The sequence below is a fragment of the Mustelus asterias genome, chromosome 4 (genome assembly GCF_964213995.1).
Source record: "Mustelus asterias chromosome 4, sMusAst1.hap1.1, whole genome shotgun sequence".
In the NCBI taxonomy this organism is placed as follows: domain Eukaryota; kingdom Metazoa; phylum Chordata; class Chondrichthyes; order Carcharhiniformes; family Triakidae; genus Mustelus; species Mustelus asterias.
This window is the reverse complement of record NC_135804.1, coordinates 101,514,476-101,633,346: the sequence shown is the minus strand read 5'-3', so window position 1 is coordinate 101,633,346 and position 118,871 is coordinate 101,514,476. Positions and strand designations below refer to the sequence as shown.

The window sequence follows — 118,871 nt, the reverse complement described above, 5'->3', positions numbered from 1 at the left end:
GGAGCCAACATGGGTCAGCAAGATCAATATGAGTGGGACAATGGGATATGGGCAGCAGAGCTGAGGTTTATTGAACATGGAATGTTAGTTCAGCCTGATGAACATTGGAATAATTAACTTGATGTTGATAAAATAGTGTGGGAAAGTTGTACAAGCAGAGACAGTCAATGTCTCAGAGATAGAAATAGGCTGGAGTACATGATGGAAAGTTATGTAGATACTCCTAAATTATGCAAAATAGATTTTAAGGTGCTATGTTACAAACAATTAGCCTATAGTCACTAAACTAAGATGCGAAATCGGTTTATTTTATTAATTCAAGGGATTTGGGCTTAGCTGGTTAGGCCAACATTTATTGCCTATCCTTAAGTTCATACTATACTTTGTAAGGAAATTCAAAAGTAACAGGTTTATGTAGTAACATTGCAAAACAGGAAATCCTTTGTTTCCTCAGCTTCCGCGATTTGTCAACCACATGTTTACATAGCCTTGCCCCTGCAAAAGATGAGCTTGTGTGAATTTCCAGGTGATATATCTGAACATTTAAGCACAGCCCAAAGTAACCTGAGGCTGACATAACTAAGATACCTGGAGGGGTCTCTGGCCAGCAGAGCTAGTTAAAATGAACTGGCAAATGAGATTAAACAATAGTTCGAAAGAGATGCAGGTACAAACATTTAAAGGGATATTCTAGAATACACAGAATAGATACATGCCAATGAGAGAAAAAAAAACAAGGGGAGGACACACCACTCGTGATTTACTAAAAACGTTGAAGACAGTATCAAAGTTAAAGAAAAAGCATGGTCGGAATTCTCCCAAAAAAATTGTAAGCGTCAAATTCGCAGGAAAACTGGAGTAATTCACACTTTTTTTCAGTGGGAGTTCAGACTAGAATCTCTCACGCACTGTGCACTGCAGAGGCCCCAAGGTGAGTATCATTAAATTTCAGTGGGGGGGGTAGGGGGCTATTCCTGTCTGGGGAGCTGCAGCCAGCGGGCCTCTGTGCATGTGCAGTGGTCCAACACTGTCAGCCTCCCGATTGCTGGCTAGCTCGATCGCTGGCCAGCCCCACAACCCCCACAGTGCTGCTCTTCCGGTCTCCCCACAGACTGATCACAGGCCCCCCAATCATTCTCTCCTCCCCACCCCCCGCCAGTAGTGCCAATCCCCCCTCATTGCTGGCTTCCCTCCTTAGTTGACTGATCCCTATGCAGAGTGGCAGCAGGACCCTCCCCACCCCACCCCCACCGATTGTCCCCTAGGTCCTTTAATTGGCGAGAGATGCAGAGTTCTGAGATTCAGAGGAAACTGGGTGCCCTAGTGTATGAATCACTAAGGGCTAGTATGCAGGTACAGCAAGGAATTAGGAAAGCTAATTGAACATTATCATTTATTGTGAGGGGAATTCATTATATAAGTAGGGAGGCTATGTTTCAGTCGTATAGGACACTGGTGAGACTATATCCAGAGTACTGTGTGCAGAATTGCTCAGGATAGGCTTGTATCCACTGGAGTTTAGAAGAGTAAGAGGCGACTTGATTGAAATGTAGACTGGGACAGTGGTAGTGTAAAGGATGGAGAGGGGCAACAGTTCAGGGCAGTTTTCTACATCAGTATGTGTTCAGTCCAACCAGAAAGGATGCACTGTTAGACCTGATTCTTGGAAGTGAGTGACCATTGTATCATAAGGTTTAAGATTATGGTAAAAAAGGAAAATGGGCATCCACAGTAAAAATAATTAACTGGGGGAAAGCCAACTTCAATGGGGCAAGAACAGAGCTGGGCCAATTATACTCGAGCGAAAGGTTGGTTGGAAAAACTAGCTGAACAATGGGCTGCCTTCAAAACAGAAATGGCCCAGGCACAGTCAAGGTACATTCCCTTAAAAGGGAATGGTATGGGAATCAAATCCAGAGCTTCCTGGACGAAGAAGGAGATAGAAATTTAGATAAGGAAGAAAAAATATGCTCATGACAATTATGATGTGGAGATGCCGGCGTTGGACTGGGGTAAACACAGTAAGAAGTTTAACAACACCAGGTTAAAGTCCAACAGGTTTATTTGGTAGCAAAAGCCACACAAGCTTTCGGAGCCTTAAGCCCCTTCTGGGGCTTTAAAAAAGACCATAAGCTTTCTTAAACTCCAGATTAGCCAAACTTGTCAAAGATTGCCATTGGACCATGCTGAGCAAAGGGAGCGGCGTTAGATTACACAAAATTCATGAAGCACTGGGCAAGTCGTCACTTGACATCAAGATCTCCCCGTGAAAGGATTGTGCAAAAGCTGCAAATAAACCTGTGAGAAAATTTCAAGTGTTGTTGATCAGAGTGGGGAAACTGATACAGGGCGTGGAAAACTGCTTTACTGTGCTTTCATTTGGCATTTGAATCTGCAGTTTTTGACATGGGCTGTTTGCAGACATACCGAGTTACGTAGAGATGCATTCATGTGGGAATGAGGCCTTCACAGCTATAACAAAGATCCATTTAACACAAGTTTGGAGTTGGATCCACGGGATTTGACTCAGATTTTATTGTAATTAGGAGGCTGACTGAAATGTTTCCAGGTCATCTGAGGCCGGTGTTTAGGATTCTCATGAAGTGCAGTACATTATAATTAATCATTCTTATTCTGTAGCTGAAGACTGGACCAAATAGATACCTTTCAAATACTGTCCCCACAAAACTGTTATGGTATAATAACTTACACAAAGATCCCAAGTCTAATTGTTGATCTGTACAGAGTTATCAAATTTCAGCTAGGAAAGCAGCTGCAGAGCTAAATTTGGTCTCGGTGACAGGGTTGTGATGTGGGGCATATCAGCTGGGAATTCTACTCCTGGTCACTATCCAGTAACTTTCTTGCAAGATAAGATGAAAAATGTGGATGTTGTTCTTATTTATTAACCTTATATATCACATGAACAGTCAATAGACACACACTACCTATCTATGATCTTGGATTCAGATCACAAGCTCCCCTCCCAAAAACCTTCTATCCAGAGGCACTTCTGTAAGTTACTGACAGAACAGCAAACCAAAGGCAAGTGCTTCTTGCAAAATTAAGATTTCTTTGACGATTATGAGTACTTGGAGAAAGAGGAAAATCTGAAACTACTGTGTGGTGGGGAAGGAGAGTAAGACGAGTACCAAGTACCAAGAGAAAAGACAAAAACTGGAACAACAACACTTTTGCAGGAATAAGAGTGGCCGAAGACAAGAAGGTTGAACATATTTTAGAAGAAGGAATCATGTAATGATAGCATTTATAACCTGTTGTGAAATGCAAATCCTTCTAACCCACTTCATAGAGGTGGAATTATTTGACTTAATGGGGGTAGGAATTCTTGTACACCTTCTATTACTGTTAAAGACAGTACACCAATACATTTGATTCAAATCACCAAAGTGACCTCAACATTTCAGCACTAAATGCAGTTAATGCATGTCATACAGGATGAAGTCTATATCATGACCTTTCTGAATTATGTACTTGCAAAGCAAAGTGCAAAACTACAGCTATGCTTTACAAACATTTTCCAATGTGACCACATTTTAACTCCCCACCATCTTCACAAGAGCGGTTAGGGATGAGCAATAAAATCAGTGACAGCTACATCCTGTGAACAAATATATAAAAGTAACTTTTGAAAATTAAGGTTACCCCAGCAAAACCAAACCAGCAATAATGTGGCACAGTGGTTAGCACTGCTGCCTCACATTGCCAGGGACCCGGGTTCGATTCTGACCTAGGATGACTATCTGTGCAGAGTCTGCACGTTCTCCCCGTATCTGCATGGGTTTCCTCCCACAGTTCGAAAGATGTGCTGGTTAGGTGTATTGGCTATGCTAAATTCTCCCTCGGTGTACCCGAACAGGCGCTGAAGTGTGGCAACTAGGGGATTTTCACAGTAACTTCATTGCAGTGTTAATGTAAGCCTACTTGTGACACTAAACTTAGCAACATTCAATATATAATTAAAGTTTGCATTTCAGGTATCATATATTCATGTACTTTAAAGAATGTTAATTTTTAAAAATTATTTTGTACACCTGTGTAGGTTTCAGCCAAGCACTTCAAGTACCCTGGTGACAGAAGACACTAAAACCCCTCACCCAGCTCATCCCCAACATCCCTCTCATACACACACTCAGCATGCTCCCTTCCCAAACCACCACCTCACTACTCACTTCACAGCCACTCTTCCCAAACCCTCTCCTTCTATTCACTCTGAACCCTGAAAACTCCAGTTCTTTGCTTTGTTGCAAACTTTGCATGTTCCTTGCATCTTTGATTGCAAGAAGCCTTTGCCAAACTTTTCCAACCCTGACTGGCTCTACCTCCCTCAAGAGGTTGGAACCATTTTGCGTTCCCGGTGTTCCTCCAGCCTTTCTAGCGTCTTTTGATTTGAGCAGTTTTTCCTGATTGCTCGTGATTATTATTTTACTCTAAAGAATGACTTTAGTCCCTCTATCTCCCTGTCTGGTTCATGTATTCTTCTTTGGCAAACTTACATTTTTCCCTTCTCTCTCTTTGGAAAGCTTCCTTATCCCACTTTCTCAAACCTTTTCCCTTTCCACTTTCTCTTTGATAAGCTTGGAGTTCTAACTGGGTTCTTAGCAATTCTATTTCTTTCCATAGCTTTGCCTGACATTCACAACCTTCTTTTCCAAACACGCATTGTAATGCAGTGGTTAGCACTGCTACTTCACAGCTCCAGGGACCTGGGTTGGCTCACTGTTTGTGTAGAGTCTGCAAATTCTGTGTGTCTGGATGGGTTTCCTCCAGGTGCTCTGCTTTCCTTTCAGTCTGAAAGATGTGTTGGTTAGGTGCATTGGCTATGTTTAATTCTCCCTCACTGTACCCGAACAGGTGCCAGAGTGTGGCAACTAGGGGATTTTCATAGTAACTTCATTGCAGTGTTAATGGAAGCCTACTTGTGATACTAATAAATAAATTTTATCCATCTCACTTGAGGGAATCTCTACTCCCAAGTGCTCAGATAAGTTTTTAAAAAACTCTTCAAAAGAACAGAACTTTTAAATCCTCTAAAGTAACTTCAATTATACACATTGGTGGAAATGACGTAGATAGGAAGAGTAGGGGGGTCCTAAGAGAGCAATTCAGGGAGTTGGGAAATAGGTTAAAAAGTAGGGTCACTAGGGTGGCCATCTCTGGGCTACTCCCAATGCCTCGTGCCAGTGAGGCTAAGAATAGGGAGTTGGTACAAATGAATGCCTGGCTAAAGGACTGGTCCAGGAAGGAAGGCTTCATTTTCATAGATCAATGGGAAGTTTTCAGGAGAGGATGGCACCTGTACAAGAGGGAGGGGTCACAACTAAGTTGGAAGGGCACAAATATCCTGGTTGGGAGCTTTGCTAGTGCAGTTCGGGGGGGTTTAAACTAGTATGGCAGGGGGGTGGGGATCAAAATATTAGGTCTATAAGAGTGGAGGCTGGGGACGAGCTTGGGGCTGGGACAAGGCTGGCAAAGAAGAAGAGCACTCTGGGGGAGGACGACCTCACTGAGCCTGGAGGTCTGGAGTGCTTATACTTCAATGCAAGGAGCGTAGCAGGTAAGACAGACGAACTTGGGGCCTTAATGCGCATGAGGAATTTGGATGTGGTTGCGGTGACAGAGACTTGGTTGAAAGAGGGACAGGACTGGCAGCTGAATATTCCAGGGTACAAGTGTTTTAGGCGAGACAGAGGAGGGGCCAAAAGAGGTGGGGGAGTAGCGGTATTAGTTGGAGAGCATATTACAGCGGTGCAGAGGGAGGACAATTCAGAGGGGTCGTGTAATGAGTCACTCTGGGTGGAGCTTAGAAACAGGAAAGGCGCAGTCACTATGTTGGGGGTGTACTACAGGCCCCCCAACAGCCCAAGGGAAGTGGAAGAATGGATATGTCAGGAGATACTGGATAGGTGCAGGAAAAATAGGGTTGTTGTAGTGGGAGACTTCAATTTCCCTGGTATAGACTGGAAATCGCTGAGGGCAGGGACTCTGGATGGGGAGGAATTTGTAAAATGTGTACAGGAGGGTTCGTTGGAACAATATGTAGACAGCCCGACTAGAGAGGGGGCTATACTGGACCTGGTACTGGGGAATGAGCCCGGTCAGGTCTTCAAAGTTTTGGTAGGGGAACATGTGGCAAATAGTGACCACAATTCTGTTAGCTTTAGGATAGTGATGGAAAAGGATGTGTGGTGTCCCAAGGGTAAGGTGTTGGATTGGGGGAAGGCTAACTTTAGTGGGATCAGGCAGAAATTGGCAGCTCTTGATTGGGAGAGGCTGTTTGAGGGTAAATCCACATCTGGTATGTGGCAGTCTTTTAAGGAATGGCTGTTAGGGCTACAGGACAAGCATGTGCCTGTAAAAAAGGATAGGAAGGGTAGGATTAGAGAACCGTGGATAACCAGGGAAATTGAGGGACTGGGCAAAAAGAAAAGAGAGGCGTATGTTAGGTCCAAGCAGCTAAAAACGGAGGGAGCTCTGGAGGAGTACAAAGAAAGTAGGAAAGTACTCAAACGGGGAATTAGAAGAGCAAAAAGGGGTCACGAAATGTTCTTGGCAGACAGGATTAAGGAGAATCCCAAGGCATTTTATTCATACGTTAGGAACAAAAGGGTTGTTAGGGAAAAAATCGGACCTCTCAGGGACAATAGTGGGGACTTATGCTTGGAGCCCAAAGAAGTAGGGGAGATCCTAAATGAATACTTTGCGTCGGTATTCACAAAGGAGAGGGATGTGTTGACTGGGAGTGTCTCTGAGGGGAGTGTTGAACCATTGGAGAAAATCTCCATTACAAAGGAGGAAGTGTTAGGTTTGTTAGAGAATATAAAGACTGACAAATCCCCAGGGCCTGATGGAATCTATCCAAGGCTGCTCAGGGAGACGAGAGGTGAAATCGTTGGGCCTCTGACGCAAATCTTTGTCTCGTCACTGGACGCAGGTGAGGTCCCAGAGGATTGGAGGATAGCCAATGTGGTCCCGTTATTTAAGAAGGGTAGGAAGGATAACCCGGGTAATTATAGGCCGGTGAGCTTGACGTCCGTGGTGGGGAAGTTGTTGGAGAAGATTCTTAGAGATAGGATGTATGCGCATTTAGAAAGGAATAAACTCATTAACGATAGTCAGCATGGTTTTGTGAGAGGGAGGTCATGCCTCACTAACCTGGTGGTGTTTTTTGAAGAAGTGACCAAAATGGTTGACGAAGGAAGGGCCGTGGATGTTGTCTATATGGACTTTAGTAAAGCGTTTGACAAAGTCCCTCATGGAAGGCTAGTGAAAAAGGTTGGATCTCATGGGATAAAGGGGGAGGTGGCTAGATGGGTGGAGAACTGGCTTGGTCATAGAAGACAGAGGGTGGTAGTGGAAGGGTCTTTTTCCGGCTGGAGGCCTGTGACTAGTGGTGTACCGCAGGGCTCTGTATTGGGACCTCTGCTTTTTGTGATTTATATAAATGATCTGGAAGAAGGAGTAACTGGGGTGATCAGTAAGTTTGCGGACGACACAAAACTGGCAGGACTTGCAGATAGTGAGGAACATTGTCAGAGGCTACAGAAGGATATAGATAGGCTGGAAATTTGGGCAAAGAAATGGCAGATGGAGTTCAATCCTGATAAATGCGAAGTGATGCATTTTGGTGGGAATAATGTAGGGAGGAGCTACACGATAAATGGAAGAACCATAAAGGGTGTAGAGACGCAGAGGGACCTGGGTGTGCAAGTCCACAGATCTTTGAAGGTGACGTCACAGGTGGAGAAGGTGGTGAAGAAGGCATATGGCATGCTTGCCTTTATAGGACGGGGCATAGAGTATAAAAGTTGGGGTCTGATGTTGCAGATGTATAGAACGTTGGTTCGGCCGCATTTGGAATACTGCGTCCAGTTCTGGTCGCCACACTACCAGAAGGACGTGGAGGCTTTGGAGAGAGTACAGAGGAGGTTTACCAGGATGTTGCCTGGTATGGAGGGGCTTGGTTATGAGGAGAGATTGGGGAAACTGGGGTTGTTCTCCTTGGAAAGACGGAGGATGAGGGGAGACTTAATAGAGGTGTATAAAATTATGAAAGGCATAGATAGGGTGAACGGTGGGAAGCTTTTCCCCGGGTCGGTGGTGACGTTCACGAGGGGTCATAGGTTCAAGGTGAAGGGGGGGGAGGTTTAACACAGATATCAGAAGGACATATTTTACACAGAGGGTTGTGGGGGCCTGGAATGGGTTGCCGGGCAAGGTGGTGGAGGCGGACACACTGGGAACGTTTAAGACTTATCTAGACAGCTATATGAACGGAGTGGGAATGGAGGGATACAAAAGAGTGGTCTAGTTTGGACCAGGGAGCGGCGCGGGCTAATTGTTCTTTGTTTCTCGTTTCAAGGCTTCATTCTATGATCATCTTGCTGGTGCCAGTACAGAGCGAGACTGCGGATAGTTGGGAACCTGTCTCGGGGGCAGGGAATTCATATGGTGTTCGTGGAAGTGGAAATGAATAGGGTTGGGAAGCATTTTCCGATCAGGGCCAGTGTGATCTCCTGGACTCGTTTCGATCGCCTCAGGGGGTTGGAGAGGAATGTCCCAGATTTTTTTTCCCCCATATTGGCCCTGGGGTTTTCACTCTGGGTTTTCGCCTCTCCCTGGAGATCACATGGTCTGGAATGGGGGGGTAGGGGTGAGTTAATAGGTTGTGATGAACAAAGCATCATAGCTGTGAGGGACAGCTCGGTGGATAGGATATTAGTATGTAGATAGGCTGGAAAATTGGGCGGGGATCCTGGATTCAATCCTGGACCGGGGAGCGGCGTGGGCTTGGAGGGCCGAAGGGCCTGTTCCTGTGCTGTATTGTTCTTTGTTCTCTTTCCTCTAGAAAAGTACTTACATTTTAAATTTTAGTTATACAGACTCAAGAAAGCCTTTTTGCAGTTTCTTAAAAATTGGTTTCAAGGAACAACTTAACTTTCCCCACTCTAATTTGTTCCATCTGTGGGAACAAATTCTGGACCTCTAGTCCCAAATTAGTTACCCCTCTGTGGGAACATTATCATCACAATGAGCCTTTAATTTGGTTCAAATACCTGCACCAGTGTCCCAATTCGTTATAGCCAGCTCCAGGTGATGTTCTCTAAAAGTTGTTGATCCAGGCAAGATCCTTCAATTTGTCACTGTCTAGTTGGTTTTCTCCCAAATTGTTACAAACCCAGGTGAGGATGGATGATTGGTTCTGTATTGTGAATCAATCTTCCACTTCACCAACAAAGTTTAATCTTACAAGGTTCCCTTTTGCTTGGGCCTTTTCAGATCCTATAATTATGTTAAAAAAAAGAGCTACTTTAACCATACTTTCTTGAATTAAAGATAAAGTTTATTAACCACTAAAAAGGAAGAAAAAGGATAAAACACATCTCTATGCATTCATAAGATTAGAAGAATTGAGTCCTGTTAAGGGGAAATGAACAGCATAAGGTGGCAAGAGCCAACATTCCTGGCCTAGACCAAAGAGCATATGCTAGTTAAGTGCTTATATCGTTGTTAGCCAATGAATCTTGTACATCATATGGGCCTATAGAAGTAGTAGGAATGCTTAATTGACCGTGTACATCCTCAAGGCCTTATGCAAAAAAAACACCAGCAAGGTCTTGGGAATCAAATTTGTTCACTGTTAAGACCGACATGTTGATTTGGTAGCAAAAGCCACTAGCTTTCGGAACAGGTTGTCCCTTCGTCAGGTGAGTGGGAGTTCTGATCATAAACAGGGCACAAAGACACAAACTCAATTTACATGAATAATGATTGGAATGTGAGTCTTTACAGCTAATCAAGTCTTAACGGTACAGACAATGTGAGTGGGGGGAGCATTAAGCACAGGTTAAAGAGATGTGTATTGTCTCCAGACAGGACAGCTGGTGAGATTTTGCACATCCAGGCAGGTTGTGGGGGTTACAGATAGTGTGACACAAACCCAATATCCCGGTTGAGGCCGTCCTCATGTGTGCGGAACCTGGCTATCAGTCTCTGCTCAGTGACTCTGCGCTGTCGTGTGTCGTGAAGGCCACCTTGGAGAACGCTTACCCGGAGATCAGAGGCTGAATGCCCGTGACCGCTGAAGTACTGGAAAGGATGTCCCGAGGCATGGTACATTGGGAAAACCATGCAGACGCTACGACAACGGATGAATGAACACCGCTCGACAATCACCAGGCAAGACTGTTCTCTTCCTGTTGGGGAGCACTTCAGCGGTCACGGGCATTCAGCCTCTGATCTCCGGGTAAGCGTTCTCCAAGGCAGCCTTCACGACACACGACAGCGCAGAGTCACTGAGCAGAGACTGATAGCCAGGTTCTGCACACATAAGGACAGCCTCAACCGGGATATTGGGTTCGTGTCACACTATCTGTAACCCCCACAACCTGCCTGGATGTGCAAAGTCTCACTGGCTGTCCTGTCTGGAGACAATACACATCTCTTTAACCTGTGCTTAATGCTCCCTCCACTCACATTGTCTGTACCTTTAAGACTTGATTAGCTGTAAAGACTCACATTCCAATCATTATTCATGTAAATTGAGTTTGTGTCTTTGTGCCCTGTTTATGATCAGAACTCCCACCCACCTGACGAAGGGACAGCCTGTTCCGAAAGCTAGTGGCTTTTGCTACCAAATCAACCTGTTGGACTTTAACCTGGTGTTGTTAGACTTCTTACTGTGTTTACCCCAGTCCAATGCCGGCATCTCCACATCAAGACCGACACTGAGTCAGAGCACATTAAGTGCAGCCTCAGGGAAGATAGCGAACGACAGAACTCAAACACATGGTTTTGTAGACTATGTACTACCTGGAACCAAATACATCTTAATGTAAACCTATATGTGGACAAGCTTGGAATTTAAACAATGTTTTGTGTATGTGACTAACTGTATAAGTTAGTTCTACATCTGATGATATGGCAGAGTACTGTTTCAGGGGTCTAGAATCATAGAAACCCTACAGTGCAGAAGGAGGCCATTCGGCCCATCGAGTCTGCACCGACCACAATCCCACCCAGGCCCTACCCCCACATATTTACCTGCTAATCCCTCTAACCTACGCATCTCAGGACTCTAAGGGGCAATTTTTAACCTGGCCAATCAACCTAACCCGCACATCTTTGGACTGTGGGAGGAAACCAGAGCACCCGGAGGAAACCCACGCAGACACGAGGAGAATGTGCAAACTCCACACAGACAGTGACCCGAGCCGGGAATCGAACCCGGGACCCTGGAGCTGTGAAGCAGCAGTGCTAACCACTGTGTTACCGTGCCGCCCCTGGGTTTCTGGGATAGTGCTCTCCCTGCACAGTCGTAATTGGATCTTTAATAAATGATTATACCTGAACCCAGATCTCCTTTAATCAGTTTGTAGAACATAGCCACAACAGTCTGATAGTAATTAAAAAGAAATAAAAAGTTATACAAATAGTTCTTGACTTGTGAGCAAATGAGGATGAAGTCAGTGGCCATTATGATTTTGTTTCAGTAGAGTTGACTTCTGCAGGCGAATAGTTGACTAATTGATTCAGGTGTTTTTGGTTTGGTGGAGAGATTTCAGTTCCCTTTCCAGCTGTGATTCTTTTGCCGACTATTCAATTCCCAGTCAGTTTTGAGATATTCTGCACAAGGCGGCTATTTTTGCAGGAGCACTGTCTCTGTTAATATATCTAACATCTTCAATGTGAATAGCGGCTGCTTATCCTCACAGCGCAAACAGGCAGGCAGGCAGGCCCTGGGAACTCTCTTGGTTAGCTTTTAGCCCTTTTATATAATCCAATTGGAAACCCAGAATCCACTGGTTGGTCTAGGCAATTGCACCCAGGGTCTTCTAGATGAGATAGCCATTATGTTCCATTGTCTTCATCGAAGATGGTAATCAGTCTTTGGTTGCTTTCAGAAGTGCACTGTTTAGAAACAGGGAAGGGTTCCATTAGCCCTTTGAGAAACACCCTGTAGACATTCCTGTCAGTGGCTAACTACATTCTTAGCCATTTTTGGGATTTATGTCGACTTTAAAATTTAAAACTTTTTTTAAAGTCGAAATTTACCATGTATAATTCCATGGTTTCTTCATCATCATCATACCAAGGGCCCTCCTCAATTAATTCAAGGGGTTTTTAGTATATGTTACAGCTATCCATGTGGCGACAGCAGCTATACTATCATAAACATTGCCTGCCTTGGTGTCATTTTTAAAATATTCATTCATGTGATGTGGGCATCGCTGACTAGGCCAACATTTATTTATCGATGATCTCTGTATTCAAGAATTTCATTATTTTTGTATAAAAATTGACTCTACAGCAATACTTACGCATACTCTATTTAAAAATGTGTTCAATTATATAGATTTCATTTTTTTAAAAACAGAAACTAGATCCAGTATAGATGTATTAATTCAATGACTATGGCACTGCAAGTATCACAGGTATGCTTATGTTACAGATGCGATGCATAGTATTTTTGGTTCTTATTTTAAGAAAACAATGAGGAATTTTAGGATGTTTACTTTCATCACAAAAAGGGCTGAACCACAGCACAAATATATTTCACTTTGTTTTATAAGCCCTATGAATGAATGCCATAGAAAATGGTTCAGTTTTGTTGTATTTGACACAAACGAGACAAAATCCATCGTAAGTGGTATATGCTAGCAAATCAAGCTCCACAAAAAAGTGAATGAGAACTAGGAAGTAAAGCAAACTTAAAAACTTACATCAACACAGTTAAAACGTGAATGCTTGAGAGTTTTTACATAAAGGGAAAATAAAAGTCAATGAACACAGACAATCAAAGACATAATACTGCAATGGTAAGCCTGTAATTATAATTAACACAAGTACATTTGGCATATAATGTGCAGGGTTGATCGAATTAAGCACATTGCTATCTACCACAGAGTTTTATTATACACTCTGCCCAGGCAGAATAAATTATCAACAAGCCCAATTACTCTACAGATATTTGTAATTGCAAATTCAGATGACTCCTGAGGGAAAGATTCACCTGAGTTCCTCCAATGACGACAGCCACTTTCCATTTTCAATTGCAAATAGAGTCCCCATCACTGATTTCATCCTTGCTCATCATGAACAGCTGCTTAGAATCAGGCAAATAGCACATCATCGTTTGCGTCAATTTCAAAGATATTAAAACTTAAAACTGTTGTCCCTTAGGAAAATAGTACAAATGTCCCACAGATCTTCAACGGGTTACAGCAAACAAGAGAATCCTGCAAAAGTTCTCTTACGTTAGTCTTTAAAACTTCATTTAAATACTACATTTAGTAGTAATTGGAATTGAGGAATAACAAAATGTTATTTATTCTCATTAAAAAAAAGACTCCTTATACTATGCTTTTCAAGTCAAAGTGGTTGTAAACACATTTCAGTCCACTCTGAAGTTCCATTTCAGACTACTTTGAACAATTGTTAGAATTTTTAAAAATCTTGAATCAGTAACAACTCGGGAAGAAAAATGCTATAATTGAAATTTTATGCACCACTATAAAAATGCAATTTCTTTATTTGCTCATTGCTTTAAACACCTGAGGCATTGGTAAGTAACATTTCAATTGACTTTTTTTAAAAAATGACTTAAGATCAATTGCTGGCAACATCAAATTGTAAGCTGTAACAATAATTTGGTCAAATAAACATCATTTTATTCACCCCCTATACTTTATAAAGCAACATGCTCAGCAAGCCTAATTTGTAGATGCTCAGTAAAGGAATGCTGAACAGTTGTGCATTTCGATAGCTTTGTAGATTAAGAAATGATTTCAGAAGCTTCTTAGCAATGGTCTACCAAGCTTGAGGAAATGAAGCAGAACACTAAATGGAAAGCCAACATTTTACTGACAAGTTAGTGGTTCAATTATTTACAAACACAATTTTGCAAGACATTAAGGGCTGTACACGATGATTATGCGCTCCAATACCATTCTCAATCACTCTACACTTTGCCAATCTTCACTACTTCCTATGAACTGTTTAACACATATTTCAATAAAATACCTGCAATGTGAAACATTCCACATTATCTGCTGTCTTTGTGAGCCATCCTTCTCAGCTATTCTGGATTATTATAGCATAGTTTAATGGCACACTGTACTTTAGCTCTTATACATCTTGTGTTCTGTGGGTTTCTCATAAGTGCAGCAAACCTGCTCGGCCAATATGTTCGGATTAACATATGGACCAGTTTCTCTTTATTTAACACTCCTTCCATTTATTTATACATAGCATTATTCAGGAAGCAGCTGGGCACCTTGAACATCTAACAAAAATCAGGCAGATCTTGTGAAATTGCTCAAATTCATGAATGGTACAATCCAGTAGTGCAACTTCTTGTGGCTTAATGTTCTGAACGAGACACTGTGTGGATGCAGGACGCGAGAAAGTGTTTTAGTCCATCAAGTCCTTGGTCGTATAAATACTCCACATACCAGTTCCACACTTTTCCCTAACCAAAAACAAATGATAATTAAAAAGGATTCCATGAGATGGAGCTCTGTAATTGGATAAATCACAGACACAAATTAAAGTTCCACTTTATGATCCTGGCATTTATAAGGTAGTTGCTTACATATCTATAGTATTTTGTTCTTACAATATTAAACACTTTAAAGAAATAAACCACATGCAGGGTTGAGAGAACAAGACTATGGGGAAGAGAAATAATATGGTGGGGGGGGGGGGGGGGGGGGGGAGGAGAATGTTAAGGAGAAACAGAATGAAAGTGAAGAAAAAAAAGGAAAGAAACAAGCTCACATTTATAATGCACATTTTAAATCCTCAAGCCCAAAATGCCAAGCAATGAAATTACTTTAGAAACATAGTTACTGTGGCAGCAAAGAAAAGCCCCACAAAAGAGCAATAAACTAAATAACCAGACAATAGCTGTTCATAGTATTGCTGGTGGAAAGATGTCTGTTAGCTGGGACATCAGAATTCTCCTGCTCTATTAAGGAACAGCAATATATTTCTAAGTCAGGAAGGTGCAATGTGTGAGTTGGAGGGAAACATGGAAGTGGTATTGTTTTCCATGTGGCTGATGTATTTCTAAGGTCTTGATGGTAAAATTTCTCCCAGTTTGTTAGGTGCTGTCAAAGAAGCTTTGGCAAGTTGCAAAGGTGCATCTTGTAGACATTACTCACTGCACCAGTGATGACGAAAAAGAACATGCAAGGTGGTGGATAAGGTGCTAACCAAGTACGTTGCTTTGTTCTGAATGGTGTCCAGCTTCAACGTTGTTGGAGCTGCACTCATCCAGGCAAGTGTAAAGTATTCCGTTACCCTCCTGACCTGTGCCTTGCAGGTGGTATAAAAGTGAGTCAGGTGAGTTACTTGCTACAAAATATCCAATGACAACCATCACAACGTTATGTTGAGGGATTCAGTGATGGTAATGTGAATGAACGTGAAGGCAGGTGATTAGGCTGTCTCCTGTTGAAGATAGTCATTGCCTGGCATGTGTATGGTGCAAACGTTACTGCCACATTAGGTGTTATATGTAAATAAAAGGGCAGGTAGTTTGATACTTTACTATCTCATCCTAAAGGCAGCGTGTTGTTTGAACCCATAATTCCCTGACTCAAAAGACAAGAGTGTTACTGCTGAGTCAAAGTGGACAGAGGGAAGGTGAAAATATATAACTGAAAGGAATGGAAAACAAGAGTATAATGGTGAGAGATAAGAGGGGGCATGATAAAAGGCAGGAGTCAGAGAAGGGTAGAGAAAGTAAATGGCTGAAGAGAAAGTAAATGGCTGAAGAGTGGTGGAAGGATGAAGGGAACAGTCAAAACAGTGAGAGAGGAAAGAGGAAAATAGGGAAAAAGCAAAAGGTCAAGTAAGAAAAGGCATCAACAGAGTAATTTCAAAAGTCAAATGGAAATCCATAGAAATCTACAGCAACAGGTGGCCATTCGGCCCATAAAGTCTGCACCGACCCTCTGAAAAAGCACCCTAGGCCCCCACTCTGCAAATTGATCAAGGTCTATCCAACTAACTTATACGTCCCTGAACACTCGGGCAATTTAGCATGGCCAATCCACCTAACCTAGGCATCTTTAGACTGGGAGGAAACCAAACCACCCAGGGGAAACCCACGTAGACACAGGGACAAAGTGTAAACTCCACAGTGACCAAAAATCAGAATCAAACCTGGATCCCTGATGCTGTGAGGCAGCAGTGCTGACTACTATGCCACCCTTTAATCTAGGATAAACTATCAGTTTATGTCAAAATACAACAGATTATCATATTTGTATGCACGAGGCCCCAGGTTGATTGATCAAATCTTGTTTTCTCATCGATATCCTTTGGAAATATATCTATTTAGCGTACCTGTATTGCATGCAACTGTTTATTTCCATTTGGCCACACCTGCAAAAAAAATGAATATTGGATTATCAAGGTTAAAACCATGAGCATTTTATTCGTAAATTTGATTCTCTGCCCAGTTAACTAAATGAAATATTTCACAATGACTTTGGTGTGCCAGCCAACCTACTGATGAGTTCACCATTGTTCTTTAGAAAATCTGGCACAATAAACATTCAAGAACTTATGGTCCAATTGCGAACCAATATAAACGATTGAAATTCTGGTTCCTGTGTACAAATTCTGTGGGGGAGATATAATCAATGAAATATATTTAAATCATAGTTTAAACCCTGCTCCCCGGAACGAGAAATATCACTATCAGCAGCCCGTGTCATAAAACAATCAAACACAAAATTTGCAAACAAGTGCATTTAAAAAAAAACAACTTTAGCCATAAAAATTGGGCCAGTCTGATTTTAAAGAATCAAGAGCCAGTATTGGGGTGGAATATATATAGCAAACAACTGGCTCCTAACAGTGCAATGACAGAGGTGGACAATTTATATCTAAGAGTGTTGCCAGCAATGTAGAAATCATGTACCTGCAGTATATGGTATTCCATTAGACTAAAATATTACTGAGTTTATAGTAGATATTTTAACATAGCTTTGACAAAGGGTCATCAGGATTCAAAACGCCAGCTCTTTTCTCTCCTTACAGATGCTGCCAGACCTGCTGAGATTTTCCAGCATTTTCTCTTTTGGTTTAACATACTTTATTGATTAACATTTGTGACAAATTCCAGTTATCAATATTTTGATAGTAGTTTTCAAAAAATTGCAATAATGTTCAAAAATTAATTTATTAAACATTATTATTGTTACACACATTCCCATGACTGGAGTATAATGATTGCATTGCACAAGGTGTCAAACAAGGAGGAAGAAGAAAAAAAACAATGAAGGAATTAAACAGACTAGATGAAATAGCTTCAGTGAATAGTGACATTTATAAGATGAACAGATAGGTAAATTAGACTGAGGTTGAAATCACAAAGATAAGGAGTGCAGAGACCGAATGAGGAAGATATAACTGATATTTCAGAAAGGTCAACGGGGTGGTGGCAATGAGACTTTGAAAGAACAGCAAGAGAATTAGAGAATGCAATGCTCAAATGAAGATCAAGTGTCAGAGATGAAGTAGACAGGTAAAAATGAAATTGCAACAGAAGAATACTTTGTATGTCTCAAAACAAAATTTCTATTAGAAATAATCTCTTGAAAGTAAACAGTCTAGCCTGTATAGGGCATTGCTTTATGCCCCCTTTACTAACAGATCTATCCAGGGAGTCGACAAGTTTCCCTTGAAGAGTTACTAATCTGTACCAATAGTAAATACATTTATTTTTGGTCTATAGGTAAGCAAGCACATATAAAAAGTGAAATTATAAAAGGTAACATATCAGTGATTGAGAAGTTCACAGGTATAGGCCAAACTTTAGATCAATGTAGCCTTGAATGCAAGGTTACAATGATTGTATCATTTTGTAGTTCAACAGTGACATTCCGAGATAATGACAGGGTTGCACTAGTACAAACAGAATAAAATTTACTGTTACAAATCAATTTGTGGTAATACTGATTGCCTGTAATCTTTGCACTTGGATCCTAATTCACAATCAATGCCTACCTTCTGGATAAAATTTATGGCATGTCCCATGAGTGCAGGATGATTAACAATTGTGAAGCTGCTCACAGAATCTGGAACCCTCGTCTGTGCTAGCAGATTGTGTTCAATTCCAATACCCATCGGGTGAATGTCTTGTTCAAAGTTTCTTGATGTCCACAAGCAGCTGACAGCAACCTTCATAAATGTGTTGTATTGATGAAACATTTTCCTGTTCACCTGCAAACCTAAATGCACCTGAAAAACATTCAGAATATATTTGGAACGCCTGCATATCAAATTCTTTACCTAGATCTGATTCAATTAAGGTTCAGAATTAAAATTGTGCAAACACATTCAGACAAATGGATGGTGTAGAAAATGCAGCATGTTAAGATTAAACATTCAAAATTCAAGTTACTACTTAAATGCATGTGATTCATCCATGCAAATTAAAAGTAATTTGCCTCAGTAAGCAATATTTATGCATGGATTGCTCTGTCAGTAAATTGTGCCGAGGTAATCTTTAATTCACTGAATATATGAAACAGCAGTAAAATATAGTTAGATGATGGCTTTAAATGGGAAATTACTATGGATCTGTTGATCCTAAAAATCTATTGGGCAATGGATTTCTCAAAGGATTCTTTATAGTACACTCATCAACAAGATGAAAATACTAATATAAAGGCAAAATGCTCTTAGAGGCTGGAAATTTGAAATATAAACAGAAAATTGCTAGGAATGTCCGTGCTACTCGACTCCTACATTTTCCAGTATGTTATTTATACAAAGCTGAAAAAACTCAATATTGAAGGACAACTCCTCAATAAGATTTAGCTAATGGAGTTTTTCCTGGTGAATCTGAGAATATACCATTTTATCCCATTGAACACAACACACCATCAGTGCCACTGATCTGTGACAGCATCAAATTCAATAATCCTGCCCATTCTTCCTGACACATCAGGTAGCCTTGATTATATATTTTTTTAGTTAATTTATCTTTAAAATAAACCAGGGTACCAAATATTCCAGCAAGGAGTTAGTCATAGTCACACAGTACGCAGCACAGAAAAAGCCCCTTTGGCCGTCGCCAGACAGACAAACTAATTCTATTTTCCAGCATTTGGCCCATAGCCTTATATGCCTTGGCATCACAGGTGCACATCTAAATAAGTAAGGAGGCATTAAGCAGAAGCACTGGCAAGGAAGTGGCATGTGGTCAGTGCTCTGTAAGCAAAATGGGGAAGTCTGGAAGGAGCAGAATGATATTGGGTGGAATTCTCCCAAAAGATATTCTAAGTGCCAAATTCGCATAAAAACTGGAGTAAATCCTGCTACTTTTTTCAGTGGGATTTTCAAAATGAATCTCCCACACAGTGCATCACAGAGAACCCTAGTGTGAATCTCGTTAAAAATCAGGGGGCGGCACCTATTCCCACTGAAGAGGCCGGCAGCGTAGCGCTGAGCGGGCCACTGCTCATGTGCCAATCTGTGTTGATGTGGAGATGCTGGCGTTGGACTGGGGTAAACACAGTAAGAAGTTTAACAACACCAGGTTAAAGTCCAACAGGTTTATTTGGTAGCAAAAGCCACACAAGCTTTCGGAGCGCTGCCCCTTCTTCAGGTGCCAATCTGTCAGAGCGAAGATCGGTGCATGCGCAGTAGACCCGCATTGCCGGCCTCCCGATTGCTGGCCAGCCCCGTGACCTCGCTTCACTGGCCATGTGACCCCCCCGCCCCCAACCAGCAGCCGCAGACACACGGAGGCCCAGCAGTAAGCCCAGTACACTGCCTCCGCTGCATTATGCTTTTTGAGTGAGGGTGGCTCTGCAAAGGCTATGGCAATGGAGGTATGATAGTGCTAGGGCAACTGGTTATGAAATTATTAAAAGTTGAAAAGTGGGATGTAGTGAAAGGAAATGGAACAGGGAGAGCTGAGATTTTGAAAACATTGAAGGAGACTGTCCAACAGGGAAGATTGTCAGTGGATAAACGTATGGTTGCAGGAGTTATAGACTCTGGGAAAGGGGTCCTGAGACCCATGAACTGGGAGTTTTGGGGGGAGTGGGATATTGCGGAGTTTGAGACACTTGAGGTGGGTTTCATGGTGTGGGAGAACTGGTGAGCAGGTATATGAAAGCCTAATATCTGGCTGGGACAATGAGAAAGAGGACAATATCTGGTAGTATTAGCTGGTTCTGGCAAGATTGACAGAGTGAGAGCAGAGGAGAATGCGAGTTGATAACTGTGCATCTTTTACTGCCACTCTCACTAGCATTATCTCAACCCAACCATCTTTAGTAGTCAGGTTCTCAACGATACCATTGCTGACCATGTGCTTGTTCTTTCACTGAAAGAGCAAACTCCATAGTTACAGGTTATGCAATTTTCTGTCACAATAGGTCCAGAAGATGAAGCTGGAGAGAAGAGACAGCAACAGTAGAGGTCAACACGACTAGGGAGGGAAAGGTGGAAGGTATTGGGATAGGAGCTGCAGACATGCTGTCCAGCTTTACCTAACACTGAGGTGAAAAGTTGCAAAAGTAGTGCCACAGCTCCACCTACCTTGGAGAAAAAAAATCAAGGAGATCTCAATGAGGCTCAGGCAGAGGAGGGTATCTAGCCTGAAAGGCAGGCATGGCAGAAATAGCAACAAAAGATATTCAAGGAAACAATGTGTGCACTATAAACAAAACTTTGAACACTAAACATGCAAGTTTATTGCTCACAATGAGGACCTATATTAGTAACTCATACTGTGAAAAACAAAGTGCATCACTGTGTGATTAGAAATATCACACTTACAGAAACCGACTATATATAAAATATTATCAATATCAGGCCAGTTGGTAATGCAAATAAAACTAATCACTGGGAAGGAAATTAGTTAATTAAAATCAGATCTGAAGAATGAGTCAGCAAATACAAATTTAATTATAGTCCTCTAATAGCAACAAAGCTCGCCAGTATGGGTTTCTCACAGTAAATAAATTACAAGCCACGGACTTCTCAACAATGGAGAAAATATGAAAGATAAATGAACTAAAGAAAATAAAAGGGCAATAAATAAAGTCTCAGTAATGGCTGTGAATCAATGGAAGTATAGCAAAGCTGCCTTGTCTGAAGCAGATTTCTTGGGCAACAAAGAAATAAAAGGACAAAGAAAATAAACAACCTGAGGTAGAAAACAAGCAGCATGTACATTAGTATTCTCCGGGGGAAAGCATGATTTTTCAGGCAAATAAACAATAAAATTGCATTACTTTATAATCAAAAATTACAATATTGTGAGGATGTTAATTTAAAAAGTCAATAATGAAAGCCGTCTGACAGGAATGAAAAATTAAAGACAAAGCTTTCCGTCAATCAATGAAAATTATAAATGAATTAAACTTCATATTAAAGTTTGTTTTAAGGGTTTATATGAATTTTGTTTTATTACTTTATGGGATGTGGGCTTTACTGGCTGGGCCAGCAGTTACTGCCTATCCCTAATTGCCCTCGAGAAGACTGCAAGACCATAAGATATAGGAGCAGTAGTCAGCTATTCAGCCCATCATGTCTGCTCCATCATTCAACGTAATCATGATTGATCTGATACAGTAATCCTCAACTCCACTTTCCTGCCTTATCCCCTTATCCCTTGATTCCCTTACTGATTAAAAATCGGTCTATCTCAGCCTTGAACATACTTATTAATCCAGCCTTTGCAGCCCTTTGTGGTAATGAACTCCACAGATTCATTACCCCGAGAGAAGAAATTCCTCCTCATCTCAGTTAAATTGTCAACTCTGAGATTATGTCCACTAGTCCTAAACTCTCCCACAAGGAGAACCAACCTGTCAGCATCGACCCTATCGAGCCCCCTGAGAATCCTAAATGTCTCAATAAGGTCTTCTTTCATTCTTCTAAATTCCAATGAGTACAGGCCCAAACGACCCAACCTCCCCTCATAAGAAAATTCCTCCATGCCTGGGAGCAACGTCGTAAACCTTCTCTGGACTGCCTCTAATGCTAGTATATCTTTCTTTAGATAAGGGGACCAAAACTGTTCACAATATTCCAGGTGTGGTGAAACTAGTACATTTTATAATTTTAGCAAGACTTCCTTATTTCCTAACCTTTGAAATAAAGGCCAACTGTTGGAGTAAAATTGAGACTGTTCAAGCCATTATTGCGAATGTAAAACTTTTTAAGCCATCATTGTGAATGTAAAACTTTTTAAGACAAGAAAAGTTGTGTATGTGACTTTGCACTCTGTGGTTAACCACAAACACTCGAGCCCTGACTAGTGACAAGCTGGGGTGAGCTATGTCTCATTTTAGTGTAAAAGTGCAAAGCAAGCAGGAATAGTCAGACAGCAAAGGACAGAAATAGTCAGGTACCTCAGGGGCAGATGGCCTAAAAGGGGAACTGGAACAGCAAGGTATTTTCAATGAAATGTGATTGGGAGTTATTGATAACTAACTATTGTCAAGGGGCCCAATTGGCCAAAGTATGTAACCGCCTACAGCTTAATGCGAAATTGCCGATGTTTGCGATGTTTTAACGTATATAAATGCGCTTGCCGCCAAGCCAGATTGAGGAACTCTGCCCAGAGATCCTCCCGAAGCTTCGATTTAATAAACTACGTGTTGAATCTCAAGTCTGATCTCCGAGTGGTGACTGTTCCCACAACACCAACATTCCATTTGCCTTTCCTATTGCCTACTAAACTTGCATATAAGCTTTTTGTGATTTATGCACAAGGATCCTCAAATCCCTCTGTTCGGCAGCTTTCTCCATTTAAATAATATTTAGCTCTTTTATTCTTCCTACCGAAGTGCATAACTTCACATTTTACTACATTCTTTCTAGTTTTATCACAGCTTGGTATGGCTCCTGCTCTGCCCAAGACCACAAGGAACTACAAAAGGTCATGAATGTAGCCCAATCCATCACGCAAACCAGCTTCCCATCCATTGACTCTGTCTACACTTCCCGCTGCCTCGGCAAAGCAGCCAGCATAATTCAGGACCCCACACACCCTGGGCTTTCTCTCTTCCACCTTCTTTTGTCAGGAAAAAGATACAAAAGTCTGAGGTCACGTTCCAACCGACTCAAGAACAGCTTCTTCCCTGCTGCTGTCAGACTTTTGAATGGACTTACCTTGCATTAAGTTGATCTTTCTCTACACCCTAGCTATGACTGTAACACTACATTCTGCACTCTCTGTATAGCATGCAAGAAACAATACTTTTCACTGTATGTTAATACATGTGAAAATAATAAATCAAATCAAACATTACATTCAATCTGCCAATTTTTTGCCCACTCACTTAATTTGTAGATGGTGTGGCATTCTCACCACTTGCCTTCCCACCTATTTTTGTGTCATCCGCAAACTTGGTGATAATACATTCACCTCCCTCGTCCAAGTCGTTTATAGTGCAAATAATTGTGACCCCAGCACTGATCCCTGTGGCATTCCACAAGTTACAGGTTGCCATTCTGAAAATGCCTCTCTTATCCCAACACTCTGTCTTCTGCTAGCTGTGATGTGGAGTTGCCGGCGTTGGACTGGGGTAAACACAGTTAGAAGTCTCACAACACCAGGTTAAAGTCCAACAGGTTTATTTGGTAGCAAAAAAAGCTAGTGGCTTTTGCTACCAAATAAACCTGTTGGACTTTAACCTGGTGTTGTGAGACTTCTTATTCTGCTAGTTTGCCAATCTATCCATGCTAATATACTACCCCCAGCACTCTTATTTTGAGTAGCCTTTTGTGCAGTACCTTATTGAATGCTTTTTGGAATTCCAAGTATATTACATCGACTGGTTTCCCTTTATCTATCTTGCTTATTACTATCTCAAAAGAATTCTAATAAATTTGTCAGGCATGATTTCCCCTTCTTGAAGCCTTGCTGACTCTGCTTGATTATATTATGTATTTCTCGATGCTCTGCTATAACATCCTTTATAATAGATTCTAACATTTTACCAATGACACATGTTAAACTAAATGGACAATAGTTACATTTTTTTTGTCTCCGTCCCTTTCTGAATAAGGGTGTTACATTGGTAGTTTTCCACTCCTCTGGAACTTTTTCAGAATTTAAGAATTCTTGGAAGATGTGCACCCGCTATCTCTGTAGCTACTTCCTTTAATATCCTAGGGTGCAACTCATCAGGTTCAGGGGATTTATCGGCCTTCAGCCACATTAATTTCCCAGTACTTTTTCTCTAGTGATAGTAATTGTATTCATTTCTTCTCCCCTTTTTACCCATTGATTATTTAGTATTTTTAGAATGCAATTAGTGTCTTCTACGCTGAAGACTGACACAAAGTATTTATTTAACTCCTCTAGTAATTTCTAGGTCCCCCATTGTTATTTCCTCAGTCTTTCTCTAAGGGGCCTATGTACACTTTGGCCTCTCTGTTCCTTCATATATATTTAAAGAAGCTCTTACTCTCATTTATATATTACTTGCTAGTTTACCCCCTCATGGTTTATCTTTTCCCTCTTTTTTTTGGTCAGTTTTTGTTGGTTTTTAAAGCTTTCCCAATCCTCTTGCTTACCACTCATCGTTCCCAAAATGTATGTTTTTTCTTCCAGTTTAATACTATCCTTAACGTTCTTGGTTAACCACAGTTGATTTATCAACTTCTTAGAATCCCTTTTCCTCATTGGAATACATCTTGTTGTGAGTCATGAACTATTGTCATAAATGTTTGCCATTGCTGGCCAACTGTCCTTTCTGCTAAACTCCTTTGCCAGTCCACTCCAGCCAACTCTGCCCTCATTCCTTTGTAATTACCCTTATTTAAGTATAGCACAGTTGTTTCCGATCCACTTTTCCCACTCTTAAACTGAATGCCGCATTCTAAAATGTTATAGTCACTGTTTCCTAGAGGATCTTTTGCTGTTAGATTATTTATTAAACCTGCCTCATTACACATTACCAGATCAAAAATAGCCTAATCTTTTGTTGGATCCACAACATATCATTCAAGGAAATTGCCCCTAACACACTATGAATACTTCCTCATGGCTGCTTCTACAAATTTGATTTTCCCGATCCACACTCATGATTAATGTACTGCCTTTTTTACATACCCCCATTATCAATTGATTTATTCTCCACCTAATAGTAGAGCTATTGTTGGGTGGCTTATAGACTACTTCCACCAGTGTCTTCTTCCCTTTGTTATTTCTTACCTCCACCCATATGGATTCTATATCTTCCAATCCAAGATCATGTCTTGCTATTGTCCCTATTCCATTTGTACTAACAAAGCTACCCCACCCTACCGTTCCTTTCTGCCTCTCCATACAAAATGTCACATACTCTTGAATATTCCGTTCCCAGTTTTCATAAAATCATACAACACAGGAGGCCGCCATCCAGCTCATCGAATCTGGACTGACCACAATCACAAAGCTTTGATATCCTTGTAACCACATCTCTGTAATTGCTGTAGGATCATACCCATTAACCTCAATTTGTGTCGAATACTGCATGCATTTAAGTAGAGTCTTTAATTTTGTTTTTTTAAAAAACTATTTTGCCCATTTGATCCTATTAGACGCTTCTTTAAAATGTTTGTACACCCTGTCCCTTCCTGTCACAATCTGGATATCTAAATAGCTGCCTTGCAATGCTGCCATATCCTTTTGCTTTGTAAACCTATGTATCCTCTCTCCAGAACCATTCTCCTCTCTAGTTTAAAGAGATGGTGGTGTGCCACCTTCCTGGACCACTACAATCCCTGTACCGACACGGTACACCCACAGTGATGTTAGGGAGGGAGTTCCAAATCTCCCAACCTCAGTGACATCAACTATGGCTTTCAGCTTATACTGAGATGTGTGTGTAGCCACAAATATTGTGGCTACAAGAGCTAGGAATCTTGCAGCGAGTAACTCACCTCCTGACTCCCCAGAGCAGGTCCACCATCTACAAAGCACAAAGTCAGGTTGCAGAATACTCTCCACTTGCCAGGATGAGTGCAATTCCAACAACACAAGAAGCTCAACATCATCCAAGACAACGCAGTCTGCTTGATTGGCACCCCTTCCACAAATATTCAATGTGGCAGAGCAGACCAATCTGAAGTAAGCATTTCACATTTAAAACAAATCAAATGAACCAGCATCTTATATGACATGTATGTTATTACAATCTTACATTTTTACTTGAATCCAAAGACTTCAAAGCGATTAGATTTGTACGGCACCTGAAAAAAGTAAAAATGAGTTGTTGTTTTTGATGCATTTTATATTTGCATAACAAAACTATAAACTCTAATTAATTTACCAAAATTTGCTGGACTCTGGGGCGGTTCCAGCAGATTGGAAAACAGCAAACGTGACGCCACTGTTTAAAAAAGGTGAACAAAAGGCGAGAAACTATAGGCTGGTTAGCTTAACTTCTGTACTGGGGAAAATGTTTGAATTTATTATCAAGGAAGAAATAGCGAGACATCTGGATAGAAACTGTCCCATTGGTAAGACACAGCAAGGGTTCATGAAAGGCAGGTCATGTTGAAATAATTTTTTGGAATTCTTTGAGGACATTACAAGTGCGGTGGACAACGAGGAACTGGTGGATGTGGTATATCTGGATTTCCAGAAGTCATTCAACAAGGTTCCGCACAAAAGGCTGCTGCATAAGATAAAGGTGCACGGTGTTATGGGTAATGTATTAGTATGGATAGAGGATTGGTTAACTAACAGAAAGCAAAGAGTGGGGATAAATGGGTGCTTTTGTGGTTCGCAATGGTAAAAAATTGCAGCATACTGCTGCGTAGAGGGACCTGGGTGTTCTTGTGCATGAATCACAAAAAGTTGGTTTGCAGGTGCAGCAGGTAATTAAGAAGGCAAATTGAATTTTGTCCTTTATTGCTAGAGGAATGGAGTTGAAAAACAGGGAGGTCATGTGGCAGCTGTATAAGATGCTGGTGAGGGCACACCAGGAGTACCATTTTGGTCTTCTTACTTGAGAAAGGATATACTGGCTAGGAGTGGGTGCAGAGGAGATTCACTAGGTTGATTCCGGAGTCGAGAGGGTTGGCTTATGAGGACAGACTGAGTAGACTGGGACTATACTCATTGGAATTTAGAAGAATGAGGGGGGATCTTATAGAAACATATAAAATTCTGAAGGGAATAGATAAGATAGAAGCAGGGAGGTTGTTTCCACTGGCGGGTGAAACCAAAACTAGGGGCCATAACCTCAAAATAAAGGGGACCAGATTTAGGACTGAGTTGAGGAGGAACTTCTTCACCCAAAGGGTTGTGAAGCTGTGGAATTCCCTGCCCAGTGAAGCAATTGAGGATACATCGTTGAATGTTTTTAAGGCAAAGATAGATTTTGGAACAGTAAAGGAATTAAGGGTTATGGTGAACGGGTAGGTAAGTGGAACCGAGTCCATGAAAAGATTAGCCATGATCTTATAAAATGGTGGAGCAGGCTCGAGGGGCCAAATGGCCTACTACTGCTCCTAATTCTAATGTCCTCATGTATAACTAACTCTTGTTTAACATATTTCAAATTTGCGTTTTACATATGGCATTCATCATAGAAAAACATTGAGCTTAACAGAGCCATGTAAAGTCTGGCAGCATCTGTGGAGAGAGAAACCAAGTTAATGCTTCAAGTCCATATGACACTAAAGAAGTCATATCAACTCAAAAGTGTAAACTCTGTTTCTCTCTGCACAGATGTGACCAGACCTGCTGAGTTTTTCGAGCACTTTTTGTTTTTATCTCAGATTTTCAGCATCCACACAGTATTTTGCTTTTATATCCACAGAGCTATATTTAGATTTTTAAAAATGGACCCAACCCAAAGATTTCAGGGAAGGTGATTGAATGCTTCGTTCAAAACATGGGTTATAATATGGGGCGAAATGGAGAAGCAGGAGGTGGAGTGGTTTTGAGATAGAAATTTACATCATGGAACTTAGACAACTGAAAGCTTGTCTAATGTCAGTCAAAGAGGAGGACGTACAAGGCCAGAGCCATCAGTACACAGAATTCGAGAGTGCAGTGGGAGGAAAGGCAATATAGGGCTAGGGACGGTTACAGAGATAGGAGATGCACACAAAAGGATCAGCGTTTAAATTTGATGTACTAGTGAAAATCAGGAGCATGGTGAAAATAACTGAGCAAAACCTTGTGCAGGATGGGACGGGACGGAGGCAGCAGGATTAATCAAGATATTTTCTTCATCCAGCTGTTACCTCATCAAAAGTTCAAATCAAACACAATTTTCCCTCGATAAATTTGTACTGGATCTTCTTTCGTGATCCATGCTTGTTTATGTGGAGGATTAATATTTTCCCAGATTACAGTTTCTAAAAATTTCTCCACCATTGAATATACTGGCCAGAAATTGCCAGGTTTATCCTTCTCCCCTTTATTCAATAAGGGTGTAATATTTGCAGTTCTCTGGCATAATTTGTCTATCCAAAAGGAATTCGGAAGGTTGTTGCCAGAAACTGCACAATTTCCGTCTGAACTTGTTTCAGCAATTAACAATGCACCATATTCTGAGTGGGTAACTTAGCCACCAAGTACTGTCAGCCATTCCAGTTCCTACTCTTCAACTGCTTTTACCTCATCCAGTATTTCTTAACCTCCTAATTCACAGTAGCTTTGGCAGTGTCCTCTTCCTTAATAAACAACAATGCAAGTATGGGGAGGTGATGGGGTAATGGTAATCCAAAGGCTCAGGCTACTTCGCTGGGGATGGCAGCTGGTGAAACTTAAATTCAGTTAATTAACCTAGACTTTAAAATAGTGACCATGAAACCATTGTTGATTGTCATAAAAACCCAGCTAATTCACTAATGTCCCTTAGGGAAGGAAATCTCCCACACTTACCTGGACTGGCCTACATGTGACTCCAGACCCAGAGCCAGCTGACTCTTAAATACCCTCTGAAATGGCAACATAGAGACAGAAACAACATGGGAAAACCCGGACCTATCTACCCTCTAGAGGCCTCCTTGCTAACATCTGGGGGCTTATGCCAAAATCAGAAGCTGTCCCACAGACTACTCAAAAATGGTCTTTCAGACAATCAGCGGAAACCTCTGACCTCGTCTGCAGCTGAGATTCTCAAGTGCCATCACAGTGAATGGAGTTTTGGCTGAGCACCAAATCCTCCATTCTCCACAGGCAGCGGGACGGAAACAAACGTGATTGGAAAATCCCATTCAATGACCCAGAGACCACCATTGCCACTCCCGTATTGTCTGACCAATAAAACAGACTCACCAGAGATGGCGACAGTGATATACAGTTGGGATGGAGTTGTCCTTGAAGTTCTCAACATCAACTCTGGACCCATAAACTCCCACAGCATCAGGTCAAACATGGGCAAGGAAACCTCCTACTGGTAAACCCCTACCTGCCCCTCCTACCTGCACCTCAGCTGATGAATCAGTACACCATGTTGAATACCACGTGGTGAAACACCAAAGGTGGCTAAGGCACAGAATATAGGGAGGGACATCAATGTCCATCATCAAGAATGGCTCAGTAGCACTACTACTCACCGAGCTGGCTGAGTTCTAAATTACATTGCCGCTGGACTGGGTCTGTGGAAGATCATGAGGGAACCAACGAGAGGAAAATCCTACTTGATCTCACCAATCTACCAGCTACAGATGCATCTGTTCACAGCAGTATTGGTAGGAGTGACCACTGCAAAGTTCTTATGGAGACGACATCCTAACCTCATACGTAGGATACCTTCCATTGCATTGTGTGGCACTACAGCATGCTAAATAGGATAGATTTCAAACAAATCTAGCAACTTAAAACTGGGTATCAGCGAGGCAGCAGACTCAGCAGCAGAAGAATATATTTTTAACCACAATCTGTAACCTCATTGCCCAGCGTATCCCCCACTCCATCAGTACAATCAAGCTGAGGGATCGACCCTGATTCAATGAAGAATGCAGCAGGGCAGGGCAGGAGCAGCACCAGGCCTGCCTAAAAATGAGAACCTGGTGAAGCTACAACACAGGTCTACTTGCATCCCAAACAATGAAAGCAGCATGCAATTGACAGCTAAACAATCCCACAACCAAGCTCTGCAATCCTTCCTCATCTAGTCATGAATGGACAATTAAACAACTAAAAGGAAGAGGAGGCTAAAGAAATATCCCCATCCTAAATGAGGGGGAGGCCCAACACATTAGTGCAAAAGATAAGGCATTTGCAACAAGCTTCATCCAGAAGTGCTGAGTGGATGATCCATCACAGCCTCCTTCTGAGGTCCCCAGAATCTCAGGTGCCAGTCTTCAGTCAATTGGATTCACTCAACATGATATCAGGAAATGGCTGAAGTACTGGATATTGCAAAGACTATGGACCTGACAACATTACAGCAGTAGCACTGAAGATTTGTGCTCCAGAACTAGTCATGCCCCTAGTCCTGTTCCAGTATCGCGACAGCACTGGCATCTACCTAGCAACATGGAAAATTTCCCAGGTATGTTTCCGGTCCAGAAAATGCAGGATAAATCCAACCCGACCAATTATCACCCCATCAGACTACTCTTGATCATCTTGAAACTAATGGAAGGAGTCATCAACAGTGCTATCAAGCGGCACTTATTCAGCAATATCCTGCTCGCTGAATGTCAGTTTGGGTTCTGCCAGGATCACTCAATCCTGACCTCATTCAAGCTTTCGCCCAAACATGGACAAATGAGCTGATGTCAAGAGGTGAGCTGAGAATGACCGCCCTTGACGTCAAGGCCATATTTGATTTTGTGTTGTATAAAGGAACCCTAGCAAAACTGGAGTCAATGGGAGTTGGTGGGGGGGGGGGGAAAACGACTCCCCACTGGTTGGAGTCAAATTTAGTACAAAGAAAGATGGATAAAAGTAAATTACTGCGGATGCTGGAATTTGGAACATAAAGAGAAAATGCTGGAAAATCTCAGCTGGTCTGACAGCATCTGTAAGGAGAGAAAAGAGTTGACATTTTGAGTCCAGATGACCCTTTGTCAAAGCTTTGACAAAGGGTCATATGGACTCGAAACGTCAGCTCTTTTCTCTCCTTACCCTGCTGAGATTTTCCAGCATTTTCTCTTTTGGTTACAAAGAGCAATGGTTGTGGTTGTTGGACGTCAATCATCTCAGTCTCAGGGCATCACTGCAGGAGTTTCTCAGGGCCATGTCCTGGGCCCAACCATCTACAGCTGCTTCATCAATGATGTTCCCTCCATCATAAAGTCAGAAGTGGTGATGTTCACTGATGATTGCACAATATTCAACACCATATACAGTTCCTCAGACACTAAACAGTCCATGTCCATATGCAGCAAGACTTGGACAAAATCAGGTTTGGGCTGATAAGTGGCAAGTAACAATTGTGCCACACAAGTGCTGGACAATGACCATCTCCAACAAAAGATTTTCTAACCATCTCCTCTTGACATCCCCATCACTGAATCCCTCACTATCACCACCCGAGGGATTACCATTGACCAGAAGCTGAGCCGGACCAACCATTTAAATACTGGGGTACAAGGGCAGATCAGAGGCTGGGAATTCGGAGGATAAATCACCTGATTTCCAAAAGGCTGTCCACCATCTACATGGCACAAGTCAGGACTGTGATGCCGTAGTCTCTACTTTCCTGGATGAGTGCAGCTCCAATAACACCCAAGACTCAATACCATCCAGGACGAAGCAGTGCCCTTGAATGGCACCCCATTCACCACTTTCAATATTTACTTCCTGCACCACCGATGCACAATGGCAGCAGTATGTGCCATCTACAAGATGCACTGCAGCAAGCCAGTAAGGCTCCTTCAACAGTACCCTCCAAACCTACGACCTCTACTACCTAAAAGGAGAAAAGCAGTAGACACATGATAACACCACCACCTGAAAGCTCCGCTCCAAGCCACACATCACCCCAACTTGGCATGAGGTGGCACAGTAGCAAGCGCTGCTGCCTCACAGCACCAAGGACCTGGTTCAATTCCCGGCTTGGGTCACCGTTTGTGCGAGTCTGCACGTTCGCCCCATGTCTGCGTGGGTTTCCTCCGGGTGCTCCGGTTTCCTCCCACAATCCAAAGATGTGCGGGCTAGGTTGATTGGCCATTCTAAATTGCCCCTTAGTGTCCCGGGGTGCATAGGTTAGAGGGGTTAGTGGGTAAAATATGTAGGGATATGTGGATAGGGCCTGGGTGGGATTGTGGTCGGTGCAGACTCGATGGGTCGAATGGCCTCTTTCTGCACTGTAGGATTCTATGTGCTGGTTAGGTGCATTGGCCATACTAAATTCTCCCACTCTGGCGCCAAACAGGTGCCAAAGTGTGGCAACTCGGGGATTTTCACGATAGCTTCATTGCAGTGTTACTGTAAGCCTACTTGTGACACAAATAAATAAACTAACTCAGCTAAACAAAACATTATATCACCGGCCTTTCACTGTCGCTGGGTCAAAATCCTGGAGTTCCCTCTCTAATAACACTGCAGGTGTACCAACTACACATGGGCTGCAGCATTCCAGAAAGCAGCTCACCATCACATTCTCGGGCAATTAAGGGGGGCAATAAAAATGCTAGCTTAGCCTTCAGTGCCCACATCCTGTTTAAGAATGAAACTCATTTAATACTTCAACCATGCCTTCTGCCTCCACCAACAGATCTACATTTTGGTCATCAATCAGCTCCACTACTCCTCTAGCAGCCTTTTTATTGTTACTCTGCTCAAAGAGCTTTGGATTCCCTTTTATTTTAACCTCCAATCTATTCCTATACTGTCTTTGTCTTGCCTGTTTCTTTTTTCGGTTCTCTACTTTTTAATATTTGGTTAGATTCACCTCCATTATCAAATTGACATCAGAGAAAGTCCAGCAGCATGTCAAATTAAGCACAAAGTCTCTACTATCACCAGGAATCAATGCACAGTTACAAAAATTACATAAAAGTAACAGAGAGCCTTGATTAATTTGAAGACAGCCCTTTAAGGGTTTGAAAGCTGAAGAAGTTTTCTTCTTGAAAACATTAAAATATTGGACACCACCTGGGATTTCCCATTCACATTAATATAGCAAATATAGCCAAGTACATAGGTTTCATAGAAATATTCTATGTCAATAGGAAGTGTTTAAGGACATGCAATACTCACTTGTACATAATGTAACAAAGTTGATTCAGGTTTACAGATTCCAAACTTAATAATGCTGGGTAGAAGATACCAGCTGGTGGCAAAATCACCAGGGGCAGACTGTATTTCAAGTACATATCAGATACCTGAGGATGGAATAGCATAAAATTACATGAAGGAACTAGAAATACTTTTAGACCATCAGGACGAGTACAAGAGCGAGAGAGAGACAGTACTCCAACGGAAAACAAGAAAAGGCGATATTTTTAAGGAGCATCAGCAAGCGAGTGTCAATTAAACACAAACTTGCATTTCTATAGCACATTTTATGACCAACGTCCCATAGTTACAACTTTGCATCCTCCATAATCTTCAGCTCATCCAACCACTATTACAAATATTCTATTCCACACCAAGTTCCATGAGTCATCATCCATCCTCACTGACCTACACTAATGCTCTGACTGCAACACCTCAAATTGTTATTACATTTATACTCCTCTCGAGCCTAATCCCTTCTCCGATCTCTATAACCTTTGCCATCCCTACCCCACTCTGAACTTTATTCTTCTGACTCCAGATTCATAAAATCATGGAATGGTAAAGCACAGAAGCAACGTTCCCTCTTATTTGTCTTTGCTGTGTTTTTGTTTGTTTTTTCATGGTATAGTCCTTTAAGATTACTGTGGGACCATGTGTATACCCGTGTTAAAAAGAACATTGGGTGTGCACACCTGGTTTGTTTCTCGGAGCCATATGTTACAGATCATTGCATGGCTGCATGTGTCGGCTTGTATTACAATGATGAAGTTTATATGATTATGTTTCAGGACTGTATCTTTTGATTTGTAAGGCGGTTACAGTTTGAGGCTGTATTTATAAATTTAGGGTAAATGAAAGGAGCATGTGATCTGTGAAGTATACCTGACTGTAAAAGCTGCGTGGTAATTAGTACGAATTAAAGGGATGGCTCTAATTATACCATTGAAAGAGAAGTAACTGATATTTAAATGCAAGGCTATGGCTATTGTTATGTCCACAGTCAAAAATTCTTAAAAGACTCCTAAAACTTATAACAATGTTACCAAAATCCAGATTGTTGTGCTGAAACTTGCCCTTTGTTTCTATGATGAAAGGCTGTTGTGGTTAGAGATAGTTAATTAACATTTCTACTTGGATAAGATGTTTCCCATTGCCATGGAGAAGGGGCTAGGGGAAGCCATTTTTGGGATCAAATTGCGGGCTTTCTGATAACATGTACTTCTGCCACCGACCAGAAGTCTGTCTAAACATTGCACATGCACACTCAACCCACACTGCAGTCACCAGTGCATGTGCAACCATTCTTGACGATTTTCAGGTTGGTAGGAGGTCAGAATATGGAGATTACAGCAAGTGTGCCTTGCACTCGATCCAATTACCTCTAGTTACATTGCTGGATGCACATAAGCTTGACACACATAAGCAAAGCCTTGAAAATGAACTGTTCCCATTTCTATTCTGGCTTTCTGTAAGGTCATCCTATGTAGCTGGTTAGGCTCAGTTTGGCGGCTAACGGGACGTTTGATCCAAGGATCATAGGTTCAAGCACATGTTGGGATTTCCTTCTATAGTTCCAAATTACATTTTTTTTTTAATTAGTTTTTTTTAAAATCAAAAATGTCCTTTAACTAAATATTCAAATCAATTTTCCTGATTTTTTGGATGTTGAGAGCCTCATTTACTGAAATTTCCTGATAATATTTTCATCATTTACTGAATCATCAGAAGCAAGTTTTAGAAAGGGAACAGATGATAAATGATAGGTGAACTCGGTACAAGAACTGCAGTTGGTTAAGGACCGAACAGACCCAAGAATGGGTAACTTGAACATTATGATTAGTCTCTGTCAAGCCAACTTGTTCTTTTCAATACAAGCAACTGGCACTTTGACACTGACAGAGGCTGCAACTCTGCATGTATAGGAAGTGTTCCTACACTGTCAGTAGAGGAAACACTAACTTTATTGTCCACCACATGGAATGCAGCTAGGAGCTTATGCTCAGGTGGAGATATATCCTTGAGGGAAGCAAGGGGTTGGAAGATATGTCTAGCTTGGAACCAGAGGGAGATGTCTATGGTCGCCCTCATGGTGAAAGGCTATTTTTATTAGGGGCAGAATGAGAGAAAGCAGTCCGTGTTTGTCCAATGCCAGGGCAAGGAGTATAGAAGGCATAGGAACCAAGGCATTCCTGATGTTAAAACTATAAGCATGAATGTAGTAAGGCCCAAGCTTGAGGGGTTTCGAACTATAATTTGAGGGTCACTTAGCCAAAATCTAATAGAAAGGTCCCCAAGAAATCTCATACCTCAACGAATAACTGGAACACTGAGGAAAAATTGAAGTGAACTTTGGAGAGCTGCAGCATACTTGGTTTAGTTTCAAAAGAAATGAAAAATGCACAAGAGGATTCTTGGGTGCAATTAGGAAATAAAAGGGGAACTGGATTTGTATTCTAAGACTGACCTATAGTGTTAGGTTAGTGATGTAGTTCTTTTAGTTTTTCCCTTTAACCATTAATGGTCTTCATGGGGATCAAAGTTGTTAGACCTATCCAATTAATTTCAACCTTTCCCCATTACATTCTGAATTTTATGGGGTGATTGATAATGGTCAGCACTCTGCCTACTGCGAACAGCCAAAGGGACATGTTGATTATTACAATCTGCCAGCAAGTACTATCCCAATCAGACCATTGCTTGCTGTGTACCACACACACTCACGAATGGGCCCAAGGTCTCCACTTGCAAACCTGAAAAATATTGTCTAACTCAAATTACTCTGGAAAGGTATCACAAAAGTTGGAGCAACAGGTGAAGTTAGTCAATACCACAAATTTGTATTTTCCACTAACAATATGCTGCCGTCAAATCAAAAAGACGTTCTGCCTACCACACAAATGAGTAATGTGGTATATTAATTTTAGTATCATTGCAATGCTATGTACCTCGGCTGCACATCACAATGGTTGGCAGATTGTCGCAAACAGCATATCCCTTCAGCTGTTCCCAATTGTAATGTCGTAACTATGTTAGGCGTTATGGTTTGCACACGTAGATTCAAACTAACAACAACAAAGTTTATGGAAAGAGATTTTCTCTGCACTGCAGACTACAAACAAAGTAAAAAACAGCCTGTGGCAACACCCTAATGATTCCACCATCAAATCATATGATCAAATCTTAAAGCATTCATGCAACCCTTATAAATATATGAAAGCAACAGGCAGAGTACTGACCATATTCAACCAGCGAGTGTTTGAAAAACTGAGAACCAAGAATAGAACATCTAATATTAGATGTGATTCTGCGGTTGAACAGCGCTTAAACAATCCCGTTGTGCACAAACAATCAATTTAAGATGAGTAGTCAGGCTCAATGTAGCTCACTTACACTTACTCAAAGCTACATATATTCATGCACATAGACTCTGCAGGCAAAAGGAACATATCCAAGCACTGCATCTTTTTTTGAATTAAACAAAAGCCTGGGAGACAATAGTCTCTCATGAATTCCCCATGGCAAAGCCTCAACCAGTTAGAGTCAACTTGCCTACCAGGCAGGAACCTTTTCTCATACAATATAAATTGCTGCTCCCTTTGAAATTTAGCCTTCTTGCTTCTGTCCTGGTGAATGCAAGATGAATTGCTTCAATAGCATGTTTCTTTTTTCTGGCGATACTCAAATTAAACAGTTGCTTAGAAAAGAGGAACATCAAAGGACAAATCAGGGGAGGGTATAGGTGACTTGTGGAAAAATACATTACTGCAGACTAGATGGACCAAATCCTATTTTGATATCAATATTATTTGACTGTTTTTTAACATACTGTAGACTGTAATTATTTTTACTGGAGATTCAAACACATTGCCTACAAACTATACCATCTGGTGGCAGTAAATATATACTGCAGTACAATTCACAAGTATGTGTTAAGAATTCAGAAAAAAAGACATCCACAAGTTAAATTCCTGGTAATGGGCATGTCTACCCATAATCACCTGTATCCATTTAAACCAAAGATTCTATGGTTATCACTATCCAAGAGATGGCAATTCAAGACGATTAAAAAATGTAAAAGACCCGTACAATGCAATTTAAATCTCTCCTTTCATTGGTTTTATTACTCTTAAATTAGTCAGCCCTTCTGAATGCAAAATTCACAAATCCAAAATCTTCGAAAACACGAAATTTCTATTTTTTGTTACTTGCATTGTTTGATTCAAATTATTTCATAATTAATTTTAAGCACAAAAAATTACTTTGAATTATCACATATATATATAGCAAGGATGAAGTATACTGAAAATGCGTAAAAAGACAACTGTTTTTAAAAAAAAATAGAATTTCAAGTAAATTGTCATACAATAGCAAAATCCCTGACGCATACTGATTTAGCTGATCTGAACCAATGAAAAGAGATGCAATTAGCTTGTCCCTAGATTTCACATTGGTGAAAGGAAGGGAAAGGGATTAAAATATTAACCAAGATTTTAGTTCCAAGTTTCATACTGATAGCCTCTCAAATTGTACTTCATCTACTTGGGCTGATCAATAATCTAACACTCAGAAAACAGTTTTCTAAGCACACTTAAGTCTCTCACCGTCTCATAAAAATTGAGTATGAAGTGCAACAGCAGACTGTTGTAAGCCTCCATCTGTAACGCTACCATGGAAATTCTTGTAGTAAACTCCACAAGTTCAGAAATAGAATTCACTAATCCAGAAAGAGAAACGTTCCTGAAAGCACAGAAAAAATAACTCAGTGGAAGTCTTCTCTTAGACTGCTTTATTATGCATACCATCTAAAAGTCAACAAGTTAAAGAATAGCTGAATGAAGGAATTTGAGGAAGTTCCTTTGGGAAGTATGTTGCATCTGAGTGGTTAGTTTACTTAGCTACCACGGAGTAGGGAGGTAGAACATAGAACATAGAACATAGAAAGCCACAGCACAAACAGGCCCTTCAGCCCACAAGTTGCGCCGATCACATCCCCACCTCTAGGCCTATCTATAGCCCTCAATCCCATTAAATCCCATGTACTCATCCAGAAGTCTCTTAAAAGACCCCAACGAGTTTGCCTCCACCACCACCGACGTCAGCCGATTCCACTCACCCACCACCCTCTGAGTGAAAAACTTACCCCTGACGTCCCCCCTGTACCTACCCCCCAGCACCTTAAACAGATAGAGACTTAATTCAGAATCTGAACAGTTTCCAATTTGAGCCTTGAAGGCAGCAAAAATAAGCTCTCTCTTTGTACACAGGGGTTAGATTGAATGGAGGGGGAAAAAAAATCACATCTGGACTCAAGTGTTCGGACAATAAAGCACATTTGATTTGTTCTCTCAGCTACAGAAGTACAATTTCAGGCAGATTAATAAAAGGAAAACAATTAGAGGGAAAATCTAACAGAGCATAGCCTTAAAAGATTCAAAATACAATTACCTCATGAATATATTGAGTGAAATGTGAGCAAGCAGTAGCATGACTCCTGTACCTAGTTCAAAACACCCAACTTTTACATGGCAAAACAGGTGAATTACGTAACACCACTGTAGTAGTCGCTATTCAAATGAAATTCATTGCCACTAGGCTAACCACAGAGATATTGAAGCTTACAGCACATCTGAAGCAACTGGCCCATTACATTTCATTAAGTTTCAAAGGAGTAAGGCGAGGCTGGAATGCCACTACATTAATGCCAGGATATTACAGGTAAAACAGATGAGTTAAGGGTTAGGATTAACACATGGAATTTTGATATAGTAGGCATCACAGATGTGGATGAGGGAGGGGCAGGATTGGCAGCTCAACATTCTGGGATATAGCATGTTCAAGCAAGGGTTGTAAAAGAGGAAGCGGTATTGCATTATTGGTTAACGAGTCAGTTACTGCAGTAAGGAGAGATGGTATCTTGGAGCGGGCATCAAATGAAGCTTTGTGGGTAGAGCTTAGGAATAAAAAGGGGGGCAGCCACATAGCTAGGTGTTGATTATAGGCCCCCCCCAGATAGTCAATGAAAAATTGAGGAGCAAACATATGCACAATTCATCTAAAAACCTTTTAGGTCAATATGTGGAGGGTCCAACAAGGGATGGCACAGGGCTGGACCTAATTCTGGGACTGGTTGTTGAGGTGGTGGTCGGGGAGTCTTTTAGTGAAAGCAATCACAACATGGCACAATTTAAGCTTGTTATGAACAAAGAAAGAGACAAGTTGCAAAAAAGAGTTTAGGACTGTGGGAGAGCAGGTTTTAGCAAAATATGGCAGGACCTGGCCAAGGCAGACAGAGAACAACTACATGTGGGGAAATCATGAGGTGTTCAAAAAGGAAATGGGAAGGGTACAGGCCCAATATATTCTCTCTAGGGTGCTAGGAAGGAGTAACAAACCGAGAGAACAATGGATGACCAGAGGTATTCAGAATACGATGAGAAGGAAAAGAGAGGCTTCTAGCAGGTACAAGGGGAACAAATGACAACGTTCCGATGAGACAGGGGGGTGTTGGTAGGATACGGGAACCGTGGTGCACGAAGGTTGTGATGAACCTGGTGAATAAGAAAAGAGAGGCGTACAGAAGGTTCAGAGAGCTAGGAGGTGTTAAGGATTTAGAGGAGTATACGGGATGTAGGAAGGAGCTTAAGAAGGAAATTAGGAGACCGAGAAGGGGTCATGAGAAGACCTTGGCGGGTAAGATTAAGGATCGAGCATGTGGACATAAAGAAAGAGGATGTGTTGGAACTATTGAATGGCATCAAGGTTGGTAAGTCGCCGGGACCGGATGGGATGTACCCCAGGTTACTGTGGGAGGCGAGGGAGGAGATTGCGGAGCCTTTGGCGATGATCTTTGCATCGTCGATGGAGACGGGAGAGGTTCCGGAGGATTGGAGGATTGCAGATGTGGTCCCTATATTCAAGAAAGGGAACAGGGACTGCCCGGGAAATTACCGACCGGTGAGTCTAACCTCAGTGGTTGGTAAGTTGATGGAGAGGATCCTGAGAGACAGGATTTATGATCATCTAGAGAAGTTTAGTATGATCAAAAGTAGTCAGCACGGCTTTGTCAAGGGCAGGTCGTGCCTTACGAGCCTGGTTGAGTTCTTTGAAAATGTGACCAAACACATTGACGAAGGAAGAGCGGTGGATGTGGTCTATATGGACTTCAGCAAGGCGTTCGATAAGGTCCCCCATGCAAGACTTCTTGAGAAAGTGAGAGGGCATGGGATCCAAGGGGCTGTTGCCTTGTGGATCCAGAACTGGCTTGCCTGCAGAAGGCAGAGAGTGGCTGTGGAGGGGTCTTTCTCTGCATGGAGGTCAGTGACCAGTGGAGTGCCCCAGGGATCTGTTCTGGGACCCTTGCTGTTTGTCATTTTCATAAATGACCTGGATGAGGAAGTGGAGGGATGGGTTGGTAAGTTTGCTGACGACACCAAGGTAGGTGGTGTTGTGGATAGCTTGGAGGGATGTCAGAAGTTGCAGCGAGACATAGATAGAATGCAAGACTGGGCGGAGAAGTGGCAGATGGACTTCAACCCGGATAAGTGTGTAGTGATCCATTTTGGCAGATCCAATGGGATGAAGCAGCAGTATAATATGAAGGGTACCATTCTTAGCAGTGTAGAGGATCAGAAGGACCTCGGGGTCCGGGTCCATAGGACTCTTAAATCGGCCTCGCAGGTGGAGGATGCGGTCAAGAAGGCGTACGGCGTACTAGCCTTCATTAATCGAGGGATTGAGTTTAGGAGTCGGGAGATAATGCTGCAGCTTTATAGGACCCTGGTTAGACCCCACTTGGAGTACTGCGCGCAGTTCTGGTCACCTCATTACAGGAAAGATGTTGAAGCCATTGAAAGGGTGCAGAGGAGATTTACAAGGATGTTGCCTGGATTGGGGGGCATGCCTTATGAGGATAGGTTGAGGGAGCTTGGTCTCTTCTCCCTGGAGAGACGAAGGATGAGAGGTGACCTGATAGAGGTTTACAAGATGTTGAGAGGTCTGGATAGGGTAGACTCTCAGAGGCTATTTCCAAGGGCTGAAATGGTTGCTACGAGAGGACACAGGTTTAAGGTGCTGGGGGGTAGGTACAGAGGAGATGTCAGGGGTAAGTTTTTCACTCAGAGGGTGGTGGGTGAGTGGAATCGGCTGACGTCGGTGGTGGTGGAGGCAAACTCGTTGGGGTCTTTTAAGAGACTTCTGGATGAGTACATGGGATTTAATGGGATTGAGGGCTATAGATAGGCCTAGAGGTAGGGATATGATCAGCACAACTTGTGGGCCGAAGGGCCTGTTTGTGCTGTGGCTTTCTATGTTCTATATCAGCAGAAGCATTGGTGCAGTATAGGAAGTGCAGGGTAGAGCTTAAGAAGGCAATTAGGAGAGGGGATATGGGAAAGCTCTGGCTGGTAAAAGAGGGAAAATCAAAGATACTTTAAAAGTTTATCAATGGGAAGAGGATAACCAGGGAAAGAAAAGGGCCCATTAGGGACGAAGGGTGCAATGTATGGGTGGAGTCAGAGGACATTGATAGAGTGTTGAATGAATACTTCACATCTGTCTTCACCCAAGAGACTGAGAGTGTAGGTATGGAACTCAGAGAAAGACTGCAAGGTTTTGGGGCAAATTGACATAAGCAGTGACAAGGTACTGGAGGTATTAGCAGGCTTAAAAGTGGACAAATCTCCAGGTCCATATGAATTATGTCCCAGGCTGCTGTGGGAGGCAAGGGAGGAGATTGCAGGGGCTCTGACCCAAAATTTTAATTTCTTTCTGGCCACGGGGAAGGTGCCACAAGACTGGAGAACAGCTACTGCGGTTCCACTACTTAAGAAGGGTTGCAGAGATAAGCCAGGGAACTACAGACCAGTGAGTCTCACGTCAGTGGTAGGGAAACTGTTGGAGAAAATTCTGAAGGAGAGAATCTATCTCCACTTGGAAAGACAATGTTGATCAGGGATAGTCAGCATGGCTCTGTCAGAGGGAGGTCATGCCTAATAAATTTGTTTGAATTTTTTGAGGTGACTGTGTGTGTAGATTAGGGTGGTGCAGTTGATGTAGTCTATATGGATTTCAGCAAAGCCACATAGGAGCCTTATAAAGAAGGCAAATGCACATGGGAAATAAGGTAATTTGAGGAGGTGGATTTAAAATTGGCTTAGTTATAGGAGACAGAAGGCGATGACAGAAGGCTGCGTTAGTGACTGGAAGTCAGTGTTCAGTGGTGTACCACAGGTGATCTGTGTTGGGTCCCCTATTATTCGTCATTTATATAAATGACATCGGTGACTATGTGGGGGTAGGATTAGTAAGTTTGCAGATTGGCCAGGTGGTTAACAGTGAGATTGAGTGTCATGGGCTATAGGAAGATATAAATAGGATAGTCAAATGGGCAGACAAGTGGCAGATGGAACTTAACCCTGAAATATGTGAGGTGACACACTTTAGAAGGAGTAATTTGACAAGGAAGTATTCATTGAACAGGATGACATTAGGAAGTTGGAAGTAAAGGGACTCTGGTGTGTTTGTCCATAGATCTGATGGCAGAAAGGCATGTTAATGGAGTGGTGTAAAGGCACATGGGACACTTGCCTTAATCAGTCAAGGCATAGATTACAAAAGCAGGGTGATCATGTTGTAATTGTATGGAACTTTGGTGAGGCCACAGCTGGAGTATTGTGTGCAGTTCTGGTTGCCGCATTATAGGAAGGATGTGATTGCACTGCAGGGGGTGTCAGAGGTGATTCACCAGCATGTTACCTGGGATGGAACATTTAAAGTTATGAAGAGAAGTTGGATAGACTTGGCTGTTTCGGTTGGAGCAGAGAAGACTGAGAAATGACCTGATCCAAGTGTACAAGATTATGAGGGGCATAGGTGAATAGGGAGCAGTTGTTCCCCTTAGGACAGAACAGTGGCACAGTGGTTAGTACTGCTGCCTCACAGCTCCAGAGACCCGGGTTTGATTCCCAGCTTGGGTCACTGTCTGTGTGGAGTTTGTACTTTCTCCCTGTGTCTGCGTGGCCTTTCACTCGGTGCTCCGCTTTCCTCCTCCAGTCCAAAGATGTGCTGGTTAGATTCATCTGCCATGCTAAATTCTCCCTCAGTGTACCCAAACAGGCACCAGAGTGTGGCGACTAGGGGATTTTCACAGGAACTTCATTACAGTGTTAATGTAAGCCTACTTGTGACTAATAAACAAACTTTAGTTGGAGGATCAGTCACAAGAAGGCACAAGTTCAAGTCGAGGGGCAGGAGGTTTAGGGAGTTGAGGAAAATCATTTTTTACCCAGAGGTGGTGACGGTCTGGAACGCGCTGCCTGAGAAAGTGGTGGAGGTGGGTTGCCTCACATCCTTTAAAAAGCACCTGGACATGCACTTGGCACGTCATAACATTCAAGGCTATGGGCCAAGTGCTGGCAGATGGGATTAGGTAGCTTGGTTAGGTGATTCGCATGTAGTGCAGACGCTATGAGTCAAAGTGCCTCTTCTGCACTGTACAATTCTGCGGTTACATCTGTGTTGATTCTCTGCTAGGGCAGTCCAAATCAAATCCCATTGACAATGCTCTAACAACAGAACCCTGTGTAATCCTCTACTTCAGGATTGTCCAACCTTTTTCCATGGGGGAAGCCACACTTCAAAATCCTTTCTCACTTACGGGGCCAAAGAGCAAATTTCAGAAAGATAAAGTTTGGCACAACATTAAACATGAATTTCAAACAATACTGAGGTATGAAAAGAAACAACTTGCTGAGCAAAAGAAAAAGAGTAATAAATAAAGATGAGTATTAGAGTGTAATAGGATGTGTGTGTGTGTTTCTGGCTCATTTTCAGTGCCAGGGTGCTCACTCAACTCTTCCACACCCACTGTGAGAGCATATCGAAGTGCATGATGGATAGTATGTCTAAGTGAGGGTTCTCAGCGCCCCCCTCCATGCTCTCTCAGCACCCCCCTCCCCCACATGTTCTCTCAGCACCTTCCCTACGGTCCCCCCTCATCCTCCTCCACACACTTCTCAATCCCCTCACAATCTCTATCACAACGTCTCCAATCACCCACTCAGATGAAAGTGAGCCCTGCTACTGTTGTCTCTCGCTCCACTCTGGCATGCCCGAGCCCCACTCTGGACACATTGGTCACACTCTCTGGCATCTGTGCCCCCAGCACCTCTGCACCGCACCTCCTCTCCATGGGTCATGATCAACAGCCCTAGCACCCCCAGCCCCTCTCCTCAGCTAACCAGGTCCTGCTCCTCAGGCCCCGAACTCACTGCTGCCAGTGTTTGTGATTGAAGGAGCAGCATCTGCTTGTGAGTTTCACAGCAGAAAAACATGGAATGGAATGGCCTGTGATTGGAGGAGCAGCTCCATGCAGAACCTTTCATTCAAACTTCCTTGTTTGATCAGCATTTGAAAACTGGTTCCACATCTGGTCCTTGTGTCACACTTTGGGACAAGCCTACTTTACTTCACGTCTGACCAGTTTCTCCTTAAAACATGTAATCAAGTCTACCTCAGCTGCTCTGTATTGGTACTTTTAGACATTTTCACAATCTCAGAAATCACAAAAGACACATTAGCTGAAAATTGACACACATAACTGAGAGAATTTTGGTCCTGCACCACGACTGTTCCTATATGGCAATGTGTAACACCATCCCCCTTGTGTGTTTTCCATCTGGGAGGCAATTAACTCAGAAAAAGAAAACACTTGTGTGTCTAATTCTGGGCCATGCACTTTAGAAAGGGTGTGAAGCCTTAATAGAAGGGGCAGAAACAAATCATGAGAATGGTTTCTGGGATGGGGGACTTCAGCTGTGTAATTAGATTAAAGAAGCTGGAGTTGTTCACCTTAGAGAATAGAAGCTTCAGAGAAGATTTGCTAGAGCTATTCAAGATCAAGAGTGGTCTGGATGGAGTAGATAGGGAGAAATTGTTCCCACTGATAGAAGTGCTGAGAATTAGAGGACACTGATTTGTGATTGGCAATAGAGCCAAAGACGACATGAGGAAAAACATTTTTATGCAAAAGTGGTTGAGACCTGGAATCCATTGCTCGAGAGTGAAGTGGAAGCAGATTGAATCATGATTTGCGAAAGGGAATTGATAATTATGTGAAGAGAACAAAGATTTGCAGGGCTATAGGGGAGAGGGACCAGTTGAGTTACGCATGCAAAAAGCCCAGGATGGATTGAAAGGCCTCCTGCTGTGCTATAAATCATTTCTCTCTATTTGTCACCAATAAATAAATGGGGTGGCTCAGTGACACAGCGATTAGCACTGCTGCCTCATGGTGCCAGGGACCTGGGGTTTGATTCCCGGCCTGGTCACTCTGTGTGTGGAGTTTGCACATTCTCCCCGTGTCTACATAGGTTTCATCCAGGTGTTCCGGTTTCCTCCACAGTCCAAAGATGTGTGGGTTAGGTGGATTGGCCATGCTAAATTGCCCCTTTGTGTCAGGGGGACGAGCTAGGGTAAATACGTGGGGTTATGGGGATAGGGCCTGGGTGGGATTGTGGTTGGTGCAGACTTGATGGATCGAATGGTCTCCTTCTGCACTGTATGGATTCTATGAATAAATAAATGCTCCATTGGGCATGATTTTACAATCATTCTTCATGTTGAGCCTTGACTTTAACTGATGACAGGATATTCAATCAAGAGATCTTACACCCATGCCAGAATATGTCCTCAGCCGATCGCAATATGCTAATACAAAACTAGGGCCATCCTCACTTTAATTTCTTTCCTAATCATGTTTCCTTTGGAGATTTCTCATTTATATAAACAAAAGTAAAATTCAATACAAAGCCATATTTATTTATAACCTTAGGGTCAGACTCTTGACTATTTTTTATGAAAAATCATTGCATAATAGATACTCACTGTGGACTCTGCAAAACATTTGTAACATCGCTGTCCATCTCAGCCACACAGACAGAATGCCAGGTCAGCCATTTCACCAGTAGGTTGGTGAGAGTCTCAATGACAGTACACTGTAGATAAATAAAACCGGGAAGATTAAAAGGCAGTTATTGACTAATCTGCTGTACACAAGGTTAGTTCACATGGAATGGGAGTAAACTATTAGCTTGGATAGAGGATTGGCAAACAACAGAAAGCAGAGAGTTGTGATAAATGGGTCTTTTTCGGGTTGGCAAGACTTAACTAGTGGGGTGCCAGAGGATTTAGTCCTCAGGTCCCAACTATTTCTAATCTATATAAATGACTTGGATGCAGGGATAGTAGGTACCATAACCAAATTTGCTGAAGACACAAAAATAGGTGAGATAGCATGCTGCGATAATAAAATAAGAAATTCGCAAATGGATATGGATAGGTTAAGTGAATGGGGCAAAATTTGGCAGATAAAGTTTAACGTGGTTAAGTGTGAGTTTATCTATTTTGGTAGGAAAAATACAAAGGCAAATTATCTAAATGGAGAGAAACTTCAGAGTGCTTTGGTGCAGAGGGATCTGGATGTCCTTGAATCGCAGAAAGTTAGGTGCAGCAGGTAGTAAGGAAAGCAAATGGAACCCAAGTAGTGAAGCATTGCTGCTACTATACAAAGCATTAGTGAGATTGCACTTTGAATATTGTGTACAAATTTAGTCCTCTAACTTGAGAAGGGATGTAGTTGCATCAGAGACGGTTCAGAGGAGATTGATTCCAGAGATGAGGGGGTTGTCTTACGGAAAGACATTGGGCAGTATAGGCCTATGCACCCTGGAGTTAAGAAGAATGAGAAGAGATCTAATTGAAGTGTACAAGATGATAAGGGGCACTGACAAAGTAGTCATGGAGAGGATGTTTCTTTTTGTAGGGCAACCTAGATCAAGAGGCCATAGTTTTAGAACAAAGGGTGGCAGATTTAAAACAGAGGTAAGGGGAAATTACTTCTCTCAAAGGATTGAGAGTTTGTGGAATTCAGTACCCCAGAGCAGGCTTGAGGGGCTAAATTGCCTCCTCCTGCTCCTAGTTCTTATGAAAAGTGTATATATTTCATAAAATTTTCAAAATTATTAATTACTAAAAGTGTTTTTGTATTTTTCATTTTATATAACTGGGGCTCGGTAACTTTAGCATTTCTTTTCTTGGGTCTGCTGCTCCAAGGCTGTGTTCTCAGCCCCCTACTATACTCATACCCCTATAACCGTGTGGCCAAATTCCCCTCCAATTCAATTTTCAAGTTTGCTGACGACACCACCGTAGTGGGTCGGATCTCAAACAATGAGGCAGAGTCCAGGAATGAGATAGAGAATCTAGTGAACAGGTGCGGCAACAATAATCTCTCCCTCAATCTCAATAAAACAAAAGGAGATTGTCATCGACTTCAGGAAGCATAAAGGTGAACATGCCCCTGATTACATCAATGGGGACGAAGTAGAAAGGGTCGACAGCTTCACGTTTTAGGTATCCAGATCACCAACAACCTGTCCTGGTCCCCCCATGCCGACACTATAGTTAAGAAAGCCCACCAATGCCTCTACTTTCTCAGAAGACTAAGGAAATTTGGCATGTCAGCTACGACTCTCACCAATGTTTACAGACGCACCATAGAAAGCATCCTTTCTGGTCGTATCGCAGCTTGGTATGGCTCCTGCTCTGCCCAAAACCGCAAGGAACTACAAAAGGTCGTGAATGTAGCCCAATTCATCACACAAACCAGCCTCCCATCCATTGGGCCCGATATTACCATTTCATCACACCCAAAACTTGGCAAAGTCGGGCGTGAGACGATTAGCGCGATCCGCGCCCACGCAGATGCCCACTTTACCAAGGCCCGAAAATGGCCGCGATCCGAACCGTGCCTGAAACGGGCGCAACGGCGATTTGCATGCATTTAAATTGAATTAATGGGCTGCCCGCCCAACTTTACCAGCATTTCCCCGTTTACCATCGCGTTCACGCGTCCAGATTCAGCAGAAAACAGACATGCTTGGCAACGGTCTGTTTTGGGCGCTCTAGCTTCTGAAGAGGTAAGTTCAGAGCTTCCAACGAACTAGTATTAATTAGCTCTCTAACTCAAATCGGTTTGGGGGTGTGGGGGGGTCAGATCATTCTCTGGTGATGGGGGGGAGAGAGAAGGGAGGCCAGATCTTTCTCTGGTTGGGAGGGGGGGGGCCCGATTGCTCTCTGGTCGGGAGGAGGGCCAGATGTATCTCTGGTCCGGGGGAGGGGGCAGATCATTCTCTAGGGGGGAGGGGGAAGGGAGGCCGGGGGGGGGGGAAGAGGTCAGATCGTTCTCTGGTTGGAAGGGAGGGAGGGTCCGCTGCCACTCTGCGGGTGATCGGTGGGGGGGAAGGGGAATCGCTGCTGCTCTGCAGGCGATCGGTGGGGGGGCGGGGGGGCAGACAGACGCAATCAGTCTGGGTAGTGAGGGGGGTGTGGGTGGATAAGGGGGACAGTTATGTTGTGGGGGTAGGGTGATGTCTGTGGGGGCTATTGCTCCCGCTTTTCGCGGCCCGGGAGCGATGTGACAGGGGCGCATTTTCCAATTTTTTTTAAACTGCGCATGTGCAGTTGAAGACTCCGATTTGAGCAGCAGCGTTTCGGGTGCAATAAGCCCCGCCCACAGCGCGATTCAGACTCGCGATTTTTTTTCAGGCAAAGTGCGTATGGGGGCGCCTGAGAGCAGATTTCCAAGTCGGATCTGAATTGCGCCCAGATTCAGTACTTAGAATCAAAATGGTAAAATCAGGCCCATTGACTCTGCCTACACTTCCCGCTACATCAGCAAAGCAGCCAGCATAATTAAGGACCCCACGTACCCCGGACACTCTCTCTTCCATCTTCTTCCGTCGGGAAAAAGATACAAAAGTCTGAGGTCATGTACCAACCGACTTAAGAACAGTGTCTTCCATGCGGCTGTCAGACTTCTGAATGGACTTACCTTGCATTAAATTGATCTTTCTCTACACCCTAGCTATGACTGTAACACTACATTCTGCACTCTCTTGTTTCCTCTCTATGAACGGTATGTTTTGTTTGTATAGCACGCAAGAAACAATACTTATCTATGTTAATACATGTTACAATAATAAATCAAATCAAAATACTTTCTTAGGTAAGGAGACCAAAACTGTACACAATACTCCTGTACTCAAATCCTCTTGTAATGAAGGCCAACATACCATTTGCCCTCCTTACTGCTTGCTGCACCTGCATGCTTGATTTCAGTGGCTGGCGTACAGACCCCTTTGTACATCAACATTTTCCAATCTAACCCCATTTAAGTAATACTGTGCCATTCTGTTTTTCCTACTGAAGTGGATAGTTTCACATGTATCCACATTATACTCCATCTGCCATGTATTTGCCCACTTATTCAACTTGTCTAAATCGCTTTGAAGCCTATTAACATCCTCCTCGCCACTCAAGTCAGTCACACGGTACAGAAGAGGCCTTTTGGACCATCAAGTCCGCACCGGCAAAACTACACGAATCCCATTCTCCAGTAGTTGGTCCATAGCTTTGAATGTTATGACATTTCAAGTGCTCATCCATGTACTTTTCAAAGGTTGTGAGTTTTCTCGCCTCTACTACCCTCCCAGGCAGTGTATTCCAGACTCCTACCACCTGCTAGGTTAACATTTTTCCTTAAATCCCCTTCAATCTCCTCGTGCCCCTCACATTAAAATTAAGCCTCCATGTTATTGACCTTAAACCATAGGGAACAGCTGCTTCCCATCCACCCTGTCCATACCCCGCATAATCTTATACTCATTTCTACCTAGTCTTGTGTCGTCAGTAAACCCAGAAACATTACATTTGGTTCCCTCATCCATAGCATTGACATATATTGTGAATATGGGAGCCCCAAGCAGAGATCCCTGCTGTAAACCAGGAGTAAATTGCCTGCCACCCCAAAAACGACCCATTTGTTCCTACTATGGTGCCTGTCTGCTAACTAGTTTTCCATCCATGCCAATATATTCCCCCTCCCCACCACCAAATCCCATGTACATTCATTTTGCACACTAACCTTATATGGGACATTATCAAAAGGTTTCTGAAAATCCAAATATACATCCCTATCCACTTATCTATTCTATTAGTTATGCCTTCAAAAAACTCCTTTAATAAATTCACATTGACTTTCTCTAATCCTGTAAGATGTTTTTGAAGCGTTCTTTTATCACAACCTTTACCACTGGTGTTAGACTAACCAGTCTGCAATTTCCTCCCTCCTTTTTTAAAATGGTGAGATTACATTCTCCAATCCATTTCAGAATCCAGAATTATGCAAGATGACAACCAACACTATTTCTGTGGCCATCTCCTTTAGTAGCCTGGGATATGGGTTCTGGAAATGTATCGACTTTCAGTCCCATTAATTTCTCCAGTACCACTTTTTTAAAAAAAACAAGTAGTAATTTTCTTCAAATCTTCCTTGGTTCCCCAGCATTTCTGACAAGTTAATTGTTTCTTCTTCCATGAAGACAGAACTAAAGTAGTTGTTTAATTGCTCTGCCTTTTCCTTTTTCTTTATTATGAATTCTCCTGTTTCAGACTGTAAGCAACCTCTATTTGTCTTCACTAATATTTTTCTGTTTTACATACTTATAGAAGCTTTTACAGCCTGTTGTAACGTTGCTTGCAAGTTTACTCTCGTATAGTGCTCTATTTTTTCCACCTTAATTAATTTAGGTCACACAAGTGCTGGGCAATGACCATCTCCAACAAGAGAATCTAACCATCACCCCATGACATTCAAAGGTATTATCACTGAACCCCCCCTCCCCACTAACAACATCCTGCAGGGTGGGAGGGGGTGTGGTGGGGTTTACCATTGAACCAGAAGCTGAACTGGACTGGGCATACAAACACTGTGGATTCAAGAGCAGGTCATAGGCCAGGAAGCCTGCAGCGAAAAATGCACCCCGACTACCCAAAACCTATCCACCATCTACAGGACACAAGTCAGGAATGTGACGGTCTCCACCTGCCTGGATGAATACAGCTCCAACCACAGTCAAGAAGCTCAATACCATCCAGGACAAAGCAGCCCACTTGTTTGGCACCCCTTCCAAACACATTCATTCCCTCTACCACCACAGTGGCAGCAGAGTGTAGCATCTACAAGATGCACTGCATGAACTCACCAAGGCCTGTTGGACGGCACTTTCCAATCCGATGACCACTCCCATCTAGGAGGACAAGGGCAGCAGATACATTGGAGCACCACTACCTGACTGTTCCCCTCCAAGTCACTCACTATCCTAACTTGGAAATATATTGCTGTTTCTTCACTGTCACTGAGTCACAGATATTGCAGTGGTTCAAGAAGGCAGCTCACCATCACCATCTCAAGGACAATTGTGGATGCACAATAAATGCTGGCCCAGCCAGCGACGCCCACATACCATAAAATCTCTTGGTCTTCCTTTGCTGAATTCTAAACTGCTCCCATTCCTCTGGCTTGCTACTTTTCCTAGTAATTTGAAACAATCCCTCTTCAGATCTATACTATCCATAATTGGTTTATGTTTACTGTTTTGTTTTTCATGCCAGGAAGGGATGTATAACTGTTGCAATGCATGCATTTGTTCCTTAAATATTAACTGTTGACTGTCTACTGTCATGCCTTTTAATGGAATTCCCCAATCTAGCATTGCCAAATCACCCCTCATACCTTTGTATTTTCCTGTTTAGATTTAAGACCCAAGTTTCAGATTGGACTACTTCATTTTTCATCCTCATGAAGGGTTCTATCATGACTATCCTATCAGGGTTTTCGGCACTGGATCATTTGCAAGCAGTAAACACAATTACCCGATGCTACCCTCTCGCACCTTTGCTTTTCACAAGGATCTACAACACCCTGTCAAGTGCATCTCCTGATTTTCTGTACACAAACTTCTATACCTCCCACAGTAAATAAATAGGAATAGCAAAATAGACCCATTATCCATAATATTGGATTCAGTGATTTCTCATGCCAAAATATGCATTCGCACTTTTCTGGAAAAAGTACTGAAAAGTAGTCAAGCAAAATGAAGCTTAAAGTAAATTAAGAAATAGGATCATTTTACTTGAAGTATATGAATGAGCACATTATACCTTTCCAGTGAGGTGCCCCTGTTTCCTGCTGTCCCAATACTCAAAGAATAAAAATACAATGTTGTTCTGTCAGTCCAAGCAGAATTCACTCAAGCTAATTATCCCAAGTTTAATTGGCTCTGCCTTCAGGTTACAAGCAGCACAAGTTAATTCACCATTCTTAAGGCTTTGTGCATCCTTAACTGATTATCCGTGCCAAAAAAGCAATAGCCGAAACAACAATTCAGCGTTCTTTTAAGGGATACCACACAAAATATGGGTTATGTTGTAGTTGCTATTAGCCTGTATGTACCTAGACATTGATTGGCAATGATCAGATTATTTTCTCTTTTCCTTGACTTTTTTTAATGTGTGATAATGAAGCAACACATTCAAATTGAGACATTGTTGAAGGGTATGGGAACATCTGGCAGATGGAAATCAGAGCAACAATTAATGGAATGAAGAACAAAATACCAATGAACGTGAACGAAATTTTGCAAACACAACAAAGATGAAAACATTTAACTCGATTAAATAAGTAGCCTACAATTTGAAATATATTTTAAAGGACTGTTGTTATGAAACTTAGAAAATGGATGTTCATTTTGTACCATGTACTTGCCAGCATTGTCATTTCCCAATAAGACCTAACTCATTTTATTTTTAAACTAAGAGCAGCATTGCTATTTATGTAGCAGTGGCTTAAAAATACCCGTGTTGGCAACAGGAAATCAAAGTATTAGTTAAAGAGCTTTTGTTTCAGGGGAATGGAGAAAGAGTACATTAGAAGCATTCTCCTTACCTTGAAATAAATTGAAGAAGTGAAGAAAAGCTTCATTAATGGATCAAAATAAAGAGAAACCACATCTGCAATTGCATAAAACAGTGTAAACATCTTGACGATCGCAAGAAGTCTTTGAGAAAGACAGTTTAGTGCCAAGAAAAGATTTTCAAGGCAAAATATTGAAACTTTCAAATGCAACCACAAAAATGACTTGAGTATTTAGTTTCTTCAGAGGTTGATGAAAATTGATAATTGTTCTTGTTAAATAATGATACATTAAGAAGACATTTTAAGAGAACAACAGTGATAACAAAAATAGAAAGCAAATAAAACAAGTAGGAAAAATTAGCAGATTCAAATTCAAATTAGCGGTACAAATAGACCGGAGTGTCCTTGTACACCAGCCACTGAAAGGCCTTCCAACAGTCAGAGAGATATTGAGAAGCAGGTTTGGAAGCAAATCACAGAGGGTGATAGTGGAGGATTACTTCTATGATTGGAAACCTGTAACCAGTGGTATACCACAGGGATCGATGCTGGGACCCTTACTGTTTGTTATATACATTAACGACAGACTGATATTGATCAGCTGGTAAGTTGGGCACAGCAATGGCAGATGGTATGAGGTATGACTGATAAGTATGAGGTGCATTTTGGGAGGTCTAATAAGGGTAGGATGTACTCAATGAACGGTAAGGTCCATAGGGAGAATTGAGGAACAAAAAATCCCTACAGGACCTTGCTGTAGAAGTCCATAGATCCTTGAAGGTGGATACATAGAGAGCATGGGTAGATGGTGTGGTGAAGAAGGCATACGGAATGTTTGCCTTCATTGGCTGGGCATTGAATATAGGAGCAGGGAGGTCTTGTTACAACTTTATAAAACATTGTTTAGGTCACAGATGGAGTATCATGTGCAGTAGTGGTCACCACACCATTGGAAGGAAGTGATTGCACTGGAGAGGAGATTCACCAGGATGGAAAGTTTCAGCTTTGAAGAGAGACTCGATAGGCTGGCTTTGTTTCCTCGAAAGCAGAGGAGGCTGATAGAGGTATACAAAATTGAGAGGGATAGATACGGTAAATTGTAAGAATCTTTTCCCCACAATAGAAGTGTCTAAGACCAAAGGGTATAGGTTTCAAATGAGGAGCAAGGGTTTAGAGGGAATCTGAGGAAAAATGTTTTCACCCAGGAGAGTGTTGGAAATATAGAACATGCTGCCTTCGAGGAGGCAGGTACTCTCACAACATATAAGCAGCATTTGGATGAGCACTTCAATTGCCACGACATAGTAGGCTATGGACCAAGTGCTGGTAAATGGGATTAGTATAGAATGGTATTTGATTGTCAACATAGACATTGTGGGCCTAAGGGCCTGTCTCTGCTGTATGAATCTATGAGAGCTAGGGGGAAGTAAACGAGTTTGAGTTTTTTTTTTGAGAAAAAGAACTTCAAAACAAAGGTCGTAAATTTTCAACTTCAGTTAAGGATCACATTGAAACTATTAAACACTGATCCTTTACTCTCATGACCTCAAACTAAAATTACTTGGGTTTTTTGCAGTTAGAAAACAAAGGATTCTCTTGAGAATCTGCTTCCTGTCTTCAGTTTGTTTTTTCTTAAATGATTCAAATCCAGCTGTGCAATGAGAGTTGCAATCTTTCTAATGAGCTGCTATGTCACTCAAGGCAAACCATCCCTTATTCCAGCTGAAAATTCAGTTTAATATTTCAAACCATTTTTGGTCTTGAAAGGCCAATTGTGGAAAGCTATAAACGATCAACTTTTGATATTTCATAGGAAAGTTAGAAGATGCACTTCACTAATGCCAGAACCCATCTCCATTTTGCTGGGTCTTCTTTCTCACCCTGGATCCCAAGACCCCTCTCTTTGGTATTCTTATTCCCTAATGGCAAAACTGTTTTCAATGCTCCCAAACATTGGCACATCCCTCTCCTAACGATCTCAGATTCTAGGACCTTTCTACATGTTACAGCCCTATAGTATTCGAAGTTTTGCACAACCAAGACTCCATCATGTTACTGCTGTGTTGAATAGATTTTTGATCTACAGAGGACTCGAGAGTTTATAGTGGGCTAGCAGGAAAGTAGAGTTGAGGCCACAATTAGTTCATCCACAACATTATTCAATGGCAGAGCAGCTCAAAGTGTCAAATGGCCTTCACCTGCTCATACTTCCTATGTCAAGTTCCCACTGGTTGATGTCCGATCTAAAGAAATTTGAAGTCCAATGTAAGCTTCAAGGGCTCAAAACAAATTAATACTTGGGTATAAACTCTATTTTATACGATAGCCAATTAAAACTGAGATGTCTTGTTGAAACAAGTTAGTCTCTGCCCATTTTCAAAATGATTGACAAAACATATGCAGTAGCTTAGGTCTAACATTGACTTAAATACAGTGCAAAAGAATATAATGACTAACTTGAGAATTACCTGTTTGATAACCTAACATAAAACATGAATTCAAGCGGAGATGATTAAGAAAATAACATTCCAAGAGTTCTGCAGAAAACATGCTGCATTTAGACTTCCAAATAAAAGCTCATGGTTGTGGGGTCTCCTGGTAAAACTTGAGATTTGGAGAAGAAATCAACTGAAGGGAAGTAAGCAGGCATATGGTGAAAGAATTGGAGTTTGTTGTTGAGGACCTAATGGTTTCTAATTTACATTGATAACTTAAATTCAGAGACTCAGTGCAAATTGGAGTAAAAGCAAATGATCAACTGGGAGATACAGTTGAATGCCAAAACAGCTCACAAATCTCAAAATGAAATTGAAGCAATTTTGTGTACGGAACTGCAAATTAAATTTAGCAAAATCATGTTAAATATTCTATACAGACAGAAAAAACACAGGCGGCAAAAGTAAACCATGAACAGTGATGAAAGAACAAGCTGTAAAATGTAAGATAGCTACCTACCAGAGCTTGGAGAAATCCGGGTGAGCAAGGCAAGTACCTGAGTGCTACACCACAAACTATCACAAAGAGATAGGCTCTTCAACACAAAATCCTCACAGCATGAAAAACCCTCCTGAAAGATAATTACATCACAAGTTGTAGAATCAAATTTCCAACCACACACACACACCCTCAACTTGCTCTATGACCCTAATCCAGAGCAAGTTCTCAAACATATATCTGACAATAGCCAAGTCAGTTGGTGTTGGGAGAGGCGAAGCAGATAATATTTCTTGGGCCAAGATGAAGTGCTAAGTAAAAGTCAAGTCTCTGGTGCTACACCCATCTAAATACATTTATTTTTTCATTCATTCGACACAGATGTCATTGGGTTGATCAACATTTTGCCCATCCCAACTGTCCACAAGGTTGTGTTGGTAAGCTGCCTTCTTGAATTTCAGCTGTCCATGTGCTGTAGGAATACCTGTAGTGTTACGAGGAAATGAGTTTCAGTAATTTGATCCAATGACAGTGAAGAAACCGTGATTAAGTTCCAGTTCCAAGGATGGTTTGCAGCTTGGAGGAGAAGTTGAAGGTGTTGGTGTTCCAATACATCTGTTACCCATGTCTTTCTAAGTGGTAGAGGTCATGGATTTGGAAAGTGCTGTTGAAGGGACCTTGGTGAGTTTCTGCAGTGCATTTTGTAGCTGGTATACACAGCTGCATTGGTGGTGAAGGGAGTGGATGCTGGTGATGGATTGGAAGTGAGCGTTGAAGATAGCGCATGGGGAGCCAATCAAGTGGGCTGATTTGTCCTGGATGGTACCAAGCTTCTGGAGTTTTGTTGCAGCTGCAGTTGTCTAGGCAAGTGGACAGCATTCCATCACACTCCTGACTTGTGGATGGTAGGCATTGGAGTCAAGTTAGTTGCCACAGAATACCCAACCTCTGATCTGCTCTTGTAACCATAGTATTTATATGGATGGTCCAGTTCAGTTTCTGGTCAATGGTAACCCCCAAGATCTTGCGCTTCCTATGGCTTAATTAAGGTTAGTAACAGTTTTAACAACACCAGGTTAAAGTCCAACAGGTTTATTTGGTAGCAAATACCATTAGCTTTCGGAGCGCTGCTCCTTCATCAGATGGAGTGGAGATTTCCACTCCATCTGCCGAAGGAGCAGCGCTCCGAAAGCTAATGGTATTTGTTACCAAATAAACCTGTTGGACTTTAACCTGGTGTTGTTAAAACTGTTACTGTGTTTACCCCAGTCCAACGCCGGCATCTCCACATCTTAATTAAGGTTAAACAGAAATATGCATTGGGAAATTTAATCCATCCCACAAGAACTGAAAACAAGAAGAACCCACGACTTAATTTTTCCAATTAATGCCACCAGTGACGAACACGTTTCCAGAATAGAGTGGCTGTTTTCTCTGCTTACTGTGTTCCAAGAGAGTATTTCCAAACTTTTTTGTTATGGACCTGTAGCAATTAAGGCTACATACTGTCATGGTGTTGTCAAAAATACCAGCTGTAAAAATTTAGTGTTCAAGTAAACAAGTCACATTCATGATGGAAGTACTAGAAAGTCCAGTGCTCCACATGGAAAGGTTGATAGGAATAATTGAATCCTGATGGACAGAGGAAAACTCACTTTTGACACCCAAAGAGTTCTAATCAGCTGCTGAAAGAGGAAACACACGCAGTATGTAAAAACCACATGACTACCAACAGTCATCTACTAATACTTTCAAATACTCAGCTGATGAGAAGGCCAAGCAATAACAAACTCCTGATTGATTCTATTCTTGTAATTAGTTTATAAAAACAGGTGCATATTTTCCTAAAGATGCTACTTTAGTGCTTTCAATGTTCTTACCTGCAGGAATTCTTGGGTTCTAATGATGATGTTTAGAAATTCTACGAAGTCTTTTTCTTTCTGCAATGAGTCACCGCTACAGTCTGCAAACTCTATTGAAGAGGAAAAAAAATCTGCTTTAACAAACAGCCATCTGGAGCTTGAAAAGGGGTCTATATCAACAACAGGGCAGCACGGTGACATAATGATTAGCACTGCTGCCTCACAGCACCAGGAACCCCGGGTTTGATTCCCAGCTTGGGTCAGTGTGTGTGTGTGTGTAGTCTGCATGTTCTCCTCATGTCTGCATGGGTTTCTTTAGCAACAGGGTGGCACAGTGGTTAGCACTGCTGCCTCGCAGCACCAGGGACCCGGGTTCAATTCCTTGGGTCACTGTCTTTGTGGAGTCTGCATGTTCTCCCCGGGTCTGCGCGAGTTTCCTCCGGGTGCTCTGGTTTCCTCCCACAGTCCAAAAGACGTGCTGGTGAAGTGCATTGGCCATGCTAAATTCTCCCTCAGTGTATCCGAACAGGTGCCGGAGTGTGGCGACTAGGGGATTTTCACAGTAACTTCAATGCAGTGTTAATGTAATCCTACTTGTGACTAATAAACTTTAACAACAGCTATTCAATAGGAAATCACCTGATCAAGAAACATCTAAAAACTATATATTCTCTATACAAACTAGTGTTTAAACATGCTTTAGGGACAGGAGGCTGAAGTATGTTATCAGGAGAATGCAAAAGGAGCTTTCCCCTGCAACTAACTGTAGTACACCTGACCTCGATTAGTTGCTGGGGCATGACAGGAACAGCGCTACTTTGCATTTAAATTATGCTACATCTGGAGTACTTGATATGAGCATTGGTGCAAAAAAAGCAACCCAACAAGCATCTGCAACATTAAACAAAATAGTTTAAACTACACTACATTGAAAATTTGATTAAATTCTTAACTGAAAATTTAATCAATAGCTCGATTAAACAGAGCATTCCAATCGTATGTGAACAATTTGTTGAAAAAGTTTTTTTTAAAAATAGAATTCCCCCACTCCCATGCTGGCTCCACTGCACCCCTTCCCCATGTCATCGTCACCACCAATTACCCCCTTCGATGCCTTCTCTCCTACCCTTCCCAAAAGGTAGCCGGGCTACCTTTATTGCTGTGATTTGTTACCTTGTGTCTTTTTCCTCCATCAACATCGCACACCAACCATCACCAGCTCTGGCAGCCATACTGTCACATGCTCTAAACCCTCCATGCACCCCAGGGACCAGCCACTAAATCAACTAATCAGAACTATATGGACAAACTGAAGTGCATTTTATTATAGATAGTGCTCCTTTGTGGCAGCCTGGAAAAATATATTTCTGAACTACACTGTGTGACATGACAAATGGGGATTGATCCCCAGTATCCTTCCCCAATCTATCATTTCAATAGTTACAGTTTTCACTAAATTTCATAAGTTCATTTTTGTTTGAAATTTTAGGGAATTGCCATTGCTTCACCTTCCTGAAGAGTTTGAGCCAGCCAGAAATCCAGCCGCAGAAGTGCTGAGTCATCTTTTACCCAATTAATGTAATGAAGCAACAGAGGAGATCTCAGCACTGAGCCCATCTGCGCAGGGAACTGAACAGAAAGGAAAAACACATTAAAACATTGAGGTACCTAAGAGAGTAACAGAATACGCAAGCCAACAACAACTCCAGAACATCTAATAAGCTAACATTCAGCAGGCCATTTTGCATGATTAAGAATAAAACAAGTGGCAATTCTATTAAAAAGGAGTTAAAATGTCTGTACAGCAATGCAGAGTTTCTGAACAAAACAACAGGGGAACTGAGGCAATCATGTGTCATAAAGAACTAGACATGGTATGGATCACTGAAATATGGCAATATGGCTACAGCAAAATCAGGGCTAGGAATTACATATAATTAGAAAAGACAAAGGGGAAAAACAGGAAGGTAGTGTGGCTGTACAGATTAGAGATAACATAGTAACAGTAGAAAAAAGGGATGCAGCTATCAGCATGATAAAAACAGAATCTATATGGATAGAGCTGGAAGATAGTAAAGGATCTATTGCACAAATAAGTGTCTTTCTTTATTTTTCTTTTCTTCTCCCCACTCTTTCCCCCTATTTTAACCCCCTTTTCTTACCTTGTCTCCCCCTTTGCTTCCCTTTTCCTTTTTCTCAATTTTACCTCTCTCCCACCCATCTGCTCCTCCCCCCATATCTCCATCTGTCACAGCTTACCCTCTGACTTCAGCTATTCTGCCATTTGGCCTTTCATACCTTCTATTGTGAGATAGACATACCACAGTTTACAATACTGTGTGATGGCAGAAGTACTTTTCCTTCGGTATTTACTAGGGAATTAGAACAAGTGGATATGACATTGAATGATTAGCTGAGATGAGTAATGGCATAAGTGCACTTAAAATAAGAAAGGGATGTACTGAATAAATATATCAAACTTTAAGGGGATAAAACCCCTGGTCTGGATGGATTGTGCCATGTTAAAATAATTTTAGGAAGAGATATCAGAGGCATGACTGTTCATATTTAAGAATTCATTAGAAAAATATGTATTGCAAGAGGATTGGCAGAGAGCTAATATCATTCCTAGGAGGACAGAACATGTCCAAGGAATTATAGGCTAATTATAGACTTAATATTATGGTAGGAAAAATAATGGAATCTTGACTAAAAAAGAGAACAGAAGAACATTTAGAAATGAGAAATCTAATAATGAAGCCAGAATCAATTGCAAGAGGACAAAACTTAGAATTTTTTGAGATGACAGAAAGAGTAGACAATTGGAATTCTGTTGATGTAATGCATCTGGATTTTCAAAAAGTCTTCAATAAGGTGCCCTATAGAGTAATGAATAAGCTCAGAGAATGTGGAGTTGTGCACAAGTGGCATAGCAGGAGTAAAGAGTAGTAATGCAGAGAGAGTGGCAGATAGTGAGAAGTGATGTTCCTCAAGAATCAGTGTTGGGAATTTGATTTGATTTATTCTTGTTACATGTATTAGTATACAGTGTTTCTTGCACGCTATACAGACAAAGCATACTGTTCATAGAGAAGGAAATGAGAGAGTGCAGAATGAAGTATTACGGTCATAGCTAGGGTATAGAGAAAGATCAACTTAATGCAAGGTAAGTCCATTCAGAAGTCTCACAGCAGCAGGGAAGAAGCTGTTCTTGAGTCGGCTGGTACGTGACCTCAGACTTTTGTATCTTTTTCCCCGAAGGAAGAAGGTGGAAGAGAGAATGTCGGGGGTGTGTGGGGTCCTTAATTATGCTGGCTGCTTTGCCGAGGCAGTGGGAAGTGTAGACAGAGTCAATGGATGGGAGGCTGGTTTGCATAATGGATTGGGCTACATTCACGAGCTTTTGTAGTTTCTTGCCGTCTTGGGCAGAGCAGGAGTCATACCAAGCTGTGATACAACCAGAAAGAATGCTTTCTATGGTGCATCTGTAAAGGTTGGTAAGAGTTGTAGCTGAAATGCCAAATTTCCTTACTTTTCTAAAAAGGTAGAGGCATTGGTGGGCTTTCTTAACTATAGTGTCGGCGTGGGGGGGACTAGGACAGGTTGCTGGTGATCTGGACACCTAAAAACTTGAAGCTTTCAACCAATACAATTTCTAAATTTGCAGATGACATCAAATTGTGGGGGACAGTCAACACTGAGAGGACTGCAATAAATTACAGAAGGACACTAATAAACTTACAGACTGGGCAAATAACTGGTAAATGGAGTTTGAAAGATAAACATGAGGTAGGACATTTTGGCAGGAAGAATAGGTCAATCACTTGCTACTAGGAAGGGATGAGTCTAGGTGTGGTAAAGGAACAAAGACATTTCAGAATACAAATCCTTCAATCACTAAAAATTGCACCACTACTGGGAAATATAATGAAAGGCTGATAAAAATAAATCAAACTAAGCATTGGGTTTAATCTCTCAAGGGGTAGAATTCACAAGTACATCACAGTTTTGGTCATCATCTTCTAGAAAAATATGGAGGAACTGGAAAGACTGCAGGGAAGTTTTAAAAGGATGACACCAGAAATGCAGGGTATACATATCAGGAAAGGATAAACAAGTTGAATCTCATTTCTGTTGAAAAAAGACTGATGAGTGACCTTATCGAGGTCTTTAAAATTATGAAAGTTTTGATACAGCGGAGACAGGGGAAGAGCACAACTGGAAGCCATCAATAGAAGATATTCACCAAGAAATCTGATAGGGAATTCAGGAGAAACTTTGTCACCCGAAGTGCGATAATAAAGTGCTACTTGCTACCACAGGCAATGGTTGAAACAAATTTAGATGCATTTAAAAAAAGAAACTGGGCAAGTATATGATGGAGAAGGGAATAGATGGTTATGATGCAGGTATAGGAGAGAAAAGACGAGAAGAGGCTCAGGTGGAACCTAGATACTGCCATGAACCGGTTAGGCCAAATGGATTGTTTGTCTGTCTTGTGGATATAAGTCTACAAGGAGTTTACTCCTTCTGAAGATGAATGGGGAAAAAAAATTAATGGTCATCTATGTTTTTTTTCAGCCAAAATGCATATTTACCCACTGCAGGTAGAATAAATGAAGCAGGAATATTTTTTTCCACTTTTGAAGATGGAGTGCCACACTCCTCAACATTTACAATTACAGATTTTAAAATCAATTACAAAAATATTCCAAAATATCATTTCAAATATTATTTAAGCTGTCTCACCTCTATCTGATCAAAGTTCTGTAATAGTTGTGAGAATGTAGTTAACTGTTCCAAAGGAAATGTTTTGCTCTGCATCAGGGAACTTGACTGTTCTGTCAAGTGTGGAGCAGTACTAACAATTGGAATCAATTCACGATGCAGCTTTCTTTTCTGCAAAAATAGAACACAAGGCTAAAGCCCAATCCACTTAAGATTAAAGCACATTCAGTGTCAGCTTCAATTTCTATTTTATCAATGCATTAACAATCAACTTATTCTGGCTAATAACCATCAATTTCAAGACATTTCTACAATACCAATTTGCTCACTTTACTAGTTGAGAAACATCAGAATAATCTCTGCAGTACTGGAGTACATTCAGGGAAAGCTGGGGTAATTTACCTATCCTTTTCCTTACCTACCCTCTTCCGCATCGGAGGCTCTGTTAAATTCACCAACTCTGGGGTTCCAGCTAATTGCCTGTAACCATTGTTCTGAACACTTTCAATGGCTTTCTTCCAGAATGAACCAGACACCTGAAAGCTCTGTAAGACAGGGATTTCATGTTTATATGGTACAATATTCAAAAAAGTACACCGAAGTTCCAAAACTCTAGATTTTAAAGTCTTTAAACTATAATAAAAACAGGACCATAGAAATGTACACATACCTGCAAAGGAAAGAAAATAGGTTAACATTTCAAACAGGAATTCCATTAGAACTACTTTGCCTTTGGGACCTGGATTGAACTTTAACCCCATCCAGGCTAAGTTGGATTTAAATCGAACAGACCACAAACATTATCTTTTGCACTCGTAAATAGGTTGCAGGAATAAAAGGATCCAGTGTTAAATATATCATATCCCACATACAACAAATCAGCTATCTGAATTTTCCATAGTTTTCAGATTCCTCAGATTCATTTTAACACTATTGTATCGTGCACAATGCAAGTATTTCACTTTGCTTTTGCATTCCAGTACAATGTAAAAATTGTACAATATCAAAGGTGTGGGACCATCAAAACTTGATGACATTTTAACATATCAGAAAGGAACATTTGTTTACACATCCCTCCCTCATCTGGAGTTAGAAGTTGGAAGCACCTTCCAATCTACAAACTTCTCTGACTAACCTCCTAAGTTGATTATAAATGGTTTACTTCAAACAAATAGGCTTTGTGATCGTAAAAGAGCAGACCAACTTAAACACAAAGTAGTGTGTTGTCTATGAAAGGTATAACACTGTAATCATTCTACAACGTCGTAGTTAATTATAAGCAACCTCAGTACTTTGAAAGGTAACATTTCAGCAAACAAAATCTCATCAATAGTATTTCCAACATTGTGCTTGGTAAAAAGACTACTTTTAGCTGATGTATCAGGTTAAGGGTCGAGCATATTTATTTTAGATGCAACCAAAGGCTCATATTCATTAACACATGGAAAAAGTTCACAACACGTTTTTAAAATTATAGTGACAGAGTTCAGACAAATCTGCTCTTATTACTGTATCTATCATTAAAGAGGGAAATCTGAGGCACATACTTTTGTTCAAAGTGACATATTGTCAAATTTCTACAAGATCCACAAGAGATCTCACTGGGTATCAATTTACCAAGAACATTAATTTTAAAAAATCAATTAAAAAATCCCATCCCAACACCAAACATTTGTCTTTTTCAAAAATTTTAACTTTCCTAGTAGCCAAGAAAACAATCGAATGTAGAAATTTCAAACTCAAGTATGGTGACACAGTCTACCTAAAAAATAGAATCCTTTGCATAGGACAAATATGGCTAGAATGACTAATAGAATAATTAACAGTCCTCACAGAACTTTATATTAATTAATAAATATCTTAAAGACAACATACCTTGGGCTTTCCAGGAAGTGTCAAAGAAACATATTCAGGTGCATGGATCTTATACAGCAGGAGAAGAGCCACTAAATGTGGCTGCATTCCCTGAAAAACAGATTACATCATAATTTGAATGCACAGGTCCTGGAAATTTCAATTCCCAGTATACAGTGTTTTGGGGGTACAGTTCTAAATTCACACTATCATCTGTGTGAGAAAAAGTGATTCCTAACACCTGGAAAAGTGTGTGCAGTTTTGGTGTCCTTATCTGAGGAAGGATGTCCTTGCTATAGAGGGAGTGCAGCAAAGATTTACCACCCTAATTCCAGGGGTGGCAGGTCTGTCATATGAGAAGAGACTAAGTCAGTTAAGACTGTATTCAGTGGAGTTTAGGTGAGAGGGGATCTCATAGAAACTTATAAAATGCTAACAGGATTAGACAGGGTAGATTCAGAAAGAATGTTCCCAATGGTGGAGGAGCCCAGAATTAGGGGTCATCGTTTGAGGATAAGAGATAAACATTTTAGAACTGAGGTGAGGAGAAATTCTTTCACCCAGAGGGTGGTGAATGTGTGAAATTCATTACCACAAAATAGTTGAGGCCAAAACATTTCTATGTTTTTATTAGATGATTCTTCAACCTTCTGAACAAGGGAATGCAAATTAAAGTTCATACAACCCAACTTGATAATTTATTCCTTTGAGCAGTAATATCATTTGGCAGAATCTGAACCACACTCTGTCCAAGGCCAATATATCTTTTCTAAAAGGTGTTCAATATTGCACATAGTACTCTAGAAGGTATTGACAAAACCTCTATCCATTTCAACTCCCAAGAGGTCCACAGGCTATAGGTCACTTTACTTACTTTTTGTTGATGTGCACTAGCTTTTAGCTATTTGCATACATGGGCACAAGTCTGTATGCTCCCATACAGCTTCAAATCTTTCACCAAGAAGAACATAATGACACCAGTGGTAGATTTTTGCTTAGCAAAATGAGGGATGGAGTGTTACCACAGTTGACCTGTGGCTTCTCAGTGAGATTGCCTCCAATTGTCACTATATTGGAAGCTTTATGCTTGGATCCATACTTAATGAATTAAAGATGCCCAAATTTATTTCTTATAAAACTTACAGCCAGCAACTGGAGGAGAGTTTCAGACAAGTACAATTTACACTTGAGCCAAAAGCCGAAAAGTCACTTTCTCATCCATGAAACCATGTAGTCTCCCAGAACCAAATTAATCTATATTATATATTGAAGTCATTTTACTTTCTAGTTTTGGGAAGCACCAAGTAGCTTGGCAACCTTACAATAGATTTGAGTGACATAACCTATCTGCTTTTTCAATGACAACCATGTAGTCCATTTCACCTTTGCCAAAATGGAAAGATTATGGAAAACTGAAAAGAAACCTCATGTTAAACATTACTGATTCTCTGTCCACAGTTTCTACCTATCCCACTGAACATTTTCTGTTGTTATTTAACTTCCCCTTCAATTGGCCCAAAGAAATGTGTTACTGGCATAATAACATTGCAACAGTCAAGTTTGTCTATGGTAAAGATGGCATGGTGTCCTGACCCCTTGAGCTTAACAGATTTTATATTATAGCCATGATGGCAACTGCTTCGCTTCCTGGTCTTGTGCCGAGCTCGAATTTACTATACTAAGGACCCTTTAGGCAGCCGTTGAGTTTTTCCAGCCTCTTACAGCTACTTCAGTGGAAGGGGATCCAATAATTCAGTTGGCTAAATGGCTTAAGTGTAGCTCAGAATAATGCACAAGGTTTGATCCATGTTCAGGCTGAGATGGACATGGGGGCCTGCCTCCTCCTCCAGCCCCATAGTAAAATTGCAGTATAATGTGAGATTTGGTGGCTCTTGAATAATCAAGAATGCCACCTGCAGAAGACCAAGTTTTTTTTTAAAGTTTATTTGTTCATTGGGATGTGGGCATTTATTGCCTTTCAGTAATTATCCTCAAGAAGGTGGTGGTGAGCCATTTTCTTGAACCATTGCAGTCCCTGTGGTGTAGGTACACCCATAATGTTGTTGGGAAAGGCGACTCGGATTTTGACCCAGCGACAGTGAAGTAACGTGATATAGTTTCAAGTCAGGATGGTATATGACTTGGAGGTGATTTGCTGCCCATGTCCTTCAAGGTGGTAGAGGTCAGGGGTTTGGAAGGTGATGTTGAAGGAGCCTTGGTAAGTTACTGCAGTGCTTCTTGTACAGGGTACATACTGCTGCCACTGTGCATCAGTGGTGATAGAAGTGAATGTTCAAAGTGGAGTAAGCGGTGCCAATCAAGTGGCTGCATTATCCTCGATGGTTTTGAGTTCTCGAGTATTGTTGGGACTGCACTCATCTAGGCAGGTGAGATCTGCCTTGTAGATGGTGAAAAGATTTGGGCAGTCAGGAGGTGATTTATTCCCTACAAAATTTCCAGCTTCTGACCTGTTCTTGTAACCATAGTATTTATATGGCTGGTCCAGTTCAGTTTCTGTTAATGGTAATCCCCAGGACATTGATAACGGGGATTCAGCAATGGTAATGCCATTGAATGTCAAAGGAACGTAGTGAGATTCTCTCTTGGAGATGGCCATACCCTGGCATTTAAATGGCAAGTAACATTCACACCACACAACTGCCCAAGCCTGAATGTATCCATGTCTCGATGCTTATGTACATGGATGACGACAATATCTGATGAGCCGCGAATTGTGCTGTATACAACTGTTGCAACCCCAGGGGTTTCTAATACTGGATAAGTCAGATCCTGGCTTGATAGATCCAAACTACTTTTTTTTTTAAAAGTATGAAGGAAAGTTACTAAACATGTTCATAGGAGTCTGATGGACTTCTAAGACAAACAATAACGTATTTATTAAAACAAGAAAAGTGAACTAGTTTTGACTAGACAAAAGGTTGGAAAGGTCCAAATACAAACACAAGAACACAGTTCCAATTCCCAATATTCTTTCACCCCAGCAATATCTTTACACGCATATAAGCCAGTGAAGAGTTACTACTAGCTTGACATAAAGGGCTCTTGCTTGGGACTGGCACTGTTGCAAAAGGTTTTCTTCCAGTAAATTCCTGGGCATTCACTTGATGCTTCTCACCCAACTTCTATCTCTCCCCGAGATGTCCAAAAACAGCTTTCTGAACTCGCTGTTTCAACTACAGAGCAAACAAATTAAGCAAACCCAGTCTTCCAGGAGCACCTCTGCTGAAACTGATCACTTTACTGAATCTTATAACTGATTGTTAACTATTGTCCCACTAGCCTTGTAGTTTTTCTCGAGAGCTTTAAATTACTGTTTCCTCTCTGATACACAACTGAATGCCCCCTCTTTCAACTCCCATCTTTTGAGTCTGTATCACTGCCGCTAGGCAACAGTAAAACTTTTCTACTTGTGTATTTTTTCCTGAATCACTGAAATTTCAATCCCTTTAAACCCATCTGACCCAAAAGACCTGAAACATTTTACAAATCTACCCAGGTTCATTAAAAAAAGCCTAAATGAAACTAAAACCATTTTTTGTGAGGCTCAGTTGTCATTCTTTTCAAAACCTGATGCTAAAGGCAAGGCTGGCAAAGAGGCATCTTTTCACACTAGCCATCTGCTGGCAAAACATAAGAAACCGTTTACCCAATGGCGAAGTTATCAAGAAGGCGATGATGGTTGCTGCCGACAACTTGTTCAAAGATTTTAAGACAAAAATGAAATTTTGACAGCTGTCAATATGTCATCAAGAAGCCATCAAGATGATGTTTGATGCTTTAACAGTATACAAAAAATGGATTTTCAATAGTTGACCTTAGAAAATCTCCACTAAGGTTTCATGAAACCTGCTGCCGAGTACCAATGGCTTTCATAACTTGCGACGCATTGAATGTTAAGCATTTTAACCATTAGAATAGGATGTTACAAAACTAACCAACTTACCATTTTGGACTGAAGGTCAATTAACTTCTTGACTCTGAACCGTTTAACTGAGAAATGACAAGGAAGTACAACATAAAAATGGTGGCATTTGTTTAAAACAAAATAAAAATAAAACGTCGATCAGTCTTAAATAAGAGGTTCACAATTTTAAAAATACCAACACCTCAAATATAGAAATTACACAATGCATTTGAGATTTACTTTTCCACCTCCTCAAAGCTACTCAACTCCCAGGTTTCCACTTTCAATCAGGAGAATTATATGTCAAACAGCACAACAATTTAGCAATCTCACAATCAACATTACAGCCAAAATGAGACGAGGACAGTTTGAAAAGTGCACTTTTCTTCATTTTCCCTCTACTTTCACCTCTCACTGAAAGATAGATTTGTTCTGTTCAGCAGTCTTTTGAAACTGAACTCATCATAACTACTGTCACAAGACCCATACATATAAAATAAGAGCAGAGATTGATATTCAAATTTTCCGACTAGGACTTCAGTAGCAACTTAACAGCTTGGACTTTTTGGCTGCAATGAATACAAAACTGTCAGCAGTTGCTATCATGACAAACGTTAAACTAACAGCAACACCCGACATCCACATATACGCAATTAAATGCAGAAATCCGAAAGATGCCGTTATTGATTTCCTTTCCTCCACAGGGTGCAGTGTTGAAGATCCCACAGATGGAAAACCATTTGAATTGACATGAACTTCCATTTTTACACTAATAATGTCACTGTAAAAATCCTTGAAAATAGTTTTGCCTTTTCAAATGAGGTGCGACTCTGTATCAAGTTCATAATTACTGAACAATCTTTCTGACCCTGAAAAACTAATTTTATATTTGCGGAATATCAAATTTCTCTATTATGGTAAGTGCTCCAAAGGTTTTTAATCTAATAAAATTGATTCTTTATAAAGTTTATGATATTTCAGCTTCTACCTTAGTCTCATGTATATTTCAATCTTTATTTCACACTGAAAATCATTTAAAAATGAAGGATAATTAGTGTGTTTACTTCATGATTTGGCAAGGGGGCACAGTGGTTAGCACAGCTACCGCACAGCGCCAGGGACCCAGGTTCAATTCTAGCCTTGAGTGACTGTGTGGTGTTTGCACATTCTCCTTGTGTCTGCGGGGGTTTCCGCCAGGTGCTCTGGTTTCCTCCCACACTCCAAAGATGTGCAGGTCAGGTTGATTGGCCATACTAAATTGCCCCTCAGTGTCGAGGGGATTAGAAAGATAAATATGTGGGGTTACGGGGATTGGGCCTGGGTGGGATTGTTATTGGTGCAGGCTCGATGGGCTGAATGGCCTACTTTTGCACTAGAGATTCCATGAGACTCTTCAATGTGATTGGCTACTGTTGCTGAACACTCAAGATCTCTACTGTTGATACCAGAATTAAACTAACTTTAGGAAAGGTAAAATCCATGCTAGAGATCACTACACATTTACACAAAGCTTTCTTCAAGGTTAGGTGCAAGCACCATAACTTTGCTACTGACTGAAAAATCATGGCAAATATTGTCTACAAGGATATTATTGCCATCAAGAAACAAGAGTGGAAATCAATAAGATTTCTTAGAATCATAAATTTAAGCTTTAAAGGCACAATTTTAATGCCAGTCAAGACCATGAACAGAATTTACCTAAGTTGATCCCAAGGTATTTGGGAGTGCCACTGAGGCTCTGATCAAAGTTTGTCACCTCCAGACTCAATTATGCCATTTCTCTTCTTGCCAACCCATCTTCATGCTCTCTTAAACTTCAACTTTTCCAACATGTAGCAATTTGTATGCAATCATACACCGATACTAGCTCACTAGCTATCCTATTCATGCTAACCTAAATGTACTCTGTTCCAATGCATGACACATAAAATCCCTGTTCTTTTCTCCAAATTTCATTCCATTCTGTTTCTGTTTGCAGTCACCTGCTCCTGCACCATTAAGGGTCTGTGATGCTGACCTTTTATGCATCCTCCCTCTGCCATTATAACTCCATAGGAGGGAAGTGAAATCACATGCTATAAAATAGAATGTGGAGATACTGGTGTTGGACTGCTCCTTCCTCAGGTGAGTGGCTCACCTAATGAAGGAGCAGCGCTCTGAATGTTCATGATACCAAATAAACCGGTTGGATTTTAACCTGGTGCTGTAAGGCTTCTTACTATAAAATAGAATAAGCAACAAGCAGGTTGCAGTTTATTTTACATTTTGCACTGGCCATCAACAAGTCCACTGGCAGTCTTCCAAAATCTTCTCCTGCCTTCTCAAGCAGCATAGCTATCAATCAAGATCAGATACAAACTTGTCAAATGACTACCATGTTTGACCACATCCATCCCATGTTATCAAACGATGAATTGCAATGAGTTTTTAAAAATATTTTTCATGGGATGTGGGCACACCAGCACTTGTTGCCCATCTTTAATTACCCTTCAACTTAGTGGTTTGCTAAGCTATTTCAGAGATCAGTTAAAAGTCAAGTATATTGTTGTGGATCTGGAGTCACATGTAGGCCAGACTGGGTAAGGGTGGCAGAATTCCTTCCCTAAAAAGGGAAAAAAATGCTCTATCTGGCTTAATTTGGCTAGGAAAATGTTACATCACTATTGAAGAAATTGGCTGCAATCCCATACTACATTTTTAAACACAGTTAATGAGTAATGTCTCTGGGTCATAGATACACAACAGCCACTCTATTTGAACAAAGAACAAAGAAAAGTACAGCACAGGTACAGGCCCTTCAGTCCTCCAATGATACCTAACTAAACCAAAATAAAAACCTTCTATCCTCACTCGGACCGTATCCCTCTATTCCCTTCCTATTTGTGTACCCATCCAGATGCTTCTTAAATGTTGCTAATGTGCCTGCTTCCATCACATTCTCTAGCAGCACGTTCCAGACATCCACCACGCTCTGCATGAAAAACTATCTCCCTTAAACGTTCCCCCTCTCACCTTGAACCTGTGCCCCCTTGTAGTTGGCACTTCCATCCTGGGAAAAAGCCTCTGACAGTCCATGCTGTCTATGTCTCTCATAATTTTGTAGACCTCTATCAGGTCTCCACCCTCAGCCTCCATCTTGCCAGTGAAAACAATCTTAGTTTATTCAACCTTTCCTCATAGTCAACGCTCTCGCGACCAGGTAATATCCTGGTGAACCTTCTTTGCAATCTCTCCAAAGCTTCCATGCCCTTCTGGTAGTGTGGCGACCAGAACTGCATGCAATACTTCAAATGTGGCCTAACCAAGGTTTTACATAGCTACAACATGATTTGTCAACTCTTGTACTTGGTGCCCTGGCCAATGAAGGCAAGCATCCCATATGCCTTCTTAATCACCTTGGCAACCTGTGTTGTCACTTTTAGGGAACTGTGGACCTGCACACCCATTGACATTGCTGTATGTTAATGTTCCTAAGGGTTCTGCCATTTACAGTATAATTCATACTAAATTTGATCCTCCAAAATGCATCACCTCGCATTTGTCCAGATTAAACTCCATCTGTCATTTCTGTGCCCAAGTCTCCAATCTATCTATATCATGTTGTATCCTCTGACAATCCCCATCACTATCAGCAACACCATCAATCTTCATGTCTTCCACAAACTTAATCAGACCACCCACATTTTCTTCCATACCATTTATATATGCTACAAACAACAGAGGTCCCAGCACTGATCCATGTGGAACACCACTAGCTACAGATCTCCATTCTGAAAAACAGCCTTCCATCACTACTCTGTCTTCTATGACCAAACCAGTTCTGTATCCATTTAGCCAGTCCACCCAGAATTCCATGTGATTTTAGTTTTTGTACCAGTCTGCCATGTAAGTCCTTGTCAAACGCCTTACTAAAGTCCATATAAATTACATCCACAGCCCTTCCCTTATCAATTATCTTTGTCACCTCTTCAAAAAACTCAATCAAGTTGGTGATACATGACCTTCACTGTACAAAACCATGTTTCCGGTCACTAATTAGTCCATTTTCCTCCAAACATGCATATAACCTTTCCCTCAGTATCTTTCCAAAAGCTTCTCCCACCACTGATCTCAGGCTCAGCGGCCTATAATTTTCTGGATTATCCGTGCTTCCTTTCTTAAATAAGAGAACAACATTGGCTAATTCCCAGTCTTCTGGAACCTCGCCTGTGGTCAACGAGAATGTGAAGACATCTGTTAAGAATTCTAAAGATATTGCCAACATATCTAATACACAAACACATCATTTCAAAATCCAAAAGACAAAAGTAATCCTCCTTTCTTTTGTATTTACCAGTTACCAGCAAATTAAAAAATGTATCATTATAATTTCTGACAAAAAGTTGTTGCTGCTTTTGCTACTTACCATTTTCCTTTTTAGTTAGCAAGTACAATAGGTGGCATATATAAGGGCACTGGAAAGGAAAAGAAAATCTTGAATGATTTTATATTTTAAAAAGCTGAAAAACTCTACAAATTATATTAGTTTTCTTTGCACTGCTCGAGTAGCTTTCATTACAGGTGGTAAACAAATTTGATTAACAGCAGTTTATTAATTTACAACAATGTGGCACATCTCAAAAATATTAACACCTTTCCAAAAATGCTTAATGATTATAAGTTTTTTTAAAAAAAACAAATAAAATTGTAACTTGGTGTTTGCAGCACAAGTTATTTAATAACACCTTTGCACTTAGAAGGCTGAGTAGAGTTTAATCAAGGAATAAAATAAGAGATTCAATACACTAAATATGGGGAAACAATGTCCTCTGGATAACTCCAGAGGTAGGGGACACAGTCTTGAAATTAGAACGGTGCCATTTAGGAATTAAAATAGGAAGCACTTTCTCCACATAGTGGGTGGTGGAAATCTGGAACACTGTCCCACAAGGCTGTGAATGCTGATTCTTTGAAATTTTCAAGATCAAGAACATGGGTTTTTATTAGGGTCCCATGTTGCATCGTAGTTCTTTACAACCTTGGTAGTGCCTTACATGAAAGGTCTGAGATCTTCAACTAGCTATTCCAATTTTAAGAAAAAAAGTGACCAGTCTCTTCTTTGCAAAGCCAACAGCAGGTTATCAAATTTAACTTGAGCTAGTTATTAGGTTACAGCTCTACACTCTTTCCACTGCACCCAATCAAGGACAATTTGCAGCATTTCTTACCAACTTGTCATTGTGAAGGTAAAAGAAAATGATGCCATACAATGAATGTAAATTCTTCTTTGAGTCCAAAAGATCAAATACGGTTAATAGCCATCTGATAAATAGCACCTGCAAAGCAGAGAAAAGAACTTCCAATCAGGCAGTGTTTAGTTTGTGTCAATTGCAACCTGACTCTAACCACGTGCTTGGATTTGTGCAATCCTTGTCGAGAAGTATTATTAATTTTGCACGTCCACAATAATAAGCCAACCTCTGCACTGCTTCTGCCTACTCTTTTGCAAAAACATTGTAAGTCCATTTGGAAAGTTGAGTTCTCATCTTCTGCACATGCATACAAGTCTGGATGTCCATTTACAAATCTTGCCTAAAGTAGACAGAGCTATAATTGTGATGGGCCCAGGAGATTAAACCAAATTAGACACAAGACAGCAAATGAAAGCCATCAATCCCACTGTATCAATGTGTTCACTCATGTCATCTTGCCATTGAAACAAGGCCAACCAGACCATTTACAGATACAGCTGAAGATGGTGAATCTTGCACTTGCTGTGAAGAATAAGGCTTAACAGAAGAATCAACACCAGAAATATTAATCTAGTCATTCGACCAGATTAATGACTAGTCATTAATGAATTAACTAATTCATTAATCCAGTCATTTGTAGCTTGATGGGTATTCATAAAGACACCAGGATAGTCTGATGCTTCAAAGGGCTAACTCTGAATCAGGTTAAGGACCATGAAAATAGCAAAGAACAGGACATGCAGCTATGGAAACAACATGAGAATTGATTTGACAGTGTCTGTTGCTATGCCTTGAACAGAGAGTGATTGATCTGTGTGTTGTGTTCCTGAGAGAATTATGACCTCTGACAGAGGCATGACTCTTCAGTATTCGTGGCCAAATAGACAGCGATCAATTAGTGCTTGTCCTGTGAAGCACGATCAAGTGATCTGTATAAGAAGAAGAGACAAAGAGACATCAGCAGCAGTAACCTGGAATCAACCATTGTCGAAGAAGCAGAAAGACCGCAAGTCTGAGACTCAATTGGAACAAGGCCCATGAGGGGGGAATTTGAAACCAAAAGAAAAAATGCTGTAAAATCTCAGGTCTGGCAGCATCTGTAAGGAGAGAAAAGAGCTGACTTTGAGTCCAGATGACCCTTTGTCAAAGCTAAAAGGCACAGAAAGTGGGAGATATTTATGCTGCAGGGTGAGGGAATGCAAGATGAGTCATAGCCACAAAAACAAGGGGAAAGGCTGCTAATGGCAGTCCATATAGAGAATAAAAAGGTGTGAATGGCCAAACGGCAGAGAAGCTGAAATCAGAGAATAAGCTGTGACAGATGAAGATTTGGGGGGAGGGGGTGGTGGTAATGGGTGGGAGTAATAAAATAGGGGAAAGGGGAAGCAAAGGGGGAGAAAAGATAAGGAAAGGCAGGATAAAATAAGGGGGAAGAGCGGGGGGAAAAGAAAAATAAAGAAAGACAATAAAGAATTAAAAGGTAGAGAACAGTTAAAAATGAAATGAAATGAAAACAAAGGGGTTGAGGTGGGGTGGAGCTAATTAGAAGTTGTTGAATTAAATGTTGAGACCGGAAGGCTGTAATGGGCCTAGCCGGAAGATGAGGTGCTGTTCCTCCAGTTTGTGTTGAGCTTCACTGGAACATTGCAGCAGGCCAAGGACAGATATGTGGGCTAGGGAGCAGGATCGTGTGTTAAAATGGCAAGCAACAGCAAGGTCAGGGTCCTGAGTGCGCACAGACCAGAGGTGCTCAGCAAAACGACCCAGTCTACATTTGGTCTCTCCAATATAGAGACCACCACATTGGGAGTGGAGAACGCAGTAGACCAAATTGAAAGAGATGCAAGTGAAACGCTGTTTAACCTGGAATGAGTGTTTTGGACCTTGGATGGCAAGCATGGAAGAAATAAAGGGGCAGGTGTTACACCTTCTGCGATTGCCTGGGAAGGTGCCAAAGGGTGATGGGAGAGGTGTTGGGTATGGTGGAGGAGTGGACTAGGTTATCCCAGAGGGAACGGTCTCTGTGGAATGCTGACAGAGGAAGTGAAGGGAAGATGTGTTTAGTGGTGGCATCACGCGAGAGTTGGCAAAAATGGTGGAGGATTGTGCTTTGCATGCGGAGGCTGGCAGGGTGAAATGTGAGAACAAGGGGGACTCTATACTTGTTCCGGGAGGGAGGAGGGGGTGAGGGTTATGGCGCGGGAGGTGGACTGCACGCTGTTGAGGGCCTTGTCGACAACTGTAGGTGGGAAACCACAGTTGAGGAAGAAGGAACACATATTAGAAGTACCACTTTGGAAAATGGCATCACCGGAACAAATGCGACAGAGGCGAAGGAGCTTAGAGAAAGGGATGGAGTCCTTACAGGATGTAGGGTGCAAAGAGCTGTAGTCCAGGTGGCAGATAGCTAGGAGGAGGGAATCTGATCAGTTTGCCTCACCACAGATAGTATCTCTAGGTCCAAGTCGTGAGTTTGGATATTTTGTGAAGTTTTGATACCTTTCAAATACTGTGTGTATAACAAAGTAGGTCAGAAGTTAGTTACTTTTGTCTGTAACGAAGTTTGATGCCTGGCGTAATTTTGTAGTAACTTGGTAAAGTACAATAAAGGAGATCTGTTGTACAATAATTCATGAGTTTGATGTCTTTATTCACAGTGCCAGTTGACCCAAGTTCGAGGACAACACATTTATTTTCCATAGTGTTCATTTCACCACAATATGTAAGTTGTGTCAAGCTTCCACTCAAATATTGTTTTACTAAAAGTGCTGAGATAAGGCATGATTGATTATGAACTGTGAAAACTTTGTTACTCAGATTCTGATATGCAAATCAAAATAAAACAGCAGTATTCCTTCACGCTCATTCTAATTATGATTGCTTCTGATTCACAGATCCCCCCTCTGTCAGGTTCAATTCCAACTCTATGCTGAGCCAGTTGAATCTATTATTAATTCCTGCATTCAGTTATAGAAAAGGGAAAATTAAAAGCATGGTTTGGATTCCTGCTTTCCTTGCTGGAAATAAATGCAAGGTTGAAACTAGATGGAGTATAAATGTAAACTAGATGAATGCTCTCAGGAAATGCATGATGTTCAATTGTCTAAGTATCTTCTGCTGTAGCTCTGACACAGCTAATATTTATAGGCCCAAGTCCTGAAACACGTTATTTCGTCCCTCTTTCAGCAACTCAAAGGGTTGGGAATTTTTGGAATGCACTACCCTAGAAAGCTGTTGATGTTCAGTCATTGAGTATATTTATGACAGGGGCCAACAGATTTTTAGACACGAGGGGATTTAAGAAACAGAGATACAGGGGAGAATTTTCCAGTTCCTCCCACCACAGCAATCGTAGTGGGCGAGGGGCAGACCATGGAAAAGTCCATTGACCTCGAGCGAGATTTTCCTGTTTCAGGACGAGTGAGGCCATAAAATCCCACCCACCATGTATGCAGGTGGAGTTGAGATAGAACTTGATTTGGAAACCAGACTTGATGGGTCATATAGCCTACTGCAGCTCCTATGTTTTTTTTTATTTTCTATTCCAACTAACCTGAACATTGATGGTTGGTTTCCTTGTACACATCCAAGAGATTGCTTTTGTCACTGCACTTTCAGGGACCGTGGAGGCAGGAATAAGGCATTTTAAGAGACGTGTATTAAATCTGTCAACTGTGAAAATTAACATACAAAGCAGTATTTTATTTAAGATATAAAGTAGTATTTTGTTTTGATCAAAAAGAGAAATTTACGAAAAATAAAAATATTAGGCACTTTACAAAAGACCGTGACTAGTTTGCAATGATACAGCAGTGTACACTGCCATATTTGCCATTATTGATGTCAACAGAACAGTCCTAATTGAAGGTTTATGTGACAGCATTAAACTAATATTTAAGAAAAATAAAAGGGTTGTTTGTTAATAAAGAACTTTAGTATCGCTGAAAAAGAGGCATGTTATCAAAGCTTTTCATCTTGCTAGCTTCACCTATTGCGCAAAGTACTGAGTTAATTTACCCTCACACGGTAATCCAAAGTAGACTGGTCACTTTACAACTTTTCGTAAAACAGTCTGATAATTGGCGACTTGTATTTTTTTGTATCTTAGAGATCTCCCTTTCCTCTAATATTTCTTACATGCTAGCTGGGCCTATTCGTAATCTTTTTTCAGTGACACTTTCATTGAGTGAATATTGTTCCATGGAGACAACAAAGCATTGTGAGCAAACTTTTTTCACATTGCCCCTTATGTAGAATTTCAGTCAGTATATTGGATAAGCAAGTCCTGTATCTATTGCTTCTACAACTGCTATTATCCAGCCCGGGAGCGATGTGGCAGGGAAGCCGCATTCTATCATTTTTTTTGCGCATGCGCAGTTGGAGGTGTCGATTGGAGATGCAGGACTTTTGGGCATGTTGAGCCCCGCCTACAGGTTTGTGCAGCGCGATTTGGACTCGCTGATATTTTTGCAGGCAGAGTGCGTATGGGGGCGCCTGAGAACGGGTCTAAAAGTCAGATCTAAAACACCCCCAGTTTCAAATCCACCTGACACTTAGAATCAAAATGGTAAAATAGGGCCCTGACTGTCCCATCTGATATTTCAGTCATTGAAATTTTGCTCCAGCTTGCCAACTCTTTGTTTTGCTTCTTTTATCAGCTTATCTTCCAAGTTCTGAGCAGGTACTAAATCCTCTCTCTCATGAGGGCTTCTTCAGCTTGATCTATAATTCCCTTTCTTGTCAAGCTATGACCTTTACTCCCCCTCATCTTTTCCTAGCCTACTGCTACATGATCTTTCCTGCATGCGATCACAATCCTCTTTGCAAGTCTGTGATCTTTTCCTGGGATCATAACCACTTTTCAGTTCACGGTCAGAATTCACACCACACTCTGACCTTCCAGGTCTTTACCTCATTTTACCAATCTATAGATCTTATTTCATGTCTTTCATCCTACCCATTTAGCAATGTTTATATTTACCGATGACATTCCCTTATCTTCCTCCACACATTAGCCCTTTCTGGCATGTATGTTCCCTTTGTTCCTACTTTGGATAGTTGTACTTCTGGATGTCTTATCCTGCACTTCAGTGTTACTTTGTTCATCAATTAATTCTCCATCTGCCATAGTCTGCCCCTCAATTTCTCAATAGGTGCAGTTGTAAACTGCACAACGCCTTTTCACTTCCTATGTCTTGTTCAGAATCTGTCAAGATATAGTCAGTGCCAATTCGCCTCAAAGACTGGATAATAACATTTTAATTCCCATGTTCTACAATTACTACATTTCCATCCCTGCCTATCACTTTGCCAGGCCCTGTCCACCTTTTCCACCCTTCTTTCTTGTAATATATCAGGTCTTTTTTTTTAAATGTTCATTTATGGGATGTGGGACTCACTGGCTAGACCAGTATTTATTAACCATCCCTAGATTTTCTTGAGAAGGTGGTGGTGAGTTTCCTTCTTGAACCGTTGCACAGTGCTGTAAAGGACATACTTCCAGGATATTTACCCAGCAACAGCAAAGGAATTGTGAAAAATGTCCAAGTCAGGATGATGAGTGACTTGGAGAACTTTCAGGTGGTGGTGTTCCCAGGTATGCACTACCCTAGTCCTTCTAGGTGATAGCAATTATGGGTTTGGAAGGTGCTGCCCAAGGAGCCTCTTGCAGTGCATCTTATAGATGGTACACACTGCTGCCGCTGTTCATCAGTGGTGGAGGGATTGAATGTTTGTGGGAGGAGTACCAATCAAACAGGGTGTTTTGTCCTGGAAATACGTTGAGCTTCTTAATGTGTGCTTCATCATTTATACAAAAGGTTCTGCTGTTGGTCCGTTGTAACAGGATAGTTTGATATGGACATGATGTGTTGCATTCTGTTCTCCAAGTTGTTCTCATACTCTTGAGATATGAACTATGGTCTATTATCGGTCACCAATTGTTCATGGTAACCAAATCTGCTGAAGATTTCTCCCGGTTTCTCAACTATGACATTGGGAAGAAATTGCCATAATGCAATCAATGAGCATTAACTAGAATGAGAAACATGCACCCCTCAAATAGTCCTGTGTAATCAATTTGCACTCGTTGCAAAACCTCTTGTGGCCATTTCCACGGATGCAACAGTGCTATTAGCGGTAGGTTTCGCACTTCCGCGCAAGACGTACACATTCCCACCTTCTCTTCTATTGCAGTACCTAAACCAGGCCACCAGAAATAGCTCTTCACTATCTCCTTCATTCTCACAATACCCTTCACGTAATTAGTTCAACACACATTTTCTTATTATAGGTGGAATGATAACTCTCATTCCCCAGAAGAGACAAACTTCCTGTATGGATAACTCAATTCTTCAGGTGGAATACGGCTTTAACTCAAGGTTTACTCTGGAGGTCTTGCCTCAAAGCACCACGTCCAATACCTCAGAAAGTATTGGATCACTTCAGGTGTTCTTCTTCACTCGTTCTGTGGTTACAGGAGTATCATCTCCCTGCTCGAAGTAGAAAATGTTTCCATGAGAACTACTTATCGACAAATTATTTGGCAAGTGTGGTTGGGAAGAGTCCGTCTACATTGGCATGAAGGCTTGACTGATGATTCTTAATAATATGTGCGCTAACAACTGCAATGCCATCTCTGCACTCTGCTCACTGCTAGTGATGGAATCCTGGTATGTGGTCCAAATATTGTCAGTAATGGACGATGGTCCATCAATAATGTAAATTTACTCCCATGCTGGAATTGGTCGAACCATTTTTATCCCAAGTATGTTTCCTAGGGCCTTTTTCTGTATCTGTGCGTAACTGCTTTTGGCTTTATTCAATGTTCTGTAGGCAAAGGTTATTGGCTTCTCTTCACCTGCAGGCATAATGTGGGAAACCACCACCTGACACCACAGGGTGATGTGTCACACACCAACTGCAGGGGTAGTTTTGGATCAAAACATGTCAGGACTTCTGATTTGTGCAGCATTTCCTTGGCTTGCACAAACATTTGCTCACATTGATCCTTCACTTATTTTGACACAGTCGATTATGTAAAGATTTTATAATAGTCGCCAGATTGGGGTCAAACTTTCCATAGTAATTTAATAAGCCCAAGAAAGATTGCAGTTGCTTAATGCTGAGGTGAAGGTGCCTCGGTCTTAGCTTTGAGCTTCAGCAGCGATTTATGCTGTTCCTTGGCATCGATTACATGTCTCAGATATTCAATCGAAGATTAGAAAAATTTGCATTTGTCCTTTCAGACTCTTAATCCATAATTTTCTAATCTCTGAAGTGTGGCATCTAGGTTGCGGAGATGTTCCTTGCTCTTCCCAGTCAACAGAATGTCATCCAGATAACACTGGGCTCAGTTTAATCTGCTTAAAGTTTAAAGCTTAAAGCAGATATCCACTCCATCTGACGAAGGAGCAGCGCTCCGAAAGCTAATGGCATTTGCTACCAAATAAAACTGTTGGACTTTAACCCGGCGTTGTTAAAACTCTTACTAAAGTTTGGTCCAGAGCCCGTTGGTACAATGCCAGAGCTGAAGTAATGCCAAATAGTCATTTTAATATCTAAACAACAGTGTCACAATCATCAGGAATTGTTGTGAATCCTGATCCATATTCATTTGTAGAAATGCTTGACTGAGCATATCTTACTAAAATGTTGGTCTCCAGGCAATCCTGCACACAGGTCATCAATCAGGGATAGAGGGTATTGTTCTGCATGGAGTACAGGATTAATAGTTACTTTGAAATCACCACAAATCCACCTTTCTTCATCATTGGCAAGATCAGTGGAGCCCATTCACTCAGGTTAACAGTTCCTAGGACTCCCATCATGACCAGTCACTCTAATTGTGCCTCTACTTTCGGTCTGATTGCGTAAGGCACCACACCATAGCCTTTAAGCATTTTGCCTGACTCTCTTCCTTGATCTCCAACTTTACTGAGATATCCTTCATACTTCCCAGATCACCGTTGGAAACATTAGTATGTTTCTTCATGATTCTGGTGCAGCCTGATTCGGAATCTGTCATGAGGTTTACTTCAGCCCTAATTAACATGATCTTTTCCAACCATGTTCTTTCCATTAGTCCCAGATAATTTTCTTTGACTATGTGCAAGGACAAATCTGCCGTCTGTCCATTCGGTTGTGTTGTTACATCGAAACATCCCATCAATGGAACCACTTCACCAGTGTATGTTTTTAACACTACCTTCAAGGGTTTCAGAGAGATATGTCAGAGCCTTTCTTTATAAAGGGTCTCTGGCACCAGCGAGACTGCTGCCCCAGTGTCAACCTTCATCTTTACCAGCTGTCCATCCAGTATCAGAGTAACGCAGTATTGATTTGCAGCATCAGCAATAGCTAGTACACTCAATGACAATCCACCTTCGGATTGTGAATCGGGTCTCTCCCTATATCCTTTTTGTCTTACATGGACACTTTTAATGTCATTCTGTTTGCCATTTAATTTATTTGGCTCTTGTTTTTTGCAACTTTTGCCTGTTTCTTTTTCCAACATGAGCAAAGTGGCCCATTTTTCCACAATTTCTGCGCATGAGCATTTGCACCAACAATCTGCTGAGTGTCCAGTTTTAGCACACATATGGCAAGTGAGAGTCTTTGTTTGCGTTCGAGTTTCATCCAACACCTTGTGAATACTTGTGTTTGAATTCAACTGCTGAGTTCTTTGGCTGCTAATGCCATTGATACAACAATTTACAAGGTTTTCTTTAAAATCAAGGTACTTTTAGTTAACAACTGCTTTTAAATTGCCTTGCTTCTCAACCACAGACATGTCTATCTTGGATGGTATTATTTAATGCATCCCCAAATTTCAGGATGATGAAGTATTCCATGTCTATGTGTCAGCTTCAGTTTTCTATTGCTGATATAATTTCACCTCTGAGAAAATTGGTGGATAGTCAAGGCCTGATATTTTGCATTGTCCTTCCGGCATCCTGTAACTGAAATTATCAGTAGCAGTATGCTTCTTTTCTTTTAGAGGAGAGAGACAAAAATCTTCTTTTACAACCAATTGCCAAAGCTTAAAGTTTGTCCTCTGCTACCATGTTAAATCCACTAAGAATGTGGTGAATGAATCAGTCTAAAGCTAATGTTTCAGTTCAGGCGAATCTATTCCCAAGACAGCTCAGCAGAGTGACGAACTCTCTCAGATGCTTCCACTCCCTCACTGTTCCGGCTGTGTCTATTTTGGTGAGCCAATGCTTATCACTTGTCATTAACAAAACAATTGGCTTAACAATGTAATTGCCAAACAAAGCAATTACAGATGCACTGAAAGTGGGCTCCATATTGCACTCCAATTCACCTTTGAAATGGAGCAGTCAAATGAGCTCACTTTCCTCAATGTGCTAGTTGAGAAAAATGCCAACGGGTCCTGTACTACTGCAAGCCTAATTTCACCAGTCAATATATACTTTGCGAGTCCCACAGTTCCATGTGCTATAAGGTTGGTCTTATTGGCAACCTCAAAATAGAGCCTGAGCCATTTGCTCACTGCACAAGTTTGATGTTGAAATAGGGTGCAAAGCTATCCTGCAGGATAATGGCTATCCTAATCAGATCATTGCCCACTGTATATCGCACAAGGCCATCATTTTCAGCCCCGACTAGTTCCCAGTCTACTTCAGATTATCGCAGGACAAGGTATCTCAAAAATTTGAGCAACAGATTAAATTAGCCGTTTCCACTGTTACGATGCAGTAGATGCACGAGTGCTTTTCTCCACTAATAGGATGCTGCCATCAAGTCAAAAAAATATTCCGCCTATCACACAAATGAGAAATTTATGAATTTATGAATATATGAATTTCAATGTTGGTGTGATGCCAGGTTTTAGACCATCCCAATGACAAATAGCACTTCCTTTCGGCGGTTAGCAACAGGCAAGGTACTGACCATACCCAACCAGCCTTGTGCTTGCAAAATATCGTGTCAAACATTAGATGTGATTGGACGACACATCCTAAGCAATCCTGATTGTACTAAGAATGGTACTGAAAACCAATTTAAGATTGGTCAGGTTTGCAGTATGGCTCACTTATACATGCTAAAGCCAAAAATATTCACACACAGGGCCCTGTCCTTTGCAGCCAGGTGCATGTCCACACAATTCTTTCCAACTAAACAAAGCTTGGGAGACAACTATCCCCTGGTTCATTCACCATGACAAAGTCTTGACCAAGGCAATCTGCCTGGTTTGAATTTGAAACAAAAACAATTGCAGTTAACAGTACTTCGCTACATTCTCCACGACCAAGCAGCACGTTTCTCATGCAAGATAAATTATTGTTTATTTTACTATTGGTTTATCTTGCATAGCTTTCCTGATGAGTGCAAGATGAAAAGCTTCGATAGCATGCCTCTTTATTCAGCAATACTCAAAAAATTCCTCGTAAGGGCACTATATTCTTTATCACAAATCATTTTCTTCCGTTTTAAAATATTAAAGAGCAACTCTACAAAGAGATCCTTTACCTAGTCTGGCACTCATAGCCACATCCAGGAGCAGCTCAATTACATCTGGTAGCAACCCTTTCTCAAAAGCAATGCTTTCAATAGATTCCAGATGAAGATTTCCATTTGATGGCGTTCGTTCCTTCACTGAAAAAAAGAAATAACAAATGTACATTCTACACATTTATACACACCTGCATAAGTCTGTTTCACTGTCTCTAAATAATCACTTTCCAGCTTGGGCTCAGTGGGTGCCCGTCATCAAATGACAATTGTGAACAGGGATCCTTGTAAAACTTTCTTCTAACTTATAAACATCTTGGGCAATTGCAACAATCCAACAACTGAACATCTGGTTATCCTGTGCAAGTCAACATTCTCAGCAATTACTCTGATGAAATCAAAGTTGCAAGTGAAACTGATGAAAAACCTCAAAGCAGCATTAATTTGTACTGAGTTTGATAAAGTTATCAAAATTGCAAACTCTGGTGAAAGAGAAAAATAGCAAAGTTTCAGACTGAATGTTTACTTCAGTTCCTGAACTGGTTGAGATTATTCATGAAGGCCCCACCTTCTCAACCTTGCCCCTCGTCTGAAGTGTGGTGACCCTCAGGGTAAATCGTCATCAGTTAGCTCTCTCTCAAAAGGGGAGAGCAGTCTATGGTCCTCTGGGACTGTGGCACATTTCATTTCATAATTCAACATGCTTTTGGTTGTCACGTTTCCTGGTTAATAGCTTTTATATTCGAAATCATTGTATTTAATCTTACAAATTTTTGTAATATCATGTGATGTATTTCAATTGTGTCTCCACAATCCAGCAATTTAAGTTTTTTTCAAACTATTAACTTGGACCACTAGCACAAGGATTCTCAACCAGGGGTGCACAAGATTGTTACATGTTCCGTCAAATTTTAAAGTTGCTCCTAAATAAACCACAGACTGAAAACATAACTGTCACAAGCCACCTACTCAAATGGTCAATTCTACTTCTGCTTGTCCCACTTAGTTCACAAATATTAAGATGTTAAGTTGATTTGGTTTGGTGCTTCAACAAGTTTTCAGGCTCAAGAATTGGAAACCTAATTGTTTATTGAGAGATTACAAAGTGAAGAGATTTAAATATCTATATAACTGGTGAAGAAAATATGACAGTTTTCTGGTAGCTATCAATCATTTTAAAGTTGAAGGTTATTGATCACATGTGATAGCCCATAACTTCCATTCTTCAGAGGGCTGCAGTGGCACAATGGTTAGCACTGCTGCCTCACAGCGCCAGGGACTTGGGTTCAATTCCCGGCTTAGGTCACTGTCTGTGTGGAGTTTGCACATTTTCCCTGTGTCTGGGTGGGTTGCCTCTGGGTGCTCCAGTTTCCTCCCACAGTCCAAAGATGTGCACATTAGGTGGATTGGCCATGCTAAATTCACCCTCAGTGTACCCAAACAAACGCCGGAGTGTGGCGACTAGGGGATTTTCACAGTAACTTTATTGCAGTGTTAATGTAAGCCTACTTGTGACTAATAAATAAACTTTGACTTTGTACTCGGGAGGTCCCCAAGAAAGGGGACCCCTCACCCAACTCCATGGGAAGTGCAAACTTTGGATGGGTAATTACTCTACACTGGGAACCATCCAATACTTAAATCAGAGACTTGGGATGGTTCTGATGATCTTAGTAAAATTGTTATCCAGGAAAAGTTAAAAGAATTAAATCACTTCCAACTCTTGGGTAACTATAGTACTGAACCCCACCCCCTCCCCTCCCCTCCCCTCCCTCCGCAACATCCCAATTCCACATGGAAGGCCAACATCCCCCCTCCAGTCTTCAAATACCCTCCTATCCCTTGGCTACGACCAACTGATCACCTTACAACCCCACCTGACTACCCAACCCATCCTATTCCACACCCCCTCTCCCACATTGATCCACTGTTCATCCTACCCATTCCCTAGACCACCCAAAACTGCACCCCCCCCCCCAAAACCTGGCCATTCAACCTCTGACCCCACATTTACACAAGTGAGTGAATTTATTAGACATTAGTCGCTTGCTACATTTTCAGTTAAGAAACAGAAACAATCAGAATCCTGTAAAACATTAAACAGCGAACCTTTTCTTGGAAACAGATTTCCAAGAAAACCTTGTAAATTTTAGGAATTTGTAACCATATAAATAATGAATATGGTTAAATAACAGTACTACAAATCAATTAATCTGCTTCAATGTGTACATTCTGATCATTAAATGCCTAAATTAATCAAAAGTTTTGCACAAATAATATATTATTTGGAAGTAAAATAGTGGAAAGTCAAATGATGCTACAGATTTTGGTGCTTGGCATGGGGAAAGTTCAAAGATTACTACTAAATCGTACCAATTCTGGGTCACACATTTCTATTTTGAAATATCAGGTGGGTTGGATTCCTTTTCTGCGCATTTGTACCAAAACCATGTACCTGCTCTCTAGAAATTGATTCTTGATATTGTTACATGAAGGAGTGAGAGTGTAATTCTTCCAGGAGAGCGGAATGACGGCTGATATAAATTATACCCAAGAGTATACCATAGTGATGATCACCTTTAAGAGATCACAGAATACAGAAAGAGGCCAACTGGTTCATCAAGTCTCAGCTAGTTCTTTGTTAAATTGAATAACTCATTTTATCCAAGAAAGAAATTTAATGTACAGGTGGGGAATCATGAAAGTTTTACGATATGGAGGGGGGCCCTCAGAATCAACAAGGTGAGAATCCCTGCACCAGTAGACAAATGGAATAATCAACATGACAGTTTAAGCTGGGGATATTCTTCATCTGAAAACACTGAATTATGTAATAGTGAAGTAAAGATGTAGGGCATAAAAAAAGAAAGAGAATTGACTCATTACCATTCACTCAATTCACTAAATATAAAAACCATTTTGATTCAGTCAAATGTCTGCCTAGTTAAAATACCAACTTGCACAGTATAGGAAAATCTATTCCATTGACCTATATGCAGGTATTTTCTTCACCAATAAACTTGATTTTCTGTCTTCCAGTGATTCCTGCACTGCCATCAAGCTCTATCAAGGATACTTTCAACTCTGATCAGGCTAGATCCTCTCTTCCCAACAGGCTACATTTATTCTGACTTACTGATAAATGTTCACACTTTCCCTTCAAGATCTTCAAATTGCCCCCTCCAGCAGCCACCCCAAACCCCTTGTTTCTGGTTAACCCTCACTATTACCCACTTTTCCACTTTTATTTTTTTTTTAAATTATGTTTCTGGTGAATTTGTTGTTCCTGTTCTATCAACACACATGAAATAACTGCAACTGACCTCAGCGCATCCACTACTATACTTTCCTTCCAATTTTGCTCTATTTTCTTTCTTTTCTCTTTGTCTTTGCTCTAGCGGTCTTGTCTTCAAGCCATATATATAGAGCCCAAGGATTATCAAGCCTGGCCTTGCATTCCAATCTGAAAACCCTCCAGCACCCCAAAGTCTAAGGACCTACAGAGTCATCATTTACCAGTTATAATTCTTCTTCCTTCTGTGATAATCCCCTATTCCACCACCTCCCTGCCCAAACCACATAGAATCCCAACAGTGCAGAAAGAGGCCATTCAGCCCATCGAGCCTGCACCAACTCTCTGACAGAGCATCTTATCAAAGCCCTATCCCCGTAACGCCACATATTTACCCTGCTAATCCTCCTAACCTACACATCTTGGGACACTGCAGGGTAAATTAGCATGGCCAATCAACCTGACCTGCACATCTTTGTAGTATCGGAGGAAACCGGAGCACCCGGAGGAATTCCCACACAGGCAGAGGGAGAATGCGCAAACTCGACACAGGCAGTCACCCAACGCCGGAATTGAACTCAGGTCTCTAGTGCTGTAAGGCAGCAGTGCTAACTACCGTGCCATCCATATCACTGCTATAGTTTCTCAATCCAACCATGGCCTAGCCCCGCTATCCTTTTCATTATTTCTCCACTTTGAACATCTTGTCCTTTACCATTGTGAAGACGTCTTCATATCTGTCCGAACTCACAGTTGTTTTCCTCCCAACTGATCATCTCAGCATTTGCAGTTATTTATCAGTGATGAATTCAAACTTCATCTTCACTTACATCACAGATTTCATTGCTGTACACACTTCTCTTAACCTCCACATGGTCTTCCTATCCATGTGCAAGACATTTCCTCAACTTTCTGCAAAGGTATTACAAGAGAAATCATACACTATATACATCCTTACAGCTCAAATAAGCCTTTGCTTTCACTTTCTATCCAAAGAAAAATAAACTACCCTCTTCACTAATGACCCACTGCATCAGACTCCAATGATATCCTCTACTGACCTACTTTCTTCATGGATATTGGATTAATCTCCATAATTACCACACCTCAAAAACCCTGTCACCCATCCTCATTGCTACTAAATACATTTCCATGTTTTTAAATATATAGCAATCATAATACTGAACTTGACCAAGCTGTCACTAATCTCACAATTCAGCCTGGCTTGAATACAGGCTTATGTCCCTCCCCCTGCCCAAACCCAGTCTTCCTGGTTAATCCCACTTCGGATTTCCTGAGTAGAAGCAACACCAAGCTTCCAATATCTTTTGCCCAATACCCCCATCCTTACTCCCTCCTCTTCTAATTGCAAGAAACCAACAGACTTCTAAATCAAAACCACCTCCAGCCCCAACTATCCAGTCAACATTGAGTTTTATTCCCCCCCATTAACTCTTAATCCAGTTTTCCCCCAATGTTACCCCTTGCCATCACTAAACTCACCTTGACCACAAAATGTATGTTCTATTCCTTCTCCTTCCCCACTCGGTTAATGATCAAGCCACTTCTTTTCAATCTCTTACTTATCAATATTTCTAATTTATCACTCCCTTCTGTCATTATGCCAACAGCTGTCATTCATCCCCATCATTAAAAAAAATTTCTGCAGTTACTGCCCTACTGACAATTGTCCCTTCTCTTCCACTGTCTTCCAACTACATAACTACCTGTTACTATTTAAGATCAATAACCTGGTATTGTCCTCAACCACAGCACACACTGATCAAAGTAACAAATGTGCTACTGAGCAGAGCTCATTACTCCTTCCAGTCCTCTTCAAAGCCACTAATCATTAGCCACCCCCAACAATTTTCCTCAACAGCGCACTTTGACACTGTTCTCTTGTTTCCAGTTAAATATAAATCAAAATGACACTACTGCCTGTAGTGACAAAAACGGTTGATGAAGGAAGGGCCGTGGATGTCGTCTATATGGATTTCAGTAAGGCATTTGACAAAGTCCCACATGGCAGGTTGGTTAAGAAGGTTAAGGCTCATGGGATACAAGGAGAAGTGGCTAGATGGGTGGAGAACTGGCTTGGCCATAGGAGACAGAGGGTAGTGTTCGAAGGGTCTTTTTCCGGCTGCAGGTCTGTGACCAGTGGTGTTCCGCAGGGCTCTGTACTAGGACCTCTGCTATTTGTGATATATATAAATGATTTGGAAGAAGGTGTAACTGGTGTAATCAGCAAGTTTGCGGATGACACGAAGATGGCTGGAATTGCGGATAGCGAAGAGCATTGTCGGGCAATACAGCAGGATATAGATAGGCTGGAAAATTGGGCGGAGAGGTGGCAGATGGAATTTAATCCGGATAAATGCGAAGTGATGCATTTTGGAAGAAATAATGTAGGGAGGAGTTATACAATAAATGGCAGAGTCATCAGGAGTATAGAAACACAGAGGGACCTAGGCGTGCAAGTCCACAAATCCTTGAAGGTGGCAACACAGGTGGAGAAGGTGGTGAAGAAGGCATATGGTATGCTTGCCTTTATAGGACGGGGTATAGAGTATAAAAGCTGGAGTCTGATGATGCAGCTGTATAGAACGCTGGTTAGGCCACATTTGGAGTACTGCGTCCAGTTCTGGTCGCCGCACTACCAGAAGGACGTGGAGGCATTGGAGAGAGTGCAGAGAAGGTTTACCAGGATGTTGCCTGGTATGGAGGGTCTTAGCTATGAGGAGAGATTGGGTAGACTGGGGTTGTTCTCCTTGGAAAGACGGAGAATGAGGGGAGATCTAATAGAGGTATACAAGATTATGAAGGGTATAGATAGGGTGAACAGTGGGAAGCTTTTTCCCAGGTCGGAGGTGACGATCACGAGGGGTCACGGGCTCAAGCTGAGAGGGGTGAAGTATAACTCAGACATCAGAGGGACGTTTTTTACACAGAGGGTGGTGGGGGCCTGGAATGCGCTGCCAAGTAGGGTGGTGGAGGCAGGCACGCTGACATCGTTTAAGACTTACCTGGATAGTCACATGAGCAGCCTGGGAATGGAGGGATACAAACGATTGGTCTAGTTGGACCAAGGAGCGGCACAGGCTTGGAGGGCTGAAGGGCCTGTTTCCTGTGCTGTACTGTTCTTTGTAATCTTGATTGAATTAAGCCAGCTTCACATAAACAAAAGTGAAGTCATCCTTTCCTAACATAATATTACTGTTATAAGACCATAAGATATAGGAACAGAATTAGGCCATTCGGCCCATTGAATCTGCTCCACCATTCAATCATGGCTGATCTGATTCTCAACCCCATTCTCCTGCCCGGAATCCTAGATCCCCTTATTGATCAAGAACTTATCTATCTCTGTCTTAACTCAATGACCTGGCCTCCACAGCCCTCTGTGGCAATGTGTTCCACAGATTCACCATCCCCTGACTGAAGAAATTCCTCCTCATCACAGGTTTAAAGGAGCGCCCCTTCACTCTGAGGTTGTGCCCTCGCGTTCTAGTCTCTCCACTAGTGGAAACACCCTCTCCATGTCCACGCTATCTAGTCCTCTCAGTATTCTGTAAGTTTCAATTAGATCTCTCTCTCTCTCTCTCTCTCTCTCTCTCTCTCTCTCTCTCTCTCTCTCCCTCTCCCCCCCCCCCCCGCCCCCCCCGACCCAGACTGGCAAACACTTCATTCTTGGGATCATTCTTGTGAACCTCCTCTGGACCCCCTCCAAGGCCAGCACATCCTTCCTTAGGTATGGGGTCCAAAACTGCTCACAATATTCCAATTGGGGTCTGACCAGAGCCTTATACAGCCTCAGTAGTACATCCCTGCTCTTGTATTCTAGCCTTCGCAACATGAATGCTAACATTGAATTTGCCTTCCTAACTGCCAAATGAACCTGCATGTTAACCTTGAGAGTCCTGGTCCCCTTGTACTTCAGATTTCCGAAGCCTCTCCCCATTTAGAAAATAGTCTACGCCTCTATTCATCCTACCAAAGTGCATAACCTCACACTTTCCCACATTGTATTCCATCTGCCACTTCTTTGCCCACTCTCCTAGCCTGTCCAAGTCATTCTGCAGCCTTCCCACTTCCTCAACACGACTTGCCCCTCTACATATCTTTGTATCATCCACCAATTTAGCAATCATGCCCTCCATCTCCCAAATCATTAATGTATATAGTGAAAAGTTGTGATCCCAACACTGACCCCTGCGGAACACCACCAGTCACCGGTTGCCATCCTGAAAAGGACCCACTTAGCCCCACTTTGTGCCTTCTGTCAGTCAAGCCAATCTTCTAGGCATGCCAGTACCTTGCCTCTAACACCATTGGCTCTTAGCTTATTTAGCAGCCTCCTGTAAGGCAGCTTGTCAAAGGCTTTCTGGAAATCCAAATAAATCACGGCCACTGGCTCTAACTTTTTCGTTACCTCCTCAAAGAATTTTAACAGATTTGTCAGACATGACCACCCATTGACGAAGCCGTGCCAACTCTGCCCTATTTTACAATGCATTTTCACGTACTCCGCAATTTCATCCTTAATAATGGACTCCAAGATCTTACCCACTACCGAGGTCAGGCTAACTGGCCTATAATTTCCCACCTTCTGCTTCCCTCCCTTCTTAAACAGGGCTGTTAGATTAGCCTTTTTCCAGTTCTCTGGGACCTTCCCTGACAGTAAGAAGTCTCACAACACCAGGTTAAAGTCCAACAGGTTTATTTGGCAGCACTAGCTTTTGGAGCCTCAAGCTCCTTCTTCAGGTGAGTGAGAACTTGTGTTCACAAGTGAATGATTGACAGGAGCAACAGAAACACCAACTCACCAGATACTGTGGACCGAAAACGTGGATCCAAAAAAAATCAACTTCCAGCCAACAATAGAGGAACCATTATAGCCATGGCAGGGATTTTCAGGGAAGTTTTTGAAAGATGGGAAAGTTATCGAACAGTGTTTTATGGTGGTACAGTGAACACAAGTCCTCACTCACCTGAAGAAGGAGCTTGAGGCTCCGAAAGCTAGTGCTGCCAAATAAACCTGTTGGACTTTAACCTGGTGTTGTGAGACTTCTTACTGTGCTTACCCCAGTCCAACGCCGGCATCTCCACATCAGACCTCCCTTGACTCCAGTGATTCCTGAAAGATCACCACCAATGACTCCACAATCTCCTCAGCTATCTCCTTCAGAACCCTGGGGTATAGTGCATCCTGTCCAGTGATTTATCCACCTTCAGACCTTCCAGCTTCCCTAGCACCTTCTCCTTAGTGACGCCCACTATATTTACCTCTGCCCACCCGACTTTCTTGAAGTTCTGGCATGTGTCTTCCACCGTGAAGACTGATACAAAGTACCCATTCAGTTCCTCTGCCATTTCTTTGTCCCCACATTACTACTTCACCAGTCTAATTTTCCAGCAGTCCAATGTCCATCCTTGCCTCTCCTTTTATATATCTTGTAATCTTCTTTTATGTTAATAGCTAGCTTACACTCATATTTCACCTTCTCCATCCTTACTGTTTTTAGTTGTCCTCTGCTTGCTTTTAAAGGCTTCCCACTATTCCTCGCCTCATAGGGGCGGCACGGTGGCACAGTGGTTAGCACTGCTGTTTCACAGCTCCAGGGTCCCGGGTTCGATTCCCGGCTCGGGTCACTGTCTGTGTGGAGTTTGCACATTCTCCTCGTGTCTGCGTGGGTTTCCTCCGGGTGCTCCAGTTTCCTCCCACAGTCCAAAGATGTGCGGGTTAGGTTGATTGGCCAGGTTAAAAATTGCCCCTTAGAGTCCTGAGATACGTAGGTTAGAGGGATTAGCGGGTAAATATGTGGGGGTAGGGCCTGGGTGGGATTGTGGTCGGTGCAGACTCGATGGGCCGAATGGCCTCCTTCTGCACTGTAGGGATTCTATGATAGCATGCACTTTCCTTTGCTTTTATGCTATCTTCCCTTGTCAGCTTTGTTATCCTGTCAAATACCATCTAAATGCTAAATCCAATGACACAGGAAACTAAGCTTTTTTTTAAATCCTTTGCCACGTTCCTTTCCACAAATCCAGTGTATCACCAACATAAGCTTTTATCCCCCTCATTGTTGCAAAGAATCCCTGCTTTTGGTTATCTCTGGAGGATCAATTTATTGAAATATCTCTTTGCCTTTCCACCCTGCAACATATCCTGACTATCACAGCTTAAGACCATAAGACCATAAGACATAGGAGCGGAAGTAAGGCCATTCGGCCCATCGAGTCCACTCCACCATTCAATCATGGTTGATTTCAACTCCATTTACCCGCTCTCTCCCCATAGCCCTTAATTCCTCGAGAAATCAAGAATTTATCAATTTCTGTCTTGAAGACGCTCAACGTCTCGGCCTCCACAGCCCTCTGTGGCAATGAATTCCACAGACCCACCACTCTCTGGCTGAAGAAATTTCTCCTCATCTCTGTTCTAAAGTGACTCCCTTTTATTCTAAGGCTGTGCCCCCGCGTCCTAGTCTCCCCTGTTAATGGAAACAACTTCCCTACGTCCATCCTATCTAAGCCGTTCATTATCTTGTAAGTTTCTATCAGATCTCCCCTCAACCTCCTAAACTCCAATGAATATAATCCCACGATCCTCAGACGTTCATCGTATGTCAGGCCTACCATTCCTGGGATCATCCGTGTGAATCTCCGCTGGACCCGCTCCAGTGCCAGTATGTCCTTCCTGAGGTGTGGGGCCCAAAATTGCTCACAGTACTCCAAATGGGGCCTAACCAGTGCTTTATAAAGCCTCAGAAGTACATCCCTGCTTTTGTATTCCAAGCCTCTTGAGATAAATGACAACATTACATTTGCTTTCTTAATTACGGACTCAACCTGCAAGTTTACCTTTAGAGAATCCTGGACTAGGACTCCCAAGTCCCTTTGCACTTTAGCATTATGAATTTTGTCACCGTTTAGAAAATAGTCCATGCCTCTATTCTTTTTTCCAAAGTGTACGACCTCGCACTTGCCCACGTTGAATTTCATCAGCCACTTCTTGGACCACTCTCCTAAACTGTCTAAATCTTTCTGCAGCCTCCCCACCTCCTCAATACTACCTGTGCCTTTACTCAACTATCATCAGCCCGACCTTCATCAGGTCCTTGATGCCCCTAAAAAAAAAATCAATCTCAAGACCTTGACCTTATTTCTAAATGCCTGCACACTTCACCCTATGGCTCCACTCATTCAGAGACACCAGAGAGGAAAGGAGGGGAGCAGGGCCGCACCGAGGCAATTGCCTGACTTTATTAATCTCTTCACAACAATAAGAGTCGTCGTTGCCGCCGCTCCCTGCACTTACCAGAAGCAAAGTACTCGACTGCCTGCTGCAAAGATTGCAGGTCGCCGCTGGCTGACCTGGGCCTGGCCTTGATCCGGCCACTCGCCCTGGCCTCCCGCTCCATCTGACTGAGCAAACAAACCGGCAGGACATTCAAACCAGCGCGCGCGCGCCTCCAGCCAACAGCCTGCGCATCACTGAGGAGGGCGGGCTCCGAGCATGCGCACTGAGGACACTGGCAGTTGACAGAAGAAGTCGATGGCGTCGGACGTGTGGAGAGATGGGCTGTTCTCATAGCGGCAAATGATTGACAGGAGCCACAGAAACACCAACTCACCAGATACTGTGGACCGAAAACGTGGATCCAAAAAAAATCAACTTCCAGCCAACAATAGAGGAACCATTATAGCCATGGCAGGGATTTTCAGGGAAGTTTTTGAAAGATGGGAAAGTTATCGAACAGTGTTTTTACAGTAATACAGTGGTTAGCACTGCTGCCTCACAGCGCCAGGGTCCCCAGGTTCAATTCCAGCCCTGGGTCCCTCTGTGTGGAGTTTGCATATTCTTCCCCACGTCTGCGTGGGTTGTCTCCGGTTTCCTACAACAGTCCAAAGATTAGGTAGATTTTTTTTTAAAGATCGCAAGAACATTTTATTCACATTAAGTGACTATGCACAACTGGGATGTCCAAGATTAGGTAGATTAGCCATGCTAAATTGTCACTTAGTGTTTGGGGGATTAGCAGGGTAAATATGTGTGGGGTGTTACAGGGATAAGGCCTGGATGGGATTGTTGTTGATGGGCCAAATGGCCTCCTTCTGCACTGTAGGGATTCTGTTACCAACAAGTGGGAATGATGGAGCAGCAGATTTGCAGGGAAGTTTTTGAACGATGGGAAAGTATCAAACATTGATAATGTGGGTATGTAATTGTTCTAATACTGTGATAGTAATTGTATAACGGGTGAAGAGAAAGAGTTTCTTAGCAGAATTTAGAAGAATTTTCTTGAACAGTAGGTTTCTAGCCCAATGAGGAAGGATGCATTTGCTGGATCTGATTCTGGGAAAATGAGGTCAAATGGATCAGGTATCATTTGGGGAACATTTAGGGGATAGTGTTCATAATATCATTTCGACTGCCAGTGAACTTGAAAACAGCAATTTAGAGCAGATATACATTACTGAAAGAGGGAAAACCTCAGTGGGTGGAGAACAAATCTGTTCCAGATAAATTGGAATCAAAGGTTGATATACAAAACTGGGCAACCTTTAAAGAAGGGATGGTTCAGATACATTTCAGGTACATTCCCACAAAGGGGCAAAGGAGAGCAATCAAAGCCAGAACGCCCCAGGTGACTAAAGAAATAGAGAATAAGATGAAGCAGAAAAAGAGGACCATATGACATCAGGTTGATACTACATGTGCGAACCATAGGATTAAGGAATCATTACAACTCCAAAGGTGGTCATTTGGCCTATTGTACTAATATCAGCTCTCCCAGAACAATTTAACAAGGCCCACAGGCCCAGTGTTTCTTCCTATCCCTAAGTTCCCTTACAACAGTCTTGTTTTTATCCTACAACTGATTGGCAATGACATAATCATCTGCATTCAGTTTTCCATTTGACTGGCACTAACTTACATCAGCTCAGCATTTCAAAAACTTTTGACAAAGAGTTAATGACCTGAACTGTTGGTTGGAATCTTGACATTCTAGAGGAGGTGGATTTAAATTCATGCAGGGAGTTAAATCCCAGGTGAGTGGCAAACTGAGAACCACCTTAAGCTCCACTTCTCTGCTCATAGAATCCTACAGTGCAGAAGGAGGCCATTCGGCCCATCAAGTCTGCACCAACCACAATCCCACCCAGGCCCTATCCCCATTTACCCTAGCTAGTCCCCCTGACACTAAGGGGCAATTTAGCACGTCCAATCCACCTAACCTGCACATCTTGGACTGTGGGAGGAAACCAGAGCACCTGGAGGAAATCCATGCAGACACGGGGAGAACATGCAAACTCCGCACAGACAGTGATCCAAGCCAGGAATCGAACCAAGGTCCCTGGCGCTGTGAGACAGCAGTGCTAGCCACTGTGCTGCTAGTAGCCTTCGCCATGGCATGAGGGCAGCTTATGCAACTCCCATCTCATACCTTCACTGGAGAACAAGAGAGACAACACCAACATTAGCAGCAATAGTAACATCAGCAGAAGTTGAACAGAAGTCTTGTTCTCTGTCAGATGCCACTCCACAGGGAAGAATGGATGGACACAGAGATCCAGCTGCAAGAAGGCAAGATCCCACAAAACCCTTTGTGGCAGAGGATCAGTTCTCCCAACATGTCTGAGCATCTGTGTCTCAGAAGGTTCAGGCTTTCACAGCGTGGCATATCTGCAGCTTCCAAGTGTATCTCGTTTGGGGGGGGGGTGCAACGGGGTAGTCATGCTAGGGTGTAGTTGGATCAGGTGGGGGGTTAATTAGGTGGGGGTAGGTCAGTTGGGTGGGTGGGTAGTTAGATGAGAAGTGGCTGGGTTGGGGGTATCTGAATCATGGGGGGAAGGGGGGTCGGTTATGCCTGTTCAGTAATGCTGGCTGTTATGTATTAATATTGATTCTTGGTAGCTGCACTAAGCACTGTCTCACTGTATATTAATATATTCATGTATTTACCGGAAGTGACATCACAGGTCACTAGTGCAGGAAACGGCAGAGGAAGAAGCTGCCTTGTATGTGAACACCGCCATGTAAATAAATAAAGCTCTATTATTTTTAACCCTTGGTGCTTCCTAGCGTCGATTTTCTATTATACAACACTGGCTAATAATCTCTGCTTTAGACCAGATATTAACTAGCATAACATTCCAGCCTCCTGTTCTAGCTGGATCCACTACAGTTTGCCTATTGCCGCCACACTCCACAGCAGATGCCATTTCCCTGGCCCTGCACTCAACCCTGGAACACCTAGATAACAAGGACATCTATGTCAGACTCCTATTTATTAACTACAGTTCAGCCTTCAACACTATTATTCCCACGAAACTCATTTCCAAACTCCATAGCCTGGGCCTCGGCACTTCCCTCTGCGACTGGATCCTGAACTTCCTAATTCACAGACCACAATCAGCAAGGATAGGCAACAACACCTCCTCCACGATCATCCTCAACAATGGTGCCCCACAAGGCTGTGTTCTCAGTCCCCTACTATACACATTATACACCAATGACTGTGCGGTCAAATTCCCCTTGTGGGTCGGATCTCAAACAATGACGAGACAGAGTACAGGAATGAGATAGAGAATCTGGTGAGGCAACAATAATCTCCCTCAACGAAGGAGATTGTCATCGACTTCAGGAAGCGTAAAGGAGAACATGCCCCTGTCTACATCAATGGGGATGAAGTAGAAAGGGTCGAGAGCTTCAAGTTTTTAGGTGTTCAGGTCACCAGCAACCTGTCCTGGTTCCCCCCATGCTGATAGTATAGTTAAGAAAGCCGACAAATGCCTCTATTTTCTCAAAAGACTAAGGAAATTTGGCATGTCAGCTATGACTCTCACCAAACTTTACAGATGTACCATAGAAAGCATTCTGGTTGTACCACAGCTTGGTATGGCTCCTGCTCTGCCCAAGACAGCAAGGAACTACAAAAGGTCGTGAATGTCGCCCAATCCATCACGCAAACCAGCCTCCCATCCATTGACTTTGTCTACACTTCCCGCTGCCTCGGCAAAGCAGCCAGCATAATTAAGGACCATACGCACCCCGGACATTCTCTCTTCCTCCTTCCTTCAGGAAAAAGATACAAAAGTCTGAGGTCACGTACCAATCGACTCAAGAACAGCTTCTTCCCTGCTGCTGTCAGACTTTTGAATGGACTTACCATGCATTAAGTTGATCTTTCTCTACACCCTAGCTATGACTGTTACACTACATTCTGCACTCTCTCGCTTCCTTCTCTATGAACGGTATGTTTTTTCTGTATAGCGCGCAATAAAACAATACTTTTCACTGTATGTTAATATGACAATAAATCAAATCAAATCAAATTTCCTGGATGAATATCCAAGTCTCTGACACAGCTTCGTATTGAAGACCCTGGTCCGGGGGCTGATTTCTGTTGCTTGGGACACTTCAGCTAAGTGGAAATCAGTCCATCAGAAGTTTAAACTTTCTGGGCAAGCAGGATCGCGATGTGTAACACAGATTTAAGTCAAGATTTCACTGATTTGGACATCAGAAGCTTCAGGCAAACATATTTGGCCTCGTCCTCAACTGAAGAATTCATCCCCGTAGCATCATACACCTTTTTCTGATTCATCATATTTTTATCTCCCTCATCATCCAAGAAGTCCTGGCATTTATTCCTTTACCTTTCTCCTTAAAGATTACCCTTCGCTCTATTGGAGATTTTCCTGTCGATCTTTGGTTCTGTTTAATCCTACTTAGATCCACTCTCATATGGTTGAAGCTAGCCCTCTTCCGATGTAGAAGCTCTACTTTAGATTGCTCCATGTTCTTCTGCATTGCTAGTCTAAATCTCAGATTCCTGTGCTAGGCGGGATGGTAAAATTCTGGCGAATGTTCACTTTTGCCCAAATGTTTCCCTACAGACCCCTGGTCCGCTTAGCCCATCTCATTCCCCAGCATAAGACCCAGAAAAGCCACCTTCAAGGTAGGCCAAGAACATACTGGTCAAGGAAGTTCTCCTGAACAAATTTCAGTAATTCCTCCCCCTCCTTACCCTTTACTCTAACATGATCTGAATTGATATTTTGGTAATTAAAGTTCTCCAATATCACGATATTTCTTGTGCATCTATGCAAGATCTCCGTGATTTCTCTGCAGATTCTCTTTATTATTATTCTATTATGGGTTGTGGGCATTATTGGTATTTGTTGCCCATCTTTAATTGATCTTGAGAAGGTGCTAAGCTACCTTCTTGAACTGTTGCAGTATACCTCGTGTAAGTAGACCTACAGTAATGTGAGGGAGAGAATTCCAGGATTTTATTCCAGGGACAGTGAAAGGAAAGCTACATAGTTCCAAATGAAGAAGTGGTTGTATTCCTATGCATCTGCTGCCATTGTCTTACTGCTGCAGAAGGAGCCTTGACCAGTTGCTGCAGTACTGTCACCATGCGTTGATGATGGAGGGAATGAAGCTTAAGATTGTGGATGGGATGCCAATCAAGCAGGCAGCTTTGTTCTAGAGTGTCGAGCTTTTCAAGTGTTGTTGGAGCCACACTGGTCCAAGCAGGTGGAAAGTATTCCATCCTGACTTGTGCCTTGTAGATTGTGAACAGACTTTGGGAAGACAGAAGATGGGTTATGCACTGCAGAATTCCCAGCCTCTGACCTTCTCTTGTAGCCATGATGTGGAGATGCCGGCGTTGGACTGGGGTAAGCACAGTAAGAAGTCTCACAACACCAGGTTAAAGTCCAACAGGTTTATTTGGTAGCAAATACCCTGCAAATATTTGCTACCAAATAAACCTGTTGGACTTTAACCTGGTGTTGTGAGACTTCTTACTGTGCTTCTCTTGTAGCCCCAGTATTTATAAGACTGGTCCATTTCAGTTTCTGCTCAATAATGTCATATACAACCAAAGAGGAATAGATGTCTTTTTATTACTAGGTCAAGAGTATTATTGATCCAATGTACAATATTGTCATAATTTGCCATGACCACAGATGGGGGAAAGATGTTATATATTTGAGTGATTGCATGATGATTTTAAGAGCCGGTCACATGATTTGATGGTGGTGTCATTGGATTATTTTACAGACTTGTGTCTCCGTTTCATTTTCTGTTCTGTGCAAAGAATATATCTTTCAATAAACCTGTTGTATGTTACTTTGAATAGTAAGAAGTCTCTCAACACCAGGTTAAAGTCCAACAGGTTTATTTGGAATCACGAGCTTTCGGAGCGCTGCTCATCAGGTGACTGGAGGTAGGTTCACAGACATGGCGTATATAGGCAAAGACACAATTGCATAATAATTACAGATTGGAATGTGAAGAATGGTTGGAATGCGAGTCTTTACAGATAATCAAGTCTTTACAGGTCCAGACAATGCGAGTGGAGAGAGGGATAATCACAGGTTAAAGAGCTGTGAATTGTCTCAAGCCAGGACAGTAGGAATTTGCAAACCCAGGCAGTATGGTCGGGATTACATGTAGTGTAGTAAGAAATCTCACAACACCAGGTTAAAGTCCAACAGGTTTATTTGGTAGCAAAAGCCACTAGCTTTCGGAGCGCTGCTCCTTCGTCAGGTAAGTGGGAGTTCTGTTCACAAACAGGGCATACAAAGACACAAACTCAATTTACAAAATAATGGTTGGAATGCGAGTCTTTACAGGTAATCAAGTCTTAAAGGTACAGACAATGTGAGTGGAGATATGTAGTGTGACATGAACCCAAGATCACGGTTGAGGCCGTCCACATGCGCGTGGAACTTGGCTATCAGTTTCTGCTCGGTGATTCTGCTTTGTCGTGTGTCTTGAAGGCAAGGCCTGACTCCTATTCCTGAACTATCTTAAACTCTAGTGCTATTTGCCTCTTCCAGTCCTCTGTGCACTTTGTTTCTCCTAATTAATGTTTTTTTATCCTGGTCAGGATTTATTTAAAATCAATTATTTCAAAACGTGTTCTATTGCTTTCCAATATAGCATCTTCTGCCAAAATAGTTTCAATCCTCGCTAGAGTACTAGTTAACCTTACTGTGAGCACATTGGTCCCAGCTCTGTTGAAGTTCAACCCCTTAACAGGTCTGTCTTGCCATAGAAATTGTTCCAACATTACAGGAACCTGAAGGCCTTCCTCCGGAATCATTCCCTCAGCTACACAATAACCTATTTTATCCTCCTCTTCGCATACTCAATCGCACTTGACACTCAAAGTAATCCAGTGATTAGTACCTTTGAGGTCCTACTTCTTAAAGTTTGAATTTGACTAACACCTTAACCCTTTTCTTTCCTTTGCCTTTGGTTCCTACACGGAACACAATTTCTGGCTGTTCCCTCACCCCTTCAGAATGTTATGCACCATCTCAGTGATATCCTCTACCCGAGCATTACAGAAGCCATGTTGACTTTGTTGGCATTTATGTTTAATGCTGTCCGTTCTCCCTTAGCTTTTCTGTATACATTTCTCCCATTAAATCATCTCTGACCACTGGATTCTGCAATTTGTTGTGTACCACTCACCCCTGCCTCCACCTTCAGACCCTGTGTAGTTAGTCCCCCAATGTGTCAAATCCTCATTTGTATTCAATGTTGAAAACCAGGTTGAAGTGCCACATTTCTGACGATTCCTATCCTGTCCGCCACTTCCAAACAGGTCAGATGACCGCTCACTTATAGTTCTCTGGAACCTTCTGTAGCTATGGAATAAACAGCTTCTAAATGTGCACTCCAGGAAATTCTCAGCCTCCATTTTACTCCGCAATGACTCCAGTGCATTAGTTCAGAAACCCTGAACTCGAAGAACTGCACACAAATCATGATGGAGTTCCCACACAGCACAGGAATTGCACACGGGGCAGTATTTTACGACCTTGCTCGTAAAATACCGCTCTGAAACGATAAAATCCTGCCTGAGGTCAACAGACCTTTCCATGGTCCACCCCTCACCCATTCTGATTCCTGTGGTGGGCGGTGCGGTAAAATTCCAGCCATGGTCTCAGCTGTACGTCATTTTGCTGGAAAGCCTATCAATTTACAATATAGTTAGATCCATAGATAAATAGATTGATAGCTAGTTTGTTTCAGCTTCCCTTTGAAGAAACTCATTTATTTAAAATCAATTATTTCAAAACATGTTCTATTGCTTTCCAATATAGCATTGCTGCACTGTGAGGAAATCTAGGCTTAAACATTGCACTGGTACATTTTTACAGTAACCATCTTGTACTTTATGCTTTTCCAGATAGATTTATCTAATTTACTCAAGAGTTTGTAGAGCTAGGGTGGTGCATTAAGTTTTATTTTGAGAACCGTAATTTTCTACTGCCCTAACAAGCAGGAAATGAGAGATCCTTGGCAGGATTTTACACTATTTGCCACCCACTGCAAACACACCACAAGCCCCCACCCCTTCCCACCACCCACAGTAGAAGAGTTGGTTGCTTTTGAAAATGGCTTACAGTGGGGTTGACAAAAGAAATATAGGACTTCTACTCCCCAGTGACAGGAGGTCCCGTCCTTCTCTTAAATGCTCTCTTACATGGCCTCACAAGTCACTCAGTTGTATCAAACTGCTATGAAGCCCAAAAGGAATGAAATGGGACAGACGACAGGAGAGCAGTTGCAGTAGTTGGAAAGGTAGCATGTGAAAGGGAAATTGGAGTAGTATGTACCATCTACAAGATGCACCGCAGCAACTCACCAAGGCTCCTTTAAAAGCATCTTTCAAATCAGCATCCTCTGCAACCTTGAAGGATAAGGGCTGCACACGTCTGGAAACACCGCCACCTGCAAGTTGCCTCCAAGTCACACACCATCCTCACTTGGAACTATATCACTGTTCCTTCATTGTTGCTGGGTCAAAACCCTGGAACTCCCCCTCTAACAACAATGTGTGTTACCTACACCACATGGAATGTAGAGGTTTAAGATTGCAGCCAGCAATGCCCATATCTCATGAAGGAGTATAACAAGCAAATGGTTTGCTCGGCTGTTTCAGAAGGCAGTAAAGAGTCAACCGTATTGCTGTGGGTCTGGAGTTAACCTATAGGCCAGACAATAAGAATAGCAGAGCAACATCCCAGAAGATATTAGTGAATCAAATGGGGTTTTATGACAATCTGACAGTTACAGGATCACTATTACTGATGTCTAGCCTATAGGTAACTCCAATATTCCAGATTTATACAATTAATGGAATTTAAATTCCCCAGCTGCAGTGGGATTTTAGCTTGTATCTTCATATCTTTAGTTCAGGCCCCTCGATTAGCAGTAATATAACCAATATATTACAGTTCCTGGTAATCAGAGGAAGAACCATGCATTCCCCCTCTAAAGTTTTATGATCTGAAATTTAGATGCCAAATAAAATATTGGAGGTGCAAAATAAGGATGTGGAATGTGAGTCAACCTTGAAACTGTTCTTTGTTCTTTGAAATATTCTTTGAAACATGAAAAGAACAGCTGTACTGTTCTTTGTTCTTTGAAACATTAGGGTCTTCCTCAATTCAGTCCAATAATGTAGGCAAGAGTTCACTAGACAGCCTGAGATTGTCAATTTCCTGTACTTATGCTTGTAAGGATCTTTAGTAACCCATTGAACTACTTAGTCACTATGTCCAAACTTTAGCCATGAGCATGTGCACAGGATGTTATCATGATTAACCTTATAATATGTCAACTGATTCTATGGCATGGATTTTATTCACAATTCGCACAAGTTTCAATTATCACTGCTCACTTCTCTTGTTAACTCAGACTTTGCAGTTCAGTTTCTCAGTTCTGGTAATTCCTCACTGCTTCGTAGATCTGACCTGATCTGGAAAATAAATATATATGTACTTTGAACATATTATGATGAGGGTGTGCTTGTTTGGTTCTTAATATATGATGAATGTTGGTTCTAAATCCTGTCCACTTTAAGATGTGTGCCTTTTTACAGCCTATTTCAGCTGCATTTTGTTATTATGCCAATATACTTGCATCAAAAGAAAATGTATTGTCCTGTTTGCCTGTTGCTACAACTTGGTTAGTTAATTTCCTCAGTCTAAGAGCTTGAACAATCTTAATCAATTTCCTTGTTGATATTGGGCAGCACGGTGGCTAGCATTGCTGCCTCACAGTGCAAGGGACCCGGGTTCAATTCCGGCCTCAGGTCACTGTGTGGAGTTTGCACATTCTCCCCGTGTCTGTGTGGGTTTCTTCCGGGTGCTCCGGTTTCCTCCCACAGTCCAAAGATGTGCAGGTTAGGTTGATTGGCAATGCTAAATTGCCCTTTAGTATCAGGGGAATTAGCAGGGTAAGTATGTGGGGTTATGGGAATAAGGCCTGAGTGGGTTAGTGGTCGATGCAGACTCAATGGGCCGAATGGCCTCCTTTTGCACTGTAGGGATTCTATTCTATTGGCTTATAGCAAGTATAGTCAAACTGCAATGAGATGGTCAAATTATACTGAACACGTGGTTTTGTGTGAAAAATATAAATGTAGACCCTGAGGTGCAGTTTTCCATGGCTGAAATATGCCTCTCATATGCCAATCAGAAAGTTACTGTGTCAGTAGTTGCAATAAAATGCATGACCTGAATTACATAGTTCTGCCCTTCTAGTTAGTTAAGATGATTGTTAGTTTAAGGTGGGGGGAGGAGGAGAGTAGGTGTTGGACTTTGTATCCAAAAGAATAGTTCAAAACTAAAAGAAAATACTACGTGAAATCAGCTTTGTCATGCCAAGCAGGAATGAGGACAAAGCAATTTTTTAAAAACTTGTATGCCTGTTTTATAAAAGGCCACAGGTCACCTGACTTTTGGAATAGTAAGTTGACCGAGCTTTTGAAAGCATCTAAAAGGAGGAATACAATGAACAGGCCTAGACCACATCCCAGTGAAATGCCACACCTGGCCAGAGGTGGAAGGTACTTCATTGATATGAAAAAAATATTGATTGCTTTCCATCGTATATCAATGGCCAGAACTCCTTAATTTTTGGAAGCCTTTCATTATAGGCCCTGCTTGCTTTTTGCAGTGCACAGCAGATTGCAGAGTGCAGGAATAACATCAGAAGGAACATAAGGCAATAACATTTAGCCTTCCACCAAGCAACAAGGCTCCTTGAAAGTCTGTTGTCGAAAGATCCTGAGTTTGCCTGAAAAAGAGAAACAGGCTACAAGGCTCGACCTGCTGCACATCTCTTACTCTGAAGAAACACCACAAGTTTAAGTTTATTTATTATTAGTGTCACAAGTAGGCTTACATTAACACTGCAATGAAGTTACTGTGAAAATCCCCTAGTTGCCACACTCCAGCGCCTGTTTGGGTACACTGAGGGAGAATTTAGCATGACCAATGCATCTAATTAGCACGTATTTCAGACTTGTGGGGGGAAACTGAAGGAAACCCACGCAAACACAGGAAAAACGTGCAGACTTCGCACAGAGAGTGACCCAAGCTGGGAATCGAACCCGGGTCCCTGGGGCTGTGAGGCAGCAGTTCTAACCACTGTGCCACCATGCCAGCCCTGCCTTCAGCTATCTGGACTCATTTAAACTTCAGTCCAGTATAGAAAAGCCTCGCCTACTGGACTCTTACAGACACATGAACTGTTCATTATTCTGTTAAAAGATGGATACTGGCATCCAAAATAAAAACAGAAAATACTTTAATCTCAGCAGGTCTGACGGTATCTGTGGTGAGAGAACAGAGCTAATTTTTCAAGTCTAGATGACCCTTCGTCAGAGCTGAAGACAATGGAAAATAGGATGAGATTTATACTGTTAGGGTGTGGGGAAATGAAAAAGATGTCACAGACCAAAAGACAAAGAGAATGTAAATGGTGGTGATCATGGCTAAGGGTTCTGATAGTGGACATTAAAAGGTCAGAATGTGTAAATGGCAGAACAAAGGTAAGCAGAGTATCAAAGGACAACCTAAATCCAGATGGCTTAAAGTGCCTAATCGGAAGATCAGGTGCTGTTACTCCACAGTTTGCATTGGGCTTCACTGGAACATTGCAACAGGCCAGTGACGGACATGTGGGCATGAGAAGCAGGATGGTGTGTAGAACTGGCAAGCGACAGGAAATCTGGGTTCTGTTTGCAGATGGACTGAAGATGTTCTTCAAAGCAGTTACCCCAGTGTGTGTTCGGTCTCTCCGATGTAGAGTAGACCTCATTGTGAGCAGCGAGTGCAATAGACCAGATTAAAGGAGGTGCACATGAAGCGCTGTTTCACCTGAAAAGTGTATTTGGGCCCTGGGATGGTGAGCAGGGAGCAGGGAAAGGGGCAGGGGTTGCACCTTCTGCAATTACCTAGGGAGGTGCAGTGGGCAGGGGGTGAGATGTTGGGTTATGGAGGAGTGGACCAAGGTATCCCAGAAACCTCATCTTCAGAGATCTTCCCTCCACGTCTTCCAACCTCAGTCTCCCAACCCCAGACATCCCACTTCTATCTCCTTCTATCTCAGTCCTGGTAGGCCCATCATGTCAGCCTGTTCCTGCCCCACTGAACTCATTCATTCCTATCTTGACTCCATCCACTCTCCTTTTGTCCAGTCCCTTCCCACCTACATCCATGATTCTTCAGAATTCAGCTTCACAGATGAGAAGGATCTCCGATTTAATTTCTGTTCAGTGCAGTTGATCTCAGCCAGAAGGGCAGGAAATACACTAACACAGCTACAATTGAGACACTACCCCCAACCTGGGAACAAGGTGGCTGTGGTTGAGGGAGGGAAGTGGAATCAGTTAAGATTCTCATTTCTGACCATTACCACCTCTGGCTGGAAAGTAGCTATGGATTGAATGAGAATACGATCAGACTTTACTGCACTGCCCTCATACAAGAATAGCTTGCTAATGCTCACAACCAAAAGTTTTGCAAGAAAAATAGACACAGTCGATATAATCCTGTAGAAATCCATTCTTTCAGGAGGGAAGGTCACAAGCCAAGGCAGTTAGACAATGTAATTGAAACTCCAATTTCTAACTGCCACCTTGACTTACTGTATTTGATTTATGAATATTGTTGAGATAATCTGGTACATAATTCATATATTTTAGAATTTAACTCTTAGTTTTAGGAATTAAAGTTCATGACTCGATAAATGGGGCATCTGGTTGAGAAATGGGTAAATACAATGTTGATGCAAGTGCAATTTAAACAAGCCTGTGTTTATTACACTGAAAAGGTAGCCTGTATTTATCCAGCAAGGTCACAATTGATAGTGAAAAAACATGAACAATTAACGTTTCATGGTCCATTTCTAAGCTTGTAATGGAGCCTCGGAAACTGGTGAGAGACAATGACACCCACTAGAAATATAAATTATTACTATGCATTACAGAATCCAAGTTATTAGGTCATCTGGGTATTTGCTCAAAAGCAAGAGGTTGCAATTTTGCTTTGATGTTGACTGCATCATACTGGATTGGGAAAACCAATAGGTGTTTAATGTTAGTCAGGTATGAACTATGAGCAGTGAAAATACTAACTTTATTGTTCACTGAGTGGAACGTGGATGAGGCTGAAGCTCAGTTTGGATTTTGTGATGGAAAAAACAGCTGGAAGATTTGCCTAGTTTGAAGCTAGAGGAAGAAACCTACAGTGGCACTCATTGTGAAAAACAATTAGCCCTGTGGCAGAAGTAAGTCATTTTATATGCTTGGAATTTGTGAAGGGAGGAAGAAGCTAGAAGATTTATCTTGCTTGGAGCTGGAGTAAGAAACTACAGTCACCCTCATAGTGAGCTTAGATAATACAGTGAAGCCTGAGTTTGAGCTGAGAAATGCACAGTCATGAAGTCTTAAAGAAAGGTTGGAGGATCACTTACCAAAAGCTAATGGAAGGATCTCCATTATATTTCATACCTCTGAGAAAGCTGGAATTGTGAGGAGAATTTGAGTGAATTCCGAAGGGCTGTGGCATACCTTTGAATTGATGCCTGAATAAAAGAACGAACCTTAAAGATTCTTGTGATACATAAGGGAACTATTGGAGGGAAAGTAAAAAGTAGAACTTTTCTACTTTTCAAAGCATAAGTAGTTAAAAACTATAGTGTTAAGTTAATAATATTTGATTCGCATAAGTTTTTATATATGCAATAAACTTTGTTTTGGTATAAAGATGTGAAATCTTATGGTGCAGTTCTGCCAGTTAATTAGAGGGTGTTTGAATTTCGCTTTCAACATTACTGGTCTCTCACAGGACCATAACAATATATATCTCCTGACAGATTTGACTAAAACAATGTGAAAATAGAGCAGACAAATAAACTTGAATGTGAAATGCAGAACAAACAATGGATACAAATATCTTGATTCTCCATCATCTAAGCAACAGGTGATCCAACAGTACACACTAAGATCTCAACCTCAATAGGATTGTCCATGAAAGTCACTAAATGAATCACAACACTCCCAAAAGCAGGCCAGTTAAATTGATATTTATCAACCCTTTGGTGCAGGCATAAAAAATGCTGCAAGGCATTATAGTATGGACAGTAAAAAAGGGGTGGAAGAGAGAGGAGAATAAGTTAAATTTGGTTGATACAAGTTAATGAATGCTTCAGCCTGATTTTCATGTCTGTCTGTCTGTCTTCCTATTCTTCTTTGATTTTCCTGTATCGTCCCATTTGAGAAGACTGGGAACTGACTCTAATGCTACGCTCTAAGCCAGTAGATGACATGTAAGTGTAGTTTGTGGTGACTCTGACCTAATTGCTTTTGTCAGGAATGCTGACGGTTATGTTTTGAAATGTACCTTTAACTCAAAGTAAAACAGAGAATTCCAAATAAACACCCCAGCTCTAAGACATGTCCATTTGATCCAGTTGCCATGGAGAGAGAAACTCAAACTGAGACCCATTGAGGTGGGATGGCAGTTTTAACACCTTTCACAGTATCTCACAAAAAAAGCGTTTGAGACACTAAAACAAAAGGAGATACTGGGGTTTCGTGTTAACAACCAAGCAGGATGCTGCTGAGAGTTAAGTTTCTGTTCAAAAGAAAGGGAACAGAACAGATGGAGCTTTTGAAGATTTAAGGAATAGAGGTGTACCTTGATGGAGGTACTTGTATCTGGGAAAATGCAGACTTAGGGGAACAATTGCAAAAGACACTGGAAATTTCAACCTAATGTGTTGGTGAGAAGTGATGATGTGAAGATGCCGGCGTTGGACTGGGATAGGCACAGTAAGAAGTCTCACAACACCAGGTTAAACAGGTTTATTTGGTAGCATTAGCTGCCCCTTCATCAGGTGAGTGGAAGGTTGGGTTCACAAACAGGGCACATATAGACACAGACTCAATTTACAAGATAATGTTGGAATGCGAGTCTTAACAGGTAATCAAGTCTTTACAGGTGCAGACAATGTGAGTGGAGAGAGGGTTAAGTACAGGTTAAAGAGGTGTGAATTGTCTCAAGCCAGGACAGTTAGTGAGGTTTTGCAAGCCCAGGCAAGTCGTGGGGGTTACAGGTAGTGTGACATGAACCCAAGATCCCAATTGAGGCCGTCCTCATGTGTGCAGAACTCGGCTATCAGTTTCTGCTCAGCGATTCTGCATTGTCGCGTGTCTTGAAGGCCACCTACCCGAAGATCAGAGGCTGAATGCCCTTGACTGCTGAAGTGTTCCCCCACAGGAAGGGAACACTACTGCCTGGTGATTGTCAAGAGGTGTCCATTCATCATTGTCGTAGCGTCTGCATGGTCTCGCCAATATACCATGCCTCGGGACATCCTTTCCTGCAGCGTATCAGATAGACAAAGTTGGCCGAGTTGCAAGAGTATGTACCGTGTACCTGATGGATGGTGTTCTCACGTGAGATGATGGCATCTGTGTCGATGATCCGGCATGTCGTGCTGGATCATCGACACGGATGCCATCATCTCACGTGAGAACACTGTCCACCAGGTACACAGTACATACTCGTGACTTGGCCAACGTTGTCGACCTGATTCGCTGCAGGAAAGGATGGCCCGAGGCATGGTACATTGGCGAGACAATGCAGACGCTACGACAATATATGACATTGCATAAAAGCATTTTATAAGGCATATTTTGGTTTTGTTAGTGAATGTGAAACTTATGTTTTTCTTCAGTTTGATGTATTAATAATTGCCTGTTAATTGATATTTAATCTATGTTAATTTTAGTTTGCTACAACAAAAGTCTTAAAATGTGAAACCTTATCTTTTGGTTCTTTTCATCAGTCATTGGGAAATCCATCTCTTTTTACACATTATCTGTCTCCATAGGGATCATAACTTTCCACATCCACTCGGCATCTCTCCATAATAGAATGCTTTAGAATAGAACACAACATCTACAGAACATTCTGGAGCAGATTGTCTACTAGATAGTATACTCAACTTTATACAGATAAATGGCGAAGTATGATATTTCTAGTGACCAGACCAAACTCGCCTTGGTTAGGGAAGCTGAGTTTAAGGGCAATGCTCCCATGCTGCCTACTTCTGCACTGGATGATCAGGCCACACTAGTCACTACTTACGTCCAGAGCTCAAACCAATCCCATATATCGCTGCACCACTCAGCCAATTGTTAAAACACAAAGATATTAAAATAGACAGTACAAACAATTTGATCAACAAAGGTTATCTCAAATATTACCTTCTAGCCACTTAACTCCATCCTCTAGTCCCTCCCCTTTCAGAGCACTGCAGCCACTAAGGGATAAAACAGAAGAATGAAAACAAGAATCCTGCTCACAAACTCTTGATTTATAAGAGGTATACGCATGTCCAAATCAGGGAAATAGGAGAACTTTAAAAGTTAGTAAAATAAGTAATGTTCAATCAATTGAAATAGAAAAAAAAATCATCAATTTTGATTCTCAAAAGATTTGACTCACGGCAAGATGTCAGTAAGGGATGAGAAAAGGACACTGAAGTTTTCTCTTCAGCACAATAATTTTCACTCATGTCACAAATTGTGTTTTGAATTCACATTCCATGGTTGTTGAAAAACTTACTTTTGCCCTCATCAAACCTTATTCAGTCATTGTTGATGTTTCCACTTCGCATTCACCCCCTTTGTTCAGATCGCATGCCCTTGGTACTCACGACCTGCAGTTTGCTCCATGCAATGGTTGAATTATTACAAATGCTTCTTCACAAAAACTTCTAAATGGAGCAATGGAAATCTTATCACTTTTATTTTTCAAGTATTTCGTATATTTCTCAAGTCCAGCCAACTACCATTTCACTTCTACCATTGATGGCCATACTACTTTTAGGTGTACAGTTGATACTCTGCTCTATGCTGAAGAGCATTCTCATGGAAAGCCTTCTCTTCCTAAAACATGAAGTGAATTTATTTGTTTGATACATGACACTGTTCAAAAGTAAGCAAAAAATCCCCTTGCTCTAATCTAGTTAATGAATTGACACAAGCCTCACATCATCCTGGTCTTTGGACAGCAGATCAGAGTATGTGACTTAGACCATAGACAACAAACATAAAGTATAAAAACAGACATTAGCTGAAAATCATAACAGGCTTCAGAATTACTGCAGAATATTCAAGTTGCACATTACTGTATATACGAAAACAAAAGACGAGACACTTGGCTAACCACAATGGAGCCTCCAACCTCCATCTCTTTGGGTTCAAAATAACTCAGTCCACTCAATCTTCATAATAAGCACTCCTACCTAGAGATTTCTCAAGTATAATTCAAAGAAATAAGGTCTAGTCAGTCTTTTATCTGTGCCTTGATTTGGGAACACCCTGACATGCTAACTTAGTGATTTAGTTCTGCCTCCAGTAAAGTAATAATTCTTTGTGAATAAGGCAAATAATCCATATTGAGTCCTCAGTCTAGATATTTGTGATAATCTGAATTAAAATTACATTTGCATAACAAATAGCAATGATATATTCTTTCCAATAGAAGTCAGAAAATTGATTTGAATAGCTGAAAGATTCTCAGTATGAAATAATAAAAATTTAAAGTGACCACGTCTCAAATATTAAAAATTATTGTATGAACTTTGATTTGAAATATGATAACATTTTTTCAGACCCCATCCTTTGTTCCTCATCAATTAACATGTCTGACAGCATTGTGTCCAAAAATCAAGCTCCTAATCTCCTCCTATGAAAACTGTGTATTTTCATTCTAGCAGGTGAAGGCCAATTGATAGGTCTCCAATTTTTGTTCTTACAACAGTGACTACACTTCAGAAGAACTTAATTGGCTTTAAAGCACTTTGAGACATCCTGAGGTCATTAACATTGTTAAAAAATGCAAGTATTTTTGTTTAGAAATTTAGATACAGAAGTAAGTCAGTGATTGACCCCTGTTGAAACAAAATAGGCTAATGTATTTAATAAACAAAAGGCAATGGGATGTATCTCTTTTAAATATCTTTAATGGGTTTACAATCATCTCATATGTCAACTGGGGACATCATGCCATTGTCTTAAAGAATAGTTAGCTATATAATTTACTTCTGAGAAATGCAGGTTGGAATTTTCCAGCCCTTTATGGTGGCAGGATCTTCAGGTCCCGCCAATGTGAACGGAAATTTCAATGGCTTGCCGGCCAATGCTGCAGGGATCACAGTCTTCTTCAGTATGTCTTTCAGGGATCTGCAGTGGTACTTGATTTATAATGTGGAAGTCAGAACTGTGCACTGTGCTCTCTGTGATGTAATCAAAGAGTTGTAACTCCTCTGTATTTCTATTGAGTATAAACGTTTTATCAAAGGGAGTAGTTGAGGCAAAGTGGAATGCATGTTATAATAGAAAATTGAATAAATATTTGAAGAAGATGAAAGGTACAGGACAATGCGCAGAAAGTGGACCAGTAAAATTAGACTGGTACAAGGGGTCCATACCCTGCAAACTTCCTTGGTTGTACGATATTGTAGCTCAAGTTTTGATCCAATACCGCATACATTTAAATCACCGAGAAATCATAGAAACCCTACAGTACAGAAAGAGGCTATTCGGCCCATCGAGTCTGCACCAACTACAATCCCACCCAGGCCCTACCCCCCGTATCCCTACATATTTACCCACTAATCCCTCTAACCTACACATCTTAGGACACTAAGGGCAATTCTTTTTTTTTAGCATGGCCAATCAACGTAACCCGCACATCTTTGGACTGTGGGAGGAAACCGGAGCACCCGGAGGAAACCCGCGCAGACACGAGGAGAATGTGCAAACTCCACACAGACAGTGACCCAAGCCAGGAATCGAACCCAGGTCCCTGGAACTGTGAAGCAGCAGTGCTAACCACTGTGCTACTGTGCCACTTGTGGCGGCTAAGTGTTCATAGCGACGTCGCTTTTTGATCCTTTGATGTCGGCTCTTCCTATCATTGTGAAGCAGAATTCACCAAGCGTTGGATTGTTCACCCACTAATAGGGAACGTGAGCTGGGTTTAGACCGTCGTGAGACAGGTCAGTTTTACCCTACTGATGATTACCTACTCAAGACAATGGGAACAACATGAGGACACTTGATATATCCCAGTAGGTTGGGGGGTACACAGTGGTAAAGACTGTCATTCAAAATCCTGAGTCTTGCCATCATTTACCTTGGTATTGGGCGGATTGTGGAGGATGCAACATCTGCTTATGGATGTAGCTGGCAACAGTGAACCAGAATAGAATATCTAATGTAAAACTGAAAAACACTCTTCAACAACTCTTGCTTGAATACTCCAATATTGGTTTTCCTCTCTTTTTTTCCCATCTTGTGCTTACTTTGCCAATCCCCTAACTATGGCGGTGTTCCTCTGAACTTTCTGGTTGTTTCTTATGAATTCTCAATGTGCTATCCTACATCCTCTTTCTTCTCTTCTCACCCCTGAAATAAAGATATCAATTTCCCACTCAGCTATTCATTCTGCAAGTCCTCAAACTGTGGAATTCTTTGGTTCCCTCAGTTTTCTTCTCCCAGAGCCTTTAGGTTTTTGCACTTAAGCTTGGTGTCACATAATTACCCATTAAAAGTTACCCTGTTTTCTCTTTTTAACTTTGGTTGGTAATCTACATGATGACGTTGGGTTTATTGATTACATTAATTGGAAAAATTCACCATACTGTACATTATTCTAGAACAAAGTTGTCCAATTATCCTCATATAATTCAGTGTTTGAATATGTGAGTTGCTGTTCAAAAATCACAAGTTAAGCATTTTGGATCATGAATGACTTTATTTGTGCCTGAATTTTAAGATGGCACATTTACTATATACCTAAAATACTTACTGGAATTCTGAGATATTGTATTTTGACATAGGTGACTGGGTACAATTGATTATCAACATGATAACAGTAAATCCAACCAAGATAAGAGCAACATATGAAGTTTAAGGTACTAGTATTTTCTGTAAAGGGGAAGAAGGAAATGGCTGACCAACTAAATTTGGTTCTGTCTTCACAAAGGAGAATACAAATAACATGTCAGAATTGTTGGGCAACACAGGGTTTGATGACAGGGAGAAATAGAAGGCGATCAGTATTAGTAGAGAAATGATGTAAGGGAAATTGATGGGATTGAAGGCTGATAAAGTCCCAGGGCCTGATAATCTACATCCAAGAGTCCTTAAGGAAGTGGCCCTAAAAATATTGGATGCATTGGTGGTCAGCTTCCAAGATTCTATAGACTCTGGAACAGTTCCTACAGGTTGGAGGGTAGCTATGTAATCCCACTATTTAAAAAGGGAGGTAGAGAGAAAACAGAATTATAGACCAGTCAGCCTGATGTTGGTAGTGGGGCAAATTCTGAAGTTCATTATCAAACATTTTATAACAGAACATTTGGAATACAGTGGTAGATCAGACAGAAAAAGAAAATGCTGGAGAAACTCAACAGGTTCTATCAGCATCTGTGGAGAAAGAAAAGAACCAATGTTTTGAGTCTGGATGACACTTCGTCAGCTCCAATGAAATGGTGGGCAACACTGCTGCCTCACAATGCCAGGGAACCAGGTTCAATTCCGGCCTCGGGTCACTGTCTGTGTGGAGTTTGCACATTCTCCCTGTGTCTTTGTGGGTTTCCTCTGGGTGCTCCGCTTTCCTTACACACTCCAAAGATGTGGGAGTTAGGTTGATTGGCCATGCTAAATTGCCGTGAGTGTCAGAGGGACTACATGGGGTTATGGGGATTGGTGGAATTGTGGGCGGTGCAAACTCAATGGGCCAAATGGACTCCTTCTGCACTCTATGATTCTCTGAAACCTCTTCACCCAGTGAGTGGTAAGCTTGTGGCGTTCGCTACCACAGAGAGTGGTTGAGGCCAAAACATTATATGTTTTCAAGAAGGAGTTAGACATAGTGCTTGGGTGAAGGAGATCAAAGGATATGGGGGAAAGCTGAATCAGGCTTTTGAGTTGGATGATCAGCCATGAGCAATGGTGGAGCAGGTTTGAAGGGCAGAATGGCCTACTCCGCTTCCTGTTTTCTATGATTATGTCCATTCACATCTAAATCCTACATGCTACATGCTCGAACACACCCAAGAATGATCAGTCAACACCTCCCGGATCTGTTTCTCTGCCTACTTGAAGGTCTATAGAAAGGGAAAGCAAGTTCAACCCCTCTACCTGCCAGAAACTTGCTCATGTACCTTTTCTCAAACAAATACGGGTACCGGTAGACAGGAAGGTGGGTTGAAGTGTGTCTACTTCAATGCAAGGAGCATCCGGAACAAGGTAGATGAACTTGGGGCGTGGATTGGTACTTGGGACTACGATGTTGTGGCCATTACGGAGACGTGGGTAGAACAAGGACAGGAATGGTTGTTGGACATTCCGGGGTATAGATGTTTCACTAAGTGTAGGGAAGCTTGTAAAAGAGGTGGAGGAGTGGCATTGATAATCAAGGATAGTTTAACGGCTGCGGAAAGGCACTTCGAGGGGGATCTGCACACTGAGGTAATATGGGATGAGGTTAGAAATAGGAAAGGAGCGGTCACGTTGTTAGGAGTTTACTATAGGCCCCCAAATAGTAATAGAGATGTGGAGGAAGAAATTGCTAAGCAGATTATGGATATGTGTGGGGGTCACAGGGTAGTTGTCATGGGGGACTTTAACTTTCCAAATATTGATTGGAACCTTTGTAGGTCAAATAGTTCGGATGGGGCAGTTTTTGTGCAGTGTGTGCAGGAGGGTTTCCTGACACAATATGTGGATAGGCCGACAAGAGGTGAGGCCACATTGGATTAGGTACTGGGAAATGAACCAGGCCAAGTGTTAGATTTGGTTGTGGGAGAGCACTTTGGAGATAGTGACCATAATTCGGTGTCTTTTGTTATTGCAATGGAGAGGGATAGGGCCGTACGGTAGGGCAAGGTTTACAATTGGGAGAGAGGTAATTATGATGCGATTAGGCAAGAATATGGGGGCATAAGTTGGGAACAGAAACTGTCAGAGAAAGGAACTAATGAAAAGTGGAACTTTTTCAAGGAACAAATACTGGGTGTCCTTGATAGGTATGTCCCTGTCAGGCAGGGAGGAAATGGCCGAGTGAGGGAACCATGGTTCACGAAAGAGGTGGAATGTCTTGTGAAAAGGAAGAGGGAAGCTTATGTAGGGATGAGGAAACAAGGTTCAGACGGCTCGATTGAGGGTTTCAAGTTAGCAAGGAATGAGCTGAAAAAGGGGCTTAGGAGAGCTAGGAGGGGACACGAGAAGTCCTTGGCGGGTCGGATCAAGGAAAACCCCAAGGCTTTTTACTCTTATGTGAGGAATAAAAGAATGACCAGAGTGAGGTTAGGGCCGGTCAAGGACAGTAGTGGGAACTTGTGTATGGAGTCAGTAGAGATAGACGAGGTGATGAATGAATACTTTTCTTCAGTGTTCACCAAGGAGAGGGGCCATGTTTTTGAGGAAGAGAAGGTGTTACAGGCTAATAGGCTGGAGGAAATAGATGTTCGGAGGGAGGATGTCCTGGCAGTTTTGAATAAACTGAAGGTCGATTAGTCCCCTGGGCCTGATGAAATGTATCCTAGGATTCTTTGGGAGGCAAGGGATGAGATTGCAGAGCCTTTGGCTTTGATCTTTGGGTCCTCGCTGTCCACGGGGATGGTAGCCATGATGTGGAGATGCCGGCGTTGGACTGGGGTAAGCACAGTAAGAAGTCTCACAACACCAGGTTAAAGTCCAACAGGTTTATTTGGTAGCAAATACCATAAGCTTTCGGAGCGTGCTGCTCCTTCGTCAGATGGAGTGGTTATCTGTTCTCCAACAGTGCACAGACACAGAAATCAAGTTACAGAATACTAATTAGAATGCAAATCTCTACAGCCAGCCAGGTCTTAAAAGGTACTGATAATGTGGGTGGAGGGAACATTAAACACAGGTTAAAGAGATGTGTATTGTCTCCAGACAGAACAGCTAGTGAGATTATGCAAGATCAGGGAGAAAGCTGTGGGGGTTACTGATAATGTGACATAAATCCATAATGTCACATTATCAGTAACCCCCACAGCTTTCTCCCTGATCTTGCATAATCTCACTAGCTGTTCTGTCTGGAGACAATACACATCTCTTTAACCTGTGTTTAATGTTCCCTCCACCCACATTATCTGTACCTTTTAAGACCTGGCTGGCTGTAGAGATTTGCATTCTAATTAGTATTCTGTAACTTGATTTCTGTGTCTGTGCACTGTTGGAGAACAGATAACCACTCCATCTGACGAAGGAGCAGCACGCTCCGAAAGCTTATGGTATTTGCTACCAAATAAACCTGTTGGACTTTAACCTGGTGTTGTGAGACTTCTTACACGGGGATGGTGCCAGAGGACTGGAGAATGGCGAATGTTGTTCCTCTGTTTAAGAAAGGAAATAGAAATGACCCTGGTAATTATAGACTGGTTAGTCTTACTTCGGTGGTTGGTAAATTGATGGAAAAGGTCCTTAGAGATGGGATTTACGACCATTTAGAAAGATGCGGATTAATCCGGGACAGTCAGCACGGATTCGTGAAGGGCAAGTCGTGCCTCACAAATTTGATAGAATTTTTTGAGGAGGTAACTAAGTGTGTTGATGAAGGTAGGGCAGTTGATGTCATATACATGGATTTTAGTAAGGCGTTTGATAAGGTCCCCCATGGTCGGCTTATGATGAAACTGAGGAGGTGTGGGATAGAGGGAAAGTTGGCCGATTGGATAGGTAACTGGTTGTCTGATCGAAGACAGAGGGTGGTGGTGGATGGAAAATTTTCAGATTGGAGGCAGGTTGCTAGCGGAGTGCCGCAGGGATCAGTGCTTGGTCCTCTGCTCTTTGTGATTTTTATTGATGACTTAGAGGAGGGGGCTGAAGGGTGGATCAGTAAATTTGCTGATGACACCAAGATTGATGGAGTAGTGGATGAGGTGGAGGGCTGTTGTCGGCTGCAAAGAGACAGGGATAGGATGCAAAGCTGGGCTGAAAAATGGCAAATGGAGTTTAACCCTGATAAATGTGAGGTGATTCATTTTGGTAGGACTAATTTAAATGTGGATTACAGGGTCAAAGGTAGGCTTCTGAAGACTGTGGAGGAACAGAGAGATCTTGGGGTCCATATCCACAGATCTCTAAAGGTTGCCACTCAAGTGGATAGAGCTGTGAAGAAGGCCTA

General features: G+C 41.8%; 1 protein-coding gene across 2 annotated transcripts; it reads right to left on the bottom strand.

Moving 5' to 3' along the window:
• Positions 1–12,577: 12,577 nt before the first annotated feature.
• Positions 12,578–94,772, bottom strand: cenpi (centromere protein I). 2 transcript variants are annotated; one of them, XM_078210353.1, is made up of 20 exons: positions 94,624–94,772; positions 84,029–84,154; positions 77,088–77,206; positions 73,511–73,618; positions 72,709–72,757; positions 68,343–68,389; positions 64,400–64,489; positions 62,947–63,069; positions 62,546–62,695; positions 59,305–59,425; positions 57,815–57,906; positions 55,956–56,067; positions 53,031–53,095; positions 46,070–46,179; positions 37,789–37,924; positions 33,167–33,291; positions 26,193–26,241; positions 18,043–18,276; positions 16,375–16,413; positions 12,578–14,491 (listed from the first exon to the last, which is right to left on the bottom strand). In XM_078210353.1, the coding sequence occupies exons 1-20, from the start codon at positions 94,724–94,726 to the stop codon at positions 14,384–14,386; spliced, it is 2,106 nt and encodes a 701-aa protein (XP_078066479.1). In that variant the 5' UTR covers positions 94,727–94,772; the 3' UTR covers positions 12,578–14,383. The 2 variants fall into 2 exon arrangements, with proteins under 2 accessions (XP_078066479.1, XP_078066480.1); XM_078210354.1 differs by lacking the exon at positions 73,511–73,618 and having other exon boundaries at positions 12,617–14,491; positions 94,624–94,761.
• Positions 94,773–118,871: the final 24,099 nt, after the last annotated feature.

Bases quoted from the DNA above. Each gene is read 5' to 3' on its own strand.
- cenpi (XM_078210353.1), bottom strand. From the start codon at position 94,726: ATGGAGCGGGAGGCCAGGGCGAGTGGCCGGATCAAGGCCAGGCCCAGG. The intron at 63,070-64,399 runs GTATGTTGTCTT...CCTGTCTTACAG, and splicing joins CACTTCCTGGAAAGCCCAAG to AGCTTTCAGGTGTCTGGTTC. The intron at 33,292-37,788 runs GTGAGAGACTTA...TTCCATCCTCAG, and splicing joins TACTCAATTTTTATGAGACG to GTATCTGATATGTACTTGAA.